The sequence below is a fragment of the Triturus cristatus genome, chromosome 1_2, assembly GCF_964204655.1.
Source record: "Triturus cristatus chromosome 1_2, aTriCri1.1, whole genome shotgun sequence".
In the NCBI taxonomy this organism is placed as follows: domain Eukaryota; kingdom Metazoa; phylum Chordata; class Amphibia; order Caudata; family Salamandridae; genus Triturus; species Triturus cristatus.
The window spans coordinates 989,318,750-989,462,928 of NC_140580.1; the positions used below are offsets into that span (position 1 = coordinate 989,318,750).

Below are 144,179 nucleotides of genomic sequence, written 5' to 3' on the forward strand. Positions count from 1 at the left end.
GGCAGATACATGGGCGCCCATTGGGTTTGGTAGCCATTGCAGGTCTTGTGGGTCGATACAGGGTGGAGCTGGTTTGAATCCGGGGAAAGTAGGGGTGGGGTACGAATGTGTCGGGTACACGTCAGCAGGGAATGTGTTTGTCGGGGTTCCCTGTTCCCCCTTTCTGAGCAGCGGTTTACCCAGGGATCGCCGCATGTACTCATTGTTATATTATTTTCTTTCTGCCTAGTTTTTATGCCCTGTAATGTTCGCTCCCGATAGGAACAGATATGGTTTAGGTTTGTGTAATGTGTGTTTTTTTCTTTTCTGAAACCTTGAAAATAAAGTTGTTAAAAAAGAGTGCTGTATGTCTGCACTCCAAACCCAATCCTGCCTCTCACTAACAGTGTGATTGACAGCGGGAGTGTCTTATATCATACTATGGATGCCAGGAATGTCGGGATTTACCACCATTATGCCAGCCAGGATCAACATCGAACCAAAGACAGACATTATCTGGTAGACCACTATTTGAATGTAATTCCTACCATTATACCAAGGCCAACATTATAACAGGGGTGGGTACCATTTGCATGATTGCCACTCTATTTGCCAGGAAATACTACAATCAAGGGTGGGCACCAACAAACCATGTATGCCCACAATGTGTCTGCAATTTCCAACACCAGATTTGGCCAAGGGTGGGAGTCCTTATGCCATGGGTGCCCAAAATATGTTAACAATTGCCACCTTTATGCCAGGAACAGTATTATACCAGAGTGCGCACCACCATTCCCACACGTACGCCCCCAATATTTCAATAATACAGTCATTCAGCCAGGGCCAGCATTATACAAAATATGTGCACCATTATGCTGCAGATACCCCTTATATGCAACGAATTGCTACCATTATGTCAGGCTAATAATTTTACCAATTGTAGCTACCATCACATCGTAGATTACTGCAGTATGGCAAGAATTATCACCCATATCCCTGGCCCATCCTTTTGCCAGGGGGTGGCACTATCCTGCATGGGTGCCCACAATATACCAACAATTGCCATTAGGGCATGTTATGTAATTTCCAAGGAATATGTACCATCATGCCAGGAATGCCCACAGTATGTCAATATTTACTACCATTATTCCTGGGCCAACATTTTACTAGGGGTGGGCTCCATCATTTAGGAAGTTAAGTGTAAGGTCCCATCACATCATTTGTTGAGAGTTGTAGGGTGCCTCTCTTGTGAGATGACATTAGGGATTGGATGAGAATTTGAATTAGTGGCCCCTGACTATGTGCCGGGAAAAGAGAGAGTTTATCTGTTTATGGAAAGTTTAAAATGGCTTGACTTGCGATATATGAATCCCTTTAGTTGGAACATGGATATGGATAATGTTTGCCGAGTTCCAGAATAAGTTATCTTGGCACCTATATGGAGCCTAGTGATTACTGAGTGGAAATGAGTGATTATTCATGTTCCCTTGTGAAGACAAAGAGGAAGCACTGGTGTATTGTGTTCTTTGGCACAATGCCTGGGAGTAATGGCACTTTCCCATGGCGTCCACATAGTCAGTGCAGAGATGTATATGCACAAAGGAAGAGGCAGGTTCCTCTCAAAGGTGGGTAGGGATGCAACAGGGTCAAACATGGGCTTCTATGGCAAATCATCTCACTTTGATGATTTGTGACTTGCTGATCTCAGGTACCTTGTGAAATCCCCACAATTCCCAATACGTGAGTCATAATCATTTAATTGACATGCAAAATAGCTACAACATTGTCCATCAGCAGTTACTAAAGGCGAACTGGGAAATGCCAATTAAAAGATTAAGAAACCTGCCCTAAACGTACATATACATTTACACTGTGCAAACTAGGCGTGGCATTTTGATGGTTATTCGTGGCATAGCCAAGCTTATTCAGCAGCAACATCCTTTTTAGCTATTTCAAGGCACATTTGCTATTTAGTTACCATTATCAGACACAAAATCTTGAAACAGAAGTCTTCTTATACATTTTATTTATTTACATTTCTCTAACATTCCCTCCCCCCCACATATATACCGGTTACTAACTTCTGAATCCCACCGGGGAGGGAATAATGCACCAGAGGAGAGAACATGGAATAAAAGCAAACTGTAGCAATGGAGGACAGACTGGATAGGGGAAGCAGAAAACAAATGCATTATAGGAAACATCATATAAAGAGCTTCATTTGTATACAACAGAAAAGTAAACATAAAATTCCAGGCAGATTTTGAAATAAAAAGACAGTAAGGTGGCATGCCGTTGGGTAAACCTCAGTTATGGCGGGTTATTGCATTGGACACGTGTTCATATGGCAAAGCTGTGGTGTGATGATATCAAGTCAGATGTTGTCAGTAGACCCCTCGACAGGAGACAATTTAACAGAAGACAGGGCCACCTTTGTCTGGCATGTGAACCACTGCCCAGCAAGAGTGGGTACTATCTCTCAGAATAGACTATCCCTCTCCCGAGTTCTCAGCAGCCCTTGGCCACCAGTCTAAAGATTGGTCACAGACGGACAGTGGCGCGTCTGGCTGGATCCTTCTGGAGTCTTACTCCAAGAATCAGGAAGATAGTCCACAAGCAACTTCCAAAACAATCCAGCCTACTAGGCTTCAGGAAGCCCTCAGAAGTAGGCTGTTCTCTCAACCCCATAATGTATGGTGAGTACATTGGGAAATCCCCGTGATTGGTTGTTCCATGAAGTCATACAAAGGCGAGAACACAATTCTGGCACAGGATCTATTGTGACTGAAACTGCCCTAAGCTCAGCTATCATTTAATATCAAATTCTGTAACAGGGATGTTTGAGCCTCAAAAATGTGTAAATCTGTTGTATATCCAGGGTGTACTTATTCTAACAAGTCATATTGGTTTGGTCAGAAATCCCTCTGCAACCTGACAGCTGTGAGCCTTGGTAATCATAGACCATCTGAGCCTATAAATGTGACCATTATACTTGCATTTCTGCTTCTCATAGACTAATGGTGATGGGACAAAGACTTTACATTGTCTTTGCCCAGCAATACCAGCCTTTCAGAGGCCCTCACTTGACAGAAAATTTCCCTACACCCTTTCAGACCACCCAGCTTTTGTAATAATGTGACTCTCAAAGACAACTGAGGTGGGGTCTTGTCACTCTTCTCCTCCTAAAAGGGGCTGGTCCAATTTTATCATGGCTTGTTTACTGCAGCATCCATTTTAGGGGTACTTGACCTGAATGCTAATGAGCTATGCCATATGACACGGCCACTTTTTGAGTTTTCTTTCTGCAATCATTAAAAATAAATACAAAAAATAAAGTCAAAATTCTGGTGACTTGAGTCTGGGGCCACGAGGAGAAAATGTAAGTTCTACATGTGTGTTAAGTGTTTTTGTTGGATGATATGGGCATTTATGTAGCGCTTACTATACCTAGCAAGGCTCCGAAGCTGCCTTTCCAAGATGTAAAACTGTGAAGGTTCTAAATGCTCTTTAAGTAATTCAAACACTGTAAACTACTGCTGACAATTATATAGATATATGTTATAAATAGAAATATTCAATATGTTCATAAATATGTCGTTGTGTGCTTAGCTCTAGGATTTTAAACTACACGATTCTCAACGAGGAGGACACTGGAAAGTGCAGTGCTGGTAAAGTGAGACCGTCTAGAGGTCAAATCTGGCCTCAGAGTACCAGTTGGAATTTGCAGAGTGTCAGTAAGGCATTAGATTGCACATATGTCCTCCTGAGGGACACTTTACTCACATAAGCAAAAGACAAATTTGCTGTGATGCATCTCCTGACTTTTTGGATATTAGGATTAACTGTGTCTTCTTACTCCCAACATGAATATATATTCATTAACCCATTTGTTTGCTGCTAGATTTCTGTACTAATGATAGCTGTCAATGTTATGGACACTACTCAGGTTCCCAGCTCAGATCTGCATTACAGGGTCTTCTCAGTGCTGGACTTACCTTGGGAACCCCAGAGAGTGTGCTGAGCATCATAGCTCAGATCCGTGTTATGTACCCGAAGTTTATTCTGTCGCAGTGGTGTAGCATCTCCATTTTGTCTGTAAACCCTAACTATACAACCCTACCACCAGTTTCTTTCTTCATTTGTATTTCAAATCTAGCCGGGGTATTATAACCTAGAACCTATTGCTGACGACATGCAGGTGCCAGAGACTGGTGATGCTGAGTATTTGACGGGATGACAACAAGCCGATGTGTAATGGGTCCATCAATATAAATTGCCACATAAGAGCAGATCCTGGATTCAAATGTTAGAAGGATTCCCACCTTTAGGTCTGAATCTAAATCAGGAAATATATTCTCGGTTCTGCACCTCGAGAATCACCGCATTCATTGATGGCACGTTTTGGAATTTTTGTGAGCCAAGAAGTCTAATTACTAAACTGACCAATCGAAGGACATGATGACATCAGCACTCAGTGCAAGCCTTCCTCCTATGTTGTCACTAGTGGTAACCCTTTGTTGAGCAGGCACACGTTAAATTCTGGCAGGTCGACGGGGGTACGTAAAGCACTTTGTCCAAAACGATGGAGTCCAGGGGTGAAAATTGGGGGGCGATGATACGGTAAGTGTTTATGGCATGGGCTTGACCACAGGCTGGTAGAACGCCAAGATCTCCTCCTTGTTGGGGCAGGTGTATTTAAACTCCTTTAACTCTGCAGCGTTGTTTATGTAGCGAGTGACACCCACCAGGTCCTTTGGGATCTCAAATTTCCTGAAGAATTTGCACACCGTCTGTTACAAAGGAAACACAAATTTGTCTTGTAATATTGTATGCAATTTATTAAACAATATCTTTGACAATTCTCAGCAACAAATATCGGACATTTTTTGAAAAACAAACGTGATAAAACAGAGGGAAAGAGGGACGTGATGTGAAAAAATTCTATTTTTTCCAGATAAGTTTTGAAAAGTTGACAGATTTTGCACTTCCCAATGAATGTAAAGTTTATCAACTTGGTAAAAGTTTGCCTGCGGATAATAATTCTTTAAAAAAAATGACACGCAGAAAATATTTTCACCAAAACTACTTTTGTAAGAATTATTTCTCCCTATTTTAATAATAAATTGCAAGCTGTGCAACTGTTCATGAAAGCTGTGCGTGTTTGTAAAATAACTTCAACAAGCTGGGGTGTGCGCTTGACGTTTATATTCAGATTATGTTTTGTTTTTCTCTGTGGTGATTATGCGGGTGACTGTAGCTCCGGATTGTAGGCCTATTTAAAGAAATGCAGGCAGTTAAAGCAACAATATCGCAGCAGGCAGCGGGCCAGCAAGTAAGGATTAACAAGAATGGATGGAGGAGAACCTGGATCTAATGGCTGAATATCTACAATTTCAAGAGGTGCAGCAGAGTCAGATTCTAGTGAACAGATACTGTTGTTTCCGGTTTCAGAACTAGAATAGCCGGCTATGCAGCATGTTAAATCTAAGGCCCAGATTAACAAACCCTTTATGCGGGGTTTGCATCAACAAACTGACACCAACCGATGCAAAATGTTATTTTGGTATTTACTTTTCAGCTTTACTTTCCAGAATGTATTGCTATGCACTACTTTGCATCTAGGTGATGTTACATGGGTGGTACACGGGCGTTCCCATTCAACCAGCAATGTTTTTTAAAGCAAATCCCTATATACTAAAAAGTATGATTGGGATTTGCATAAAAAATATGCCTCCTTGAGGCACTTGTAAAGACTGAGAACATTTTTATTTTCTAAAAAGAAGTTGTAAGTTTGCATGGGTGCTGTGAAATCAGCAAGTATACAAAGTTTGAAAACGTTTTAACTTTGTTTAAGTATAGTATTTTATACTGAAAAGATACCAGCCCACCACAAAACCTATACTTGACATCACGCACCCACCATTGCGCTCGGATGCAATGCTGTGTGCATTGCTGCAAGGCGTGTGAAGTGTGCCAGTACTAGGTGAGAGAGTAACAGAGCCATATCTCTTTCCATTTCACCTTTGGTTTCTGTGCTGTGTTGCATGAAAACCTATTAAATCTGCTCCTAGGTGCCTTATGTACATATAGGCAGGTTGAAGATAGTGGGTGCAAATTTCAGACCAGCTTTTTTGCAACAGATGTCGTTATTTTATGATGTACTCGTAGGCCGCGTCACAAAATGAACATTTGAACCTGTTTGGAAAACAACCTGCCTAATGATTATTAATTTGACCACTCACACTTGTGCGACCCTCTGTGAATATCTGAGTATGCAAGGGAGTGTGGTTTGCAAGTGCCAGCAGACCACCATCTTTGCATTTGCTCTCCAAACAGAAAACACTTCTTTTTTAAAAGTAGTACCTGTCCATTAAAAGGACAGGTGCTGCTTTTAAAAAGAATAATGTTAACCGTAGGAGAACACACTGAGGGTGGGGAAAATTCAGAGTAGCATGCTTAGGGCCAAGGTAAGACTGAAGAAGAAGACTTGATGAGCTGTAGGGGTGGTGTGGTGCAGGGTAGAAGGCTAGACAATGTGGGATGAGCTGTAGGCGTGGTGTGGTGCAGGGTAGAAGGCTAGACAATGTGGGTTGAGCTGAAGGGGTGGTGTGGTGCAGGGTAGAAGGCTAGACAATTTGGGATGAGCTGTAGGGGTGGTGTGGTGCAGGGAAGAAGGCTAGACAATATGGGCAACTCAAACCAATTGTGAGCCTGCAAAAGTTGTGAGGGGACATTAAACAGGAATAGTCAAGCATCTTGCAGGTCAGGTTTGTCGTGAATTGCCAGAGTGCTATGTTGTGCCTTCTGCAGCATGCAAGATTTAACCCCCATTCCTTCCCTAATAATATAAGGCTCACAGCGGCAGTTCTAGTAAACCAGTGGCGGCATGCAGCACGAAACCCAAAGATAGAATCTTACATTCACAATGTGGAGTTTGGGCAGCAGGCTACAGTCAGGCAGAGTCAATTGATCTCCATCCAGGAACTTCCTCCGGGACACTGTGATACCAGGGTTGGCGCTCACTTCATGCTCCAGAGGGGTGAGCAAGTGTCGGTCCAACATGAGTAGGGCCTTCAGCAGGTTCTTCTGCAGGACTGAAAATGATCAGACAGAGTAGGCTGTTAGCTTCTGCATTTCACTGTTGTCTGCCCATGCAGGGGGCTTCTCAGAACAGACTGCACAGAGGCTGAGATATGCAAGTCAAAATGCAACCACAAAGAGAAAATACTCCAAAATGGCTACTTCTCTGGTTCTGTTGCTAAGGAAAATACTTTTTAACACTTCCCAAAAGCTCCTAATAAATTAATTTATCAATGTCCAACAAATTAACAGACATGACGAAACTCATTGGTCCAGAACTGCTGACTGTAACTGAATAGTCAAACTGTGTGCAGATTGTGTGGTCTTACAGATGTTTTTAACGAGTTGATGAAAATAGTTAACCATTAAATATTTCATTTCATAGTAATAATATACTTACTCCCAAAGCACTTTTATCCAACACAATGTTCATGATATGCTATAGATCTGCATACAAAGGTCTGCAGAGTGTTTGCATTTACTTTAGTAATCTACACTCTTTATATTTAAGCAACTATGTATATATGGTGGTAGACGTTTATCATATGTTGTCTATTTCCAGAAGAATGAATCACACAGAGTAATAGGAGGTGGATCTGACTATATGTGATTGATGTCCATGATGCGATCAACTGTAGGCCAGGCAACAGAACCTTTTATTGACTGATTTGTTGAAGAACACAGAGTGCAAAGATGTAAACAACCCGATTCAATTGCCCACAGCCCTTGTCAACTGCTTTTAAAATCCACTTCTTTTCAAAGACTACCCATAGAAATCCGAATCAGGCTGATGAGAGCCCTCACCCCGATATGCATTGACTACTGTAACATCATCTACTCCGGTCTCCCTAAGAAACTCATTGCCAGGCTCCAAAGTTTCCAAAACTAGGTAGCCATAATATACCTTAATGTCTGGAAGTGGAACTGCATCACAAGCACACTCTTGAACCCTCCACTGGCTACTGCTGAGTAGCAACATTAAATTCAGCCTTCTTACCAGAGCGCTTCACTCAAGGTCTGCCCTTCGGTCAACCAATGATCATTCCAGAGGATGGGACATGGTGGCAAATCTCTGGGTGTACAAGGACTATGACTTTGAAATGCCATGAGACCCTGTCGTGTAGTTCCTATAAATCTATAAAGAATCTGCGCATTTAGACAATGTAACCTGTGGGACTGGTGTCCAGATTGATTCTAGACACCCCCCCCCCCGGATATGCTTGCCTGTATACCAACTAGCTCACAGTGCCACTCTGAACCCCTCTTACCAAGGAGAGAATAGTTTCTGGCAACTATCGAACGGGACAACCCTGACCCCCTCAGGGATTGCGGAAATAGTACAGTACTTTTTGCTTGGTCACTCGTGCTCACTTTGTCTCAGAGAGATACACAGAATAAACAATGGGGACTTTTCAATAAGCATTTATTGAGCCAGCGTCATTCTAGTGTAAAATATGTGTGCTGCAACAACCATAAGACAGAAACAGATATAAATGATTATGAGCATCAACAGAGTAATTGGATGGTAGATTTCTACCATAGTGCTAAAACAATGGATATATGCAGGTATATAAAGGCATGACAATAATAATGCGTACTCCTAAAATGCTCATCCTAACTAGATGTACCTAAATCTACCTAGCATGCATGTAGGTGTAGAGCCAAGACTCCCCACTAGGATAAAACCAACCCCATTACCTGATGTGAGAGAACGAAGGACCCCATCTTGGTCTCGAGAGGGATACCCGCTAGGGATGTCAGACCACTGAGTGCTGGAGTGTCTGTATGCAGGAACCTCAGAGTCTCATGTCAGTGTGTCGGCATGGAAGTCTTTTCTCCCCCCCCCCCCCCCCCCCCAGCAAAGATTTTTGTTGTATACCCAAAAGGTACCCTCAGGGATTCTGCCTTGCTGTGTCATGTCGGCTGAGGATGACGAAAGGGATGACCGTTATCCATAGTTATTATGCAGAAGATGGTAATCCTGCTCTGATTCTGAGAATCCTCATGCATAATTAATGACACTAGTTTTCGTGGAAAACCACACAACATTTATGCAGCTCCTAACTAGGTAAAGGTCAATACCAAAACCGTTATGTAGTACAATGGCAGGGAAAATGTAGGTGGAAGGTTAGGTGACTTCCCAGGCCTATATTAGGGTACATTACATATCATAACAGCCCCAAACTAAGATCTGTACTGAACCACTCACTCTTCAGAACACACCTGAACAATGACATCTTGAGACTAGCCTTCAGTTGAGGTCAACATGGAATATGGTTGCACTGAAAAATATTAAAATTGTTTACTCACCCCAACCGACTGGACACTGACTACCCCTACCAACAATGAAGCCGTATTTTCTTACCCATCAACTCTCTAAAATTACAGAAAAGCAACACACAGCACTACACAAAGCTGCTAATAAACAAATAAATAGCCGCGTTCAAGGAACCACACAAAAGAAGGTAATTATCTAGTAGAAGATACTTAAGTTGCACTGTCAATAAGGAATCATGGGCCAGATGTATCATGCAAACGTTTTGCGATTCTGAAATAGAGCATTTTCCCGAATCACAATATAGGTAGGAATCGCAAATTATTTAGCATTCCTTAACATTACCTAATAGCGATTCTGTAAATAGTGAATCGCTATTAGGTAATATGACTCCATTCATTCCTATGGGCCCAAAGGCCCATAGGAATGAATGGTTTTGCATTTGCTAATTTGCGATCACCAGATTGGTAATCGCAATTATGTAAATGAAATGTAAATGTTGTAGACTTGTAAAGCACACAGCTGCCCCAGCAACGGGGCGTCCCGGCGCTGTAAACCACTGGGGAACCCATCCTGGCTTTCCCTGTGAGATGGTCCCTACTGGGCATCTCCAAGGTGAAGACAAGCATCCCCGGCGCTGATGGGGCCGTAAGTGGAGATTAAGCAAGCTATTGCCCTGAGTTGCTGAGTGTGATCCATGATTAGAGTAGGCACCGAGGCGAGAATTGTCGAGTCCGCTGACCTTGGCACAAGACCCTGCCGCGTCGGGAATCGAACCCTGGTCACGGGCCGACTTCTGCGCCCGGGTCTGCCGCCTCTAACCAGTGAGCCACACCACTCCACAATTAGCGCATGTAAAGCCAAGGGTGCCTGGGGACCTAAGGCCCCGCTGAATCACCCCCCCCCCTCCAAGAAAAAGAAGTGTGCACATGTAAGGCAGACACATGCCCGCGCTACATGACACTTTGAAAAATGCATTTTTGTGCATTTTTCAAAGTTTGCACATGGTTACCATCAACTTGAAGTTAATGGTAATTTTGCGTTTCCTAAATGCACAGTTCACATTTGTGAATTCGCAATTTAGGTAATCGCAAAAAATTGTGATTACCTAAATTGCAAATGCAAAGCCTTTCATACATTAGAAAAGGCCTTTTTCCGTTCACAAACGGGCCGATTCTGGTGAATCGGGCCGTTTGCGAATGGAAAAAGGCTTGATACATCTGGCCCCAAATTACTTATCAGTGTTCCAAAACTTGAGGTAGTAAATAGGAATTTCAGAATAGGCTGATAGTGCTGGATCTCTAGAAGCCATGATGCCCAGATATAGGGATGGTCAGATGCCATACCAGTTGAAATGATACTATGTTTGTGACTCCAAGACGACCCAACTGATGAACTTGTGACCTGTGTCGGAAAACTCACCCAATGTAAATTCTGTTTTCCATTGACTTCTACAGTGCAGAGCCAAAAGATCTAGCCATTTAAAGTGAATATTTAGAAGCTGTGGAAACGGGCAGCTCTTAGCATTGTAAAGAAAGTGGAAGTCATTCATTATTTTAGGTGCCAAGAGCTAATATCTAAGCAGAGAAAAATGTAATGTTCAATCTGTACTGTATGAGAAAATCACTTGGAAATCATCTCTATTATATGTATGCATCTTTTGTAATAGAATAATCTGAATCAATATTATATTGTACAAAAGTATTATGCAAAACGTAAAATGAAAAACAAACTTTAAAGTCATCTATAGGCTTAAGAAGCAAAAACGAGTGTCTCTCTCGTGGCCCTGTATAGCACTTGCAAGCGATGCCTGGAAATATGCAGAACAAGCATTTGGTGTTGACTTGGAATCTGAGAAGTGCATGGTGGTCCAGGGAAACCAGTGCTAACAGAACTTTACTGATGCAGCTACCTATCACAAAATAGAATTTCTGAATATCTTCATCTACGAGCACCAAGATATTTTCTATTGTGAAGGTACAGCTGTGCTATCACTGGAAGCGCCTTCTGTATAAACGCGTCCCACCTAAGAAAGAGAGGCTTATTTTGGGGTCCTGCACTCACCCTCTTCCCTCTGTGGAATGCAGTTCTTGATGTAAGCTGAGAACTTCTGGAAGATGTCGTCCCCGGCAGTGGAAGATGCCTTGTACCTTGGAGTCATGTTGGGGTAGCTGTGGGAGAGGAATCATCTTTGTTAGCACCAAGCGGAATCTTATGGGAAGAAGCATCACATGTGAAGGTGTCGGTGTAGACATCCGGTGCTCTCTCTACTGGCTCAAACCAGAACATTGCCCTATTGATCCACTTCAGGACCCCTTGGGTGGCTTTAAAGCATGACATTAATGGTGACTGATAAACCTTACATAAGCACCTTTTGACTCCCATGGCCTATCATTGATGCCCATTACCTGGGTGGCCGAAGCTTCTCTTCTAAGAATTCCTCAATCTTGTTTGTGTCCGTTTTCACTTCTCCATTGTAAAGCAGAAACGGTGGCTGAGATCCTGGCGCCAGGTCCTTCAGCACCTCAGGACATCTGGGTGGGGAAGGAACATTTGGAAAAAACACATGAGACAAGCCATCACCTGACAGTAGATTTCAGGCAGTCTTCACCCCACCGATCGGCAGCCACTTGCAATTTAAGGACTGAGGCATTAAGGGGGCGCATGGTAGGCAGGATTTGGGTGCAGGAGTGAGTGGCAAATGCATCTTTGGAACCATTAGGTGTATCTTCGGTACAAGAACCATCAACAAGGGTGAGTGTTATCCCCAAAATTTGTTAGTTGAGAATACTTAAAACTTAGAGATCCTGCAAGACCTGATCACCATGTTCAATTTTACAAAAACACAAAAATATTAGATATGAATTAGGGGCTCGAAGGAGTTCTGCGTGACTTCACTGATTGCATGCCACATTCATTCATTTAAAGACCGCTGCCACCCTCATCAATGAATTCAGACCTCCATGTCGTTGTAAATTTGAGACAGACCTTTTCATGTCCACAGTGGTGAGGGTGAATGGCACTCCTTTCATCATCAGGATCATAAAGAGGCGCTGGCAGAAGGGGCAGTTCCCGATGCTCTCGCCATCATCGCTGGCCTAATGAAAGAGGACAGAAATAGTCAACTTGTATGAAGAACTATGACCACACTTGGCTTACAGATCTCGTTGGTAAAAGTGTATATGTACACACACTGCCAGCAGGAATATCCTTTGTTTAGAACTATTGCTCCACACCTAATGCATCACCTTGCTACCGCTACAGAGTGCACAGAGGAGAGTACAAGTGGGTGAAGACTGTGCAGGAAGAAACCTGATTAAATGGATGCACATTTCACTTGCGTGCTTTGGCTCAAAATGGCTCAAATCCTAAATTTATAAAAATCAGTAAACCACAGACAAAGACCAAAGCATCATAGAATGTGGAATAATGGAAGAGAAGAGGCAGATATGGAATTCTTCTTTCCCTCCTAACACTCTTATTTGCTCTAAAATGGCCGATATTCTGTTTATTTTCATCCATTGCAATATCTGAAGACCTGTCCATAATTTGAAATTGGTTAATGTTCATAATGCTCTGCTAGTGTTCTCTATTGCAACCAGAGAAAACCCCAAATGAAAGTTAAAACACTCTACTGCTGCCTGAAAGGGACTTTATCTGAGTGAGACCACATGAATGTAGTCTAGAATAACTGGCTCCCACTACAGTTGTTTTAAAATATTCAACCATATCCTTTTTTAGGATCTCAGACTTAATTCACACGGTTGCAATCAACTCTAATAGACCATCAACTCTCCATAAAAGAGGAGTAAACAGCAAAAACTCAGCCAAAGTACCCCTTTCCTCCCTAACTCACAAGACATCCACCAACACTCCTCTCTCCAGCCTCCTAATTAACTGCCGGTCAGCAGCAAAGCATAGCCTCCTACATCGCCGCTCTCACCCTGAGCCAAAAATCTGACGTAGAAATCCTTACCGAATCATGGCTCAATGAATCATTGTCACCTTACCTAGATTTATTGGTCCCTTCAAATTATAGCATCGTAAGGCTTGACAGGCAATTAAAAAATGGGGGAGGCATTGCTTGCATTTACCGCTCAGACCTCCTCGTCACGGAATTTCACGCTGACCCCACCGACTCCTGCGAATATCTTGCACTCTCCATATGTAACAACGCTACCCAGTTGTGCAAACTGCACATCTTCTACCACCCCCCAGGCAAGAATACACCTTCATCGACCACCTCATGGAAATTATTACAGCTAAGGTTTCCCCCACTCCAATTACATTTTCCTCTGAGACTTTAATCTGCACTTGAATGACCTCAATGACTCTCGGGTTAACGCCCTCAAAGACTTCCTTGCTGACCAATCACTTACTCAAGCCTGCACATTACCAACTCACACGAAAGGCACCACACTGGATTAGATCATTGCTAAGGCAACGGCGGTCAGGCTTAACTCAATAGATCCATGCGACTGGTCTGACCACCATGCTATTATCTTCCTATGGCCTGGCACCCATAAGACAAGGCCAATGCAACCTGTGAAACCGAAACTCTGGCTCAGGGACACAAAGAGCCTAGATCTCGAGAAGCTGGCTGCACATTGCGAGAAAGACCTCCCCCACCCAAATCTCTCAAAGGTCTTGCCCCAATAAAGCTAAAAAGATCCAGAGTTAAAGACAAAAACCCTGGTTCAACAGATCCCTCAACAATAAAAGGAGAACCCTCCGGCTAACAGAAAGAACCTGCAGACAGCACCCCTCAGCCTCCCAACTAAAACTTCTCTGACAGACCAGAAACGCTTACATCAGGAACATCCTCAAATCAAAAAAAGAGTTCTTTAGATCGGAACTGGAATAGCTAAGAACAGACCTCGTAAGCTCTTTCAAATCGTCAAACACCAATCTAATACACTGGCTAAAACTTCCAAAGTTCTCCTCCTTCTCTACAGCCAAAATTACCTCCCTAGGAAAAGAACTTAATTCCGCCTCCAACATCTGACCTCTTCCTGCCGGGTTCCATCTCTCCTCTCTTTCACCCCAGACAACACTCAAGAACCAAGCGCACTGGTCCAACTTCAAGTTCTATGACGACCATTACATCTAGAAATTACTATCATCCTTAAATCCGAATAACCACTTTAAATACCCACTCCCATCCAGCTGCAAGGCATCCCAATTTATCATTCCCATTTGGATTACAATAATCAACGCCTCCCTTCTACAAGGGTCCATACCTGACTCTCTAAAAGCCTGTCAAGTCGGCCCCATCTTAAAAACAAATACCTTGAATCCTGCTACTCCAGACGAATATCCAATATCCCACTTCTAGCAAAAGCTCTGGAGAAATGTGTGCAACTTCAACTGAGTCACCATATCACCAACTTTAATCCGCTTGACAAATTCCAATCCGGGGTCAGGCCTGGGCACAGCAAGGAAACTACTACTCTCCATATTGTGGATGGTGCTTTCCAAGCCCTTGACCAAGGCAAAACATGTCTCCTAATTCTACTGGATTTATCCTCGGCATTCGACACAGTCAACCACAAGAAACTACTTGAATGCCGCAAATTCAGGATGGGAGTAAGGGGAAGAGCTCTCGAATGGTTTAGATCCTTCTTCCGGAACCGCACCTAGAGATTCTTAGTCAACAGTAATCTATCTGTTCCTTCTCCGATAACAATCGGAGTCCCCCAAGGATCAACTCTTTCCCCAACTCTCTTCAATCTCTACCTTGAACCGTTGGCTGAATTACTACGTACCGCCAACATCTCCTTCCACATGTATGCCGATAATACCCAGATCTACATCAAAATCTCATCTCTAGAGGAGATCTACTCTTTGAATGAGGCCCTAAAGCTGACTGTTCAATGGCTCGCCTGCAACCAGCTCAAAATAAATGCACAAAAAACAAAGTTCCTTCTAATCTTCCCCCCCTAAAAGTAACACTGACATCCGGAAATGGACCAAGCCGATCACAGCACTAAACTGCACACCGACCATAGTGGAATCTTCCAAATCTCTCGGCATAACCCTGGACAGCAACCTGAATATGCGAGACCACAACAACGCGAAGGCTAAAACTGCCAGGTTTCACCTGAGCTACCCGAGGAAACTAAAACCTTTCCTTGATGCCTCGGACCTAAAAATGGCAGTCCAGGCATTAGTTATCTCCAGAATCGAATACGGATGCTTAACCCTTTGATTCCTGCCCAAGATCTCCACGGCCCCCCCTAAAAGCTTGCCTCATCACCGCCACCAGGCTTCATGTTGAAGCCAGAATCCAACTCAAACTGGCATGTATCACCCACAAAGCACTACACTCGAAATCCCCAGCATATCTCGACCAGAAAATCATGGTTTCTGGAGGAGCCAGAAACTCCAGATCCGCCAGAGACTTTGTGCTCCAGCCACCCCGCTTCTGAAAGGAAAAAATGTACAATTGTGCTTTTTCTGGGGCCGCAGAATCTGGAACTTGCTGCCGTCTTTCATCAGAAAAATTCCCTCTCTGTCAATATTTAAAAAGGAAGCCAAAACCTTCCTAATGGGCAAGTTTCTCCCATAAATCATGCATTGCCCACACCGCTCAGTGGCATTGTTTATTTTTGTTGCCGCTAGAGTTTGGACTGACTGGCTGCTATCCATCTTGTACTGACCTTGTACTCCCACAAATGTATTTGCTGGATTTCTCTGCATTATGATCTGAACATTGTATACACCCTTTTATTCCCCAAATGTTTCACCTCCTTCTACTCCAACTTATGGTTTTTTTTTCTTTGACTATTTCATACTTGTATACAATGTGTTATCCTTGTAAAGCGCTCTGATACCCTACCGGGGCACATTCGCGCTCTATAAAACACTAAATAAATAAATTAGCTTGTGTCATAATAGGTGGAAAAACTGACTTCTAGCTCTGCATTATAAATGGGCATGAAAACCAGTTCTGAACAGGTTCTAACAGGTGCAGAACTCAGAAGACACAGGCATAATCACACTGTCTGTGGCAGGTAGAGTTGTCACAAATGACAATCTAAGACACAGAATTGATCACGGGAGCACCTTGAAATGGCCAGGCTCATTGACCAGATACACATCTTGTCAAAGTTTTCATGCTTCTCGCAAGATGCAAGATCAATGCATGCTGCTTTGAGGGTTCTTACCATCAACTGTTGATCTGGGAAAGAAGAGAAACCTATCCAACACCAGATAACTGCTGAAGATTGCTATGTTCAGTCCTCCCTGCAACAGACCTCACAAGCCCAGAGTCCAGCTTCTGCATGGACTCCCCAGGAGTCAAGAAATACTCATTGGAACTTATACTTTAAGCATGAAAGTGGCACTTTTAAAGATTCATTTGACCTAGTACATGTGCTAAACCAGTATAGTTTCATCAACTCATTAGACTGAAGGTAGAAAGTCAGAAACATTCATTCATAATGTCAAGCCATTATTCTGGTCATTCTGTCCCAATCTATTTATCATATCACAAAACATTTTTTTTTAATTCAAATTGTATAGCAATGATCATGCAACGCAGGATATCAGGTCACTATTTTGTCCTGCCTTTGCAGTAAAAGCAGAAAATCGAAGCAGAATTACAGCACCCTCAAAGCGTTTATAATTACACATTGCATTTTCAAGCCCTCCATTCAAAAAGGGATCTAAGAGTTTATCGTGATACCATCCTTTTACCCTACCCGGCACACCATCCCCTGCTGTGCTACCTTCATAATGCTCTATCTCACTATGAAGATGATCACAGGGGTTAATTGCGTGTTTTTCTTGTTCCGCGTTATATGGTCAGGGTCCTTAAGTATCAGACTGTCTGCAGACCCTGCTGCAAACCAGGGCAATTGTTTGACTGGAGCTCAAGACCAGTGGATGAGAGGTACCATTCAAGATTAAACACACAAAGGGTGATGGGAGGAATGCTTGTAAGAAGTCTAACTTGGTCCAACTGCTTACAAATTCTAATTTCAGATCTTCAAAACACTATTGAAACCTGGTTGACTAGTCTTGTAGGGTTAGTTCCTGCTTTCCTTCTCAGATCACAATGTGTGATGACCAATTATTTTATCACTCTGGGATTCTCGTTGGAGTGAGTAGAGTGTTATAAGTATTTATAACATAATATAACATCTGACCATCACCTGTGTTGTGTTTGATGAAACATCATTCATGATTGGCAACATTTTGACCCAAACCTTGTTCTAGTAGTCTATGTTGAATTTATATTAAGCAGTAACTCATTCATTAGAGGTCCTTTCTATCGGTTTGACCTGAACCTCATGGCACTACCCCTTCGTCTAAGACATCTAGTAAGTCAATAGGGTTCCGACCGCAGGTTCCTCAGCCATGATAGAAAGTCTTAATCTGTCTGGTTTCAGACCTACATCCACCACCAGGCATTCCCTGATCAAGTGTAGGGACAGGTCTTGCTAGAGACCTTCAAACACCTGTCATATTTTCTTGGGTTAATGTGCTGCTTTTTCATTAGTACCAAATGGCGGAACCACAAAAGTAATCTTCAGGTCATACTTTCAATGAAGAGAAATCCTTTGGCTTTACCACTGAGGTTCTTGAAAAATCATGTCAAAAGCTGTGCGAAAATAACTCGTTTAGATGCAAGCACTGCTCACATAGCCTACTTCCTAAAATACTGCTTGTCCAGCAAACCAACTCACTCTACCAATCCTAAGACCCTACAGCAGCAATCCAATATAACGGACTTGGGAGCCAAGTGGCCAAAAATACCTATTAAAAATCTTGACAAAATCTCAAACCCTGCGTACGTAAAGAGAAGTGACTGAGTATTTCATTCCACTGAATCTGGCTCTCTATTTATTGGTCTTTAATTCCAGAACCCGATCTTTGAAACCCATGGAAGTGGCCCCCTACAGCAGTATGACTTGAATCAAAGGTTATCCTTGGGCCATATCATACAGCTGCCAAGATAGATGGTTGTCCTGGATGAGACATCTAAAGTTTGGAAGAATGTGTGATGCAGTCTTCCTCACACATACATGGCTAACTGCAGCAACAATGTACACAAACTGAAGCACGGCACAGAACCTCAAGCAAGACAAATTCACCTAGCCTTTATCTACTGAGTCCTCTTCTACTCATGATCCCATACTTGTATGACTGGTTGTCCCGCATGCAAATTGCTGCATTTTTCTATTTCCGTATTTATTTATGTAGTGTTTGAACTTAACATTATATGTGTATTTGTAAAGCACATATTCACATTTTGTGGACTTCTTGGCACTGAATAACAGATGTTTTTTCTTGCCCAACTCAATAATAGTGATAGTTTCGGCCTGCAAAGGATGAAGGACTAAATGGACCCACCGGGATTCACATTTATGACCATGAATTCCAACACAGATACCTGGAGTGGATGCATTAGTCCACTGTACCACCAAGCCTGGCTCAGTGTAGTTATTTGCAGTCCTCTGGTGCTCATAAGCTTCTACCTGTATGACCATTGGTGCATCATACAGACTGGTGCTCTATTCCATCTACATATTTGTACCTGTAGTGTTGTACAGTACTGTGATTATTTACAATCGAGATTATATCGCTCTCCACCCTAACGGCCTGACAGCCTAACGGCCAGAGCTGCCAACTTTGGAGCTGGGGAACTGGTTCAAGTCTCGTTGTCGGCTCAACATCCTGTGTTTAAGGCAAATCACATAATCTCCCAGTGCCTACAAAAAATGAATTTCTCCTTGTGTAATGTAACTGGTGCTCATGTAAAGTGCTCCATTACCTTCTGGTCGAGTTCACGCTATATAAAACTGTAAAAAAAGATATATATATCCTGCATCATTTAGGTTCTAGCACCCTCATATCGTTGTGCGTCTTATATTGCTATCCCCTGCTAATCATGGACATATTTCGAACTGCTAAATATTTGCTCTGTCATGCCTACAAGACAAGGTGTCATTATCTAGTTTGGTTTCACCTGCACAGCGTTTGAGCTGTGCTTGAGAACTCTATTGTTTTTAATAGAAACTTAAAAGGGATTTACATCCTGCCTCCTCTTTTTTCTGGCTTCTTATTGGTTCCTGTGCGTGCCACTTACTTTCCCTCCGTTTCTATTGCCTGTAGCATATTTTCCTGCATTTATCAATGCTTGTTACTCATCTGCTTCTCTTATTAGTTTCCCGCCGCCTAAATACTGTTAACATCTGCTTTGGTGGAACTATATTTTCATAATGTTTTGCTTTTTATGCTTGCAGAATATTTATATAACAATGTATCACCCGAGAGAATAAGTGATTTGCATAGAATCACAGAATGTTGCGCGGCTCTGCCGAGGCTGGAACTGGGATCCCCCGCTCTCGAGTCAGCAGCTCTGCCCACTGCGCCACATCCTCTCCACTCCCGTGTTATCTGTCATGGAGCTCTTTCCTTCTGCCGGACGATGATTGATGAAAACAGTGGTGGCTCTTCTGCTAAGGCGGAGTAGCGTCGCCCCACTGCAACGCAGCAGTGAAAAAAAGGAAACATAAAATGATAATGACTCGATGTTATTATCATTTTATGTTCACCTACTTCTGCAGCTATGCGGGCGGGGCGGGCTGCTCAATCAGGAGCAGGGGGAGGAGTGGTTTGCTCACTCAAAGTGCGCATGAATGTTTGGCATTACAGCCTGTGTGGAGAACATGCCCAGGCTTCCACTGCCTGTCTCAATTACAACGCTGCATTGCAGTGTTGTGATTGGCTTAGGGGAGCTCCTCGCCCTCCACGATGCCCCCGATCGCTGACGGCTGCCACTGGATGAAAACAGCTCTTTATTCATTACATAGGTGAAACTGAAGCATCACCAATGCTTGTTTTTAACTTGTTATGTTCTTGTACTGTAATCCTTTGCAATTCTCAAACCCTGTACAATACCCAGCGTAATGTACCATTATCCATCTAATGTACCTTATCACTGAAATTCCGAAAAACACTGTACTGTAAATAATAGTTTCTTTATGTCCCCAGTGAACCCATTGTTGACTCATGCCTTGTTTTCTCACCTCCTCCCTATGTATAGTTCTCTGAAACAATGCTGTGTGAAGGTCGTGCTATATAAAATAATACATTTTACAAAACGACTTCCTCTCACATAGGCCACCCCTACACTTCCAGTCATGCATGGTGCAGGGAAATAATGCGGACAAGGCTGAGTGCAACGAGTCCATACAAGTGGCGCAGCGCGGGATTCAACCATTTCGTGAAAATGACAGGCAGATCTTTGGAGACCAACCTTGTGGGTTTTTTTTAAAACAAAAAACCTGTCTTTGTGTGACAAAGTTGTTTGAGATTTTGTGCTGCGGAATTGAGATTATTTACCTAAATGTAGAGCCATTATTTGGGAATAAAGAGTTTTTTTCCCGAAAGTGTGAAATGGTATTCAAGGCCGGCCAATATTATTGTGCTTTTGTAGTTCATTTAAAGATGATATTTGAGCAATAATTCATGCAGAACTGTGCACTTATTATTTACTATTGCTGTTATTGTAAGGCTTATATGGAGACATTTTATAATCTACTTTGCTAACATTTTTATGATGCTATTTCCCCACACTGCTCGGGTATAGTATGTGATTGAAAGTAGAGCTGTAAGGGGCAAGATGAGAAATCGAGGGCCTCATATATGAGAAATGATGCATCGCTGCGTGAAAACAGCGATGCGTCACTTTTCATTGAGCCCTCCTTGCGACATGTTGGATGCGTCATATTTACAATATGACACATCATGTTGCAAGGAGTTACAGATACGTCAGTATTTCTGACGTATCTGTAGGCGCAAAAGTGACGCATTGCTGGAGTGTGTCACAAAAGTGACACAACTCCAGCAATGGGTCATTACACATCGACAAGTCCCATGTTAAATGTGCCTGCGTCAGTCTTACGCCTGCCATGAGAAAGGCGTAAGATATTGACACATTTGTGTCCTAGAAGTGGCGCAGTGAAATCTTATAGATTCACTCCGTCACTTCTATGACCCTTTCTTGCGTCGGAACGCACCCCCTGCATACATTATACCTGGCGCAGGTATAATGTGGCGCAGGGGTTTACAAAGTGACGCATCTACCTAGATGCGTCACTTTGTAAATATGGAGCAACAAGGCTTATTTTTTACGCCGCTGGTGTGTCACAAAAAGTGAAGCACCGGCGGCGCAAAAGTGACGCAAGGGCTCAGAAATAAGCCCCCCAATATTTATGAATGCTACTTTAGATCTGTGCATACATAGTGCTTTTTTTACCACACGTATTTAAAAAAAGATGCTATAAAATTAACAATTCGATCAATAAAAAAAAATGTCAGTGTGAACCTTCCCCATGAATGTTCACTTATACCTCTGGGAAGGGCCAGCTGTAGAAGACAAACATTGATTTCTTGAACTTTTTCATGGGTTTCCATTCGAAATTGTGTCTAAACGTGTCACTTAATGCACAACTATTTTTATATTGTGCTGTAAAATGCACCATTTGACTCTTCAAAATTCACTTGGGTGGTACTGGTAACCCCACATCCTAAACCCTATCAGGCTGGGTTGAGCTAACTCATTTGGCTCAGTCTTGGCCATTCAGCATAAGGTTTAAAATAGGAAGGTAATTCTTTGTTATTGTCCTCCGAAACAAAAGAACTTGACACTACTGCAAGCTCACTGAATTCCCTCTTCTATAAACGTTGACTTTTAGGAGATAGCAAAGTCGGTCATTACTTCCTGACTGGCGGCGTGGTGTTAAAAAAACACATGCATCAGTCATAATAAATATAATATTCAAGCAGAGGTATTCTTTTTCAAAAATATATACAATTTTATTTTAATCAAGATAATATGCTTTGCAAGTTTGCACCACTTCTGAAAGGGTAGTTAGTTACTTTGTAACTCTCCTATACTCAGCAAGGGGGCAGCAGTGCATGTTAAATCAAGGACACAGTTATAGTGGCTGCTCATTGACAACTGGGTTTGGCTCTCCAGGGGCAGGTTAATCCAGCGTTCACACAGTAAAGCAAGCCACGTCGCTGCGCTGCATGAAGGGGAAAGGGCAGGAATGAACCGTATTTAACATTGTACAGCGCATTCTAGTACTTTCCTTGCGCTGGTGCCCTATTGGCTGCCTAGCGCTGCCACAGGCACCCTTGCGCAGTGGTGCAAGGGTGCCTGGATTATATGCAAGATTGTTTTTGTGCAGGAAGGTGAACCTTCCTGCACAAAAACAATCCTCACAGGCACGGGCTCTAGGCACAGGCATAGCCAATGGGTCTCGCCTTTGAGACCTTATAAGTGTTTAGTTATCCAGCACAATATCCTTGGTGCAACAACATCAGCTGTTGCATTGCTAAACACTTATAAGGTTCCAAAGGCGAGACCTATTGGCTATGCCAATGCATGTTTTTAGAGAAAGGGGAGTGGATTGCCAGAGATCACAAGATGTTGAGCCAAACACCGACACTCAAACCTGGCTCCCCCCCTTTACAAAGGGGCCGCTCTACCCACTCCTTGCGGCAGTAACAGCTCTCACAAGTAAACATGGATTGTAAAAATTAACAGAGTCCGCGCAAATAGACTTGTTCACCTTTTTATTTGTCCCCACGAGACACGACGTGCTTGTTTCACTGATAAGCCATACAAAGGACAAACGCCTGGTTCCCTGTCGCTTCAAACAAGGGAGTTGTTTCTGTGTTACTGACAAACCACGCCCAGCAGTGGACTGAAGTGTAATGAAATGCTCACCTAAGTGGCAGGATGTCCCTGTTACACTAACACACCACGCCCAGCACTGAGTGCAGCGAGGCTCACACACAAGACACGAGAAGTTTCAGTTTCACTGACGAACCATCCCCGGCACTGAAGCCGAGTGCAGTGAGTCCACACCCTGAGAGTCACTTTTTCTGTTTCACCCTGAAAGGCAAAATGTTTCTGTTTCACTGATAAACCATGCCCACAACTGGAGTCTAGTTTAGTGAGCCTGCACACCTGAGCACCAAGATGTTTCTTATTCACTGACAGGCCATGCCTAGCACTGAATCCTGGTGCAGTGAGTCTACACCCTTATTGACAGGATGTTTCTGCTCCACTGACAGACCATGCCCAGTACTGAAGTCTAGTGCAGTGAACTACACCCTGAGAGACAGGATGTTTCTGTTTCACTGATAAGCTGTGCCCAGCACTGAAGCCTAGTGCAGTGAGTTTACGCCCTGAGACTCAGGATGTTTCTGTTTCACTGATAAGCTGTGCCCAGCACTGAAGCCTAGTGCAGTGAGTTTACGCCCTGAGACTCAGGATGTTTCTGTTTCACTGATAAGCCGTGCCCAGCACTGAAGCTTAGTGCAATGAGTCTACGCCCTGAGAGACAGGATGTTTCTGCTCCACTGATAGACCATACCCAGCACTGAAGCCTAGTACTGAGTCTACGCCCTGAGAGACAGGATGTTTCTGTTTCACTCATAAGCCATGCCCAGCACTGAAGCCTAGTGCAGTGAGTCTACGCCCTGAGACTCAGGATGTTTCTGTTTCACTGATAAGCCGTGCCCAGCACTGAAGCTTAGTGCAATGAGTCCACGCCCTGAGAGACAGGATATTTCTGTTTCACTGATAAGCCGTGCCCAGCACTGAAGCCTAGTGCAGTGAGTCCACGCCCTGAGAGACAGGATGTTTCTGTTTCACTCATAAGCCATGCCCAGCAGTGAAGCCTGGTGCAGTGAGTCCACGCCCTGAGAGACAGGATGTTTTTGTTTCACTGATAAGCCGTGCCCAGCAGTGAAGCCTAATGCAGTGAGTCTACGCCCTGAGAGACAGGATGTTTCTGTTTCACTGATAAGCCGTGCCCAGCAATGAAGCCTAGTGCAGTGAGTCTACGCCCTGAGAGACAGGATGTTTCTGTGTCACTCATAAGCCATGCCCAGCACTGAAGCCTAGTGCAGTGAGTCCACGCCCTGAGAGACAGGATGTTTCTGTTTCACTCATAAGCCATGCCCAGCAGTGAAGCCTGGTGCAGTGAGTCCACGCCCTGAGAGACAGGATGTTTTTGTTTCACTGATAAGCCGTGCCCAGCAGTGAAGCCTGGTGCAGTGAGTCTACGCCCTGAGACTCAGGATGTTTCTGTGTCACTCATAAGCCATGCCCAGCACTGAAGCCTAGTGCAGTGAGTCCACGCCCTGAGAGACAGGATGTTTCTGTTTCACTCATAAGCCATGCCCAGCAGTGAAGCCTGGTGCAGTGAGTCCACGCCCTGAGAGACAGGATGTTTTTGTTTCACTGATAAGCCGTGCCCAGCAGTGAAGCCTGGTGCAGTGAGTCTACGCCCTGAGACTCAGGATGTTTCTGTTTCACTGATAAGCCGTGCCCAGCAATGAAGCCTAGTGCAGTGAGTCTACGCCCTGAGAGACAGGATGTTTCTGTTTCACTGATAAGCCATGCCCAGCACTGAAGCCTAGTGCAGTGAGTCTATGCCCTGAGAGACAGGATGTTTCTGTTTCACTGATAAGCCGTGCCCAGCAGTGAAGCCTGGTGCAGGGAGTCTACGCCCTGAGAGACAGGATGTTTTTGTTTCACTGATAAGCCATGCCCAGCACTGAAGCCTAGTGCAGTGAGTCTATGCCCTGAGAGACAGGATGTTTCTGTTTCACTGATAAGCCGTGCCCAGCAGTGAAGCCTGGTGCAGGGAGTCCACGCCCTGAGAGACAGGATGTTTCTGTTTCACTGATAAGCTGTGCCCAGCACTGAAGCCTAGTGCAGTGAGTCTACGCCCTGAGAGACAGGATGTTTCTGTTTCACTGATAAGCCGTGCCCAGCACTGAAGCCTAGTGCAGTGAGTCTACGCCCTGAGAGACAGGATGTTTTTGTTTCACTGATAAGCCATGCCCAGCACTGAAGCCTAGTGCAGTGAGTCTATGCCCTGAGAGACAGGATGTTTCTGTTTCACTGATAAGCCGTGCCCAGCACTGAAGCCTGGTGCAAGGAGTCTACACCCTGAGAGACAGGATGTTTCTGTTTCACTGATAAGCTGTGCCCAGCACTGAAGCCTATTGCAGTGAGTCCGCACACCTGAGAGACAGGATGTTTCTGTTTCACTCATAAGCCATGCCCAGCACTGAAGCCTAGTGCAGGGAGTCCACGCCCTGAGAGACAGGATGTTTCTGTTTCACTGATAAGCCGTGCCCAGCACTGAAGCCTAGTGCAGTGAGTCCACGCCCTGAGAGACAGGATGTTTCTGTTTCACTCATAAGCCGTGCCCAGCAGTGAAGCCTGGTGCAGGGAGTCCACGCCCTGAGAGACAGGATGTTTCTGTTTCACTGATAGGCCGTGCCCAGCACTGAAGCCTAGTGCAGTGAGTCCACGCCCTGAGAGGCAGGATGTTTCTGTTTCACTGATAAGCTGTGCCCAGCACTGAAGCCTATTGCAGTGAGTCCACGCCCTGAGAGGCAGGATGTTTCTGTTTCACTGATAAGCTGTGCCTAGTACTGAAGCTTAGTTTAGTGAGTCTGCACACCTGAGAGAAGGGGGAAAGTGCACATGACTGGTTTGGGCAGCCCCAAAGGGCTGATCAAACAGTCATTGTGCACTTAGGAGTGGGCACAACACTCCTCCCCTGCCCTGCTCCGAGAGCAAAGAAGCCTCGATCACCCACCCGCCCGCAAAGCAGCACGTAGCATAAAATGATAATAACTCAAAGTTATTATCATTTAATGTTTCTACTTCACACTGCTTAAAAGCAGTGGCCGACGCTCCACCGCCATAGCGGAGGAGCCACCACTGCTGATGCCTAGTGCAGTGAGTCTACACCCTGAGAGACAGGATGTTTTTGTTTCACTGATAAGCCATGCCCAGCACTGAAGCCTAGTGCAGTGAGTCCACGCCCTGAGAGACAGGATGTTTCTGTTTCACTGATAAGCCGTGCCCAGCACTGAAGCTTAGTGCAATGAGTCCACGCCCTGAGAGACAGGATGTTTCTGTTTCACTGATAAGCCGTGCCCAGCACTGAAGCCTAGTGCAGTGAGTCCACGCCCTGAGAGACAGGATGTTTCTGTTTCACTGATAAGCCATGCCCAGCACTGAAGCCTAGTGCAGCGAGTCCACGCCCTGTGAGACAGTATGTTTCTGTTTGCCAGACAAACCAGGCCCAGCACTGAAGCCTAGTGCAGTGAGTCCACGCCCTGAGAGACAGGATGTTTCTGTTTCACTGATAAGCCGTGCCCAGCACTGAAGCTTAGTGCAGTGAGTCTACGCCCTGAGAGACAGGATGTTTCTGTTTCACTGATAAGCCGTGCCCAGCAGTGAAGCCTGGTGCAGGGAGTCTACGCCCTGAGAGACAGGAAGTTTTTGTTTCACTCATAAGCCATGCCCATCAGTGAAGCCTGGTGCAGGGAGTCCACGCCCTGAGAGACAGGATGTTTCTGTTTCACTGATAGGCCGTGCCCAGCACTGAAGCCTAGTGCAGTGAGTCCACGCCCTGAGAGGCAGGATGTTTCTGTTTCACTGATAAGCTGTGCCCAGCACTGAAGCCTAGTGCAGTGAGTCCACGCCCTGAGAGGCAGGATGTTTCTGTTTCACTGATAAGCTGTGCCTAGTACTGAAGCTTAGTTTAGTGAGTCTGCACACCTGAGAGAACGGGGAAAGTGCACATGACTGGTTTGGGCAGCCCCAAAGGGCTGATCAAACAGTCATTGTGCACTTAGGAGTGGGCACAACACTCCTCCCCTGCCCTGCTCCGAGAGCAAAGAAGCCTCGATCACCCACCCGCCCGCAAAGCAGCACGTAGCATAAAATGATAATAACTCAAAGTTATTATCATTTAATGTTTCTACTTCACACTGCTTAAAAGCAGTGGCCGACGCTCCACCGCCATAGCGGAGGAGCCACCACTGCTGATGCCTAGTGCAGTGAGTCTACACCCTGAGAGACAGGATGTTTTTGTTTCACTGATAAGCCATGCCCAGCACTGAAGCCTAGTGCAGTGAGTCCACGCCCTGAGAGACAGGATGTTTCTGTTTCACTGATAAGCCGTGCCCAGCACTGAAGCTTAGTGCAATGAGTCCACGCCCTGAGAGACAGGATGTTTCTGTTTCACTGATAAGCCGTGCCCAGCACTGAAGCCTAGTGCAGTGAGTCCACGCCCTGAGAGACAGGATGTTTCTGTTTCACTGATAAGCCATGCCCAGCACTGAAGCCTAGTGCAGCGAGTCCACGCCCTGTGAGACAGTATGTTTCTGTTTGCCAGACAAACCAGGCCCAGCACTGAAGCCTAGTGCAGTGAGTCCACGCCCTGAGAGACAGGATGTTTCTGTTTCACTGATAAGCCGTGCCCAGCACTGAAGCTTAGTGCAGTGAGTCTACGCCCTGAGAGACAGGATGTTTCTGTTTCACTGATAAGCCGTGCCCAGCAGTGAAGCCTGGTGCAGGGAGTCTACGCCCTGAGAGACAGGAAGTTTTTGTTTCACTGATAAGCCGTGCCCAGCAGTGAAGCCTAGTGCAGTGAGTCTACGCCCTGAGAGACAGGATGTTTCTGTTTCACAGATAAGCCGTGCCCAGCACTGAAGCCTAGTGCAGTGAGTCTACGCCCTGAGGGACAGGATGTTTCTGTTTCACTGATAAGCCGTGCCCAGCAGTGAAGCCTGGTGCAGGGAGTCTACGCCCTGAGAGACAGAATGTTTCTGTTTCACTGATAAGCCGTGCCCAGCAGTGAAGCCTAGTGCAGTGAGTCTACGCCCTGAGAGACAGGATGTTTCTGTTTCACTGATAAGCTGTGCCCAGCACTGAAGCCTAGTGCAGTGAGTCCGCACACCTGAGAGACAGGATGTTTCTGTTTCACTCATAAGCCATGCCCAGCACTGAAGCTTAGTGCAAAGAGTCTACGCCCTGAGAGACAGGATGTTTCTGTTTCACTGATAAGCCGTGCCCAGCACTGAAGCCTAGTGCAGTGAGTCCACACACATGAGAGACAGGATGTTTCTGTTTCACTGATAAGCCATGCCCAGCACTGAAGCCTAGTGCAGTGAGTCCACGCCCTGAGAGACAGGATGTTTCTGTTTGCCAGACAAACGAGGCCCAGCACTGAAGCCTGGTGCAGTGAGTCTTCGCCCTGAGAGACAGAATGTTTCTGTTTCACTGATAAGCCATGCCCAGCACTGAAGCCTAGTGCGGTGAGTCTACGCCCTGAGAGACAGGATGTTTCTGTTTGCCAGACAAACGAGGCCCAGCACTGAAGCCTGGTGCAGTGAGTCTTCGCCCTGAGAGACAGAATGTTTCTGTTTCACTGATAAGCCGTGCCCAGCACTGAAGCTTAGTGCAGTGAGTCTACACCCTGAGAGACAGGATGTTTCTGTTTCACTGATAAGCTGTGCCCAGCACTGAAGCCTAGTGCAGTGAGTCCACACCCTGAGAGACAGGATGTTTCTGTTTAACTGATAAGCCATGCCCAGCACTGAAGCCTAGTGCAGTGAGTCCACGCCCTGTGAGACAGGATGTTTCTGTTTGCCAGACAAACCAGGCCCAGCACTGAAGCCTAGTGCAGTGAGTCTTCACCCTGAGAGACAGGATGTTTCTGTTTCACTGATAATTCGTGCTCAGCATTGAAGCCTAGTGCAGTGAGTCTACACCCTGAGAGACAGAATGTTTCTGTTTCACTGATAAGCCGTGCCCAGCAGTGAAGCCTAGTGCAGTGAGTCTACGCCCTGAGAGACAGGATGTTTCTGTTTCACTGATAAGCTGTGCCCAGCACTGAAGCCTAGTGCAGTGAGTCCGCACACCTGAGAGACAGGATGTTTCTGTTTCACTCATAAGCCATGCCCAGCACTGAAGCTTAGTGCAATGAGTCTACGCCCTGAGAGACAGGATGTTTCTGTTTCACTGATAAGCCGTGCCCAGCACTGAAGCCTAGTGCAGTGAGTCCACACACATGAGAGACAGGATGTTTCTGTTTCACTGATAAGCCATGCCCAGCACTGAAGCCTAGTGCAGTGAGTCCACGCCCTGAGAGACAGGATGTTTCTGTTTGCCAGACAAACGAGGCCCAGCACTGAAGCCTGGTGCAGTGAGTCTTCGCCCTGAGAGACAGAATGTTTCTGTTTCACTGATAAGCCATGCCCAGCACTGAAGCCTAGTGCGGTGAGTCTACGCCCTGAGAGACAGGATGTTTCTGTTTGCCAGACAAACGAGGCCCAGCACTGAAGCCTGGTGCAGTGAGTCTTCGCCCTGAGAGACAGAATGTTTCTGTTTCACTGATAAGCCGTGCCCAGCACTGAAGCTTAGTGCAGTGAGTCTACACCCTGAGAGACAGGATGTTTCTGTTTCACTGATAAGCTGTGCCCAGCACTGAAGCCTAGTGCAGTGAGTCCATGCCCTGAGAGACAGGATGTTTCTGTTTAACTGATAAGCCATGCCCAGCACTGAAGCCTAGTGCAGTGAGTCCACGCCCTGTGAGACAGGATGTTTCTGTTTGCCAGACAAACCAGGCCCAGCACTGAAGCCTAGTGCAGTGAGTCTTCACCCTGAGAGACAGGATGTTTCTGTTTCACTGATAATTCGTGCTCAGCATTGAAGCCTAGTGCAGTGAGTCTACACCCTGAGAAACAGGATGTTTCTGTTTCACTGATAAGTGATGCCCAGCACTGAAGCCTAGTGCAGTGAGTCCACACACATGAGAGACTGGGGGGCAGATTTACAAGCCCCTTGTGCTGCCAGTACGTCACTTTTTGTGACGCACTGGCAGCGCATTTCTCTGCCCCATATTTACAAGGACAGGAAAAGCCACCCTGCGTGGCTTTTCCTGTCCTTGTAAATACGGCCCCTTTACAAGCAGCACTTAACGTGAAAGGGGCATTCCCACGCAACACCCATGGAACCAGACACATTTCCAGATTCATGAGGAATTGTAAACCTGGAAATGCTTCAGTATGCTACGCCACCCTAGGGGTGGCAAAGCGAGGCGCAACGAGGAGAAATGTTTTCATTTCTGCTCGTTTTTTTCCTCTTTCAATGCGTGCTGCATTCTACAGCATGCATTGAAAGAGGAAAATGCCTGTAGTGATTGTTTTCATGCAGGAAGGTGCCCCTTCCTGCACAAAAACAATCTCCCCATGACGCAGGCATCCTTGCACTATGGTGCAAGGGTGCCTGTGCCGGCGCATGGCAGCTGTTTATGTGCCAGCGCAGGGGAGAGCACAGGAATGCGCCATATCATTGTAAATATGTCGCATTCCTGTGCTCTGAAAGTGCCGCAGCGTGGCGCAGCCAAAGGGCTAGCGGTGCCGCGCTGCGGCACTTTCTTGTAAATCTGCCCCAGGGTGTTTCTGTTTGCCCGACAAACCTTGCCCAGTCTCGGCCTAGAGTGTGCGTGCCTAAGAGCGGATGCCTCATCCTTCATGACTGAGGAAAACAATATTTTTGAGGTTTGATGCCAACTGACTTCACTCTGTTGAAAGTGAATCCATTTATACAAAGAGAGGCGTGGTTTAGTATCCTCTCTCAGTTTAGATTGTTAATATGTTTGGCATGCTATTCCATTGCTTTTTTGGTGATCCTCAGAGCTCCACACAGCCTTTGGACCTGGCCTGTGACTCCAGCAGGACCACATGTGTAATGATCTTTAAGGAACGGTCCTTGTCCTTAAATACTACTTCTAAAAATATCTGCATTCCTGAGGTGCCATTGGGATGGTCTCACAAGGCGCGCCTTCCACTACAGCCACAAGTGAACACCTCACCGGGCATTCTCACACGCTTCTGAATCCGAGGAACCTGTTCTGTAGAGATGGCGGACCCTCCCTGCATTGGCATCCAGTGCTGGCAAGTCAAGAGTGGCGGGGTGGAGCAGGGCGTGTATGACACCTTCCGGTGGCTGCGAAGATGGTTGAGTTTGTCTGCCTGCAACACCTGCATCTTTCATCTTCAAGACAGAGCTTTGGACATAAATATAGCTGTGTGTTGCACTAGGTAATATCACATCAGAAGACGCTGGAAAGTGCTTTCGTAGATATATATTTATTTAAGTTCAAGAAAGCATGGAGCCCTCGATCAACGCTGCTCGACCACAACCAACGTGATTCGCACGAGAAGCTGCTCACTCCCAGTGGCATACAATGGCCCATGTCTAAATGCTACAGGTACAACACTGTGACTCTCAGACATCCCCAGAGCTGTCTCCAGGGCTAAATCTGTGAAAAAATGAGTGGCAGGGCCCCCGTCAGGAGCCCGCTGCAGCTTGCTTGCCCCACGCACTGCACTCGCCATCGCTGCCAATCACGCTACCAACATAACTACTACCCATCACTCTCCTTCAAGTGCGACAGCTGAGAATATTCCAGGCCCCCAAAGCTATAAGAATGTTTTGGACCACATAACTCGCGCCCTCGCCATGCACTGCTAATTACCCCACATATTACATCACTCATGACATCTTCTATGACATGACTGATAATTAGGGCTCCCGGTTCCATGGTATTTATTTTTTTGACATTTCCGTCTGTATCTAGCCATATTTATATTTGCTAATTTTATCTGTATTCATCCATATTTACTTTGGTATTTGTGAAAAAATGAAGCTGAAATTAGTATATTTCCACATTTATTTAACCGATAAATATGCACTCATGCTTGAATGCCTGCCAGGTTTCAGTGCTGTGAACACGCACTTAAGTTAAATCAATACACTTATATATAAACATGCACATTTCAGTTTCAGCCTTGTGTATATCTATTACTGTTAAAGCCTCCTTACTAAAATGCCTTTCTTTTTTAACCCCCTTTCCTATCAACCCACACAACTATTGGCTTGGCAGTCATGGCAGACAGAATTTAGAATTACTCAAAAAGCAACCCAATTTCCGTTTTTAACTACATTTAATACAGTAAATACAGACACGAAAATAAATGTTTTCTGTCTGTATATATCTACAAAAACCAGTAAAAATGGAAAACAGGGAGCCCTACTGATAATATCCCTGCAACATTTGCAATGAAATTACTGATGAGAAAACTGTGCATGACAGGGTGCAAGTTATAGTTACTTTAGAGTACGAGTTATAGTTACTTGAGACAACTATAAGTGGTAAATTTCTGTGATTTTTAGAGTTTAAAATGTTACGTTTTCAGCTAACTATAACGTTATTTAACCTTTGTTTTTTTCAGTGAATATAGATATATATTGACTGAAAAAGACATGAGAGAATCCCTTAAAGCCAACTTGTTTAATCACATGCAAAGCCTCACACTCTCCCTCAAGTAGGATGAACCAAGCCCACTGACCTATCCTCTCCTACCAGTCACAACCAGGTTCATACCAGCTGAGCTGTCCCAACCAATGTAGCTTCAAAACTGCTGAGCTACCCAGGACCAATCTGAGCCAACTAAGTCAGTTACAGAGCAGATAAACTGCCTTGCCATTTGCAGTGCCAACCGAGGCAGTCCTATTATCAGTTTAGTTGTCCCAACCTAGCTAAGAAATTATCACCTGAACTCCCGTTATCTAACCACTGTCATCAAAAGCCAGATATTAACAGCTGACCTCTCCATCCCCATCCATGCCAAACAAGCCAGGCACATAGAAGCTCGGTGCTAGGGCTGACCAATCTAGATAAATAGAGCTGCCTTCTCCCAAACAGTGCCAACCTGCCCAGCTAAATATGTACCATGAAGCCAGCTAAATTGCAGCCAAGCTGCCCACTCCCAACCACTGATATCAGAGCCAGGTATATAGAAGCTCAGTGTTCTCTCCCACCCAGTCGTACCAGAAATAGATATGGCTGCCTTCTCCCAACCATGGTATGGAGCGGCAGAACTGCTTCGCCTTAGGAAGTGTCAACCAGACCCCTCAATAAGTGCCATGCAAGCCATCCAAACACCAGCTGTGCTGCCCGGTCTATCCACCTGCCAACACAATAGAGACACAAAAATGGAGCTCTGTTCTCCCAATAAGTAACAACCATGGGAGCTATGTAACAGGTGTGCGGGCCCAAAAATTGGCAACTGAATGCATTAACTTCTCCCAACTAGTACCAACCAGGCAAACTAAATCACAACGGCCGTATACAGAATGCTGTTTCAGTTGCTGGAACCCATTGAGTGCCCCAATGTATTCAATTGGCAGAACTTCCTTTCTGAATACATCACTACAGATGCCTGCACTCACTGGATAACTGGATCATTGTAAGATACCAGCTAATGTGCTTTTGAAACATCATGTTGCGTACGGCTGAAGATTCTAGCATTGTGAAGGAGAACATTTGGGTGCATAAAGTTGTATTAATAATTTGGTATACATACATTGTTGTCTATAGATATGTGTTGTCTGGATTATATTTTAGTTAAATAGAAAAAGTTATTGCATTTGAGTATGTTGCATTATATACAAAAATTGTAAATCTTGAATTGCACTTCAAATGAAGTAAATGAAAACCTGAAAAAAATATTTTGCTTATCATTGTCTTACCGGTGTCCCTCCAGCCCATTAAACAAAATCTGAGCATTCCTGTCCCACCCAGTGACAAGCGTGCCACCTAAATTACAGCTGCAGTGCCCTGTCCTTATCAGTGCCAATCAAGGCTGCTACTTAATAGTTGAGCTCGCCTGATCTGACCATTGGTATTTAAAGTAGTGCCACATATAAAGTTAAGTCTGAGCTGAGCTCCTTCTCAGACCTAACACCAACAGGGTCCACTGAAGACCATCTAGGAGGACCGATACAGCATCCACCAATCTGGTTTCTGCTAGTAATGGTGCTCAGTGCCAGCAGACATGCTTTTCCCCAAGCAATGCTAACTATCAACAACCTATCATTCCCTAGGAAGTGCCATTTATGTCCAGAATACACAAACGTACTTGTTCTTCTTACCAATGCCTATCTTGTTTAAAACAAACCAATTAATTGTCCTTCTGAAGTTGAGCTCAATCTACGCTGGAGGCTGACCTGTAACAGCGACTCGCCGGCTAGTTAAACTTCTCCTTTTCATCCATGGTACTCATGCCCAAAAGACAACAGTAGAGTAGGACTTTGCCCAAAAGGGCCAATTGTATAAGGATATAAACCTGCCACGGTGCCGGTAACTTTTATCAGGCCAGCTGATTCACAACCATGTAGGTGTAAATCATTTAAGGTTGCGAAGTTGCCACGAGACCTTCTGACCCCAGAAGTATCCTCAACTCTGATTTAAACCAAGAATTGTTCCACTCTACTCAGCTGTACATGATGACATCAACATCGCTCAGGGGAATAGCACTGAGTAGGACTCAAACAGAGTTAAATTGTTGCAAGTCAAGGAACAGGAGACTCACTAAGAATTCCTGGAAAGATGGCCTGGGGTACAACACCTGCTGCCCTAATCTCTTGGATTGCGGTTGACCTCCCATTGCCATTTCCCCAGCGGTCTGTAATCAGAGGCTGATGCCTCCCAAACAACCATTTATTAGTAATTACCAACTATTCTTGGTTCATGAAAACTGACCCTTCTTAAGCAACAACAACCAGTGAACACCAATCTCACACTGACAACCAGTACCCTGCAATTACTGCTGCAACAACCCATCCGTCAACCAAGTATGGACAAGCCGCTGTTATCACAGCATCTTCGACTATTGTGAGAATGTGTCTGGTTATCCGGGTGTTTGAAGGTGTCCAGTAGCGTGCATTGCATATGATCTCACACCTAGCCCCCGCCATACGCAAGCATCTACATTCAACTTTGTGAAAATATTTCGGTCCAGCTGTGCAAACAACAAAAACAAAGGATCTAATTTTTATCATAATGTTTGATGTGTAAGAATAGCAGTACATTAAGATGGCATGGCTCAATGTTATTGAAAGCTGCTGCCACTTAACCCCTACCACTGTGCCTCGTCTGGATGCAAACACGGCTGCTGGACATCACAACTGAGTAAAGGAAACTCCCAAATGGCAATACGAAATGTGCCTAATCTGGGCTGAAATTCACAGTTCCCGACATCCACCACACCCCAATTGTTGAATACAGGAATCACCATCTGCCTAGGTGCAAGAGTTTCTGTTTACTAGCAGAATGTAATGAAAGAAGAAGGCTGAAACTCTATGGCGCCAAGTCAGATGCCACGCCTTTAGGTTCTGAACACTGCCCACTTCTCCTTCTATAAACGTCACACCACCTACTATCTACGTTCACCCTACCACATTGGCCAAAAGGACAAAGACACTAGGACAACTCATCGAAAGAACCCCAGATTAATCCAATCTCCAGAAGTTGGCCCTTTATTATGTCAACTCAAAAGACGTCTTTCTTTCATTTCCTCTAACTTGAAGCAGTTCATAGTAGGTTCCCTTTTCAGATACAAATTGTATTATGTGATTGCCCAGTACTTCTCTCACCATACTATTCCACCCTTATGTCTGCATAAGGACAGAACACTGATCATATGGCCACACTGCTCAAATATTCACCTAACTCCCTCCAAGGGCACCGGAGTACACATGCACCGGCAGCTGCTGAGACCGCGTGCATTATCCGGGCAATGGCCTGCATGCTGAATCAAGAGTTAGGTTATCAACTCAGGGACAGCTTTCTTACACTTTACTACCTGAATGTCAAATTTAAATATTGACCAGAATATCATAAATGTAAATATATGTAGTAAACACCGGTTTACTATACCTGATTTCACATTTATGTACCTTGATGATGCACAAATCCTCATGGCTGGTAGATGTGGAGCTAAGAGTGGTAAATCTATATGTACCTATATACACTGCCCATCACAGAATTGTGGTCATAAACATTTTAGCAGTTCGATATTTTTGTACTTGATATTCCGACATACAACCCTCTCGGGCCCCGCCCATCAAACCCGCAACTGGCTGAGGGCCTCATTTAGACTTTGGAGGACTGACAACGTGACAGATGTCCCATCCGCAGTATTACAAGTGCCAAAGGATGGAGGACTGAGAAGGTGACAGATGTCCCATCCGCAGTATTACAAATGCCAAAGGATGGAGGACTGACAACGTGACAGATATCCCATCCGCAGTATTACAGGTGCCACAGGATGCACCGGCCTAGAAACAAGGTGGACCAGGAGCGCATGCGTGTGATGTCCTACAGACTCTAAATCAGGCCTTAAGTGTAACTCACTCACCTAACAGGCCTTGTACTTCACTCTTATCGACAGCACATCTCCGCAACGCTGTTAATTGTTGTCTGTGACGGGGAGATATCCAAGCACTACAGAAAGTGTTTGGATGCCATACTAAAGGCACATTTGTGCTACATACTACATGGGAGCCTGCAGTCCCTGCATATAAGCTTGGCCCCAAGGTCCTTATTACAGTTGACTTGTAATTATATGAGCCTGTAATACAGAAAGAATATAGCCACTCCACTGTAAATAATTATTACAGTTGAGTTCTGACGTCACAGTGCCTGTGGAAAGGCAGGCCAAGGAGCTGTGGTTTCAGCAGCAGTGCTTCAACCAGGAAAACGACGACAGTTTTTTCTTTCTTCTGGTATGTTTTTCTAACGTGAAAAGTGTTCAGCAAAAAGGAACTATTCATGGCAACTTGTTTATTTTTTTCCAGGCTATAGGTCAGTAAAAGAGGGATATCATCTATACATGTTTCATCATCGCATGCTCAACCTTATTTACATGAAACTGATCATAATATGTTTGCTCCTCTGCGTTCCATGCCTTAAAAAGGTACTCTGCCTTTGGTCTGGTTTCTTTATATGGTCCTGGAACACGTCGGTGACATGCATTACCCTTCTGTACGGCAGGGGGCACTTTATTCCATATATAATGGTAGGTAACAACACCCATAGCAATCACCTCAGAATACTGCTGATGGCACATACTCATTCTCATGAGCCCACCACTGGGGAGCTAAGTCAGAATCAAACTAAAAGAAACATGCTCCCTTTACAAACGTTTTTAACTCAAAGCGTTGTTTCTAGTGTGAACATGCGTCCAGTTTCAACAGACACTTGGCAGCAAATGACCAATTCCTGGCCAATACCACCTTATCGGATATGCAGGTGATGGGGACTAGGCATTCTCTGATATTGTGCTTACACTCCAGAATCAACTTCTCCTGAAAATCAGTACCGCTCCATCGTTGATCACCTTCTAAAAGGCCTTTTTAGATCTTTAGTTCATCTAAAGTTGATTTTTTGATTTCTGATTGAATTAGATTTTTGGATTTGTATAGCGCTCGAATGCCCGGAGGCGTCTTGGCGCTGGTGCAGACTGGTGTGGCGTTGCATGGAAGATAGTTGATACTAATTAGCGACGTGTGAACAGCCAAGTTTTGACTTGCTTCCGAAAACTCAGGAAGTCGGAACAGTTCTTTATAGGCAGGGGTAGGGCGTTCCAGAGCGTATCTGCCTTCAGTGAGAAACTCCCACCACCCCTAAGCCATTAGCTTTGCTCTCGGGGTGCAAAGTAACATTGCCTCAGAGCATCGGAACTTTCTGCCTGGGGAGTACCAGGCCATCTTTTCGCGAAAATAGCTTGGTCCAGAGTTATGCAATGCTTTAAAGGTTATGCATAATGTCTTGAACTGTAGACGTTTTGCTATGGGTATCCAGTGCAGATTGACTAGAGTTTGGGCTGCTGACTTGTGTCTAGGAATTCCGGCAAGAAGTCTGGCTGCCGCGTTTTGTAGTGTTTGTAGTTTTTGTAATGACTTTTTCCGAATACCAATAAAGAGAGCATTTCCATAGTTCAGCTAGGTCAAGATAATGGGGGTAACAACAGTTTTTTTTGGAGTTCATTCAGGATGAAAGGCCTAATTTTCTTTATCAGTTTTAGTGTATAAAATACAGAAGAAGATGGGGGCATATTATCAACAACGAGCGATAAATATCGCTCAACGCGTCTAGCGCGTTTCTCAATATCGCCGTATATCGCCGGATCACATCGCCATGTCAGCAGCGTATTTGCAACGATTTGCCAACAGGCGATGTGAAATCCGGCGATATACAGCGATTTCCATCAATATCGCATGAAAACCAGCGATGTGAGAACTGCGCTGAAGGGAATGTTGTAAATAGGGAGAAGTGGATGCAACCTTATAATCCACCTCCCTTTATGCACACGGCTAAGTCGGGAATTTTTCAGACGTACATTATCGGCGATATCCGCGGTTAGCGGGAGTTTTTATATCGCTACTCAAGTCCAGGGGCGCCTTGTAAATACAGCGCTGTTGTGGTGGCGCCCTCTTCCATGTTGTATTTGCATGGAAACGCCTACTTTGCCTCTGAGAACGCCTACTTTGCCTCTCATTGGCGATGCGAGGCGAGGCGTTAGGAATCCGGCTGCTAACATGCTCTAATGCATGTTAGCGCTGCCTAGTAAATAGGGCGATGTAATTTTTGCCGCTTTTTTGGCTTTTAAAGCCAAAAAAGTGGTGAAATGGGCCTTGATAATATGCCCCATGGTGCTCTTACTTGGTGATCAAAGTGGAGCTTATCATCAAAGATAACTCCCAGGTTCCTTCCTTTTTGAACAGGTATTGGTAGGGGTCTCATGTTCTGGGGCCACCAGATTGGCGACCAAACAGATCTGTTGTTTCCGTAAAGTAGCACCTATGTTTTGCCAGAGTTTACTTTTAGGCAATTTGTTTTCATCCAATGATCGATTTGAGCCATACAGGAGCAAAATCTATGGCCCACCTCTTCCTGATCTTTGGGGATTGACACCACAATTTGTGTGTCATCGGTGTAGGACACAACTAGGAACCCCAGGGACTTTATCAGTTTGACCAGGGAGGCGACGTACAAATTGAAAAGGTTGGGGCTTTGTGAGGAGCCTTGCGGCACCCCACATGGCAAACTGAATTGTTGTGATGTAAAGTTGCCCAAGGCAACATGGTTTCTTCTATTTGTTAGAAAGTCTTTCAGTAAAGTCAAGGCTACGCCTCTTATTCCCAGCTCCCTTAGTCGGTTAAATCAGGATGGTGTAGTTAACCGTGTCAAACGCTGCTGAGAGATCGAGTAATATCAGGACGGCTTGACTACCTTTATCCATTGTCCATCTGATCTCTTCAGAGGCGGCAAGCAAGGCAGTTTCTATGCTATGAGCCTTTCTGAAGCCGTATTGGGAGGGGTCCAGCATATTATTGCGGTCAATACAGGCCATCAATTCGTTATTTAATGCTTTTTTCAAGTAATTTGGCTGCGAAGGGAAGTCTGGAGATGGGCCTATAGCTACTAGGTTCGTGGGGGTCCAGGCTGCTTTTTTTCAGTATGGGTAGGATGGATGCCGCCAATCAGTGGGAATAAGTCCTGTGCTTTGAACTTTGTTGAGGATTTGTGTGAGTTGTTCTTCAAAAATCCTTGGAACTAAATGTATGATTTTAGGGGGACAGGGGTCTAATGGAGACCTTGATTTACAAGCTGTTATGAGTTTCATAACCTGCTCTTTGTCAAGCGGAGAGAACCTATCAAGAATTGTGAGAAAGTCGTTCTTCCTTATGGTTTAGTATGAAGGAATCGATAACCTCAGTGACTTTACCGTGAAAGAAGCTGACAAGGGTATCACAAAAAGTTTTATTTGCTGTACTACCCTTTTTTGTTCCCATTTTTTATCATTTATTTATCGTACTAAAACGTTCCTTGGCTGAGTTTTCGGCCAAAAGATTTTATTCAGTAAAATATTTTGTTTTCTCCCTATGTATCAGAGTTTTATATTCGGCAATGGCTTTTTTGTAGGGCACTCCATCTAGAGCAGGGGTCTTCGAAGTGTGGGGCGCGACACCCAGGGGGGCCGTGGAGGGATGGAAAGGGGGTCGAGCATTCCCGGTCACACTTTTGGCCAAGCCCATACGACTACAAGGGATTCAGCCCCCCTCCTTCCCCGTAGTGTGTCTCAGCTCGAGCTGCTGTGGGCTCAGCTGGGCTGTGTCTGCAGTCTTATCTCCAGCACAGCACGGCAAACCAGCAAGGAACTTGTTTATAACCACATTACTGTAAGGGTGCATTTGGCCGTAAAGAATGTATGCAAATTATTTGACTCATTTTTTATGCAAACGTCAGTGTTGTTTTACAGCCCCAAAAGGTAATGGTCATATTTTACATACAGCACTAGTTTTTGCAAAGCAACACGGAACCAAATAGCAACATTAGGTCTCTGTGAATTAAAACTGGATGCTGCCATTTACAATGATCTAAAGATCACAGGAAGGCAGACTCAACCTTGTGCTCTTTCAAAGTTGGTAGACGAGCGCCATTAAATTGGTAATAGTAACAGCTGTCATTTAACTCACTTAGAAACGGCTGCAGTGTGGCACGAAGTGCTATAAAAGGTACTGTAAATTCTACTAATATCACCTGGGTGCTTGAAGAGGTACAGGATCACGGACCTAAATATTTGGTGGCAGGGGAAGAGGATTAGGAATCAGTTTATATATCAATACACTAAACCTGCATTATATACTTGCCTTGGAGCACTTTAAAATGACTGAATACCAGTGGCCACAAGACTTTGAGAACTTAAACTCATTGAGAAGGCTATAGCAGTGGATCTGCCAGACAAATAAGGGGAGTTAATATGATTGAATACACTTCTTGGAAAAATTAGGTTGGCGCATACATGGTCGTGCTGCGATATGACAGTATATTAGTTTCTGTCCCTAATGATTTGTCTTACGGTGTGCAGTGAGCTTGAACTCATCTTGATGCATAGACGTCGCCTGTGGAAACACCTATGTTAGAAATTTGGTTTCTGATTTGCTAGGGTATGCTCCTAAGCCAGGCAGAACCCACCACTCTAGTCAGGACAGGTAAATCACACACCAAAGATAACCCTTGCTCATCCCCTTGGTAGCTTTGCAATAGCATTCAGGCTTATCCCAGAGGCAATGTGTCAAACACAAGAAATGCACCACAAACAAGACTCCACACAGATTATATGAAAATATATAGTGTATATTGTTAAAGACCATCACGATATGAACCAACACTTACTTTGCCAACCAGGCAATGGTCAAATATTACAATGAGTGCATATTATGCAGTCCCTGAAATAGTACTCCTTATCCTGTCAGTGCAAGGTAAAAACGACTTGCCCAAATAATTAATGAAAGAGTGCAAGAAGGTACAAAATGAAGACAAAAGCGCCCCTAAAACACCATTCCTAAAGAGAAAGAGAAACAACAAGCAGGGCAAAACATGATAAGAGGCGTGCATCCTGCCTCACATTTCGCTAAACTACAGTTTGACCACAAGCTCCTACTAAACCCCCCATGTAGGGTCCTACCAGCTTCATCCATCCACTAGTGCCTGCCAAAATTCACAACGCACAATCAAGAAAACAAGGGTCCATTATAATGTAAAAACAAGCATTGGCATAGCCAATAGGTCTCGCCTTTGGGACCTTATAAGTGTTTAACCATGCAACACTTGATGTTGTTGCACCAAGGATATTGTGCTGGATAACTAAACACTTATAAGGTCCAAAAGGCGAGACCTATTGGCTATGCCAATGCTTGTTTATATTTGTAGTGCGCTACTGTTACCAAAAGGTGTCCAGGGGCTAATAGCCATCTGCTACCTGAAGGCAAATGAGAAACACACAGAAGGGGAAGGAGAACCAGCCAAATGGGGTGACCTACAGAGCATAGAGCCAGGTTTTTATATCTTCCTAAAGGATAATAGATTCTTGGTGGAGCGAAGCAAAGGAGGGTGCACGTTCCATAACTGTGCGGCCTGCACCAAAACAGCAAAACAGACAATTCGTGCCTTCCTGAATTAGGGAACAATAAGCAGAGTCGCACAGGCCAAGAGGAGCATACGTGTCCAACCCGCGTGCTCGGTGAGGAGAGATGAGAGGATGAGAAAGAACAGCAAGGGAGTGAGCGAATTTGATTGAAAAGGTCAGGGATGAGGAGAAATGTGAAGTGCCGAAGGGAAGTGCGGACACGAAAGAAGTGAGTGTGAGGGAAAGTTGAGGGCACAGAGGAGGGCTACTGTCAAACTGTGAGAGAAGATAGCTGAGAGATGATCTGTGACCTAAAAAGTAATTTGATGCGACATGGGTGAGGGACAGCAGCAGGGGAAGAGAGGGAGTACTGGGGTGGGTGCTGAGCAGTGATTAATTTGTAATAAAACATGTACCAGGGACCTCACTAGTAGGCCACTGCAACTTTAACCACCCACCCATTGCCTTGCCTGTGCGGCCAATGACAATACCTATGCAACTACCAACCATAACACTGTACAAGTGTGACTATTTCAAGCCCCCAAAGCTATAAGAATGGCATGGATGTCAGGAGTTTATCGTTTTTAATGTATATTGAATTAATAAACAGCTGTTCTGCTCATCTCTAAATTACACAGACAGAGCCACCATGTGACTGACGGTCATAGTGCCAGTGTGCACAATTAGGTGCCAGTGTGGAGCACCGGAAACCACCGCCTCAAATTAAGCACTGGTGCTGAGGTAACAGGGGAGAGGGACATTGGTTCAAGAAGGTGTGGAAGAACAAAGGATAGATGTGAAAGATGAATGGGGGGACTGGAGAGGTGTAAGATACAAGTTGACAACAATTTGAATGGAGAGACTTGAGGTGAATGAGAAGTGCAGATGGGCACGGGAGGTGACGGGGCCAGAGAGGCCATGAGATAAATGCGAGAGACTGTTAGAGGGCAGTGAAAAGACAGAATGGCAAGACGTGATTAAGGGTGAAGTGAGATGTTGAATGGGGAGAGTTCAGAAGTTGTAAAAAGGGGTGAAAGAAAATGGCCTGCAAAGTGAGAGAGGGATCCGGGATTGGGAGAGGAGAGGAGAGAGGGTAAATTGGTTAACTCTGTACAAGACCACCAGGGTTTTAAGGGACCCCTGCTGCTCAAGGCCAGGGCCAGGTGAGCTTCTAATGTGGCAGCACATATTCCTGTGGAAGGCCCTTCACAAAGGTTAACTAGACATCTTTCTGATGTTAATTGCTGTATTTTGGTTATAAACTGGTACTGATGGGGTGAAATCTTTCCTCAGTGTTACTGTGTGCAAAAAAATTCAAAATAATGAAGCAATTCTATCCCAAAATAACGCGGCATCATATAACATTATTTCTTCCCACACAATTTAGTCAAGCCGGTCATGTAATTTGGTCCTCAGCTGTCTCATAATTCCAGTAGCCCTGCCTACAGGTTTAGAAATGTTTGTCAGGAGGGGGTCCTTACGACTGAAAATGTTGACGGGGGGTCTCAGCACCCAAAAGTTTGAAGACCTCTGATCTAGAGGATCATATTCCGATCTCCAGTTTCGTTCTAGTCTCCTACATGTTTGTTACTGTGACCTTAGGCTCTCAGAGAACCAAGGTTCAGATGGGGTGCTGCGCCGGTGTTTCTGCACTTTTTCGGGTGCTAGAAAGTCCATGGTCTCTTTTACTCAGATAGTGCATTATGAGCAGCTATCTCCACATCGTCATCAGTTGTGCTTATTGAAGGAAGTGTATCTACCAGGGTTCTTTCAAGTTCGTGTGAGTTTATCTTGCTCCATGATCTGAAAATAAGGGTCCCTGAAGGTGAAGTTCTGGCTACTTTTTTGTGAGTGGGGTGGGCTGACCTACAGCCTTATGATCAGACCATAGTAGGGGAAGAATGTCTGTGACTGCTAGGTAAGTATTATTTGAAAAAATCCCGCCCAGTGTATGGCCCGCTAAGTGGGTGGGAGCTTCAATTCTCTGGTCAAGGCCTAGAGTCTCCATGAGTTCTAACAAATGGATAGTGTCCCGGTCGTTGCCGTTTTCTAGGTGAAAGTTGAAGCTGCCTAGTACTAGGTAATTGGAACTAGTGACACTGTGCTCTATGAAAGTGCTCATATTTGCGAGAAAGGTTTCTCTTAGCCCCTGGGGCGATATAATAGTATTCCATGTAATGAGTAGTTTTTCGTTAATTCAATTTGAAAAAAGAAATTTTCGCAGCTTGCGACATTTGTGCCTGGAGTGTACTTTATATTAATAGAATCTCTAAGAATGATAGCTAGCCCCTCTCCTCTCTTTCGTTCTCTGTCAACATGCACCATTTTATATCCTGAAGGTGTGGCTTCAATCAAATCTGGGCCTGATGCTTTGTTTGGCCATGTTTCAGTAATAAATATTATATCTCTCTTATAGCTGTCAGCATGGAGCGCAAGTTTGAGTCTTTTCTTAAATAGAGACCTTGCATTTATTAATGAACATTTGAAGAGCTTGTTTTCCTGTGTATTTTCTTGTGTCTTAGGTAACCTATTCTTAGAATACTTGATCAGAAGCTTTGTGAGGGACAACTTGCAGTAAGGGCAAGTAGAAAGATTAAAGTCATGGTCAAGTTTCTGCCTGTCTGTATCTGCATGATCATGCCATGAAAATCTCTGGCCAAGGCACCCCCTACCACCCGAACCTGAAACATCTACTTTATAGAGCAACTCAAACTCTCTTCCCCCGCTCGTAAAAAAGAACTATTAGCCCCAATAAGTAAAAAAAGTAAATTTTCACATCCTTAAACGATGGAATACATAATGACTATCCAACCTAGCCTCCCCGGGCAAGCGTACTCAACAAGGGATCTGTTTCCAGCTCCACCAATACATCTTGAGACCCACACACCCAAGAAACCTTCAGTCTGACTTTGAGCCTCTTACAACACTGACAAAGCACATCCCTGGCTGGTCTTGATAGAAACCTCATCTTCTGTTACTGCAGCAAGGGTGGTGGTCCTGATTTGTTGCATTTTGGCACCAATGAGCCCAGAATCCTCCTCTGAAGGGCTCGCCATTTGCTCCCAAATGTCCTTCCTAGAAAACTGCTTATAAATGAGTAATAATGAGGAATTGTTCCATTGACAACCAATCCCTGGCAGGCGCGAATATACATGGCTCCTTCACATTGCTGCTCAACACGCATTTTCGGCCACCTGGCAATCTGGTCCACACGTTTTCCCGGTCATGCAACACACGAGCTAGGGTGATGAAGCATAGGGGACCCAGTTGACTGACAGAGGGATCTCCCTTAGCGCTCCCTCCTCACCCTCACTCCTGTCCCGATCTATAGAGTAAATAATACATTCCCATTTCTTCCTTCTTACTGATCACAATCCTTAGATTAAGTGGGTGGTTCATGCAAGGGAAACAGACAACACTGCCAGACCATTAAATTGAACAAACCATTTTGGCTCTCCCTCTTGCCAAGAGGACAAAGACCTGACCTTTCACCCAGAAGTCCTGTCTGATGCCTTTCCTGAGGCAGACTCTGCACTGGAAGCAGGATGCTGCTTCATTGTGTGCCCTTTCTATTATTGTAATTCTGAGGGGCATATTCTCAAGAACGGCGTTAAAATTATCGCCGCTTTAGTAGCAAGAAACTGCCGCTAAAGCGGCGATAATGGGCTTGATAATATGCCCATGTGAATTCCCATAGAAGCCCGTGTTCTGGTGTGAACCTGGGTTCTATGGGAATTCACAAGGGCATATTATCAAGCCCATTATCGCCGCTTTAGCAACAGTTTCCTGCCGCTAAAGCGGCGATAATTTTAACGCCATTCTTGATAATATGCCCCTTTGTCTTTATGTTGGGATGAGTAATTGACTGGTTCTGTTTCTCCAGTTCTTGCTTGTTCATATACAGAAACCAATTTGGTGTCTTTTTTTGTCAGTATGGATGTACCCGAGGCCGCAGCACTCCATCTTCTCTGCTGTTTGAGACAGGCATCTTCCCTACCCCTTGGAAGTTAGCTTCAGTTCTTCCTTTACTAAAAACTAATCTTAATGTTATGGACCTGAACAACTATCGGACTATTTCACGGCTGCCTTATCCAACTCCATTGGCAGAGAAGAAAATTAATCTACAACTCTCCTCCTTCATAGAAACACATCATCTTCTAGACAAGAATCAGTTTGGCTTCAGGCAATACTATAGTTCTGAATCAGCACTGATAACGGCTACGGAGGAGATTAGAGCGACCCTGGATGGAGGCAGAAACGCAGCTCTCATCCTACTGGATCTGTCAGCAGCCTTTGATATGGTCAACCATGAGATATTGGTTGGCCGTATGCAAGAACTTGGGATTGAGGCCCTGGCACTGGCCATATAACAATCTTTTCTCTCTGGGCGGCAACCAGCGGTGTCCCTGCGGGAATTCACCTCAGTCATTTACTCCCTGCCCTGTGGTGTCCCTCAGAGGTCATCGCTGAGCCCTACTATGTTCAATCTATATGTCACACCACTGGCCACTCTGATAAAATCCTTTGGTTTGCCATTCGCTTTATATGCCGATGACACCCACATTATAGTCTCCTATGCAAAAAACGATGCTCCCTGCAGCTGCATATTCAGAAACTGAAGAGCGCGGTAATTAAGTGGATGGACTGTTATTTCCTAAAACTGAACTCTACAAAAACCGAGGGCATCCTGTTCGGTAATAATCCGTCTTTCTGGTCTTTGGACTGGTATCCTCCCGAGCTAGGTTTTCTTCCTACACCTGCCTTGAAAGTTAAAAACCTGGGGGTGATGATGGACAGGGATCTGAAATACAAAGATCAAGTAAATTAGATCACCTCGGTCTCCTTTCATGCTCTCAGAGTGATTATGAATATTGAAAATTTCTTGCCCCTTGATCTTCTAAAAAAAGTAGTCATTGCTTTTGTGTTAGCACGACTATTGGAATAGCCTGTATTGAGAACTGCCCAAGGTTTTGTTAAAGAAACTAGAAACCCTTCAGAACGCGCTGCTCGGTTCTTCTTCAAGACCCCAAAATGTCAAATGGCTAAAACAGCCATTCGGCAGGTTCACTGGCTCCAAGTCCTCTTCAAAGCATTGTACCTAGCCTATAAGACTCTTCATAGACAGGCGCCATCTTTCTTTAAAACAAATCTCAGATGGTATACTCCTGGTGGAGCCCTGTGCTCCTGCTCCGCTAGGTGTCTGGTGGTTCCAGCTTTCAAACCCTCCTGCTGGGGTGGAAGAAGCTTTTTCAGATCTACAGCTCTACACGGGAACCGTCTACCTTATGAACTGAAAACTGCATCATCACTTTCCGCGTTTAGAAAACGCCTTAAAACATGGCTTTTTGATCAACTGAGTTAAGGTAGATCATATCTGAGTCGCACCATCCTTGATGTCGTACAGCAGCAAGACGTCTCCGGACCTTCGCTGCGCTTAATAAGACCAATCATTGATTCATGGAGATGTGCAAGCGGACACGTTGAGGCCTGGTATTCCCTGTGGAGCGTGCACTGTGCCACAGGGGCTCCTTGAACTGTGCTTGCTGTGCACCAGTCTCTGTACCTTTTATTGTTCTATAGCAAGGGTGGAAGACTCCTCCTAGGTAGGGGGCTTGTTTCTTAACTCATCTCCTAAATTCTTTCTTTGGTCTTACGAGGAGGGGGGCTGTAGGTTACGGGACGCTGTAGGCCTGCTTACAATGTACAAGGCCTTAAGTTTGTGTTCTTTTTTTAAACAAAATAGCACCTGTGACGCACCATCACTAACCCTTCCCATCCTACAAGTCCAGTTATTTCTGGGCGGGAGATACATCAGTCCAAACCCCAGGTGCGAGTTAACCCATCTTCCGCGTTAGTAGCTGTAGGAGGCAACAGTTGCCTACATATTCACTCCAGGGTTGCTGCTGAATATTTGCACCTCCATGAAAGCTAGATGTTAACCCTTCCTCCCTACCCTCTCCATATTTAAATACCCATTGGAGTGGGAGAGGACTGCTCTCAGATACCCTGTCCAAGAGGTGGTCTCAGGAACCTGAATCCTGGCCGCACAACAAGCTGCACAGCTGTCACCAGTGTGTAGTTTCTGCTGGTAGTCGCATGCAGTGGGCAGCGGCACTCATTTGTGGGGAGCAGGGCTACATTTTCAGATTTTGCTCACAGCACGAGTGAGAAAAGTAAAAAAGGAAGAAAGATGAAGGAAGAGAAAGATAGAAGAACAGTGACAATAGGAGAAAGCAGAAATGGAAAACAACCTGCAGGAGTGAGATAAAGAGTCAGAAAGTGTAGAGTGAAGAAAGACAGAGGCACGAGGTTGAAGACTAGGCAGCTTTGCTGTTTGACAACCTCAGCAGTTAGCAGCACCGGAAGTAGACTGCTAAGAAAAACCTTAGGACACACTGCTTTTTTCTATAAAATATAAAATAAGTACGGGTTATGCCTCTTGGAACATAGGCTCTGGAGCCTCCTGTGATGGCTGGTTTACACTCTGATGATAGTTCTCTCTGAGCCTGGGGTCCTAAGCAGAATCTGTTTTTGTAGTTTTCAATAGAGGTAATTGGCAGCCTGCTGTAAATCCTGTGAGAAATGCTCAGTCACCTTTCTGGTTTCTAAGAAAAAATGGAGGGGAACTATGATTGTGAGTCCAGTCCTCTCTAGAGAGGAAGCCCTGGTGGCCAATTAGAGGCGGTGTATGACTGTGGATCAGAAGGTTAAAAGAACAAGGGCCATACTTATGAGCCCCGTTGCGTCACTCTTGCACCATGCAATGTGGTGCAAAGGTGACACAACTCAAAAAAGAGATTTATGAAGCGACGCAAGGCCACCTTGTGTGGCCCTGAGTGGCTTCATAAATCTCAAGTAAAAATCGCTGCATTGCCTTACTCCATCCTGGAAAGACATTCCATGGGCGTTACATGGGTGTTCCCACGTAATTCCCATCATTTTGACACATTCCCAGATTTACTAGAACTGGTATACCTGGGAATGCGCCAAAAAGCTAAGCCTTCCCAGGTGAGGCACAATGAGGAGAAATATCTTTCTTTCTCCTTGTTACTTCCTCTTTCCATGTGTGTTGCGTTCTGTAGCACACATAGAAAAATGAATTTGCCACCCAGGATTGATTTTCTGCAGGAAGGTGTCCCTTCTAGGTTTTTGTTCCAATATTCTTTATTGTTTTAATAAAGGAATACAGATAATAGGTTTTAAACAAAGTCGGCCTGGCTACATTTTGTTAGCATAAATCACCAGATTGTACAGTACTTAAAAATATGAAATTAATGAAAATGGTTAAGACAACTATGGTTTTTGTGGTCTTAGTTTCCTCCGTTCTGGTTTAGAGCCTCATTGGTGAGATGTATTTTAGACTGTCTATACCAGCATTATGACGGCTTACCTTCGGTCATGACCTTGAGTTACAAGACTTTAGTAAGAATATATCCCTTTCCCACTAAGCCCGGTATGACAGAGATCATATCCACAGCAATGCATAATTTAGGTTGCAAAGATATATGGAGAGGAATGAACCCAACCCAACGATAGTACTCCTATCACACGGTCACCCATGGCACGATTAGCAGATTGGACTGTGCGCTGGGGACCGTAGAGGTGATTGCGGAGGTGCAGTCGGCCACTTACTGGGGTCGCTACTTGTCGGACCACTCCCCTCTACTGTTTGCCTTGGGCCATTTGGGGCACGCAGAAGACGTGTGTTGGGGGTTGCTGACGAATACGCGCCTCAATGCACCATGTGATAGCTGTTGGGAGAGGACTTGACGGAATACCTGGCAGGCAACTGGAGATCCACAGACGGCAGAGCCCGGAGTGGGAGTCACTGAAGGCTATCATGAGCAGGGAGTGGACGGGCAGGGCGTATGGTATCCGGAGACAAGTGCAGGGCGAGTTGGGAGCTTTAGAGAGGGAAATCACAGACATGCAGAGAAGGGAGCCAGGATCTCGGGGTGCGGGTGTGGTACTGAAATGACAGTTGGGGGATATATGGGATAGACTGGGCAGACGAATGCGCCTGGAATATAGAAAGCGGTTGTGCCACGAGGGGACAAGCTGGGCAAATTACTCTCCTGTATGCTCAAACGTGAAACGGACAGAGCCCCTGTAATGGCACTCCGATGCCCAGATGGGACGCTTTCGACGCCCCAGCAGTCTATCAATGAAACCCTTGAGGAACGCCTGCGGGAGTTGTACAGAGCAGACCTGACTGATGTAGTGAGATACCTGGACTGGTTGGAACTCCCAGTGCTGCCACACCTGCTCAGGGAGCAACTGGAGGTGGACATTAGTTTTAAAGAGATAAAAAGGCTCTGGGGACAGTGATCAAATGTAGAGCGCCGGGAGATGAAGGCTTCCCAGTGGATTTGATTTTTTTCAATTGTCTTTTTAGTAAACATTTTCTCAATATGCATTAATGATAAAAAAAAATGAGGGATGCAAATAGTGAATCAGTGTGAGTCCCACCACATTCCGGTTCAGAAAAGAATGAAATCATCTAGTGTTGCGCTTATACAAGGCTGCAGGCACACAGCAACATGGGGAACAGTGCAAATGGAAGTTCGCCCTCCACCCCCCTCCCACACAACCCCTGATTTGCCCCAAATCTTCTCATACTTTCGAGGACAGCCCGACTCTTATAGACCTCACGCTCTGCTAGCTGACACCATCCCTGTGGAGTTTTATCAACCTTTGTGGCACCATGGTGGAGCCACGTTTGGAGGGGTTCCAGGAGGTGAAGGGATGGTGTATACTGCTCCACACCCTTAGAGAGGGAGTGATCTTCACAGTACCCAAACCGAGGGGTGACAAATTGAGCCTATCTTCTTATGGACCCCTTACCATGCTTAATGTGGATGCCACAATATTGTGCAAGGTGTTGGTGGAACGGCTCCCTGGGGTGGTGGGGTCGCTGTTGCACAAAGAGCAGTGCAGCTTTATGCTTGGCCATCGCACAACCCTTAATTTACGGAGGCTCGCTCATGTACGACACTCAGTGCTGCCGCGCTGGAAGGATAGGGTTCTGACATTGGTGGGCATCACCAAAGCATCCAACGCCCTTGATTGGGTATATCTGAGGCTGGTCCTGCAGAAGATGGGATTTGGGCCCCACTTCTGTAGCTGGGTGAGGCCACTGTATACAGCCCCCACAGCCAGAGTGCAGAACTGAGCGGTGGTCTCGGCAGAATGGGAGGGGAGACAGGGAACGCCGCAGGGTTGCCCACTGTTCCCACTCTTGTTCGCTTTGGCGCTTGAACCCCTGGCGACGAGACTCCACAGAGATGGGGAGGCCATTAGCATTGTGGTGGGGGATTCAGTGCATATATTTCACTGAACGCTGATGATGTATTGTTTCATTTACAAAGACCTATGGAGGTGATGCCAATGTCGCTGTCACATCTGGAAGATTTCTTAGCGGTGGCGGGACTTCGGATTAATAGACACAATTTGCTTGTGTTTCCGCAAGGTACACTGAGTAGGACCCCCGATGAGGCCCTGGCTGAGCTACGTCTACGGTGGGAAACAAGAGCGTTTCTGTATTGGGGCATTATGGCAACCCACACCCTGAAGGGACAGCGCCGCCATAGTGCAGAACTGCTGCTGAGAGGCCTGACGAAGTCAACCAAATTCTGGAACTCACTGCCGCAGGGAGGATAGCCGTGGCAAAGATGGTGTTTTTACCCAGGTGCCTATACATATTTCAAAACTTACTGTATACGCTGCCATGCACATTTTTCAAAACACTGAACAGACTTATGGCTTCCCTGGTCAGGGCAGGGAAGCGGAGTAGGGTACAATGCCTCTAAGTTTCAACAAGCAACACACTGGGCAGCGAAGGAGGACAACTGGGAGAAAGACTGCTGCGCGGTACATGATTCCCTCTCCCATTGATGGAAGTGCTGATGAGAGGGTCAAGGGCGCCTAGAGATACCCCCTACATGGTGCGGCAGGTTGTAGAGGTCTTGGAAAGGGTGATCACCAGGGTGCTGGATGAAAAGCCCTTTGCTAGAGAGCTAGTCATGTGGATGCTACAACCCTTTAGCAGGATCAGAGTGGACATGTCAGTAGGGAGAGAGTATGCGAGACACTGGGATATCTCTACCCGGGGAAGAAGTTCCTCACCTTTGATGAGACTCAGGAGACACTCGCTGTGGGGAGGCCAATTCCTTCAAGATAGCCAAAACAGCACGGTAAATCTGGACAGATTTAACTATAAACACGCCCAGGCTGACAGTAACATTACAGGCGATGTTGACGGCAGGACACTTGGTGATACTGCTCTATTGGACCCTCAAGGACGACAGAGTCAGAGCTGAAACCAGGTTAAGATGGACATGGGGGGAGGACTTGGATGCATCCCTGGCGGATGGCGATTGGCGAATGAACTGTGGGCTGGTGAAGTAGGTCTCATGCAATGCCAGGTTCAAGCTGACACATTTTAATTATGTTCACCGCACATATATACCCCTAGTCAAAGCTCCGCAGGATGCACAGGGGCAGGAGCGTGGATTGCCCAAGATGCTAGGGAGAAGACGCCTCCTTCTTACACTTGGCCTGGACCTGTCCTGTGGTGTACGCCTTCTGGTCGGCTGCGGCCATGCCATTGCATGCAATAACAAGAAAATAATTCATGGCAGCACCGTTGACCTGCGTGCTGGGTGTCATAAGACAGGCGAGGGGTGGGGGAGGGGGAATGCAAAGGAAGTTCCTACAATTAGCATTGGTCCTGGCCAAAAGGCAGGAGGCTATAGGCTGGCTAAGGGAGAGATCCCCCTTGGTTGCTCTGTGGTACAAGGATGCAACGTAGTGGGCACTTGCAGAGGAAGTGGACATGAGAACCAATAGGCGGAATGACAACTTACAAGATGATCTCGAGGCCTGGGCTACATTGCTAAGGGTGCTAGGAACCACTAATGGGGAGGAGAACAACCAGAACACACACACTCACAAATGATTGGAATCACTGAGGGCACGCAAGTGGCGTGGAGGGGAGGACGAACATTAGACCTGTATGAACCATGGTGGTGGTGATGTGCATTAGGAGGTCGAAGGGAGATCGAATGGCATGTCTTGAGACCTCTGGCACATCAATGACAACAGGAAAACTATGCAGAATGCGATACACTGTTATAGGGAGGGAGGGAGGGGATCCATACCAGGCACAGCTGATTGGTCTTACAGTTATGTGAACGCTGACCATTTACAGCTTTAAAGGCTGTTTTGTTGTTCACTGATACTCTGCTGAATGTATCTATGGCAATGCTAATGTAAATGAAAATGATAAATAAAAAGAATGTAAGGAAAAATGAATATATCCTCTTTCCTTGGCTCATCCATTCCTGCTCATGGAGTCAGGAATGTTGCTGCTCCTGGGTTTTTATGATGAGTGCTCTTGCCTTCCTTTCGTGGGTGATGAGTTGGGGCTGCTTCTTTGCCTGGGTCTGACTCCTCTCCAGAAGTGCAGAAGAATGGTGCAATGTTCTTATGATAGTGAAGTTGGATTGCAGTAGTTGATCAGACAGCAAAACTGTGACCCCATACTAGGCAGACGACATGTCAAATACGGTAAGTCAATCAGTATTCCTGCCATTGTCATGTTATAATGGAGGGTTGTGGCGATCTTTTCCCATACCACATAACTACACTCTCTCTTTTCCAGGTGTTCGGTGGCAGTCTGTACCCAACATATTACAGGCATCGTGCCAGGTTCTTGGGGCACTAGCCTGCAAGGTAAACGCTGGGCATTACAGTCTCCTCACCCTCATTCCTAGGATTACCTCATCTCTCTTGTCGCGGTCAGCGACATGTGAACTCTCTAGTGTTGTCTTTGAGAACATTGGAGTTGGGGTTTCTTCTATGGTGCAGTAGGGGGTCCTGATGCCATCCACCTCCTTTCATATGTACATCTGGTGTGTGGGATTTGGAACTGTGCTCTCTGTGGCGATCTACAATCTCTTCGACTTGGCTGTATGTGCTATGGTGTCAGCCGCTGTCAATTGTTCCATGCTCCCTTCATGCCAGTATGCCCGTGTTTGTCCTCTTTCATGGACGTGCGGGTGTTACCTCATACTTCTGCAGTCGGGTTGTTTGCTCCTGCGTATCCTCCTCTTACATCCTAGCTCCTTTCTTCCTTTTTGCCTGTGCACTGTTGGTATTTTTTTCTCAAAGTTTTCTATTGTTCCTGCAACAGGCTCCTTCTCGTTGGGTGTGATTCCTGGAGTGTTTTTTAGTTGTTAGGTAATCAGTGGTGATTTTCTTGTGGCTGACGTGTCAAGCAGTTACCTGTTCATTTTGCTTGTTCACTATTCCATGAATTGTCCATGAGGAGAAATGTTTTCTCCTAGGTTCTGTGGGTCATGCTCTTTGTGGCACTTCAAGCTGATGCATCAGTACCACTTTCTCCAGGGCCACTATATTGGCATACATGACTTCGCTTGTGTCTTTGAGCACCAAAAGAGGTATCCTGCCAGAGTTTCGATGTTCTCTGGTTATGCTGTGTCATATTTTTGTTATTCAGTTCTTGGTGTATGTCGCTCCCATGTGTTTTTTAGTTCCTGTGGGAATTTTGTGAGTTAGTCTAAGTCAGTATGGCATGGGTTCACTCAGCTGGTTTCCTAAAAGCATGTGGACTGGACTGCTAGGTGTGCCGTTCAGTGAGAGGTCCTCTGGTCTGTGGTTTAAGCCTCATCGCTCCTGGAGGCGGCACGTCTATATGCCAACGGTATGTCCTTGGATGCCTACAGGGCAGCAGTTGGGCCTTCTGATCCTCCAATACAATTTATGATGTGAGGTTAAAAGCAACAGTGTTATTGTCTTTAGTAAATAGCTTGATGATTTATCGAACAACGACTTTCCTACCTTAGTAGTATTTTGGAATCAGTACAGCCCGAGGTTCATGTGACACCTCTTGATATAGCCTCATAACATAAGGACTATGAGGAGGAAGAGAGAGGAAATGGCAATGGTTTGATTAATCATTGTAATCTTCATCACGACGAGTCCTACTATTCCTTGTCACAGTGCTAAGTTTATCGCCCTATTCCCTGACTCCTCTTTGCCCCCGGCGTCCAGTCTGCTCTCTCTTGGGGTCCTGTGGTACTGCTTGGGTATACCAATAGCACCTCCTAGGAATGGCACACAGTAGGGAGGTAAAAGAAAGAGCAAGTGAATAACTGCAAAAACAAGGTTGAATTAAAAGTGAACGGGGCAAATAACCTGCCATACCTTGGTCTAATGCAAACCAAGCAGGGAGATGTCCTACCGGTGTTTAAGAAGCAATCCAAGAGCTTCTTGTACCAGATAGAGACCTCCTTTCTTTTAAGATGTACTTCTTGCAAAGATTGCTCCGTCTCCCAATCTCCTCGTTTGTCCTCCTTTTCCGCTGAGAACCAGGAGGCTAGTTGCTAGTTACTTCCGACCTTCGCTCTTAAGACCTCCCAGGGATACACTCCATCAGAGGATAGAAGCTCCGACCAAATAGTAATACCCACCCCTTTAATTGGGATTGCAAGGCTATCCTTCAAGCATAACGGGGTCCCAGGGGAGTCCCAGATCGGGGCAAAATCTGAATAGTACCCAATACCCCATCTACATCTGACCATATACCAGAGGCTAAGGGCGGCCCTGAGAACCTTCAAGCACACCTTTTTGAAGAGCCTAGGTGCCCCAAATTTATAGAGAAAGCCTTCGCCTCCACCCTCTACCTTCACCATTTCCCCCAATAGTCTCCCCCAAGATGTCTCTTCCAGTTTTACAAGTAACATCCGGATGTTTTTAAATTGGAAAGCGATTGAGCACCAGCTAACATCTGGAAGAGCTAGCCCCCCTTTAGTGAGCCTACGTCTCAGCTTTTTCCACGACAAACTAGCGCCCTTATTTGCCCAGATGAAACTTCCGATCTTACTTTGGATTTTACTAGGAAAATCAAAACGGATCGCATTAAATAAATATTTCAACTTGGGGAGAATAACCATTTTTACCAAGTTGACCCTGCCGAAAATTGTTAAGGGGAGATTCTTCCATCTAGAAAATAGACGGTCCACTTCCTTAATGGTCTTATTCATATAGATCTGGGGGATTTTGTCAAGATCTTGGAGGTGGAAGACATGGAACATCCTACGCAGCATGAAGTCTGGAATCAGTCTCCCTTTGAGTCTGAGATTGAAGACTTGTATGAACCCTCCCTGAAGCTCCTCTATAAGTATGTTAAACCGGCCAGCCTAAAAAAGAACCATTTATTTGTTATTAATAGGCTTTACTATACACCTGCAAAGATCGCTAAGTTCGCACCACTATTCTCCCCCAAATGTCCAAGATGTAATCTTTTTAATGCTAACAATATCCATATTTTTTATGAATGCCTCCAACTTAGAGCCTTTCGGAGGGGGTGGGGGACGTGCTATCTGGCATTTTTAAACTTAAAATCAAGGTTAACGTCTCCTTGGTAATATTTGGTGATGATGGTGCACTTGGAAAGAATTTCCAGCAGGAACAAAGAGGCCTGTTGTTATATCTGGTTTTAATAGCCCGAAGAGAAATCTGCATGAAGTGGAAAGATCTGCGGCCCCCAACGCGTGAGGACTGGTTAAAAGCTGCGTTTGCTATGGCCCGTCTGGCCCAGGAGGGAGAGCTCGAGAGTGATGTGAACATCTGGCAGCCCCTAGTGTCCTGGGGAAGGGAGCTGAGTCTGGTATAGCTCCTCTTTTGTTTAAACCGGTCCTATGATTACACTAAGCTTCTAACAAGGGGGCTGGCCCGGTTTGGCCTAAGCGAATGGAGCAGCCGTAGGGCTTCTTTTTTGAATTGCAGACGCTTATTGGTGAGATGAGGACAAAAAAAAAGAATCAGAGTGGCATTTTACCCTCCTTGTATTGCATACCAATGTCACTTATGAGACAAGTTTTAAAGGGATAATGCACGCTCCCTAGTGCTGTCTTAGTCCAGAACCATGTGCAGATTTAGCTTGCCCCTCCCACCTGCGTGTGACGATAGACACTCCTCCCACTGAACAATGACCGCATGACTTTTCTTGCAGTTGTAACATCCATGTTTGAATGATAACACCATCCTTCTGCACGCATCCTTAATAACTTATTAAACTACTTCACCCATCCCAGATTGGACATCATGAAACAGCTGATTAGGCAATGGCATTACACCACCTGTACGGACACCAGTCTTCTCATGGCCATCAGAAAGAGCCACACATCCTCCCCCCTCTGATCTCTCCCTGGAGCTGACTTCTCATTATGTTTGCTAAAACTCCCCCTTCCATAAAATGTCATTTCACATTGTTTTGTGCTTTTCAGTACCTTTTTGCAGTGGAATTTAAGGCTGTGTCAAGATTGGACTGTGTGTTTCATTACCTAGAGTTTGGGGGTGCTATTGGCAGCAGGCAGGGGGTTGCCATGGTCATATAAGGAACATCAAATCTCATCTGTAGGATGCCAAGGAAGGGTGGGCTAAGGTTGAAATTTGAGACTCTAACCCTGTCCTTGTAGTTTAAGCAGCTATTGAATGATGTCACAATTGATCTCAAAATCTAAGCAGACATCAAACAAAGCGACATTCTAGAATGCCAACTGTTGGCGATTGTTAGTGATGCAGGGCGGGGTTACGAGGAAAAAATGGTTCCTTTGTTTTACACAGGGTGGCCCCTTCCACCAATCCCTCAGATTTACCTGTACAGCTATCTGCCGATGCCAGTACAATAAAGGGTTTTTGATATATTGGGAAGGTTAGTGGTGCAGAATGAAGTGACTAGGTAGATGAAAGCAGAAGACTGCTAGCATTGTCTTGTTTGAATTTATCACATGGGTGGGGCCATTTGTATTGTGGCCGCGTGAATTGCCAAATAGAAAAGATCAGTTTAGGAAGGACAATGAATCAGTGATGGAACTGATAAAGAGCCGTGTGGGTGGAGTAGAAACAGTGTTAAAACTGTTCTGGGTATTTGTAATGGGGTACATGACTCATTGCATTGTATTCAGAGCTAGACATGCCACAGTGTTGCATAATAACATTGCAGGTGCCTTGTCTCGGTCGCAGTGGAGGAGTTTCGGTCGTCTGCTCCACAAGCAGACATTCGGCCAACTCAGATACCATAGGAGAGGCTCCGCCAACGAGTAGCTCGTGAGCTGTGGCGGCTCTTCAGCTGCCTGTAAGCAGCTCTCCCGTGTGCAGCCCAACCTACTCAATTTGAAGATTTAGCTAGTTTGAATTAATATATGAATACTTAAATCGAAAGGTGTGTATTCAAAATGAAATGTGTGTATTTTTAGACTTTATAAGCTGAGTTTTTAAGAAAAATTATAGAATTTATCAAATATATTTAAAGACAATATTCGAGTGATAAATCATGCAGCATCAGGGAGATGTATGACTCTTATTACCTCACCGGGGGTATTACAGATATTGTTTTATGTATTACGAATGTAGAGGCATTCTAAATTGATTAAGCCTTTCTTACATTACTGGTGGCACCTCTGTGGCACTGAGAGGATCATTGCTGGTCATCATGCATGGGGTGGTTGCTAATGTAATCTTGTTGAATATGCTCACGCTTACAATGGGAATAACAGTAGCTCAGGGTGATATCATTGAACTTGAGTCGCTCTTATTAAAAAAGAGGTTGGAGACCCCTACCATAGGACATGCAAATGCTAGGAGAATGGGGTTATCAATGCTGGTGAAGGGTCATTGGGAGTGAGCTTAGTTTTGGGGGCAGTTAGGGCTATGAGTGACACATAGATAACAGAGTGGATTTCTTGTTGGAGTTGAAAAAGTACCTTCACCGGTCAACATAGCAGGCAAGCTGCGGGAGTGGGGCGTGAAAAGTCACTTTTTTATTTTAAAAAAGTGGTTGCGAAACATGAGACATCAGTGGGGGAACGGCGATTGGAGGATCGAACAGTAAAGCAGGGAGAACAGACTACTTTGGCCCAAGGTGGCTTTTGGGAAGTTATTGCAGATGATGTTAGATCCACCAAGGGGGCCTGGATTGAGTCCACGTGGAGCTGTTGAGGCGTATATGAAGTGAAGAAGGTTAAGTAGTGGGATGCTCTTTAGGCAGTAATGTGACGACATTCTTGTGGGACATCAGTTGCAAGAGCCATTGAGGACATGTTTGAGGAGAATGGTTTTAGAATCAGAGCACCAAGAAGAGGATGAGAAGCTGGTGAGGTGCAGGGCAGAGCTGGAAGTCTACCATGAGTAGGAGTGCTCATTTATGTTGAAGTACCAGGACTTCTCCCTCTTTTTCGACCCGTCACGTATTCTGGAAAAGGAGGACAGAACTAAACAGCCAAAGATCATTCAATCGGCTGTCATTCAGTGGGCCGCAGATCCATACGTCAATGGTTCAATGGATAGGGAAGCAACTGGGGGTGGCCATTCTGGTGACAACGGGGTTGCAGTTTTATAGAGAGGGCAAGCGGTAGTGCGAGGAGGGAGGCAACTGTTGCCAACATTGCTTGAAGTAAAACAGGGCAAAATGTTCCAAATTTCCTCACCAACGATTGGAGTTAGACAAGATCAGACTGGGTTGGTTTATTTTTTTGTTCTTAGAGAATGAGTTTTGCTTGACGGGGCCGCGGAAGATGGTAGATTGGTTCATTATAGAGCAAGAAAGACTCAGTAGTGGCCAGCACAGATCGGAGACAGGGGGCGGAGGCAGGGGCAGGAGTGGGGGACGCAGGGGCAACGCGCAGCAAACAATGAATTTAAAAATGTATCTTCTCGCCGCGTCACTCCTCCGTAGTCCTCCCTCGCTGACCTGAACAACAGGAAACACTCCCAGGTAGCTAATTAAAACTCTGCCTTAGCAGCATTGTGATTGGTTTGAGCGTCGTGTTTGGGTGCTCAGATGCTGACTGGGAGCCTGGGCTTGTTCTCCATGCAGGCTGTAATGCAGCCTGCATGGAGAACATGCAAAGTGTGCTCGGCTATTTTGGGCAGCCCAAGAGGGCCGGCAAGCAGGCATTGCACATTTAGGAGGGTGCTACAACTCCTCCCCTGCCCCCTCGCGCAAAGCTGCGGAAGTTAATAACGCAAGTCATTATCATTTTGTTTTCTCTTTATTTCACTGCTCAAAAGCAGTGGGCGACGCTCCTCCACCTTAGCAGAGGAGCGGCCACTGAAAAGAATAGGCCGTACCATTGAGTTGGGTAACAATAAACATCTGTTATTCAGCACCAAGATACCCGTAGTGGTGAACGTGCGCTTTACAAATACACGTGTTATGTTATGTTTATTAAAGGGCAGTAAAACCCCAGCAGGACAATTTTTCAGAATGTCACCAAGGAAGAATTCCAAAGTGTTACTGTTCATTTAGTAACATCTGTATCAGTGCAGACGCCTAGCTGGTGGCCAGGAAGGCATCGGGCTGCTGCCCTCTGAAGGACAAGCAGGTCAGTGATGTAGATCTCGTAGGCCCAAGATGGCGATGGAAGGCTGGTAGGTCTTGGAGAATTGACCAAATGTTAAACGGGATTCAGGATGAGAGTTTACGGTCAGTAGGGTCAAGCGGAATGACAAGTGGAGAGGGGGAAGCTGAGTAGGCTAGGGAGGGTGGGGATTTGAGAAAAGAGGGTGAATGTTTCAGGTGCGGTATTTGTTTGCTAGTTTGGCTGACCTCTAAGCCAAGTAGCCAAGCGGTAGAGAACTTTAGAAACTTTTTAAAGTAAAACAATGCATTGGTGCATATGCTGTGCTACTGGCATGTATGGCCATTTGAATATCTGTCCAATGACAGATAAAGCAACTCACTGTTGAATGAATTGTTTTTGAGTTTAGTACTGGGGTTGAACAAGTAAGACAGTGCCTTGTTTCAGAAGTTAAACGACAAGCAGAATAATCCCTAAGCATGAAAGTTAAACAATAAGTAAAGCAATGCTTCAGTGCATACATTGCACCTCACACAGAACAATTGCTGTAGTAATTAGTGCGGAGTTTGAACTATACATTAACTGTTAAACAATGCATTCTGGCAGGAGGAGAGCCCCAAGTAGAACAGTGTCTTTGACCGGAGACTCAAGCACAAGTCAAACAATCCATCGGCGCAGGAGTTGTATCACAGGTAAAACCATGCATTGGTGCGGATGATGACCCACAAGCTAAAAAATGCCTTTGTGTAGGGGTTGTCCGTGTGTCAACAATCCGCTAGTACAACTGGACTACAAGTTAAACAATTCATTTCTTCAGGAGTTGAATCTCAAAACAATGCATTGGTGCAGTGGCTGAACTGCAAATGAACAATGCAACTGTGCAGGAATTGAATCTCAAATAAAACGATGCATCGGTGCATGGGTGTAGAAGTTACATCACAGGAACATCAATTCAGTTGTACAGGAGTTGAATCACAAGTAAATCAATGCATCGTGCAGAGAAATATGATGCATTGGTGAAGACGTTCAACGACAAGGAAAACAATCCATGTGTTGAAAAGTTGATTTGCAGGTAAACAATGCACCTGTGCAGACGCTGGATCACCAGGAAAGCAGCGGGTTAGGGTAGGAGTGGGGTCACAAGTAAACCATCACTGAGATACAGGAGCTGAACGTCCTCCGCTTTGGTCTCTTTCTTCCTCTTCTGTTCATTTCGCGGGTATATTTCCCATGCAGCGTACTGTGCTGTGCCCCAAGTGCTGTCAATGCTTCACAAAGGCTTCCAGGCGCGCATACAGTCCTGTCAATGCAGAAACAATGATCTGGCACGAATGAGCACTGTGGTTTATTTTGAGTTCTAATATTCGGACCTATTTTCATTTCTACAACAAACTGTGATCCCCTTGGCTCCAGGACCGTCTTTTGAGGCTGGCAGCACCAGGGGTGGGGTGGGAGATGTGCGCCGGATGACAGCAGAGGACTCAGGTCTCTGGGGTTTGGTGTGAAGCATCATCTGCAGTGAGTTTGCTGTTGGTTTCAGTCTGCATTGGGTGTGTTCCCTGCTGCCATTTGTATCTTAAAGCAGGAAGGGGGCTCATGCTCCATTTTCCAATCAATAAAGAAACGATAGAAGAGATGGACGGGTCGATAAATAATTCCCAGAAGCTCCTGGGAGTTACACTAGTAAGTGACATGCGTTGCCATGGCCGCGTGGTAAATTGACACCATCTTTGGTGCCGCACCAGAAGACCGACCATCCAAAGCTTTAGTAAATGGGGACCATAGGATGCTCTGGCAGGGCAATGGATAGAAGCATGTGTTAGCCGAAAGACACTCTGTACAGAGCCAGCGTGCGCTGCCTAAAGACTGCTGTGGAGGGCACTGACCCTGCAGCCTAGGTATGGGGAATGGAGAAGGAAGATCTTTGAGGAGACCTCGTTTCGGAGTCCACCCTCAAGTGTGACACACCAGCTGGCACTTTCCCAGGGCCTTCCTGGGACAAGCAGTCCATCTTCTGGAGGCGCAAGGGGCAGAGGACAGAGAGGTCATGGAAACTCTGAGCCTCTGGTCATGCAGGAAGTGGAAACACACTGTTGGTCACCCCTGATAGTGCAGCCAGCCCCATAAGGGTGAGTGAGGCCACTGTGTAGGACTCCACCCTCCTGTCCTCTTGTGGGCCCAGCACCAGACTTAGCCCTATGTCCAGTCTGAGGAACTCAAGGCACTCCTGACCTTATGCGGATCCTTTGGTGTCTTTGAAGAAATGACCCTTACACAAATCTATGGTGCTTCCCTCCATCTACTGCCCGAAGGGAGGTGTAGGACGCGTCTGGGTTACCACTAATGAGGGCAGAGGTACGTCTGCCCCTGCTGAGGGATCACAAGATGGCAAACAATACCTCATGTGCAAGAGCGAGCCACAAGGGCGAGTATAAGGGAAATTGGTGCCGTCTGCATCCCTTATGAGGTGACTGAGTGGCATATTTGTTGACCCGCCTTCTCTGGGTAGCTGTGGCATTTACACCATTGGACTGTTTATGCCACGCTGTATTGGTGGCAAGGTATACAGAAGACAGTCTCTGAAGAGCCAGGTAAGTAGCAGGGGGTACTGAAGCATCTTACGATAAAGGTACTTGCGGTTCCGGAACGTCATATCCCAGGGAAAGTAGGTGTGATGATGATGTACATGTTTGTGAACCCCATAAATACTCTACAAACTCCTGCTCTGCTCCAAGTTCTCAGACAGTTGTCCAATATCTACAACGCCAGTGAGATCTCAATTCTCAGATCGAAGGCCGATGCGCCACGTCCTGCCTGGATCTGCTCTGTCTAGCGATGGACTTTGTGCAAATGGAGGGCCGCAGATAAATATACAGGCAGCAGAGGTTGGGACTTCTGGTTTAAATGACAACATTGGAGTAAGAGGGGCTGAGGTTAAAAGAAAAAAATGAAATTGTTAGCATTGCATTGCCTTGGGCTGGGGGATTCTGGTGTGACCTGGTGAACAATTCTTAGATCTACAGCCCCTCATACTGCCTGCCAGTGTCATCAGGCAGGGCCATTAACTCCCTTAAAATGCCCAGGGGCGAGAAGAAAAGGCTGTGCTTAGGTTTCAATCAAAGGGTAATTACACCAGAGGGAATTGATGGGAAAACATGTCCACCTGGGAGGGTATTGCTATTTTTAGCGACAGAAGCAGAAAAACAACCACTTGCGGCAAACGTGTAACTGAGTTTGTACGGAAGTGAGGTGGGAAGCGTGGATTGTATGCGCCCTGAAGAAGCAGGAGCCGTTATTCAACAGCGCAAACCCCAGCCTTGCCATTCATATTATACTGCATAAAGTACCCCAGACTGTACACAGTTAAGAGATTGTAAGCTGCATGCTAAGTGCTGTTGTAAGGGCTAGGAACTCCAAAGAGGTATGCAATTCCTCCCGAGGTACAGCTAGGGAAATATTACTTTCTATCATATGAAATCACTCATTTACCATATATTAAGAAAACATAAATTCCAAAAATGAAATATACACACATTGTAAACATCTTCCAGGTGCAGTATAAAATCCAATACACACATTTGTGCACATTATGTGGGCACTATATTCTTTAGCCTCAATGTAACAAAAGTGGTACATCAAGGTTTCCCCTTTTGAGGCATGTCCCTATGTGAAAACTTATTTTACAGATAAAGAACCGCTGGAAAGGAGTGGAACCCTTCCTTTCCATGTCTATGCCACAGGCACAAGAGGAGCCTTTTCAGGCACTTCAACTATCTATGTAAAAGACTCACACTTAAGAAGTGCACTATACAAACACTTTAAAGAGGCTTAAAGCTCAGTTTTTCTTTTATTGTCAGGTCCCACCTACTAGACAGAGCATGCACTGTCTGTGAGATAAATTGTGGGCTTACTATAAGCATACAGGGGCTTGAAGCCCACCCATTGCTTACCATTGGTTGGCTTCCATGGCTTTTGAACATTTTTCATTTTCGTTTGCGTCCTATTGTAAATAATACAGAAACAAAAAGCACCTGTGGCATTTTGTAGACCTGTGCATGCGTGGTGCGTGTGCCTACAAAATGATGCGGGTGGATGCTTCAAAGGATTTTTATTTTAAAACTTTAGCCATGCTGCAGATCAGTGAGACCTTTCAAGCAGAAATACTGTTCAGTCTCAAGAAAATGAAAGCAAAAGCATGACAGCTGAGGTAAAAATGTTTGCTCTTTTTTGTATTTTGACTTCTAACCTACAAAGAGCTGTTGGGACAAGGGTGTGGGCCTGGGACCTGAAAGAACTTTAATCTCTCCAGGCAAAATAGCATTTTGTTGCTGGAGCGCTCCCTAACCTCGAATAAAAATGCATTTTTTCCTATCTGTTTCTTGTAATTTGGTGCAGCTTAGTGGTGTCACCCAAAGGCTGCTGCTTTACCTCGCCTCAAATAAGAACTTTCCCTGCTTTGGGAGAAATTGGCGAGTGGCTGACTTTACTCACCCTTGTCTTTGAGACGCACCGACTTGTTATGACATTAAAAAAAACTAATTTTAATAGGCGGTTCTGCCCTATCGAGACAGGAGTTTGACTTCAGTGGCTTGGAGAACAAGCAGGTTAATTAGAGGTGTAATGACGCCCATCCGAGCGCGTTGGAACAGTAGGCATTGTGTAGAAAGGGGTGGTGCGTGCCCGACTAATCACTGCGTAAGAAAGGACCCCCTCGTTAAACACGAGATACCATGAAATGCCCATCCCTGCCTTGCAACGTCTCTCTTTGCTGATGAGATGTCACAGTGGGATTAGACCAGAGGTACCAGCAGAAACAACACCGGTTCAAACCCCTACTCAGTCCAGTCTTCCTGACCCAGCCTTTCACCTTTCCGAGGTTACGAAAATGATTCCCTTGTTTTGTTCTTTATTTACACTTTTGGTCACATGGCCTTTTTGCAGCCAGTACAAAAAATGAAAAGCAAATATAATGCAATTAACAACATTTCTCAGAAAATAAGAGGCTTATTTGGGCACCAGTTAGCAGTGGTGGCTGGTGACATTTGAAAGTGGTGGGGCGTAAAAAAAGGGTCTAAATGTGTTTTGTGTCATAGCGAGCCTGATTGACTAAAGGGGAACTGCAGGACCCTCACGCCAAGGAAATTTTGAAGAACAAAAAAAAAAGGCCCAAAGGATGCAGGTTAAACCACATTTCAGAAAGCAAGAATATTTATAAAAGTAGGTAGGATATGTAGACTTGAAATAATTAAACACATTTAAAACTGTCCCATATCGTGCTTCATTCCTGCTTGCACCCGTGCCATCCATTTAGCCTGACTGCATTATTTTTTAAAAAAAGGGAACATTGGCGTTAGCCGCCTGACCTTATTGCCAAAGAAAGATGAACTATATGTCACCTCAGGTCTCCATTAGGGCCAAAGATTGGGTGGCGAAAACAGTGACCAAGTCTCCATAACCACACTCTCTCAGATGCATTGAATTAGTTATATAGCGCCACTCATACCAGTGCAGGGTGTCTGAGCACTTTGCATCACATGCATATTACACACAGACATTCAATCATACATGTGTAAATCACTGTGTAGGAAATGTTACGTAAGCCAAAGGACTAAAAGTGTAGGAGTCACATCATGTCATCCATACTGGTAGGCAGCATAGTTTAAGAGTGCTTGGTGTGGAGAAGCACAAACTCAGAGTCGAAAAAGAAACAGCATAGTTGGGAGTTTTCTTTAATAATAAGAATCGATTTCTAGCCAAATTAACCCTTTTTGCAACATTGATCAATGTTCTGTACTTTGCAGCGTGTATGCAGTTCTAGGATGAAAGTTAATACCTCACTATTCTATATTAGGACTAAGGACTTTAAATTATACATTGCAAGTAACCTGCTGATCTGTTTACATCTGTAATCTACATGGTACACGTTCTCTGCAGCAGGCATATTAACCCTCTGCACTAACTTCACCTAAGTCAAAACCACAACTATACAAAATGCTGATCTCTCTCTCCAGGAAGATAATTAATCACACGATATTCTCAGAGAAGAAAAGGTCTATTGGTGTGTGTATGAGGTGACGTAGACGCCTTCACGCGCGCACCGCTCCTCGGCTGCAGCCTTTTCCATCCGCCAATACAAGCGACACAACTTCCATACAGAGCTGAAATTCTGAGAAATGAACCTTTGTTTCCATCAGAAGAACGCGCCATCACTCTGGCAGTTTTTTCCAAAAAGCTTCCATTTACAATTCTTTGTTATCGAAACGGAATGGCTTGATGAGAATTAGAAGCAATGGCGGCACGAGTTATCTTGACATTTATGTGAGGCCTGGTAATTGCGGGGTGAAAGAAACGCTGCAGCAGGTGCTTCAAAGGCATAATAAACTTTCAAACACGGCGCCCCCAGGATTCCAGCACCCGGTGCGGTGGCACCGATCGCACCGCCCTAAAGCCGGCCCTGACTGGCATTGATACGGCACCGGAGGGTCTAAAATAGTAATGAATGTACATAACTATTTTAGGCCTAAGGAGGGCCTAAAATAGTTTTGTACATTCATAACTTCACAGTAACGGCCGGCATGATGGGGGTGGGGGTCGTCACGGGGGGTGGAGGCGGGTGGGAAAGAATATTATAAAACTTACCATCCTCGTCCTGCAACATCTTCTGGATGCGTTCCAACTCCCGCTCCGTCCTGCAACACCGCAGCTTCTGGATGCGTCCAAACTGCCGCTCCCGCCGTCCTGAAGCTCTCGTCGTCATGTCGTCATGAATGAAAGGCAGCCTCCCTCCCTCCGCTCTGCCAATCACAACGCTGAGGCGCAGTAGAGAGCGCCCCAGCCGGGACCATTTTCGCTATGTAGAGTGGGCGCCGTGGGCGGTGCTGCTCGAAGGCATGGGGGGAGTGGCTTGCCCAGTGTTGTGCATACGGACTGTTTGATCGGCCCCAGGGCCGGCCAAACAGTCCCTATGCACAACACTGGGCAAGCCACTCCCCCCTGCCCTCAAGCAGGACCGCCCACCCCCGATCAGGCACTTCTGCTTTCTCGCAGTGCGAGAAGGCAGAAACATAAATGGTAGTTATTACCATTTATGTTTCTGCCTTCTCGCACTGCGAGAAAGCAGGGGGGCGGCGCCCAAACGCCCGTATGGAGGAGCCGCCACTGCCAGTTAGTCTTCGGAATGGAGCAAAAAAGAAATCGCCTAACTGCAGTTTTCAACGTTTTTAGGTCTCGCCTGACCCAGCGCATGCGCTGGTCTGGCGAGAATTATTGAGAGGGCTCCAAAAAGTGCTACCAGGCCAGCCTAGAGCTACAGTGCATGTGAGCGGGCGCGCGCACCGCCATTACTTTCACTTTCGCGGCCGCTTTGATGTTTGATCGCGATCGTGATCACTTTCGCTTGTTCCGTTTGTTGTTCCTGTTAGTTTTCTCCATTCTTCCTCCATTCGTGGATTCTGATGGCTTGCTCCCATTCTCCCTCCCTCCGTTATCTGTTGGCTTGTTCCTTTTCCCCACATTCAGCCCCAATCAGGCAGTTTTACTATCTCCTGTCTGTCTACGGTCACTGTTCTCTTCCCCACTCCGTCCCTCCCTCGGATAGCCGCTGCCAGCCCCTCACGCGCACACACTTCCTTCCAGGAGCCCCTTCTCCCTCCCTGGGTATCGGAAGAGCCTCCGCTCGCAGCCTGCCTGCCACTTTCCTTCCGCTTCGCGCTGCCAGTAGGAAACACACCGGCATCTTGTAAATGTACAAGGAATATTAATAGCCCTGGCTGAGATTGGGTATTTAAGTCTTCTCTTATCAAAAAGGTCAGATGTCTGGCATGGCTCCGCGCCCACCCAGCGCTCAGAACAGGTGCTGCGTGGAGTTTCATGGCTGCTGTCCCCTACCGAGTTTGGTACTGCCTGCCGACACCCTGCCTGCACGATGTTTCCCCAGCAGACCCATTCACCTCTACCGTTCCAGAGGGAGAGCCTCAGAGGGTGCTTGCGCGACCGTCCACTTCGATTTATCACAATATAAATAACCTTTTGTGCTGAGCTCTTGTGCACACACACCGTGCCAGTTCATATCACACACGTGCACTCCTAAGGAAGTGACAACAGCGCTACATAAATATACGTATTCATCTACCGTGTATTCACTCCTTCGCAGTATCCCTCACTGGCGCACACTTTTCGTCGCTGCTGCAGTCATTCAGTGCTTCCATCATCCACTCGCTCACTGTGAAACCATCTCTCTGCTATGCATGTTCACTCATGTACAGTCACTAATCCATTCATTCTAGCACCTATTCACTGCTGCACTCACTCCTGCTCACCACTTCATTTGTGTACTCATTCACTGCTTCATGCACTTACACATTCTCTCGCTGTTGCACTAGCTGACTGATCCTCTCACTTTATGCTGCGCTCATTCACTCCCATACACCCACATATTCATTCCTGTGCTTGCTCGTTCACTTCTGCTCTCAATCACTCCTGCATGGGCACACATTCACTCCACCACACCTATTAATTACTCTACGCATTCTCTACACTTACACCATACACACTTCAAAATTCACTGCCTCACTTGTTCGCTTCTGTACTCACACTTTAACTGCTACTGGTTCATTCAGTCATTCACTACTGCAATCATTCACCAAGTGCACTCATTTATTCTGGTAGCCTTTCACTGATGCACTTATCCACCCCTTCACTCCCACATTCACATTAATTGCATGCCATAGTCATTCAACCTGTGAACTCATGCATTCATTAATGTCTGCACACTCATTCATCCCTGCATTTCTATCTCGGTGCTACATTCACTTCTGCATGGCTCTTGGGGAAGCCTCATGTCCTGCCGCCTGAGTGCAACCTGTCAGTGCTTTTCGAATTCCTGCCTGCCCAACTACGACTTCTTCCATTTCTTGAAACCAGAAGGTGCCCCCTGCACCCACCATGCCCCCTCCTAGACAGTAGGAAACATTTACTTTACAGCCGCCAAACTGGCAGCGAGAATTTCCTCCTCCAATCTTCAAGCATTTCTTTCTTTCCTTCCACTGCTTTCTTTCCTCCATCAAACTTCTCACCCTTCACACACTCTGTTCTTATTTTTTTCTTTCTTTTCTTGTTAATTTCTCTCTCTTTCTGCATTTCTTTCTCATTCTGTCCTTTCTCCCATTTTTTTTATCTTTCCTAAATTAGTCCTTTCATCATATCTCCCTTTCCTTCCTTCTTTCACTTCATTTTCAATCTTTTCTCACATTTTTCTTCTTTCAGTTGCCAGTTTGTCCAATTTCCTCACATTTCTCGACTTTTTTTGTTCTTACTTTCCTTTCAGAGGCATGTGTATGTTTTAAAAGCCACAGGATCTCCCCGAGGTGCGCAATTTCCTTAAACTGCATTTCTGCTCGTCCTACATCTGTTTGGGATTCTGTATAATTAATACTTCCTACTTTTCGTAAGCCCTCTCCCCACGGTGGGGAAATGAGCTAAATTTTCTTTACTCTTTGTGTTTATTAAAGAATTCACCTTCAATAACTAATTAGCCAGTGTCCCCCTACTGAAGTAATCAATTAGCCCCCATTTCACATGCACTGCCCCCACTCCTCATCTTGGTGTTGTCCAGATTCAGGACTCTTACTATTCACCCTTCACTCCATTCCTCATAGAGGTCTGTTTGCTGTTGTCTTCTCATTTGCACAAGATAAGTACATGTATGTGTGTGTGTGTGTGTGTGTGTGTGTGTGTGTGTGTGTGTGTGTGTGTGTATATATATATATATATCTCCTACTGGGGGTTGCCAGCAGGTAGTTATAGTTACGACCTCATAGCCAATAGGTCTCGCTTTTGGGACCGTATTAGTATTTAGTTATGCATCAACTGTTGCAAGGCTAAACACTTATAAGGTCCCAAAGGCGAGACCTATTGGCTATGCCAATGCTTGTTTAAATAGGCCACAATTCTGTTTTGCCTCGCTGGGCATTCTATGAATACGTTTATCCGGATCTGGAAAAATTGCAAAAAATATACGGCACAACTTTTGCCTATCCATACTGTTACGCCACGCAATTTTTAACAACGCAAAAGCCCACCTGTGATTAACAATTGTTAAAAAATTGAGCAAACTGATTTTGTTTCCAAAAAATATGTTCTTTATCATTTAGAAGTGGGGAAAACACGTTGCATTCCTTAGTAGGTAAACGAACCAAAGCACAGCTACGTGTGCACGGGGGTGAAACAATCTGTGTGTGGTGTGTACTGAGGGAGACGCTGTGGGTCTGGTTCGATATGAAACAGGCCTCAAACGGGTGCCAAACGAGCATGTTTCTCCTATTATCACACCGATGCGTAGTGCATGCAACGTGGAACCTCTTGCTAAAGCATCAAGGGATACCGCAGTTTGTTTCTCTCATAGAGTGGAGGTGATATTGAGCCAAACTTTCAGTGCCTTCAACTGGGCAGCAATGTTTTTCAGAGAGCCAACTAGGTCAAATATAAATCTGTTATTTTAAAAACAAAACGGACGTGTCCTAAAAGTAGGAGAGGTGGCAAGATTGGTTGTAAAAGCATGTCCACATATTCCTTGCATTAAGGCAACCCCTTGCCATGTCACACCAGTACCAAGCCTGGCCTTTCAGCTAACAGCGATCATGCAGTAAAGCGTTGTTACATCAGAACAGGGAGTAGGGAAGTGGGAATGTACAGTGCTCTACATAAGTGCTTACTCTCAGTGGCACGGAATGAGTGTCATAGGCCGTGATGCAAGCATAGGGAAGTGGGAATGTAAAGTGCTCTACATAAGTGCTTACTCTCAGTGGCACGGAATGAGTGTCATGGGCCCTGATGCAAGCATAGGGAAGTGGGAATGTAAAGTGCTCTACATAAGTGCTTACTCTCAGTGGCACGGAATGAGTGTCATGGGCCCTGATGCAAGCATAGGGAAGTGGGAATGTAAAGTGCTCTACATAAGTGCTTACTCTCAGTGGCACGGAATGAGTGTCATGGGCCCTGATGCAAGCATAGGGAAGTGGGAATGTAAAGTGCTCTACATAAGTGCTTACTCTCAGTGGCACGGAATGAGTGTCATGGGCCCTGATGCAAGCATAGGGAAGTGGGAATGTAAAGTGCTCTACATAAGTGCTTACTCTCAGTGGCACGGAATGAGTGTCATGGGCCCTGATGCAAGCATAGGGAAGTGGGAATGTAAAGTGCTCTACATACGTGCTTACTCTCAGTGGCACGGAATGAGTGTCATGGGCCCTGATGCAAGCATAGGGAAGTGGGAATGTAAAGTGCTCTACATAAGTGCTTACTCTCAGTGGCACGGAATGAGTGTCATGGGCCCTGATGCAAGCATAGGGAAGTGGGAATGTAAAGTGCTCTACATAAGTGCTGACTCTCAGTGGCACGGAATGAGTGTCATGGGACCTGATGCAAGCATAGGGAAGTGGGAATGTAAAGTGCTCTACATAAGTGCTGACTCTCAGTGGCACGGAATGAGTGTCATGGGCCCTGATGCAAGCATAGGGAAATGGGAATGTAAAGTGCTCTACATAAGTGCTTACTCTCAGTGGCACGGAATGAGTGTCATGGGCCATGATGCAAGCATAGGGAAGTGGGAATGTAAAGTGCTCTACATAAGTGCTGACTCTCAGTGGCACGGAATGAGTGTCATGGGCCCTGATGCAAGCATAGGGAAGTGGGAATGTAAAGTGCTCTCCATAAGTGCTGACTCTCAGTGGCACGGAATGAGTGTCATGGGCCCTGATGCAAGCATAGGGAAGTGGGAATGTAAAGTGCTCTCCATAAGTGCTGACTCTCAGTGGCACGGAATGAGTGTCATGGGCCCTGATGCAAGCAAGGAGAACAGGCCCCGTGCTCTCTGGCCGGGATTAGCTAGGCATGACCTGGGAAGTGGTTTCCTTGCACCCGTGAGCACCAGCACTACTGCACCCGATGTAGTAATAATATCTACACCCCTGTGTGTGGGTCTCAGAGTTTGTCATTCTACCAGACATTGGTCTCTCTTCCTTGTTTTTTATTTTTCCTTTCCTCCAGTCTTCTTGATTTCTGCTCTGCATTTCTCTCTCTTGCTCTTTCTCCTCCGTATCTTCTTCCTGCCTCAGCAGCCTATTGCTTTTGTTCTATTGTTTTTGTTCTTACTATTTTTTCTCCTCTTGTTCCTGCCCATTGTCTTTTTCTATCCTCGCTGTCCTTTTCTTTTTCTCTCTCCCTATAACTACTTTTCCTACCTCCTTTTTCCGATTCGCCTCTGTGTTTTTGCTCTTCAGTGATGCTGGCTCCTTTGTATTCTCCTAGTCCGCTTTCACACTCTCCCTATTACCTTCCTTCTTTTTTCCGCTCCTTTAGCCCCATCCCTTGTCCATCTCCTCCTTATGTGCCCTCCTCTATATACCTCCTCCTGAGCTCTTACCTTTTGCCTGTACTGTCTTCCTCCTTGTCTGATAGCCTCATTTTCTTCCCCTACAAGGCCTTCCTCCTCTTTTTCTCCTCTCACGTCTTCATCCCTTTTCCTCCTTCACATTTCCTTCTTCTCCTTTTCTATCTCCTCAAATGTCTTTCTCCTAATGAGCCCTGTTTGATAAGTCTAAATGATTTAAAAGAATTCAAAAAGATGACTGATTTGAATATGGCTGGGTCCAAACTGCAATGGCATAGTGAGCAAAATAACGATGGATTTAACCCAGATCTGTGGCTGGGGCGGAGTGCTTGACAGTGTTCAGCATTTTTCCACCATCTTTTTGTGGTGCCATAGTCGCTCTAAGTGGGAAGGGAATGCCCAGACGTGGGTCCCTGTGCCACTGGATTCAAGCTACCCTGGCTGTCCGGACCTAAACAAGGGCCTGGTCTGGCAGTTTGGGCTGGACTGTTCCTACTGGAGCAGGGTCAAGACTGATTTACATATGGCTGGGCCCAAACTGAAATGTCATGGTGAACAAAAAAACAGGATGGATTTAACCCAGACCTGTGACTGGGGGTGAATGTTTGGCAGTGTTCAGCATTTCGTCCATCATGTAGCCTCCTTTCTGGATTTGGTTGGGCCTGCCAGGGGCATGTCTCCCTCCTGACAGCCTTTCCCCAGACCCCCGAAGTGTGAGCACAGATACTCCACTCACTGTTTGTGTGTATGTCTCTCTGGCTCCCTACATCCCCCCCCCCCCCCCCCCTCCATGTCACGCGTATTACCTTCGGCACGTGCACGCCGAGACAAGAAGGTAAGCTTCCAATGAGAGAAAGTGAAAGGTCATGTTCTATTGAATGCGGTAATATGCTGAGTGACAGCTCAGATGAGGAAACGTGGCGTCCTACCAACCTGGAGTGATCTGGTAACGCTGGGAGCGGCACGCACAGTCTGCCGCAGACGCCTCCTCATTCATTCATTCATTCATTGAAAAATGTAGCGCGCTCCAAAAACGTGTGCCTCATCGCAGGAACTCCAAAGAATTCACAAGTCAAACACCCCTTCCGGGTGGCCAAACCCATGCCTCGCAGCTTGGCATGCTGCCATCTAGATAGACAGAGGCGTAGCTGTTACTCGTGCAGCAGGTGCAGTAACACCGGACCCAGGAGTTTAAGGGGCCCACTCCACCCATTTAGTGGCTGTTTTACCAGCATAACGAGGACAGAGACCCGATGTAGTGCTTATGTCATCCTTGCTACGCCTCGGGAGGCTGCTGGGTGGCCCTTGGTATTTTCCAGATCTCTCGGTGCCCCCAGCATTTCAGTTTTGGGAGCCCCGTTAAAAAGTGTGCAGGGCGTTGTTTGCTGCGGCCTAGGACGGGTGCTCGCGGGGCACAAAGCATCGTTTCGATTCAGAAAGGCGTGCAGGCGCACTGCAGCTTTGCTACGTACATTATTGAGCCCATAGTGAAGTCCCTGTTGGAGGAAGCGGTGCGTAAACTTGCAGTTAAACCGAAGCAACTCAGCAAAATGCAACCTATTTCAAGCCCATAAAATTATTTTATTTTTGCCTTTTTAAAACTGCATTTCCGTAGTGATTCTTCCTTTTTTCCAGAATTTGTTCTCACAAATATATGAATTGCAAGGTTCCTTTGCAAACTATTTTATAGTGAAAATCAAGTCGAGTTTTTTCTCCCCAACGAACCACTTGCAATTGAAAAGAAAATCCACGAAATTTCCGATGGTTTCCAGCGAATTTGGCGAAATTCACGAAAGCCAAGACCTAAAGTGTGGGGAACACCTAATTGTGGTAATCTATGTCGCAGACTATGGTACGGACAGTAAATGCCCTACCTTGACGAAGAGCTGTATCTTGTCTTTTTCTGCCACCTTCTGTCCCGCCATGCTCGCTCTCTGGGCCGTTGTGGTCGGTGGAGGTGGTGGGTACCGGGCGCTGTGGGGCTGGTGCTCTCGCTGTGGTGCCAGGCGCTGCGTCTGCTGCGGTCGCTGCTTTTGCCGTCTGACGCTCGCACGGGGCACAGGTGTGTCTTTGAGCCGCCAGAAGTCTCCTGAGAGCTAAATGTGCTGCTGGCACTCCCTGCGCGCGACTGCACCGACTACATTTTTCACCCTCGGTAGCGGAAGACTTGCCGAACCTGTTGGTTTCGCTGAGTTGTCTCATCCTCCCACGAGGACAGATAATGCGCCATGGCAGCCTATGATGAAAGTGCGCGGGAGGGCGTGGCACGGAAGTGCCATCTCAGGGAGGAAGGCACCAAACGTGGGAATGCAACTCGGCTCAGCAAAGAGCAAGACGCACAGTGATCCATGCATCAGACAATTATAAGGCCACTAGAATTATGCGGCAGGAAAGAAACAGTTTATTCGGTAGGATCGACTTAATTATGCGGTACCAACGGCACTAAAAGGCAAATTATGCTGTGTAATAAGGCCTTTTTGAAGAAGTATTACTTCACTGCTGTGTGATTTAAATTTTTTTTAAAACTATTGGAAAAGGTTTCACCACATCAATAGCAGTTGAACACCACACACACGCCTGCTTCTGCCTGACAACAGGCATGCTACTGCCCTGAAACACGTGTGGCAGCATTTTTAGAACATCTGATCCAATTTGAACGTAATACCGTTTTGTTGTTAAAATCTGCAAATGACGTAGAAGAGGATATATGTGGCAAATGCCGAAAATACATAATTATTCAGAAAACACAGCAGTCGCACAATCTGATAATTCCAGTCGTCCTGCTTTTTTTGATAATCAACTTTCTTGATTTTTTGAGAAAAAAAAAAACATAATTACAGCACAATTGATCATTAGCCATTGGCACTTCAGCGCGTGCGTGCCAGCGTGGTTGTGTGCAAGCATGCTTATCGGTCCAGATCCGCAATGCATACACAGTACATTCAATGTGTTTAGAAAGGCATAAGACCCAATCGTCCCAATTGATTTAACCACTTGCCCCCAGATCCTTTTGTGTTTAGCTGGGCATCCTCTGGCCTCAAACAAGGGCTTCTCTTGGGCGGCACACTAGTCCACCCCTCTATGCCATTTAGCCACTCTTGGGGGGGTAAGGCTGTGCCCATGCCGCGGCGATGTTGCGTTTGGCCACTTCGGTAGCCGTCCCTAGGAATAGTTTATCCGCTCGGGACCCATCTAAAGCCATCCATGACTCCCATGATGAGGTGTAGGGGGTTACGGGGTACCTGCCAGCCCAGGACGTTTGTGAGTTCAGAGTCTATTGTATCCCAGTACGGGGTAAGGCAGGGACAGGACCAGACCATGTGGTAAAAGTCTGCCGGCTCTTGTCTGCAGCATGTGCAATTCGGTGAAGTGCATAGGCCTGCCCTACAGAGGCGCTCCTGGCTAAGTAGGCAATATGGAGACAGTATAATTGAATTAAGCAGAGTATGGCTGAGGAGGTAACGGTCTTGCAGGCCATAAGGGCGTCACGCTAGTCTTCTTCCTACAGGGGGCCCAGCCACCCCTCCCATTGGCCCCCGAGTGGGTTGAGCGTTTTTGGGCCATTATTAATAAGGGAGAGGTATATCCACGATACTCTCCCTTCCCCAGGTTCCCCATCCTGACCTGTGCCTCCAGCGGACTAAATTCGGGAAGTGTGGTGCCAGTTGATAAATGGGTGCTGAGGGTATGTCGTAGCTGCAGGTATTTGTAAAATTGTGAAGCATGAAGGGTGTAGTGTCCCTGCATGTCTTGGAACGTTCTGATGTGTTCACCCACCCATACTTCGCCTAACTGCAATATACTGATGTGGTCCCGTCTTTTGAATCCCTCTAGTGCTGCCACCACCCTCAGCCACACGCCCTGCCAGAGAGGTGTTTGTTGACTCAGTTTGCTATCCCACCGTGTATGCCGCAAGTCTGAACACCAGGCCAATAGAACCGCCCGGTCACCGACGGTAGTGCTCTGGGTTTTGGACTACCATATAGGGTTGCCTGGATTTGGAGGAATCCCATGTCTTTTAGCTTGGTTTTGTAGGCCGGGTCGTACCAGCCCAGTTGAACCAGTCGTGAAGGACGAGCAGTCGGGTGGCTAAGTAATACAGATAAAGATCAGTCATGCCCATGCCTCCAACGAAGGACAGTATCCGGCATCGGGCGAGGGCTATACGTGATCTCGTTCCTCCCCACAGAAACTTAGTAGCCATGCTATCCAGCTCTTTAAACCAGCTCCAATGGAGGTGGAAAGGGGTGTCCTGAATGATGTACAAGAAGAGGTGGGGGGATCATCATCTTGAACAGGGCCTCCTTTCCGAGTGGATTTAGTGGTAGGGTTTGCCAGCGTCTGAGGTCCTCTTTAGCCTTCTTGATGAGTGGGGTAATATTAGGTGCCCATTCTAGTTCAGGAAGCAAGGTTATCCATATTCCCAGGTATTAAATTGACTGCTGCCTGATGGGGATGGTCGATTGCCAATCGAAACATTCCCTGGAGAGGTGAAGGGGTACCAAGGTCGATTTTGCTGGGTTGAGACAGAGGCCCAAGACGTTCTCGAAGGCCTGACGGTTCTGAAGACACCTTGGTCCAGAGCAGGCCGTGTCCGCCAGGAAGAGCAGGACATCCTCCGCATACAAGGCGATATTGTCAATATGGTGGCTCCCCCAAGACCAGCCCTGGATCCGGTCATCAGTCCGAATAAGGCATGCCAAGGGTTCCATCGTCAGTGCAAATAGGAGGGGTGAGAGGGGACAGCTCTGCCTTGTACCTCTTTGAATCAGAAATGCCTCTGAGAGGGCCCCATTGATGAGTATACTAGGACTGGGGTTGCAGTACAGGACCCGGACGAAGCGACGGAAGTGCTGATCCAGACCCATATCCATCATTGTTAGCACGTTCTCTAGGAAGAGCTAATCAACAGTGTGGAAGGCTTTTTTAAAGTCTACATGGAGGAGCGCTAGGTAGGGGGTAAGTGACTGGATGATCGCTATGGCCAGGTGAAGGCGTCGTAAGCAATGACTGGTGCTCCGCGACAGCATGAAGCCGCATTGGTCCGGGCAGACCAATTTATTAAGGAGTGGATGCAGACGTTGGGCCAGGATCGTAGAATACATCTTTTCCTCAGTATTAATAAATTATATTGGGCGGTAGTCTGCACAGGCTGACAAGGGCGGCTAGGTCTTGGGGATAAACACAATGGTCGCCACGTCTGTCTCAGGGGGAAATGCCACTATTGCTGCGACATGGTGAAATAACTTGGAGAGATGGGGTATCAGTAGGTCCCGATAGGCTGCATAATATTCTTGTGGGAAACCGTCTGGGCCCGGCGTTTTCTCACATGCTAGCAAGGAGATTGCATTGCTTTTTAGGTCTCGGCTGCGAAGGCTGCGCTTGCGCAGTCTCGCTCCGAGATTTAATGACTTTGAGTGACTTTGAGAAGAGGGGCTTGCACCCGCCCCTCTTCTCTCCTGTTCTCCATTGGCTGGCCTCTTAAATGCTGGCCAGCCACTGGAGAAGAGGTCCAGTCACTCCGTTGAAGCCCCGTCCTTTTCGGATCGGGGGGCGTGTTTTTTCGTTGCTTTTCGCAGGGCGTGTTTTTCTCTCCTCCAGCCAATGGCAAGAGGAGAGAAAAAGAAACACGCCCCCGAATCCGAAACCGAGGCTGCGTTTCTCCGAGGCAGTTCTTCTCTGCCTCGGAGAAAGGCGGTGGTGTCCCGGCGTTGCTCCCTCACCTTAAATTGATTGACGGGAGTGTTCTTATGCGTGAGAAAATCATATTTAGGAAAGTTTTGCCGGTGTGCACCTGGAAATTTCTGACTGCCACATGTTTCAAGGCATAATCTGGAAAACGTTCGTAAGGCAAGTGAGTGCAGTCAGTCAATAGTCAGTCCGCTGTATTTCACTTTTAAGGCTTTCCACTTTCAGGCTGTTCGTTACATGGTTTAGCTCTCTTTTAAAGTTTAGTGTTTGTGTTTTATAGAACACGAACCCTGCGAAACGTATCGTTAAAGTACTAGTCCCCATATGATGGTAAACGAGCAAACTACGGTTTTTCATGTCCAGCTCTTTGCCTGGCGATACCATATGCAGTGCAACTACGCGGATCGCAGCCTGTAACTCGCCGTCAGCACAGCTCGGACCCAGAACTCAAAGCACATTGCATCAGCTTAGAGCAGCACTCCAGTAGCAAAGCCGGCAGTGTCACAGCGAATGTGCTCCGTGCGGAAACCCCTCCTGCTCCTGTTCTTTTACTGCATCATGTCTCTGCTCACCCCCCCGTAACATCGCGCCTCCACCGCTATTTTTCCGTCTCTCCCTCCCCAGCTGCCCCCTGCACACACTCCTCCCCTCGCTCCACCACTCCAGCCCTCCATAACCCCCTCCCTGGCTGGCCGCCTCCTTGCTCCAGCTGCTTGCCCGGCCTCCCCCACCCCCTCGGCCCCCTCCTCTGCTCCTGGGTCCACCCTCTCTTCTTCCCTCCCTCCCTCCCTGGACCCTAGGAGGCGGCCTGGACACAACACTCCCAGCCGCCGGGCGGCCCTGCGCAGGCCTCAGCTGCTTCCTGGAGGGACGGACCGACAGCTGGCCTCAGGCCGCACCCGGGGAAGGCCGCGGATACCATAACCCCCGAGGCCTCGGATCCTGAGGTAGGACCCGGTCACCGGCCTCTGCGCTTACTGCGACCCAGAGACGTCCCAGCTCTTCGTAAACTTTCCAGGCCCTGTGAGGAAGAGAGGGAGACCCGCCTCAACTTTCACAACATTCACAAATGTTTCTTTATTTGTGATGTAATCACAATTTTTTGCGCTTCACGCACAGCGTCAGTAACCATGTTGTGCGTAAGCAAAGCGGGTCACCATGGTGGCTTCCTTCGGCAGGCCACAGAGTGCATAGGAACAGCACACCAATCATGGAATTTTCAGGTACTACAGAGCAATTAAACTGCTCTTTAATTTTGTTATCCTGACTGTGAAAAGAAACCTGACCGAGAAGATATCATAATCCCTCGTTTAACGCACAACCCCTCCCAGCCGGTGCTCCTCTATGTGCTGTACCACGCTATGCAGAATCCCTTACAATTCGTCCTGAATTTGCAGAGGCACTTTAAGTTCCCTTCTTCCTCGGATATTTCCAGTGTTCAGAGACACATAGGGGAACACAGTCACAATACTTTCCATCCAGCATTTAAACAGATTTCCTTTGGTCCTCACTGCGTCATGGTTTTAACGTAACAATAAATGGTTCCCAATCCATTACATTCTCACATTTCCAAAATAACTAGCAATATCTTATCCTTAATTGAAATGTCAGAAAAAGACCCAGTATGCAATTTGCCTTTACCACATTGGTATTAAGTTCTCAGAGTTAACTCTTAAACCTTCCGCGTTAGTGTTTTGACACATGCATATGCTTTAATCTTCTCGGCGATAATGCTGCTGCTAGAAAGGAACTTTCGTTCTCTGGAGTGATAAAAAACGCCAAAGTGTACAAAATGCACAACGTACATTTCTTGTTGAACTGCCTTGTCACAAACGCATTCTTACTGAACTTGAAAGATTACCAGCATCCTTTTGTTCAAAGAAAATGAAAGTGTTACTTCCCTGTTTTCTTTTGTTCAAACATTGACGTTTTATGAGGCACATTTTCACCACGTATGGAAAGCAAGCTAATTCAGCAACCAGTAAATGTTTCGTTTTAACTCTGTGTCTTTCTTTTTAAATAAAAGTGCCCACTGGTGAGGGCTTTAAGTGGGCCGGGTCTCACCGCGTCTGAGTACAGGCAGTTTTTTAAAGGAGACCTCTAAACAGGTCTCTATCGGTCTTTGTTTTCTACCCTGGCACAGACAGTCCATTTTTTTCCGGACTGCAGTGACAGCAGGCACATCGATGTGCATGTGCTCACACTGCTCACTGCTCACTGGTGGAGAAGTTACGGCATGACATGCCAGGTGAGAGAGTAATTTTCTCTCTGGATTTCCCTTCACTTTTTGAAACTCAGGAGCAGCAACACTGTTGTGGTCTCACCAGGGCTTCAAGTGGAAGCTTTTTCAATAATATACAAGCTTTGTGTATGTGGCTCTGTGTGTGTGTGGGAGGCTTTGTGTGTGTGCTTCTGTATGTGTGGCTCTGTGTGGGTGGCTTTTTTTTGTAGGTGGCTCTATGCGTGGGTGGCTCTGTCTGTGTGTGGGTTGCTCTATGTGAATAGCTCTGTGTGGGTGGCTCTGTGTGGGTGGCTCTGTGTGTGGGTGGCTTTGTGTGTGGCTCTGTGTGTGGGTGCAAATGCAATAGGTCTCGCATTTGAGAGAGATTAAGTTATTGACATTGTAAAGAACAATGCAGTTTCTTTAAATGTTTTAAAAACAAAAACATAAACAAAAATAATGTCATGAGCAATGCCAATAGCTCTAACTTTAACAATGCCGAGACCATTGTTTTTTCTGGGGTAAAGGGGAGATCCAGGCTGGCCGCCTCGGTGTCTGTTAGGCGGGGGAGAAAGACATTTCTCTGGTCAATTAGGTGCGGAAGGGAGGCTTTAGGCCTATGGGCAGAATATAGCTGTAGGGGGACGTTGCCAACAAACCTACCTGGTGGAAGGACGCTCCGCTGCGCACTCTGCATTGCCCGGGGGTCGGAGGTTGTGAGACCGCGCTGAGACCGCGCTGGACGCCGCGAAAGGGACTACAGCCCCCAGAGTCCCTAGCGGTATCTTCCGCTTCCGCTTCCCTGCGCGCCCTGAGGCGCTTATAACTGCGAGGCTCCCTCGGTGGAGCGGGGGACATTGCCAACAAACCTACCTGGTGGAAGGACGCTCCGCTGCGCACTCTGCATTGCCCGGGGGTCGGAGGTTGTGAGACCGCGCTGAGACCGCGCTGGACGCCGCGAAAGGGACTACAGCCCCCAGAGTCCCTAGCGGTATCTTCCGCTTCCGCTTCCCTGCGCGCCCTGAGGCGCTTATAACTGCGAGGCTCCCTCGGTGGAGCGGGGGACATTGCCAACAAACCTACCTGGTGGAAGGACGCTCCGCTGCGCACTCTGCATTGCCCGGGGGTCGGAGGTTGTTAGACCGCGCTGAGACCGCGCTGGACGCCGCGAAAGGGACTACAGCCCCCAGAGTCCCTAGCGGTATCTTCCGCTTCCGCGTCCCTGCGCGCCCTGAGGCGCTTATAACTGCGAGGCTCCCTCGGTGGAGCGGGGGACATTGCCAACAAACCTACCTGGTGGAAGGACGCTCCGCTGCGCACTCTGCATTGCCCGGGGGTCGGAGGTTGTGAGACCGCGCTGAGACCGCGCTGGACGCCGCGAAAGGGACTACAGCCCCCAGAGTCCCTAGCGGTATCTTCCGCTTCCGCTTCCCTGCGCGCCCTGAGGCGCTTATAACTGCGAGGCTCCCTCCGCGTCGCGGGACGCGCGCGGGCGGCGCCGGGCTAAGCCCGGGCAAAGGGCGGGCCCTCTGTGGCCCTCAGAGGCCTGAGGAGACTGGACTGGGCCAGAGACGCTGGTCCTGGTCACAAGATCTGTAATAAGCAGCGAGGGTGATATTGAGTATTTGCTATTAATTGTCAGTGTTTTAAAACTGTTATTTAAGTAATTATTAACGGCGTTCTATCAATTCAGCAGGCTTGTGACGAGGGTGTGACTGTTCACAATATGTCTAGATCTAAAGCCTCTTCGGGGCCACGTACAATGGATAACTATTTGGTTCAGAGGGTTAGTAAGATAAATTCTGAAAGACGACAGTCATTGGGGAAAGCTAGTACCCCACCCCGAGAGAGCCCTTTAGGAGGTTTATCAACCTCCGGCATGGAAGATGCAAACAATCACTTTGATTCTACTACCCCGGAGGTGGTTGAGTTAATTGAGCTGGGGCAACCTGATTCTGTACACATTAGCCCCAAGGAGTTAATAATAGATGACTGCCATGACAGGGTGGAACAATGTTCGCCTCCCCCCAAAAAACGATCAGTAAGAACATGCAGGAAATTCCAGTCTAAAAAGGGGCCATTATGTAATGGAAAGAAATCTGCAGACCAATCAGATAAAGACATCGGGAATATTGCCTTCTCTGTGTTAGTCCCTCATCGGGAATAGAGCCTTCTCTGTGTTAGTCCCTCAGCTATGGAACACGCTGCCTGAGATGCTGCGCAGGGAAGGGAACCTCCTGCGGTTTAGGAAGATGCTAAAAACACTGATGTTTAGAAGGATTCTGAGTGTCAGCTAGACCAGGGAGTGTTTTCTTGCAATGTCTGCCAAGCTTATTGTTGTAACTAGAGATTTCGAGCGCCTAGAGACCTGCAGGTGATTGGGCGCGATATAAATCCAAAATAACAATAACAATAACAATAACAGTTAAGAAGGTGGGAATAGAGGATAGTATTGTTAGTAACATTGAGGAGATTATTGGTACCAAGATCAAGGATATAATAGATCCACTGGTTTTAAAAATAGAGGAGTTAACGGAAGAAGTTGTCAGATTGGGCGGCTTGCTAAACAAGGCCTTAGGCAAATTGGGAGAAATGTCTGCTGCTACTCCTGTTATAGAGGTGGTAACCGACACTACTAACACCCAAAGTAAGATTCAAGGACAGGGAGACCCTGCTAAGAAAGCCACAGGGAACAAAGGGAACGATAGTGCTACTCTGGCAATACCACAAATAAGCACCGATCCATCAGGCAGTAATTTGCCTGTTATAGATAATATAAACAGTTGGGAGGAAAGCAAAATGAAGGGTGCTGTTAACCTACCACCTGAGTGTGCTCCCTATGTGGTGGTTCTCACAAATGTGCCACCGTTGGACAATAAGGTTCCCCAAGAAACTCATGATTCCTTAAAAAACAAATGTTTGTCGTGGTTAAACAGACAATGTGGTTTCCCATTGAATTTTTCTGACAATATCTTGACAACCAGAAGAGCCAACTGGATTGGGAGCGATAGGAAAAGACTAAAAGGGGACTGTGTAATTATTAACTTCAGATACCCGCAGCATGTTTCTACCGTCCTCCTAAGAGCGGCATCTCTCCCAATCTTAGATGGTAATGTATGTGCTCGAGCACTGGGATACTTTTATAACCACCTTAATGACAAAGGGAGGGTTAACAATAGAAATTCTACTTATCCACCTATTTGCAAACCTCATTTTGATATCCCTATTCAGAACAGATTTCTTGCACTTAGTACTCTGGACTCTAATGATTGACGTATAAAGGAGACGGAGATATGTGCGGGAAAGGAAAAAGAGGAACTGAATTTGGAGGATCATAGAGATGATTGTATATCCGTAATTTCTGGTATAACAACTTTGACCCCCAGATTGGTCCCTGAACAGGATGAGGCTGAGACCATACCAGATGGTCGTATGAATTCTGGTGATTTGGGCAAAATTACTGAGGTTGGCATTACGGAGGGAGATACCCGAGGTACTCCTAGTGGAAGTACGATCAGAGCAGGTATATGTTCCAGGTTGGTGTGCTGGAACGTAGCTGGTCTGAAATCTAAAAGTAGGGACCCGGGTTGGAACTCCTTTATTAACAGGTATGATATCCTATGCTTTCAGGAAACCTGGTGCAAAGATAATATTGATTATGAGGGGTTCGTTTCATATAACCTGCCAGCATATGGAGAGGGACCGGGTAGAGCTAAGGGGGGTTTACTCACCCTTGTATCGGTCCACCGACAGATGACGGTGATAAAATATGTGCCGGTAGGTGACCTAATACAGATGATTTGGATCCAAGAAGGCAAAAGTCGTAATATCCTTCTGATCAATTACTATAATAACATTTTTGATAGTACCAGGGGCAGAATTGTCACCGATTTGACCAATGCTATTGAGGACCTAAGTTCGATTTCTCATGAAGTATTTGATATTATTTGGTGTGGGGATTTCAATGTCTCATTATGCGAATTACTATCCACTAAAGCTTGTGGGGTTACAAATAATGCTGGATGGGAGACCCCACATTTTGGGCATGATATGTATGGGGAAAAAGTGAATGCATTAATGGGGTGCCTTGACCTGGAAATTTTGGACTGTTGCAGGGATAGTAATGGTTCACCTATCCCCACATTTAGGAATTGGCGTGCCAATTCTGTAATTGACCATGTGTTGGTATCCTCCAGTATTGCCGATTGTTTTGGCCCACTTGAAATTGAAATAATGGATACCAGCGATCATAATTGTATTATTGTGCCCATGACTTTGTGGGAGGAGAATGATGAAGAGGTAGGGGCTACGGTTGAAAACATTGAAGCACACAGGGTTAATGGGGTAAGGCTGAGGTGGATAGGTGCTAAAGCATCTGAATTAACCAAGTCTATTATCATGAAGAATTTAGCAGACATTGTCTTTATTTTAGAAAATAGATTAGATCACGAGCGGGTCTTATCTAGTTTTAAAGGTATCAACAATGCCATTAACGACAAGTTCACAAGCGGTAGTAGGGGCAGTAAGAAGTCTGGCTTTGTTTGGTTTGATAAAATTTGTTCGGCTGCCCTGACCGACCTTAAGCAAGCCCTAGCAATAAGACCTAGGGATAAAAAACTAATAACTACTCTGAGGCTAGAATACAAAAAGGCTATTAAAGAAAGGAAGAAGGTTTTGCAGCTACAAGCGTGGGAATCTCTTAACCAGGCGGCAGAACTTTCGAATTCTGTATTATTTTGGACAACAGTTAATTCTCCGTTCCTTAAGGAAACAAATATGCCTGAGTTGACAGCAAATGTTTCCTGTGAAGGATGGATTACCCATTTCTCTAGTATTTTTGACTCTAATAAAAATAGTAATGTTGGGTCAGAAAGCTGGCCTATTATACCACTTGATATCACTGTGGAAGAAGTGGAAAGAGGGATAAGGGCAAGTAAGGGAGGAAAGGCCCAAGGCCCAGATGGGGTACCAAGTGATGTATACAAGGAGACGCCAGAAGTATGGGGTCCGTTGTTGGCTGTTGTTTTTAATGCCGCGGTCTGTATAGGCCCCCCGCAAACTTGGGAGGAGTCTATAATTGTACCTATATACAAGAAGGGATCTAGGTCCGATGCAAAAAATTACCGACCAGTCTCATTATTGGATGCCTCAGTAAAAGTTATGAGTAGGATTATGCTGGTTAGACTGGAAGAATGGGTAGAACAGGACCATATTCTGACAGATAGCCAATATGGCTTTAGGAAAGGTAGGGGTACACTCGATCAATGCATTAATTTAGAATTATTGATCGGGAAATACAGTGAAGCCAAATCTGGCCATATTTATATGTGCTTTGCTGATTTAAGTAGCGCCTTCGACATGGTCGACCACTCTATTTTGTGGATGACCTTGTTAGAATTAGGGGCGCCAAAGGGCATAATTTATTTTCTTGCCAGAATGTACGAGAGACTAAAAACATGTGTACGTTTTGGCAGGAAGGGTGAATGCACCAGGAACTTTAGCGTTAAACGCGGTATAAGGCAGGGTTGTGTTTTAGCTCCCCTTTTATTCATTTTATTTATAAATAATGTTGATGCTATTTTAAAAAAAGTACCTGCAGATGCCCCAATGATTAACGGTACCCCCGTTCCGGTGTTATTATACGCCGATGATGCTGTATTGCTGTCAAGAACTCCGATAGGGTTACAACGATTAATGGATAGTTTTGTATCTTTTATTGAAGATAAAAAATTAGTTATCAACAAAAGCAAAACTTATACAATGATCTGTGGCCCAAAGAAAATTAAACATGCAGCGAAAGGGTTTTTTATAGACAAGCTAAAAGTGCAGCAGGTGGACAAATTCTGTTATTTAGGTATAACCTTTGCTGAGGATAAAAATTGGACACATGAATTTAATAATATACGCAATAAAATGGCTAGAAATGCACATGGAATTTTTAGATTTGCACAGAAAATTGGGGATCGTAGGACCAGAGACATGGTAAAAATTTATCAGGCTAGATGTGTTTCGATTGCATTATATGGGGCTGGAATTTGGGGTTACAGTGGCGTACATGAGTTGCAACTGGAACAGAATTCTTTCCTAAAAAAAGTATTGTGTTTACCCACTTCGGCCTCTAATGCATTATGTCATCATGAACTAAATGTTAACTATTTATCCGATCTTTTGTCACTTAGACCTTTGATGTTGTGGAGATCAATTTGGTTGAATGAAGAAAAATCTTTCACTAGGTCTATAATCCAGGACTGTATGCGATTAGATAAAGTAAAAGCAATACCCTGGATTAAATACATTATTATGTGCTTTTCGGATATTTTCAACCTGAATATCGTAACTGATCCAAATGCTGTTTTATCAATCCCCAAGACTGAGCTGAAAAGGGTTTTTCTAGCCTTTGTCGAGAGGAAAAGAATAGTAATTGCAGGTTCTTTGTCCACTGTTATGTTTTACAACAGATATCTGTCCATGGATGGATTTCCCGTCTATCTAACTCTTGTCACCAGACCAACACATAAATTTGTACTAACCAGATTGAGATTTGGAATAGTGCATCATCTGGTGGCACATCCTGTAATGAGAAAATACCCTATAGGCCCTTGTAGATGTGACGGTTTTTCCAAGCAGAGCACAATGCACTTTATATTATTTTGTAAACTGTACTCTAACTTCCGTGTTATTCTGCTAAAGCCCATGTTTGTTAAATATGGTACACGGACGGTTGAGCAGGCTATGAAATTGATTTTTAACTTACAATCTGCTGATATTTGTTTTTATACCGCTTCCTTTTTAAACAAATGCATCAACCTGAGGAAAAGTATGTGTTTTTTAGATGTAGATATGTAATTTTAAGGTGTATTATGTTTTTTAATGATTAATACTGTATATGAAATGTGATTATGTCTGCTATAAGTGTTCATGTTTTGTATTTGTGAATGTGACTGTGATTGCTTTTATGGACATTAACTTGCTCCGAATAAAGCTGAATTGAATTGAATTGAGCTGGGAGTAGTAGTCAGTGAACGCATGTGCAATCGCAGCTGATGTGTGCTGAATGGCCCTGGAGAGGTCGTTGACCTCGGGGGACTATTCGGCTCGCCAGAGGGTACGAAGCCAATCTGTGCAACTGATTCCCATTCTTGTCACCCCAGCCGTACACTAGGGCGACAGAGGAACGCCATAGCAACTTGGCCGATTCAAGCAAGACTTGTTTAATCTCTTTGCGTATGATCGCAAGTTGCCTGTCGTGCGTCGTCTGGCGCCCTGGTTAATCTAGTCTCCAGACGTGTTGCCTGTGCCTCGAGAAGGGCCAGCCGACTATTCTGGGATTGTCGTTGAGCCCGGAACTGGCCTCTGGCTACCCCTAGGATAGTGACTTTACTTGCCTCCCAGAGGGTGCTCGGGGAGGGGACTGAGTCTAGGTTGATGAGGAAATATTGGCGTAGTTCTTCTCCTATTGCTTTTTTGACCTCTCTGTTCTGTAGGAACCAGGTATTTAGCCTCCACACTGGCCGACGCGTGTCGGAGAGTTCTCCTAGATGCAGGAGCAGGGCCGAGTGATCTGAAATTCCTCAGGGAAGAATAACAATGTCAGTTACACTATGGCATTCAGAGGAGGGCATGAAAATCATGTCGATTCGCGCCTGTGTGTGGTGTGCCGCTGAGGTGTGGGTGTAATGGGAGCCTAGGGGGTTCCCAGGTCCTCCAGACATCACATAGGCACAGGGTAGCCGCCCACTCAACCAGTCTTTTTGCGTGCGCTTTCCTACTAGGAGAGGGTATGCTTGTGGTGTCGAGCCCCAGTTGCATGACTGCATTAAAGTCACTTCTTATTACCGTCTGCCCCAGGGGCAAGGCGGAGACAATATCAGTTAGTTGTCTCAGCGATGATGTAAGTGTGGCTGGTGGGACGTATATGGATATCAATTTGAGGATGTTCCCTTCTAGCGTCCCAGATATAACTATGAAGCGGCCTTGTGGATCTCTGATGGCATGAGTGAGAATAAAGGGAAGGCTTCACCTCAGAAGGATTGCTACCCCGCAAGCCTCGCTCGAAGCCAGAGTGTCATACTCTGTCGAACCCGTATCGTGCGAGGAAGGAGCATTGGGTCCCCAGGAGGTGAGTTTCTTGAAGTAAGAGTATGTCAGGAGTGTGTTGTTGGGCATACTTCAAGACAGCTGTGTGCTTGATGCGATCAAGCATCCCATTGACGTTTAATGATAGGACTTATAGGGAATGGCCCTTGTTAACTGTGTGCATCATGTTAAGTGTGTGGGGTCGAGGAATCACAGGGCTTTAGCACTCTAGGGGGCTCGTGCAGAGCTTTGAGCGGTTGCGATTCTGATCCCTGTCTTGTAGTGCGTGGAGTCGAAATGCATGTGTGCTGGTCAGGTGTTAGATTGCTGTGGACACTGAACAAAAGTAACTACACTGAAAACACAAATCTAAACATTGGACAACGGTCCTGGCCCTCTCTGCCCTACCACCCCCCACCCTATACTTCTGGAACTGAAGCATCTGTCGCCCTATGAACTTGAAGTTAACAGGCTAAACTAGAACGCTTAGCTTAGGAGTTGCGTTGGGGACCCCTCTGTAATACCGGATTTGGCCGCAGCATCAGCAGATTTCTCTTAGTTCTGTAGTTTGTTGGGATGTGTATCCCGGATCCCGGTGGATTGAGGCCTCTCGGCACCGTCCCAGTGTGTGCCCGTGGTTCTTTAGATCGCAGGGCTTCGGGAAAGGTCTGAGTACACAGCACCAGACCCAGAGTTCTGGAGGGGCTTCGCTCGGCGGTCAAGTTGTCTGTGGAACTCTCCCATTGCCGGGACTGGGAGCCTGTCGGGTTGTTGGTGCTTTTGGGGCCTCAGGTCGCTGAACCGGGTGATCTGGCTGCGTCTTTGCAGCCCCCACGGCCCCTGCGTGAATGTGTGCATCTCCTGCATTCTTTAGGAGATGGTGGTCCAGTCGCCTGGGATCTGGATGGCACAGGTGGGGAGGTGGGACAGACCCTGAAGGGGCCGCTCTTCAGTCATCCAGGTACAGGCAGATTGTGGAGTTTCGAAGTGTGGTTTGTCCTGAGAAATGACTCGAAGATTGGCCGGGAAAAGCAATCTGTATTGGAGGCCAAGAGCGACCAGCTTCTGTTTGACGTCTGTGTATGAGCATCTTTGGGCCTGAACCTCCTTGGTGTAGTCTGGAAAAACCATTATGGTATGGTTCTGAAAGGTCAGGGTGCCTTGGGTCCGGGCCTCCCTCAGGATAGCATCCCTATCTTTAATGTTAAGGACCCTGGCGCTGATAGGACTGTGCAGATCGCCAGGTGGTGGTTTAGGCACCAGGGATCGATGGGCCCGTTCTACAGCGAACCAGGCCGACAGTATGTCTTAGGGCATCCTCGATTCCACCCATTTCTCGATTAAGGTTGCCATTTGACCTCGCCCAACCCCTTCAGGAAATACCACCAGGTGGAGGTTGTTACGCCGTGATCGATTTTCGGCGTCTTCAGCCCTTCTATGCAGTTCTTTGGTGTGGGTCCACAGGTGGGTTACCTGTTGTTTCAGCTGGCGGACATCATCCTTGACTGTAGAGATGCGGAATTCCGCTTGGGAGATGTGGGTCGTGGCATTACGCAGGTCTTGCCAGATAAGGGCCATGACCATCCGGACCTCGCCGATTTTACCCTCCACTGAGGCTTGGGACGTGCTGATTGCCCGCAGGATTGTGGTGAGGTTGCTCCCGGGGAGGGATGAACCACCCCTTGCTCCCTCCGTCGGGCCAGGCTCGTTCATGGTGAACTGGTCCATTTTGGTTTGTATCTGCTTTGTGGATGGCTTGGGAGCACGGTCCTTTCCCATGGTGAGTGGTGAAGGAGGCTTTCAACAGGCCGAGTGATGGCGTTTCGCAGCCCTGAGCTCAATTGGTATGGGGGAGCCGGGGAGTGGCCTCTGCTCCATCCTCAAGGTGGTGCAGTAGAGCGGCTTGGGCCCGGAGCTCAATGATCGGAGCCCAAATTCATTCAGGGCCTCCTGCGACCAGGGCCCAGCAAGCAGGGTTCTGCAGTCTGTATTTGTGGCCTCCGAGCCTGTAAGCGTCAATGGCAAGGCTGGATGTGGGGGAAGCGTGACTCATCGCTCCCAGTCCGGCTGGTTGGTTTGAGGATGCCCGCCTTTTTGTGCCTAAGTGTTTGTATCTGGAGTCCAAGATAGTGATGGGATGGGCGCCTCCAGGCCAGGCTTACGACTAGTCCGCAGGGTGGCCCACATGGCGCAGCCCTCGGGATGTCAGTGGGGAACCACAGCGGGGCCCATGGAGATGGCGGTGGCCCCACACGGCAGGTCCAGGCTTGGGTCCAGGGGCCCAAGGTGGGCGATGGATCCAGGTCTCGGGAGCCCCGTTCCCTGTCCCTCCTCCAAGTTCGTCCCAAGGGCCGGCTCACCTCTATGTTGCTTCGAAGGGCCAGCGCCTCTAGTCTGATTGATGCATGCACCTGGTCACGAGCAGGTCTTTCCGGCAGTTCGGCTGATGTGGGCCTTGAAATGAGGAGGCCTATTGAGGGCTCCCGCCGAGGCCCAACACTCGGCTCCAGGCGAGGAAGGGCTTGTAGGCACCAGCCATCCTGGGCGCTCGTGTAGGTCAGCAGCTAGCCCCGGGAGAGAGGATGTCGTTTTGCGCAGTGACCGCACCTCAGAGAGCAATCAAATCGGGGCAACCAGTGGACAAGGCCCCATGACGCCCACTCCCACAGGGCTCACCAGCCCCCAGACCAGTCCCGGGCGCGAACCACCCCCCACACGTCCTGTTTTAACCTGAAATCCCTGCCCTGGTGCTGGGAGCCCTGTGACAAATTGTGGTAAACGTTCTAGTTGTAGGAAAATTAATATCTTGCGGTCGGTATATTTGCTTTTGCCAACTGACAGCGCCGCGACGCCTAATCAGGGGCATTAAACACTAAATAAAAGCAATTGCAAAAACAATACAAAGTGACTCGAGAACTTCCAAGAGATTAGCTGTAGGGGGTGGATAAGTTACACATTCAGCTACATTATACATGCACTGACATTGCCTCCTGGAATATGGCTACATTTGACACGTCACAGTTGCTGGAAATTTCGGATTGTAGTCAAAGTGAATTAGCATTCCACATCCTGAGGGGGTGATGAGAATAGTACATTTCACCTGACTAAATGTGAAAATACACACTCCAGCCCATTCCTCAGACCCGCTGCGGGCCCCCAGCTCCCAGCCACATGCGTGCTGAGAAAGAATCTTGTGGCCTCAGGTCAGCTGCAGCACTGCGTGCCAGCTCGTGCCAATGTGCAAGGACCTTTCATCACCACGTGTGTGAGCCTTTCAACTTTGTCGGAGGAACGCGATGTTCAACAGGCGTCCTTTCCAGGCCTCAAAGGTGGGTGGCATCAATGCTGCTCGCCTGGCTGGGGTTTTAACGGGATAGTAAAGCTGCGGACCCGAATAAGTGCCATTCCTGCTCAAGACGTAACGCCCGCAACACAAGCCCTCACATCCATAGGGCAGTGGCAGCATACGTGGAGACCCCAGCCCATCCAACACCAGCTCACAAGTTGTAACTTTGCAAACAGCGTTCGCATCACATGTGCAGAGTACCAACCCGAGTGCCACATCTATCATGGCCAACATTCCTGCAAACAAATCCTTTGTGATTGAGGGAGCCCCCTCGGGGCTTGCGCCCAGGTGGAGACACTGGGTGGAAAGCGTGGAGTTATACTTCGAAGCCACTGACATTAAGGACAAACGCATGAGAGCCATGATCCTACATCTTAGGGTAAGACCATCCACAAGATCTCCAAAGCCATTACAGAAGCTGCCCCAAAGACACACAACATGCTCATAACAGCTCTTAACGCATACTTTGAACCAATGGTAAATCATGACTTTGAAAGATTCGTGTTCAGCATGGTCAGGCAAGATGCACAGGAGGCAATCAACACCTTCTACACATGACTGAAGGAACTGGCAACCACCTGTGGGTATGCGGATGAGAGGGAGGCGGTACATGGCCAAAAAAATCCAAGTGTGCGCATCAGCAAAGCTCAGTGAGCCCATCCTGCAGTAGTCAGGCAAATCGTTGCCAGACATTTTAACCATGGGCAGAACAAAAGAATGATCTAAAGCTCAGGCCTCATGGAAGCTGCCCTACAAAGGGCGGTAAAGATGGAACCAGTTAATGCCATTGTACCAACAGCAAACCCAAGAAAGTCCCTGCAACAGCTCGAGCCTGAGGTTATTGTGGCGGTCCAACCCACTTTTCAACTGAATGCCCGGTGAGGGGAAAGAAATGTGCTGGGTGTGGGAAGTTTAATCAATTTACAACGGTCTGGCGCTCGAGCAAAGGATGGACCTCCCACACTACCGTCAATGCCATGCCGGACATACAAGAGAGAAACAGTGACATGGACGATGACGAGGGTGCCACGCATAAGATCCACTCTGTATTTACAATAGGTGCAGCATTGCATTTGCAGTGCCATCTACCCCAGTGCTAAATACAAGTAGGAGTACACCCAATACTAGTCATTGCAGACATTGGGATGTCCATTATCATCATGTCCGCAGAGACATATCAGGGCCTGCAACCTGTCCCCCCCACTCCAAAAAGCACCAATCAGGGTATTTGTATTTGGACAAGACATGCCTCCACCTATGCAAGGAAAGTTCCAGACATCAATTGCCCAAGGGTCTCAGTCTGTAGGCTCCTGGATCTATGTCACGAGGGTGGTCAAGGCATCCTGCTTGGATGTTGAGCTGAGAGGCCCTGAAGATTGTTGAATTTGTGTTGGGAGTTCATCAGGAGGTAGTGTTCCACACCTTGGCAGAATTCCCTGCAGTATTCGAGGGTATTGGGTGCCTGAAGGGTAAAGAAATAAAGTTACATATCGACAGGTCATTGCAGCCCATAGTCCTGTGACACAGGCAAATTGTCTTTCACCTGAGGACTCAGGTAGAGAGGGAATTAGAGAAGCTAGAAGCTGCAGGGATAATTGAGAAAGTGTTAGGGCCCACACCTGGGGTATCCCCTCTCATGGTGACATGGAAGCCAAAACAGCCGTGCAAAGTGTGCAGATGCGTAGATATGTGGCTACCCAATGTTGCCATAATAAGGGAATATCATCTGACCACTACCATCGATGACTTAATAGAAGTAAGTGGAGCCAGGTGGTTCTCGAAGGTAGACCTAAGACCTAAGATCAGGCTACCACCAGCTCACCCTTGCTGAGGAATCAAGGTATATAACAACTTTTGATCTCATAAAGGACTTTGGCGCTAACGGAGACTAAACTTCGTCATTTCCAGTGCCTTTGTGGTGTTCCAGAACACATTCCAGAAACTCCTGGTAGGTCTCCCCGGAGTAGTCCATGTCAGTGAAGACATACTCTTATATGCCAAGTCTGTACCAGAACACAACACCAGGCTAAGGAAAAGCCTTCAAAGGATACAAGGCTCTGGGCATACCCTACATCAAAGCACAAGCAAATTCCTTAACCATAAGCTTCTTTTTTCTGACATACATTCTCAGCTGAGGGAGTGACACCGGATGTCAAAAAGGTGGAGGATATCAAGGAAATCTCCCCACCTTCCACAGTGTCAGAGGCCCTCTGTTTTTTAGGCATGATATATTATTGTGGCTGATTCATTAAAGACTTGACGACCCTGACCCAGCCACTCTGCAACCTCACTAAGTCTTCAGTCCCCTGGACCTGGGGCTTGGAACAAGAACATGTGTATCAGGTGACCATAGACGCCTTATCAGCTGACACCACTCATGTGCTTCGACCCCAGGAGAGAAACTACCATAGCAGTGGATGCCGGCCCAAAGGGCTTGGGAACTGTGTTTCTGCAAAGACCTAAAGGAGAGGATTACACCCCAGTGCCATTTGAGAGGCGATCCCTCACAATGACCGAACAGAGATACTCGCAAATCGAGAACGAGGCAATGACCATACATTGGGGGTGTCACCATTTCCATTTGAATGTCTATGGGCATCCTTTTATAGTTCGCACCGACCTCAAGCCCCTCATTTCATTCTTCTGAGGGACAGCCTCTAAACCACCCCCACAAATTGAGAAGTGATTATTTCAACTTCAAGTAAATAATTGCCAAGTAAAATACCGCCCGGGGTCCCAAAACCGAGCAGATTATCTGTCAAGGCACCCCCGGGCTGCTACGTGAGACGAGGAAGAAGAAGCAGATGAAACTGAAGAATATTTAAGATATATTGTAGATTGATCACCCCCTCTCCCAATTTCCGTTGAAGCCACTGCACAGGACAAATGTTTCCAGAGAGCAATCAAGGTGGTCAAGAGTAATCAGTGGCACAAATTCAAAGCCCACTGTGCTCTGCGTACATGAGACACCCATCATATTTTGGAAAGCCCATATCACATATGCCAGGAGCTGGCTGCTGACCTGGATGGATGTCTCCTCAGAGGACATCACCTCGTCATTCCCACCAGACTCACCAACTAAGTGGTTCTGCTTGCCCATGCCAGGCATCAAGGGATGGTCAAGACCAAGAGCCGCCTGCAAACAAAGGTATGTTTCCCCTTGATGGATGAGTAGGTCGAGACTATGGTATGGTCTTGCCTGTGGTGTCAGGCGTCAGGAGGGCCTAGTCTACTGGCGTAAGTGCTAACAGAGAGAGGACTGCAACAGCTGTGGGTCTGTGCAAATTTGGATTTTGGGAGCCTGCCTGATGGAAGGCATGCCAAGCGGCTAATTCATGATTACTCCAAATATCCCAAAGTGGAATTCATCATCTCTCAAAGCGCCCAAAAGGTGCTACCAATGTTGGAGAAAATATTGGCTACGTATGGCCTCCTCAAAGAACGGAGGACTGACAATGGTCTGCGGTTTCAAGGGCAAGAGGTAGCGTTGTACTAAAAATCTAAGGCATTGCCCACAAGAAGGTCATTTCTCGTTGGCCACAACCAATGGGGAGGTGAGGCGGTTTATGAGAGTGCTAAACAAAGTCATCAGGAATCCACATGCCAATCAACAACCCTATGAGTGGGCTATTTATTCCTTCCTGCACGAATACCGTCAGACCCCACACCTTACCAAAGGGCAAATTCCAGGGCATCTCTCCATGGAACGGGTAGTTCAGGACTCTACCCCTCACCTCTCTACATAGAATCCTGATCCCATTGATGACCAGAGAGTTTTTGACAAGAGGCGTGCCTCCAATGCTTGCTCTAGCCAGTGCCAGAATGCAAAGCTGTCCCCCCGCAAAACAGGGAATGTAGTGTCGGTCAAAGATAGGTCTCCTGGGAGCAAGCTTAGATTGCCCTTTGAATGATGCCCATGGACAATCGTTCACAATCATAGTACTAAGGTGACATCACGTTACAGAGAAGAAGAAGTTACCATCTCCCAGTTCAAGCAGTTTTATATCCGGACTGTCCGAGACCGAAATCTGGAAGAAGTAGATGCCGACCTGGGTGATCTGGAAGACGTACCTGTGGTGTAAAGTAGACCATCTACGATCCCTGAACTAGCGAGTAGCAGAGCTAGTGAGGCCGGCTCCCCCAGTATCTCAGTGGAAGGAAAAGAACTCTCGCAACCAGACAATCTGGGGAGTAAGAACACTCTCACCTGGTATGAACCAAACAGCAACCTGGTGCCCTCTACTCTGTTTGCGTGATCATTTGCTGTGATGATATACACTCTTACACAAGTGTTCTTTGTATGTTGTTTTATCTGCTATTGAGGTCACTGTCATCTGTACTGTGATGTCTTGATTATCATCTCAAGCAACAATATGTTATGTTTCTATATATGCTGTTTGCATTTGTTTCAAAATAAAGGAGGAATGTTGTATCATACTGGTGAAGTAACTGGTGGGAGGACATGTGGACCATAGAATGTGTGCGATGGAGGTTTGGAACTGATACCTGCATTGCGGGTGTGATGATGTAGTCCCACTGTCCTGTGGGTGATGTTTAATAAATACTGGGACAGGCAGGCGGGGTTAGGGAGACCACCTGTGCCGGGAACCTGTGATCAGTATAATCACTGCCTCCATATTTTTAATTAGATTGGGCCATGAGGGTCCTGATTGCCTGTTGCCATCTGATATACCGCTGGCGCTCCTGACCACTCGGAGCGGACGACATAACAGTCACCATGACATTACCATGAGCACACATTTGTTTGTTTATGGTGCATTTGTGGCACAAAGTGGCCCCTTTTTGTACATGCACTTTTGTGAAATTAAGGTCCCACAGAGTGGTGCAAGACTGGTTCTGATTGTTTCACTCTTTGTGCCAGGGTTTATGTTGGTACCCACCTACATTGTCCGAGGAGTGAATTTGGTGTTGATTAGGTCACTTCTTTTAAATGCTTCCTGATTCCAATAGATGGTTACAGGGACAAATAGCCCAGTTTTCTCACTTATTAGTTACAGATGCCTGGTGTAATTTCTCAGGTTGAAGTTCTGGAAGCAGTTATGTGCTAAAGCGAGAAGTGTATAGCCCCCAAACACCAGGTTGAAGTAGTTGGGATGCAGTGAAACGGTGACATAAGTCAAACTCAGCAAACCCATTCACCTCTCTGGAAAAAGCCACTGGTTACAGCATAAGAGCAGTTCAAGGGCATAGTTTCTAAGTGTTCCAATTGGCAATTAGCAATACTTTGGGCAATGTGAGCTCAGAGTTGTATTAATCGCTTACTAAAGAAAGCAGAGGGTTTTATCAATACACAGTTCACTAGTATTGGCATGCTCACCCGAGTTATCAATGATGATGTAATGCACTGGTATGCATAAGTCTAGCAAACGTATTCAAGTGCCACAGCATGACTGACCTCAGAGACAGAGCTTCAAAAACCATGATGGTCTCTAGATCTGTTCGCCATGTTAGCATATACCTTGGAGGTGGAACTGGGAGTTTGTTTGCTGCTATGGTTTCCCCACACTCCGCGTACAAAAATTACGAGTAAGTTTTGCGATTTAGGGCTAGTTATGGCCAAAAGAGAAATCACCCTGCACTGGAAATCGAGAGTTGGTCCCAGCTTTGCGAGATGGAGAGCGACTTTCACCAAATGGGCATGTAGTGAGGGCACGTTCAGGCTACAGTTAGCACTGCAGGGGAACGATGAAAAGGCGCTGGACATGGCACGTGCATGGGAGGCACTAGTGGTTGAGCTCCAAGGGTGGTTAACGGATGACGTAGGGGACAATGATACAGTGGAGCAGCCTGCGGAAGCGCAGTAATAGAGATGTACCAGGTAGAACACAAGCGATGGAACGAGTACACCACTTTTACTTACAGAACTGAGCCTGACTATTGAAGTGGGGAGTAGCCCACAACCAACAACACAGCAACTTAAAAAGAGAGAATCATCCTTATACCTTGTATTATGGCACACTGACATGGGGGGGGGGGGGAGGGTGAATATGCATATAGGAGTGCTGATGGGTACAGAATATCTGGATGACAGCGAATTAGATCATATAACACATTGATTTCCGGAAGTCGGATATGTCCATCAGCATGAGGGTAATTACTGAAAGGTAATTGTAACTGAAAATATGCAATAAAAATAGTTTTTGCAAAAAAAAATAATGTTAGCATATGCCTGCTGGCGCTTTGTGTATGTCTCTGACCCAAGCGTGCCAGAAGCTTTTGTGGGGCCTGGATCACAAACATCATGCAGTGCTTCCCTCTGATTTTGTGAAGCATGACCAGCTGATCTTACCTGCTACATCATGTCCATGCTGACAATATGGTGTCAAAATTCAACAGCAATAGCATATCTCAGTTAGGCAACTATAAAGTAAAGTATTTTTGCAGTACTTCAAACAGGTATAAAATGAAAACACAAGAAGACCCCAAACAAATTCAGAGTGTAAAGTAATAAATTATTTGAGACCAAAACAACAAAAACACAATCAGTAGAACTGTAGATATGCAATTGTAAAGATTTAAGTGAAAATAGTGCCTACAAGGGTTTGTATTTGTATTCTTCAAAGAGACATTGAAGACAACATTTATAGAACTGTATCTGGTCTCACCCACGTGCTTGAGTAAATGCAAAGGAAACCCATTATCATTTTGCAGCTTTATTACCAACGTACAAGTGAAAAAATGCTGCAAAGCATAAATATTTTCAAAATAAGTCCTAATCTTACCAATCATTTTAATGCATCTTCAGACAAGTAATGTATTGTAAATTGATACAGTTGCATTCTCCCCTGTCTTCCGTGGGAGATCGTTTTTGATTATTAATTAAATAAAAATGAACTCTTAGCAACCCCTGTTTAATGTTTTTGCATGTCCTGTGCAATGAAGTTAAAGCAAAGTGCAACACAGGAATTGTGGGAAGAGTTGCCATCTGCTATTTCAAATACAGTTTGGTCGAAGGTCTTTCAGAACATTTGCATTGAATTACATTGGGAGTTTGGCAGCCACAAGACTTTTTCATGTTCCTAGTATGAACGGATGCATGTTGTTGAATAGTCTGTGATGCAATGTGGCGGTGGTTGCTCTGCTGCCAGGCCCAACGTATGATAATGAACATATAGTTCTTTTTATTCTTCGTTTATTCAATTCATTAAAAACATATGAAGAAAAACTCTACTTCAGTAAAGCATATCCAAGGTAAAGGATTATTCGCTGTGTTTAAAAATAAAAAAGACCAAAACTAATTAAAGTTATACACGCCATCCAACCATAGGAATATAATTAGGCGAAAATGCAGAATCCAGGTGACAAATCAAAAGGTATCGTGTTTTCAAGAAAAGTTCCCTACCTAATAATATAATTACATAACTAGCGTGTTCTAAAAATACAGATCAGTGGATAACACAAGAAGCCAGGTATCTTTGATAGGTGAAAATTGTTGGATTAATTTATGATTTAGTGTGTCCGGCCTAGGATTCTTCAATTTTCAAAAACGAAAACTATCCGAATTGTGGTATCAAACTCCACATTTTTATTTTACTTTTAATTGTTTAATTCTTGCAATATTACGTATTTCAGATCAAATCCAGCTGTACTCATTTTGGGTTGTGTTGCACTTTTCATGAGCAAAATGCATACATAATTTATCTGTGATAGCAACTACTTAACAGTTTCTTGAAGAACACACAGCTTTTATGTACCTGTTGCCAAACAAACTGCCTAATGTTTCTGTTTGGTACTATTTTAATATGTAATGGTTCCCCATGCTAGCAACGCTCAGATGCCCTTACCAAGCGCATATTTGTCCCTTCCATAAAAACCCTTTTGTTTCCAGTTTCGGAATCTGTCATCCCTTTTGTTAGACTTTCTTTCATCTTGTTAGTTCATAAATAACATTTCATGTCAATCTTGTAACTAAGGCCTCCTCGGTGTAAGGTTTGTGAGCACTTTATCCAATACATGTAGCTTCTTGCCAGATGTAATTGTCTGTTTTCCCATCGTAATGGTTTTGGGTTTCTCTCCAAAATCTGAAATGTAATCTAAGCCACTTTATGTCCTTGTGCAAAATGGTAAACGGCATTTGTTTTGGCATGTTTGTGTTCTTATATTTTAACTTGTCCTTTGTCCAATGAGTCTTCACCTTTTCAGATGTCTTAGTCACGTATCTGACTCCACACAGACTCTTACAAGAAAGAAGCAAAATAATTTGTGTGCTTGAATTTAAATGATGTCTATTTTTTGTGATCTGCACACATTATCTTCTTCTAAAATTAGAAGAATCTTGACAACTTGGATAAGAAAGATATTTTTGGGTTTATAATATTTTTTGTTATTTTTCAATATTTGTTTAGTCATAACTACTCTGCGTTTGATATTTGGTCATCTTTTGTATAAAATGCAGTATCTATTTTATACACCATCCTATACCCAACTTTATCAGTTTCCAATTCTTGCAAAGTATACTCTTTATTTTCTTGCTCTGCACAAAGTATTTTAGAACATATATCAATTTAAAAAAACTCTTAACTTCCTTCATAATTCAAATATTTTTCTCTTAATTCTCATTTGGCTTTTTCTGTAACTCTTTTCACCACTTTTCACAAACCTTATTTTTTTATTGTTTTTCTTCCATTTTTTTCTGGTCCAGCACAATTCTTGTTCACACCGTTTGTGATACCGGTAAACCTTCAATTAAATGAACTTGGAAGGTTTCAAATTTCAAAAGACTTATAGGATCAGTCGGTTTGTTGCAAACTGTTATGTGTCATCTATACTTCTGTCTTATTATTTTCACATTTAAGGCCAAGATTACAAATTAGGTGTAATGGTAGTTATGACATTCCAGGATAAATAGCACACCAATTTACTGGCCTGTCAATTACCAGTTAAAAACTCCATGTAATAATTATCGCATGTGCTAAAAACACATGTTCATGGGAGTGATGTGCCCAGAAGCACACTACATTCATTCAAATAGTGACAACGAGATTCAAATTTTGGTCCCCACTTTCTAAAAGCTGTAGTTTAGCCACACCTCCTCCTATTATGTCTTCATTATTTCACCCTGCTCACTTTGTTGTCCTCCTTAGGAGCCTTCCTATCTCAGATTCTCTTCTTTGTCTTTCTCATTCTGATATTGGGCTCACGCACATCACTTGCCTGAGTGTTTTTAAATGTTTAGCCTTCATCAAATAGTCACAAAGTGCAACTAATAGGTTGGTCTTTTTGCATCATATTCTTATTGGATACCTAGGTACTTGTGTTCCTTGACAAGTTTTAATCTAGAACCCCCATTATGACATCTTCTTTTGTGTTTTTTTAGTGGTATTCAGTACTACAACACACAAGTAGAGTTTTATCAACACCTGAATTTCTAGGTGTACTCCCTAAATATTGTTTGATTTTTTAAAAAAAAGCATAAAGCTAAGCATAAGTGCAAACTCATTGGAGTAGATTTACATTTTCTCGTGAATCAGGCTCTGCATTTCTTTTATTGTAGTATACAGATTCATCAATCTCTAAATAAGCTTTTATTGATTAGAGTGCACCTTATGTGGCACTAACAATGGACTACAAATCAGAGCTTCTGCTTCACTAAATGGTGCAATCCTGTGCAACAGCGACGGAGTACCATTTCCACCAATATAGAGGTCCGTTGGCTCGATTTTATTGTGGGCATAACTTTGTTGTAAAAACGGCAGAGACTACTCTGTCTCTACTGTGGTTTCATCCCTCCCATGGCCCAACAGAGTAAGGGCCGTCGGAGGTTGACCTGTATGTCCACCCACCTATATTAGGTGGACATACAGGTCAGGTCAGTTTTCACTGCCCGTCACTGCTTGTAAAACCCTGGCGGTAACGGACAGTGTAAACTGCAAAATAACCCCCACTCCCCATCGCCAGAGGAGATAACTCCCCTGGCGAGGTGGGCATTGAGTTTTTTTATCTTCAAAAACAAAATCCCACTTTGGGGTTTTGCTTTTAAAAATAAAAAAATAAATTCACTTTTCCAGACGAGTCTGTCATGTTTGATGAACCCATAAAGCAAAGTTACAATACATTGGCAGGACCATGGTTGACCATGGTTGCTATCAATGCTGGAAATGCCCGCTGGCCTGAGATACATTTCAAAATGTGGTCGTCAGAACCTCCACCAGAGCAAAGGAGCAAATGAGCAAGGAATGAGCACCATCCCCATGCTACAGAGAGGCAAATGATTTTCAGAAAAACAAAATGAAGCCGAGCAGTGACACTATTGTTTAATAAAGAAATTAATTAATAATCCATTGGTTTTACAAACTACTCTTAAGCAGAAATATACCATTACTTGACCGTCTACTGCAGTTACCTGAAGAATCATTTTTAAGTGCCAGCAATTTGTTTAGGAGCCTTTCAGAAAACTGGGTGGACTGATGTGCAAAAGATAAATATTGCAGAAGAAATAATTGTATTAACATGATGTAATTAACACATAATGAATTCAACATATTATGTTGTGATGCTGAGTTTGTTTTAACATTGGATAATGTAGGTCTTGATTTGAAAATGGTTGCTGCCGTCTTAAGCCATCTTATTCTTGCACGCAGTCATCTCTCTGCCTTTCCTCACTGTGCACACAGCGTATGATAGTCATGTTGTAAATAACGCGTGGAAACGCAATGTCATTCTCTCATGCACAACTTGATGCTTCATTTTCATGCTAAGAAAAGTGGATCTTTTCCCAAGGTCTCACCTATTGATGTCACTATGTGATTCTCATGAGAAATTAACCTTGATAAACTGTATTATGTGAACCAGCGGGACAAATTTGAATCATCTGACTTTAGATACTGTATTGGTCATTCTTTAATTTTATGGGGTAAATGCGATAGATCTCAATGTTGTTGTACACATGTGTACGTTCCTTTGTGCATTCCATTATAAAACGTTCCCTTTTCTGAGGGTGTTGGTGATTGCTCCCTCCTGATCTCCTCTGATCCGAAAGGCAATACTTTGACAGTCTTACCTCTGATTTATGATTTATTAACTTGAGCTGAATTCTATCTTGTTCTGCTATTTCATTATTTGCATTTTATTCTGAGCTTCATGCGTTTATGTGATAAATGTCTAACTGACTGACTCCTTGCCAGTTAATTTGTTTGCTTTAATGCTGTTTAAGATTTCAATAAACCTTCATGGTTTTCGTTATAATACTTGTCAGTTTTTATTGTGAAGCATAAAGTGGTTTACATTTAATTCTGAAATGTTATTTGATATTAAACTTCCATGTTTACTAGGTTCAGTTGAGGAGCAACAAATATCTTTGGGTATTAATACCGCACCCGGTCCGTCAGAAGCGCTTTAAATTGTTTCTGGGAAACACGCTACACTAGAAATCTGGAAGCAGATGATGGTAACAAACTGGACCTGGATTGTTGAAGACCGGTCCCGTAAGATTCTGAACTAGATTGCCCTGATTCACCCTGCACTCCTGGATTCCAGTGATCCCATCTGGATTAACAGAAGTGTTCCGGTGTTCCTGAAGCTGATCTATGAGTTAAGGAGAAGTGAGTCTAAGTAGAGTGATGGTTATGTGGCCTCTTTACTGATCCACTCTTCCCCATAGGTGTTACCCCAACATCTCTCTTTTGTGCTATTTGTTTGACACTAGAGGACAAAGAGTGAGGCTTGACCATTGAGGAAAATACACAAAAAGGCAAGAGCTGCCTGAAACCAGTATTAGGCCTGGATCTGCGGGGTTAAACAATGTTTGTCTGCTAACTTGGGTATCAGTTTCAAGCAGAAGTTCCCAGCTGAGGTGTAAGGATTTCTCATTGACCAGGGTGAGGGGAACCACACCTGTGGAGACCAAGACAGACCTTTGAGCTCTAGGGTTGGGGTAGCAAACCCTGCCAGGTTGGGACAGCTGATGCTTGCCAGGTTTGGGAACAGACATCTAGAAGCTCTATATCCTGCTATAAACTACCTTGGAAGAATGAGCCCGCTGAATGCAAGAAAGTCGTACTGGAGGCATCAATGCATGAGAGAAAGACCGACTAGAAATGGGGGGCCTTCAGGAGCTCTGCAGGAAAAACTGGACATTAACCGCCTGCTGTATGCCATGGGAGGACCTGCAGCGCCAGGACTTGTGGTGAGGCCCTGTGTCCCTCCTGGATTCATCTTAATACAACAAAGCACATTTGATAGTGAGGTACTACAAAGAGTGGCAATGTGCTCAGTTGTTTCATCGCAGTTCTCGACAAGATCGGCTTTGTGATCTGGGGTGGACTTTTTTCTTTGGGTGGCAGACTTGCGCTTTGGGCTGGAGAAGTCTCCTCTTCTCTCACACGCTCTTTCTCTCTTTCTGTCTCTCTCCCTCTCTCTACCCCAGCAGGAGCGAGCAGAGTGCCTTCTCTTCTCACTTCTGTCCATAGAGCCCCTTCTTTCTGTAATACGGGGTCTGCACATGACAGACTGGTGAGACCAAAGGGAAGAGTGGAGTTGGCCAGAGTGGTACAGAATCAGCACAGCCTCTCTGCGGCTTGTGTGCTGGTGCACAGTAGTGGGCATAACATAACCCTCACCTCTGGCCGAAACTAGTGAGGAAACCACGTGCTTTATTCTTCAAGGTTTAGTGCATTATTGGGACATAGTGGGGACTGCATTTTAATGACACAGACCTGGCCAGTTACAATTGTGATCTCGAAATAACCATTTTGTATACATGCTGGTGCCGCTACAGTCCTAGAAAAGTGGCAGAAGATTGTGGCCTACCAGTCTCTTGGGGCTCCTGAGTGCATTTAGCACCAGTCGCTGCATCGAGATATCCTTATATACCAGAGTGTGGGAGCTATCTGAAGTCTGAAAAAAAGTTCCCACATCAGGTAACATAAGAGCCAGCCTTGAGCACTGCTTTATTTCAGCTAAGTGGATAATGATAGCAGACATTGTACTCTGCAGGAGGCTGCTGACACCTATCCCTTTGTGTAAGGTCACACAGAGAAGATTCAGACTGTGGCTGAAATCAGAGCAGACCAATCCTAGTGAATGTTTTGAAAGTTCTGTGACAGACTGAGGAGGCATTCAGGGCCTAATGTAAAGAGGGCTGGCAGCTCACATTACTGACAACCATGAGGAGAAGCCCATGAGCCAGAGCCCAAGGCCCCAGGGTGCCTCGCCCTCTCAAATTGCTGTGAATAAAGGAGCAATAGATACATGCCACACCGCCTTCCGCCTACACAACCCTCACAAATGATTATTCAAGTTGTTTGAGTGACTTTGGCCTTTGTAAGAAGGTATTATTATCCAAAGCCTAAATTATACTTGGTCTGCAGTTACAGGAGTATAAGCGGGCGAAGTCTTTCAATTACGGCTTCAAAAATGTGCAGTCACAACCAGATACAAATTGTAATTGAAATTGTAAAATGTATTTATATAGCGCTTACTACCACTGATGAGGGGAAGGGCGTTTGGGAGTCCATAGATGTCTGAGAGATTTGCGATGAGTCAGAGAATAGAGGTATGAGCAGATGAAGGGAAATTTTGTTTTTCCTTCTTCCGCCTGACCCGCCCAGCAAGTTAATAATAATATATAAAGACATAACCACACATCTAAATATATAGTGTAAGAAATTGGGTTGTTAGTTGATTTGGATGTGAGCCCTGGTCAAGCAGCAACCCCAGTTCTTGTCAGGGTAAGGCACAAGCCAACCCTAAGTGAACCTATGCTCAACACCTTGGTAGCTTGGCACAGAGCAGTCAAGTTTAACTTAGAGGCAATGTTTAAAGTATTTGTGTAACATTCCAAAAAGTAATTAAGTTAAAAGCACCACATAGAAAGGACCCCACACCAAGTTAGAACAAAAGGGTAGTCATTTGTAATAAATAAAACAAGACCAAATTGGCAAAATTCCAATCAGTAGAAAAGGAGATATTCAATTTGAGAGGTTTTGGTACAAAATGCACCAAACCAAACAAAGCACCAACTGTGGATAGATTGTCATGCCGGACCAGGAGAAAGTCACAAGTTCAGGCTGACTGCGATGGAGTGTGGGCTGGCCATATGGACCCAGTTAGGCCCACTTATCAGAGTACTTTAATTCTGATTTGCAGAGCGTTACGAGGATTTGCGTGGAAGATGGGTACCGAAGCGATGCCTTGGATCCGAGATGCAGCGAGGCTGCAGTGCAAGGTCCTACATTGTCCTCAAAGATCACATCGACGAGGGCTTGTGATGCTTAGTCCGGTGTCGAAGATGCATCGCACAGTCAGGGCAATATGTCTGTTTCGAGGAGCTGCAGGGCTGCAAAACAGGGTTCGATGTTGTCATTGAGGTTCTCGTCGATAAGGGATGTGAAGGCCTGTGCTGATCATGTATCGTGCAGAGATGGTGCTGAAGTGGTTGTGGGCTGTGAGGGCAATGCTGACAGAGGCGGCGTGCATCTACTGGGAGGGGGGGGCGGGTGGACACACGCGGGCAAAAATGTCTTTAAAAAAAAAAAAACTTACCTTAACCGATGTCCTCCGATTTCCTCAGCTACGTGCCTCTTCTCAACCGGATACTGCAGTCAGAGCGCCAATCCTAGCACTGCTCTCACTCTGTGATGCCCTGATTGGAGGGAATGGCCTCGCTCACCGCTACCAAGGACACTGAAGCCCTGCACTTACTCTGACCCAGCTGTCTTAAAACAGCTGGGTTAGAGGTTTCAAAGTGCACATGTGTGGCTGGCCTTTGCAAAACGGCCGACCAAAAATACATGCACCCTTTGAAAACTGCAAACACAGCCCACCCTCCTCCCTGCTGCTGTCATTCAGCAGTGGCCCACCCCGTCGTGTCATGAGCATCGGGATGGGAGGAAGTAAAATAATATGGTAATGTATTAGCATTTTATTTTTCATCTGTGGGGGTTAATTTAAGTGGGGTGATGCTCCACTCCAAAGAAGGAGCTGCCCCTGAATGCTGCTCTTTGTGACCAGTCAGCAGAAGCAGAGGAGATGCGTCAGGTCTTCTGGATCCACAGAGGCTGGCGAGCACCATGTGGCTTAGTTCCAAGGTTCTAAAACTGGGGTGGCACCAACTGGCAGGGTAGACTCACAGATGGCAAAGTCAAGCTGCAGGTGCAGGGTTGTTGGAAGCCTGTGATGTCCCTGTGGCTTCAGAGCAGGAGGCCAGACAACTAGCTGTTTTTAAACAATATTTTACATTTATAGATTTTATGTCTTGTGCATACCATTGCAGCACATTTTTTGTTCTGAGTATTGTGGTCATGTAGGAAAGAGTCAACCCCTTCAGCTTCAGAAGATTAATCAAGAGTTGACATTGGATATGATGTTTAAGGGTAATGAGTTCCAAAGTTTGCTGCTTGGGGAGAGAAATATGTTCCACCCAGTTTTTTCCTTGTATGCTGGAATTTCAAGACCGAGTGCCAGTCTGGAGTGGAGTTTACTTTGTGTGGTATGTATTTAGTGATTTTCTTCTGGATTAAAAGGGGTATTTTGCCATTTATTGCTTTGTGGATGATACTAACAGCTTGGAGGTGGGTTTCCTGGCACCTGCAACCAATGTGGGGCCCTGAAGGCAGGGGAGATAGGTGTTTGGGGCTTTTCATGTAGGAGTAGGCTGGCAGCAGAATATTCTGTAATCTTCTCATAGTTGTTAGAGGTGATCCATGATATGGGCCATTAGTCAAACTGTAGGAAGCTAGCTCTTTATATCATATATCAAAATCAGATATATCATGTAAAGAGACCAGGGGTTCCCTGATGAGTGGACAGCAGCTTACCTAGGCAATTCCAAAGTGCTCTGTTAGGGGGTAATGTGGTTGAGCAGCCTTAGGCTTAACACAGAGGAGTGCAAGACATCTGAAAATATACACAATGGTCAATAATTGAGGCACACGACTCAAGAATGAAATCCACAACAATTTCTAAAAATATCAAGTATCTTTATATATATGTTTAGGCATCAGAAGGAAATCGATCAGGTAAGTACGTTTTTAAGTAGGAATATTTTTCAGTTCGAAAAGTGCAATTTCTGAGTTCTGCAATGTTAACATATGGGAGGAAAATCCTATGCGGCTTATCAGTTCTTGTCAGCAACTTACTAGACCCTTCTCCAGGGGTTAAGGTGAGTGGTGGGCAAAGCCAGGGCCGGACTGGGAACCGTAGCTGGCCCTGGCAAACTGCTCGACCGGCCCCCTGGGGGTGCGGCCGAGCAGATTACTAGTGCCGGTTTCGGCCGATTTTGTTACAGGGAGCCGATATTGCTGGCTCCCCGTAACAAAAACGGTCCGGCAGGGGCCCAAAAACAGACCCCACCCTCGCGGCCCACCAGGGAAGCACCCGGTGCCTGCTATGGCCAGTCCGGCCCTGGGCAAGGCCCAAGGCAGCAACATCAGAACACCATCAACAGCACTAGGGCGGTTGGGTGCAGAGGTTCATAACAGTGTTGGTTGCCAAATGTTATCCAATGGCAAACGGTTGTCCTAAAAAGAGGCTGCAGGAGGGGACTGTGAGGTCAGTCTTGTGACACCAATGAGTGGCTTCAGTTCTTGTGATGTTGAGGGACGTGGGAACACCTTTAGCCCTCTTCTCCTCGTGACGGGGTGTCCGTGTGCAGAGAGTCTTTGGGATGTCAGGTTTCTACCTCCGGCAACACTCTGGAATGAGTGGTCCTGCCAACAGAGGCTGCAGGTAAAGTTGGAGGAGTCACAAGGAGTCACTCCACAGCGGACTCAGTACCATGAGGGTTTGAGGACCACGCTGACACCATTGGCCCACTTCGACAAGAGCTGGGGGGCAGTGGTGCTCGGCTGCGTCAGGTTTTGCCGGAGTCCTCTTCATCCTCCTTATGCTGCTTGCAAGATGCAGGGGACAGTTCTGCAGACCCTCTGGAGGTGTTAGTTCCTGGGTGAAGGCTGGCCGGTCTCCTGGGTTTTGGGGACTCAGCAGCTGCAGGACAAGTCGACTTCAGGTGCAATAGGGGAAATCATCAGACAGGCCGGCAGGGTTTGTGCCAAGTCAGTTGCTGGGTCTTCTATTCTTGCTGTGCAACTCTTCTTGTCCATCTTCTTTCTTCTGGTTGTAAGGATCTGTTCCTTTGGTGCAAGGGTCTCCCCTAAATACTCAGTTTAGCAGCATTAGGAAGTGTAGGGTACTAGCCAATGGACCTGCTGACCGTTGGGGTTACTACACCCCATATATGGCCACTTCCTGTTGAAAGCAGGTGTAACACTGTCCCAGAATTCCTAAGCATGCCATCACAAAGGTGGCTACTTCTGAAAAATCATGACCACTTCGGTGTATGCCCACCTTAGTAGTGGTACTAGCCTGGAGGTGCCCCACCTACCTGGCTGGCAAATTTTCCCACCTCTCCAGGTGCTAAAGGGGCACTGGACAAAGGGGGGACGGCTTCCTCTCCTGTGAGGGGAGCCAGATCCGAAGTCCAATGGCGGCAGCTCAATGAAGCCTCCTGGCCTAATCAGCATGTCATCCTGTGGGAGGGGTGTGACACCCCTTTCCCAGACAGGCCTTTGTTCTGGGCCTCCTGAGAGCAAAAGGCTCTAACCCTAGGAGGTTAGAACAGCATCCTAGGTGGCAGGCTGGCAGAAACCAGTCAGGGAGCACACCAGATGCTAGAATGGTTTCAGGGGGCACCTCTAAGGTGCCCTGGGAGCCTGTATTGCTAAATCAATCACTGGAATCTGTGTGTTTATTAATTTGAGATGTTTGATACCAAGCATACCTATTTTCAGTGAAGCCATCATGCAGCTGGCAAGCTTGTTGTCACCAGTGTCCAGTGCAAGTTTTAAAATAGCTTCCCTGGTCATTTGTACTGGCAGTAATAGGACTGACCACCATAGGGGCAACATGGGGGGTGGTGGGGGAGATTAAAGAGGCTCTCTAAAATGGTTTGACACAAACATAAAATCAAATTACAGGACAACAGCCTCCAGTCCTGTACGCATTTAAGGTAAACACTGACTGGTTTTGAGGTATAAAGTTAGATGAATAAAACTCAATAGTCGGAATTTTGTTGATTGATCATGAGTTTATTAAATTCTTTTGTATCAAAAGATATTCTTCACAGGCCAACACATGTTTCACAATAACATGTCGCTTCATCAGGGCCATGTAGTATACGTTTCACAGTTGCTGTTAGTAATACAGTAATAGAGGGAAAACATACATATAAAAGCAAATATTATAAACATTATAAACTAATTCCCCAAGAAAGAGGGAAAAAAAGAATGAAGAAAACACGGGGAAAAGGACAAAAATATTAAACAAAGCAAATGTTAGAATTACGTACATGATGTTAAATGTCCAGCTAATACAGAAAAAGAAAGTTAATACAAAATTAAATACTCAAAACACCACACCTTAACTTATGACAGACAACATGCTGGGAAAAACAAACACAAGTGTATGGACAAAGAAGTAAGTTTACTTTCCATAATGGACAGCGGTAGTGTTTTTAGATTTATGTTGAACAACAGCAAGACCAGCAATGTATGTCATGACCTTCTATTGCATGCAACAATTAAAAAAGTAGTGAACCATAGTTTAATAAATCATCTACATCAAGAACATGAAATAACTTTTGCAACTTCCTATTTAGAGATCAGTGCACCCAGTGTTTCCTAGTGGAGTAAAAACACGCGCAGGATGAAATCTAAAATATGATTGAGGAGTCATACCTACTCAAAATGTTTCTAAGGTGTAGAGGAAGAGGATATCTTCATTAGATTTATCACAAATCTGCCAAAGGAAAAATAAGGAGCTTTTGAAAAAACTATCATACTCCTTGTTCATCTCATACTCCTCATAGGGGAATTCATAAGGAGCTCATATTTGTCTGGGGTCCAATACTTGCAATTCTCGTAAAGAAGATTCAGTGGTATTCATCCGAAGTGACAAAATTTCATTATTTCTGAAAAAAGAAAGTGATAAGCTATCCCAACAAATAGTGTGCTCATCTAACCAATGAGAATAACACAAGGTAATAATATTTACCCATGGCTATGATCAAAGTATACGTGGTATAAGGACACTATGTGCGATTAGGAGCTGATAAAATTATACTTATAATTGAAAGATGCTCTAAAGTGCCTGGAGGTTTTGCTATGCAGAGAATATAACCTCATCCCATGACATAATATTTTCACATTTTCACAATCTATTTCTAAGGGGTTTGCGGCCTATTGAATCACAGTAGCAATCACGCACTGATCAAAACGCCATTAACTGAAGCAAAATGTAAACCTTGAGTCTTTTAAGAAGTCGAGGAGGCTAAGGTCACGACACCTCAAACATTGTGATCTAATTAGTCATGATAGTAGCCCCGTAATGAAAGAACAGTATTTTTAACAACACACCAGACAGAGGAGGGTTCAATCTTAAGCTATGGTTTAATATAACTTGTTGATAATTGGAGAAAAAGGAAACTAAAGTCTGAGGCAAATACTGTTCCTTTAACTGAAAAAATAGAAATAATGAGAGTGGTCACTGTAGAAAGAGGGGACTGTGAGGCCAGTGAGGAGAAACCAACGAGTGGCTTTTGGTTCTTGCGATGTTGGAAGACATAAGAACACCTTTGGTCGTCTTCTCCTCGGGACAGGGCATCCGGGAGTGGAGGGTCTTTGGGGTATTGGGTTTTTCCACCTGGCAAGACTAGCGTTTGAGGGGGGCCTGCCAACAGAGGCTGCAGGTGACGTTGGGGGAGTAACGAGGAGTCACTCCACAGTGGACTTGGTACCTTGAGGGTTTGAGGAGCAGCTCTGACATTGTTGGGCCACTTTGATATGGGCTGGGGGGCTCAGGTGCAGTGGTGCTTGGCGGCCTCTGGTTTTGGTGGTGCCAGAATCCTCTTGGTCCTTCTTTTGTTGCCTGCAGGATGCAGGGGACAGTTCCGCTGTCCTTTGGGAGATCTTGGTTGCTGGGCAAAGTCTGGCAGGTCTCCTGCGTTTTGAGGACTCAGCAGCTGCAGAAGAAGTTGCCTTCTTGTGCAATAGGCAACGTCAGCAGGCAGTCCATCAGGATCGGTTCTTCTGGTGTCAGGGGCTCCTCTAAATACTCGAGTTAGGGGTTTAGGGGAATGCAGGAAATAAGCCAATGGGCTACTGAACACCCCCTATATGACCATTTTCTGTTAGAAGTGGGCATAACCCTGTCCCAGAATTCCTATGTGTGCCAGCACAAAGATGGCTCTTTCTGAAAAATCGTGTCCACCTCAGTGTTTTCCGTGCTTAAGGATGGTATTAGCCTGGAGGTGGCCTGCATACCGGACTAGCTAACTTTCCCTCCTGCCCACGCGCCAAGGGGGCTCTGGACAAAGGGGGGCAGCTTCCTCTCCTGTGAGGGGAGCTAAATTCACATTCCAATGGTGGCAGCTCTTTAAAGCTTCAGTATCAACTTTAAAGCTTGCCAGCCGAGGGAGGCTAGTAAGCAGGTCATCTTGTGGTAGGGGGTGTGACTCCCCCTTCCCAAACAGGCCTTTGTTCTGGGAGTTCTGGGAGAAAAAGGTTTTCACACTAGGAGGTGAAAACAGCGTATCGGGTGGCCTTCCAAGTGCTTGGTGAGGGGTCTCTTAGGGTGGCACAATTCGTGCTGCTGCCCTTAGGGACCATCTAGTCCTAGGTACCAGGGGTTCCATTGACTAGGGACTTACAGAGGGTGCTAATGGTTTTGCCAATTTGGGGAAACAATTCAATATGTTTGGGGAAAGAACACTGTACTGGGGACCTGGTTAGCAGGAACCCAGTACACTACATTCAAAGATGCCTCAAATACCATGCAAAAAGTGTGTGGAGGGGTATTGCAACAAAAACCCAGTTTCCTACAATAATCAATTTTTGATAGGACAAGAACGATAGTTACTTGGACCTTGTGGAGGAATCTAGGTGCAGAGTGATGCATTACAGAGTTTGCATTGCAAGAAATCTTATGCTTCCCACCTTATCTACTTAGGCATTCATTTACAGGTTGAAGTCCATGATAATTCTGAGGTTTCTTACTTCCTTAGATATTTTCGGTGGCAGTCCCAGATTGTCAGGCAGGCGCAGACAAGGTAATAGGTTTTCCATTCACCAATGGTGAGTATTACTGGTTTGGATGCATTGAATGTGAGGTGGCTTCATGTCATCCACTGATCAACGGACCAGAGGACACTACATATTTGTGAGTTTCCAATGTCTTTGGGGCTTTCCAGTTTAAGAAACACCTGCATGTCATCTTCGTACCAGTGCATTGTTGAAGCATCACTGACAGACTAACGGAGCCGCGGAACGCTGTATAAGTGGAGAACTCTCGATGCCGGCACGGGACTCCAACGAGGCATGATTACACATCTAGTAAACTCACAAAGGAAGAAAAGAGGTTTGTCCACCGAGGGAGCCGGCTAAGGAGACAGCCGTCTCTTAAATGGGACTCAGGCTGTCCCATTAAGGCAACAGATTCACTTCGAAGGCCCCAGGTTAAGCTGGATGATTTACGGATAGTTAAGGTTCCACATTGACGTACTTCTCTAAGAAATGGGTTGGTCCTGAAGAGAACCTCAAAAAGATAGAGGTTCGAAACGCGTCGACCAGACCGGTCCTTTTTTGCACCCATTTGATAGGCTCTAAGAAAAAACGTTCTTATGGACTTTCATTGTGTAACAAAAGAGAAAATGTTATGACATATATAGAGTTTGGAAGTCATTTCATTAAAAAGGAGAGGTGTCATTAGGACCGCTTTGTCCAGTGTTTGTTGATTGTGTGTATGAATGAATTGGCCAAGAATGTTTGATGAATGAATGTAGTTTGAAACCTCCATATAGGGGATCAAGATTATTGTTTTCTGTTGTTTAATGTATTTGTGTATATATTATGATGTATTTTGTAAAATGTAAATGCGCAATGAATAATTGTTGAGCGCACAAATGAAAAATAAACAATAAATGTTCTTCTGAATAAAAGGCAATTCATAAAGCCCTCCTTTCACGTTTTATCTCTCATGATAGGAGATATAAAAGGGATTGTTTTCAGTGATCCTCAGCTTGGACAGTTTGTTTTGCTGGTTTCTGTTAATTGGGCTCAGTCCAGCTGATTTTTTTGAGCCAGGACCCAGTTTTGTTTTATATCTTCGTAAGTATAGCAGGGGAATTAAAAATCATCCTGGTAATGATTTCATGTAGATATTGAAAAGCATGGGTGAGATGATAGAGGCATGAGGGACTCCTGCTTTTATGCTGTACGATTTGGATAAGAAAGGAGGAATAAGGATGACATTTGTTCTGTTTTGTAGGTAGGATGTGATCCAAGGGAGAGCGGCTCCCTCCATGCTGGCTTCTTCGAGTCTTTGGGTGAGTGTGTCATGATCAACTATGTCCATGGCATCTGAAAAGTCCAAGAAAAGTAGGGCAGCAACACCTTTGTTGCTAAAAGTGACTTATAAGATGTGCCCAGCAATGTCTGTGTGTTTGGGGATGAGCTGTGTACGTTGAGTGTGCCTAAGCCAGTAAGGATCATTTTGGAGTGGGGCATGTTAGGTTTGTCAAACCATATGTACAGGTCACCAAGGATGCCTAGGTTTGAATATGGTGTTAGAACGTATGAAAATATGTATAGAAAGGTGTCTGGGAATGGTCCATTGCTAGGTGGTGGTCTGTAATGAAGAAAAAGGGTACAGGAAACGGTTGGTGTGGGTTGCATTTGACATGAAGGGTCTCACAACCTTGTAAGGATGCATACCTAGCTTTGGAGAGACTTGCTATTTCCTTAAGTACGCTCGCTAAGCTGCCACCTCTTTTACCTATGTAATTTTGTGTCACTGAGTTTGATAGCTCAGTGGGACAGCTTCACGCAGTACTGGTGCAATGTCTTCCCACATGCCATGATTCAGTTATGAAGAGTAAGTCATGTTCCCTATCAGACAGTAGGTCACAGATATGGCACTTGTTTTTGGAAATGGATTGAGCTATGGATGTGGTGTGATTTTGTGCTGCAAGAGAGTATTGTCCTTTGAAGTTGTATGAGGTATACTATTGCTGATGGTATAAACTATAGCAGGACAGAAAATATGTTGTTTAAGGGTGGCACTAGCCTCGTCCAACAGGCTTAGAAGACATTTAGGGCATATTTACAAGGGGATGTTGTCACCAGAAAGCCACTTTTAGCGATGTTCTGGTAGCAATATGCCCTTCTCCATATTTACAAAGCGGCGTTAAGTCAGTTAATGTGGCTTAACGCCACCTTGTAAATAAGGCCCCGTTACACACATCACTTAGTGTGAAAGAGGCGTGTAATGTGTGTTGCTGTGGGTGTGCCACCGGAACACCCATTGCTTTTGACGCTGCCCCAGATTTACCAGGAGGTGTAAATCTGAGGTAGAGCCAAAAACTAAAGCCATTCAAGAGCAGGCGTTAAAATGGTGAAACAAGGAGAAATACTTTTATTTCTCCTCGTTTTTCCTTTTTCTATGTGAGCTGCATTTTGCGGTATACATAGAAAGAGCAAAACCCCATTAATGATTATGTGAAGGAAGGTGTCCCTTCCTGCACATAAACAATCATTAAATAGCGACGATTTGCTACTTACATGTGTATATATATACACATGTACACACACACACACACACATATATATGCAAAAACATTTTTTTATCTCCTTTTTTGTAAATATTGTTATATCTCTATCTGATTTTTGCCAGTCTCTTTGTGAAGTGCCCTGATGCCTGTTGGGCTTTGAGTTTGCTACACAAAACCACAAAAATAAAAACATGCACTTTTTTTAAACCAAACAAAATAATCATTAACATTTTCAGATTAATGGAGCATTGCATTCTACATTACTTCATCACCTGAAAGCTTAATTTAACTGGTCTGGTAGAAAGGTTCTGAATTTAACATTGACTTTTCAGTACGCTAATAACACATTTCCACATGTATTTAACAGTACACTCATCCTCTTCATTGACATGTTTATTTCTAAAAACTTGGAGAGGAAGAGAAGGTCCAAGCATTTGTATGACATTGCAGTACAGTCTGGTATTACACGTTATGACACTCCAAACATATCCAATGCGGATCAGAACCTGTTTTATTTTTGGAGAGTTATGCTATCAGTAGCATGCGGGTGCCAGTTCTTATTCAAGGTGAATTTTGGTAACTGGGTGACACTGGAGTGCTATACCAAACTGAATATAGAAGCCCAATGCCCAGCAAATAATGGGTGTTGTAGTGAGCTGACAAAATGCTATGTTATGTTATAGGGTATTTGTTGAGTGCGTGGCTACTCCAGGGAGCTGGACAGAGCATATGAAAGACCTAGCAGCCAAAGAACGGCTAGTCTGCTGTTGGAAGAGCCAGGTTTTTAAGCTTCGCCTAAAACTAAGGAGGTCACATTCTTGTCTAAGGGAGGGTGGCAGACTGTTCCATAATTTTGCGGCTTCTACCTGAAAGGAGCCTCCTCCTTTGCGAGAACGACAAAACTTTGGCACACTTGCCAGTTGCTGAATTGATGACCGCAGGGTTCTGGACGGTTTATAGGGCTGGATTTTTTTCCTGATGTACGGGGCCCCCATGTTATTTAGGGCCTTAAAAGTCAGCACCAGGGCTTTAAAACTGACCCTTTTTTTCACTGGTAGCCAGTGCAGGGATCTAAGGTGGGAAGACATGTGTGACCTGGGTCCGACCATAAGCACGGCCCTTGCTGCAGCATTTTGAACTACCTGGAGGCAGTTCAATAAGTAGTAGCAAGTGCTATTGGATTAAAGTATGACTGATTCTGCCTAAGAAAAATAGTGAGTAAAATAAATAGTACATTGGAAAGTGAAAATGAGTGAGGGCCTTATTATTACACTTGTGCTTATTCAAATGTTCAAACCCATAATTACCATTTGCGTGGGGTGTGGTAAGTAGCCGGTGTATAATTTGCACCCAATTAGAAGTTGAAATCCCCTGAATAAGGAACGAGTCCAAATTGCACATGATTTCTCCCAGTCTGAGTTGTGCGAGGCATTATTTTGCACGCTAACCCCCAATTTGTGCTAGATTTCCCTTGGCATAAACAAAGGGTTTATGCCACACAGTTTGCATCAGAGTGTTGAAAACCCTGTACAGGAACAAATGAAAATTTGCACATGAAACAGCATTAGCTGCCCTATGGTAATCAGAGTCTGAGTGAGCTAACAACTAAAAGACCATGGGTAAGGTTGAATCCATTACAGTGTTAGTGAGAAGCCAAAAAGCAAACAAGAGATTTAGAATAAGTAAAAGAGAGAATCTAAGGAAGTGAGTGAAATTAGAGGCATGTCAGAGAGCTAGCGAACTAAGGCAGTTCTCAAAAATGAAAGTGGGAGTACCAACAGTAATTTTGAACAGGTTAAGCACCAAGATCACGCATGCATCTCAGCAGTACCTAATCTGACTTGGTGGTGGCCAGTGTGCACTGCTTCCACTCATTTATGGGGATAAAGGCACTTTAAGTTTGTCCTACAGGTCGTGGTCTATATATATATATATATATATATATATTTTTTTTACAAATTAAGCATTGTATCCAGGGTTGAATTGGGAGCCTGGAGGTGCTGCCCACAGTACTCGGTTGGTAGACGGTGTACAGGGTTAGTCAGAGAAGTGTGGCTCAATGATTAGAGTGGCAGACCCTGATTCAGAGGTCTAGCCCGGGACCAGGGTTCAATTCCCCACCTCGGCGGGTCTTGGGCTCAAAATTCCACGGACCTGATAATTCTCGCCTCGGTGCCATTCCAATCATGGAGTCCCATCTGCAACTCTGGGCAATAGCTTGCTTAATCTCCACAATGGCCCCCACAACACTAAGGATGCCTGGCCTCCACCTTGGGGGTGCCCAGGAGTGGACGCCTCACAGGGAAAGCCAGGATGGGTTCCACAGCGGTATTCGTACAAGTGCCTTGAGACCCTTGCGGGTGAGTAGTGCGCTATACAAGTATCAATTTACAGAGAAGAGCATGAGAAGCTGACCTGCACTCTGGGGTGTTGGCAGAAAAGAAGCCTGGGCAGGGGACAAGCTACAGTGAATTAGGAAAGGAGCATCTTAAAATTTAGCAAAGCTCCTCCTTGAATCTTCTGATGGACTGGCAAGACTGTAATATTGCATGAGCTGGGCCACACCCTGTTGGACATGTCACCACTACGTATTTGCCTTTAGACAATAAAGTTTGAATAATAACATTTAAAAACATAATTTACCATTTAGTTTTTTTGGGCCCATTTTTTTTTTAACTGTTCTTTCACCTGATCACCCAAAAGGTAGCAGGCTCGTGGGTCTAATGGCTCATGGTAAGTTCCATTTGCGCACACATCTCCGAATAGTGTGCACAAAGACATTGCATTGCCACTGGCCAAACAAAAAAAATTAGTGGGGAACATTGCTCACCACTATTGTTTTTTTGATTGGATACCTGGGTACTTGTATTCCATGACAATTTCCCATTTAGAGCACCCATTAAGGCATCTACTTTTGTGTTTTTTTGTGTATTGAGTAGTACAAAACACAAAAGTAGAGTTTTATCAACACCTGAATGTATTAGTGATTTTCAAATGGAAATGTTTCAAGTATGTATAATGACGGCTAGTGGCTATTATAGAAATGATTTTTTAGGGGCACATAAAGTGCCAGAGATACAACTGAGAGTGACGCATATAACTAGCACTCGTGAACTAAGTGTGGGTGTGCACAAGTGTATGTACTTTTGGAGGAAGAAGGGTATAAATACCCAGTTTCATAGACTATTAGCCTTATGTTCTGTGTCAACTCACACTGGGATTGTATTATCTAGAGACATAAGTCTCTGTTATGCCCACTATGCTGTATATAGTACCTAAGGAAAGAGCCTATAAAATATGCGATGGATAATAAACAGAGCGGGCAGGAGGGATGCAGGTCAGAGATATAAGGGTTGAGATCAAAGTGATGGAAACAAGGCTGCAGGCCTGCCTCCTCATCAGTTAAATCCATAATAATAATAATAATAATAATACAAGTGCTAACACAAATGTTGTTATCATGACAAACATTCTCAATAAAGGGTGTGTACTTGTTAATCACTAGTTGTTTCTCCTCAAGACACACAAACAGTGTCTACCCATTTTAGTAACAGTACTCACTCATGTGTTTGGCTGGTGCTGGATTCTCACTTCATTGTGGTTTTGAGGACAGCAAACTAAAGGTTAATTTAGGCCCTGTCACTGTACAGAATGTTCCAAATGCTTCACAATGTGCATTTATGCATGCAGCTATGCCTACATCATAGTGTAACTAGGAATTCAGAGAATAATTCTAGCGTTATATGTGTCACGACGTCCCATTTGTAATGCCTAAATAGGTTTTGATTTAAAAAACATTCTAAAGCTAGCCATAGGTGCAAACCCATGGGAGTAGATTTACATCTCCTTGTGACTCAGGCTCTGCATTGCCTTTATTGTCATATACAGTTTCCTCAATCGCTAAATAACTTTTTATTGATAATAGTGCATGTGTTGTGGCACTAAGAATTGGCTACAAATCCCAGCTTCTGCTTCACCAAATAATGCAATCCTGTGCAGAGCACCCTTTCCACCAATATAATGACCCCTCCTCCCAATTTAAATGTGGGCGGGCCTTTGTTGCAATAACAGCAGAGACCACTCCATCTCTGCCATGGTTACACCCCTCCATTGGACCAGCAGTGTAGGTTGACCTGTGTGTCCGCCCATCTACATCTGGGAGACACACAGGTCAGGTCAGTTTTCACTTTCCGTCTCCGCCAGTACAACTCCAGTGGTACCGCTGGGCAATAAAAACTGCAAAATGCCCCCCCTCGCCATGGGAGAATACTCTCACTGTGAGGGGGGGCATTGTGTTTCTTTTTATTTTCAAAAACAAGATCCCACTGTGGGATTTTTTTTAAATGAAAATAATAATTTTTAAAAACGTGACCGTACAGCTCTGTCATGTTTGACAAAGCGACACAGCAAAGTTACAATACATTGGCGGGAATCTCCTTGATGGCGGATCCTGTCAATGCTTGAAATGTCCGTTGGCCCAAAATATATTTCAAAATTTGGCCTTTGGAGCTTTCTCTGGCGCGAAGGAAATTATAAATTGGGCACTTGGTTTCCTTGCGTGCCCTAATTTGGAGTGTATAGAAGTGATTCAGCTTGTAATGGAGTAAAGTTGAGAATAAGCACCTTCGCCGCACTACACGAAAGGCAAATGATTTTTGGAAAAATAAAATGAAGAGACACCATTATTAAAAAAAATAACAATAGCTAGTAATCTGTTTTTTTATGGTTTGTTCTTGAGCTGAAGTGTATTAATACTTGAGTGTCTGCCACAGTTACCCGGAGAATCATTTCCAAGTGCCAGCAATCCATTCATGAGCCTTTCAGAAGACTGTGTGGACTGATGCACAGAAGAGAAGAGAAGCAGCGCCTGTCCTTGTGTGACCAGTACTCCCGATATAGGGTATTTAATGTAAAGAATAATTGTATTACCAACGCGATGCAATCCAATATATTCTGCTGTGAAGCTTGTGTGTATTTTAACATTGGATAATGCAGGTCTTGATTTCAAAATGGCTGCTGCCGTCTGAAGCCATCTTATTCTTGCACGCAGTCATCTCTCTGCATTTCCTTACTATGTACCATGATAGTTATTTTGTAAACAATATTTGGAAACACAAGGTCGTTCTCTCATGTTCAACATGATGCTTCATTTTCATGCCAAGAAAAGTGAACCTTTTCATAAGGTCTCACCTATTGGAGCCACAATGTGATTCTCATGGGAACTTAACTTTGATTTCTAATGAAATTTCTACTAACTATTGAGGTGTCTATGGAGCACCAGTGAAGGAAACTGTATTATGCGAATCTGCTGGAAATTTGTGAATAATGCGACTTTGGAAACTGTACAAGCTTTCATTTAATTGGGTAAATGTAATAGATCTTAATGTAGCTGTATTCATGAATACATTCCTTTGTACATTTAATTATAAAAAGCACCCATTTCTGAGGGCGTTGGTGATCGCTCTCCCCTGATCCAGAAGGAAACACTTTGACAGTCTTACTTCAGATTTATGAGTTATTAACTTGAGCTGAATTATATCTTGCTCTGTTATTTAGTTACTTGCATTTTACTCTGATCTTCATGCTTTCATATGACAAATGTCTAACTGACTGACTCCTTGCCAGTTAATGTGTTTTCTTTAATACCTTTAAGAATTCAATAAACCTTCATGGTTTTCGTTATAATACGTATCAGTTTTTATTGTGCAGCCTAAGGTGGTTTCCATTTAATTCTGAAATGTTATTAGATATTAACATTACAAGTTTACAAAGTTCAGTTGAGGAGCAACAGCATTCTTTGGGGATTAACACAGCTCCCTGTGAGTCAGAAGTGCTTTATATTATTTCAGGGAAACAGCTACATCAGAAGTCTGGAAGCAGATGATGGTTACAAACTGGTCCTGGGTTGTTAAAGACCGGTCCTGTTAGATTCATAACTAAATTGCTTTGATTTACCCTGTATTCCAATGGTCCCATTTGGATTAACAGAAGTGTTCCGGTGTTCCTGAAACTGATCAATGAATTAAGGAGAAGTGAGTCTAAGTAGAGTGATGGCTGTGCGGTCCCTTTACTGCTTCATGCTTCTCCAGAGGTGTTACCCCAACAAGGTGTGAGGTGGCTGAGTGAAGTAGGCTATCTCTATTTTGCGCTATTTGTTTGAGTGTTCTTTAGGATAAGCTTCCTTCCTGTGGACACCAGAAGACAAGGACTGTGGCTTGACCATTGTGGATAATACAGGAAAAGGCAAGAACTGCTGAAACCACTCCCAGAGCTGGACCTGTGGAATCCACAATTTATGCCTGCAAATAAATTCCTTCCTTCCTTCCTTCCTTCCTTCCTTCCTTCCTTCCTTCCTTCCTTCCTTCCTTCCTTCCTTCCTTCCTTCCTTCCTTCCTTCCTTCCTTCCTTCCTTCCTTCCTTCCCTCCTTCCCTCCCTCCCTCCCTCCCTCCCTCCCTCCCTCCCTCCGCCTCTCTGTGGCTCGTGCTCCGATGGCAGTAGTGGGCACAGTACAACCCGCCCCACCCCTGGTAGAAACTAATGGGGGTACCCTGTGCTTTACTTCTAAAAGCTACAGTGCATGATTGGGACATTGTGGGGAATGCATTTTAATAACATAGACCGGGTGTCATGCCTCGCGATTCAGCCCCTACAGGTGGCAAGTATATAAGGGGCAAAGAGCGTGTACACGCCGCTTCGCGTTCTTGCATTGAGCCCCATTTCCGTCACAAGTGCTGTTGCCTGACTTCCTGTGGTGTTAGTTCCGGTTTCCTGTTTTGAGTCGGGGACGTTCCTCGGCGCCGGTGGTTGTAGCGTGTGGATCCTGTTGTTACGGAGAGTGGAAGGTGTCCTCTCTCTCCAGGATATTCGCGAGGGTTGCTCCTGGTTGTGGCATCTTCATCCAAGTAAGGTCTGCTGGGTGTTTGGAGGTCCAGGGGTTTCCTGTCTCGCGTCTCTTCGTGCTGAGAGGTAGTCTGACTTTGACGGAGCGCTTTCTCCATTCCTAGCGCTGCCTGGCGTGGTGTCTTCTGTCTATCGCCTCACTAATCCATGTGTTATACCTGAATATTATTAAGTATAGTTTTGCCTGCTGTTAAGGTACTCCAAGTTTGGAGTAGTTGGAGTCTTTTCCTTTGTCCGGTTGTCACGCCCCCAGTATCCTTTCCTCCCGTCACCATTATATCCATCCCCTTCATCATCCTGAGCAGCTATCAGGAATTCGGTGGTGATATATTGCGAGGACCATTGAGCAGGGGGGTTAGGTTTCCCGCTCTTCTAAATATTAAGCCAGCTACTTGATCTTCCCCACCTTACTCAGGTATTAAAGGAATACTCTATCTTCCCAGGAGTATAATCTTGGTATACTTATTCCCTGCAGCTGCACACTAAGGAACTACTACTTAGAACACACCTGCTGGTTCATACAGATTTATACTTAGCAGCAGACGATATACCGGTAGGTGTTGGGGACATACAGAAGTAAGGGACACAGGGAGGGCGATACAGAGGTATACCACTAACCACCTTTATATTACAGCTGGGAGACCTACTTGTTTGCCTTGTGGAGATCTCTTACGCTCCTGTTGTTCCTCCTGACGACATCACCTATCAAGACCTACCGGATCCCCCCACCTATCCTTGTTTTGTTTCCCTGTTTTCCCCAGTGGGTTCTCCGCACTCTAGAGTTTGATAGAGTCGGGGAAACACGGGGGACGGCTGTGGACTCATCTTCACGACTCCAGACGCTCCTGCAGAACATCCGCGATCCTTACAGAACGCGAAGCCTTTATAGAATATTCTGCCCGAGCGCCATGGAGCTAGGTGTGGTTACACTGGCAGACGTCGCCGGCATGCTCGGCAATCTGCAAGCGGAAACCCAGGCATTATCTGCCAGAATAGATACCCTCCAGCATCGACAGGAGATAGGGGCTGTGGGAGGGAGAGTTGATCCACCCAACTCAGTGATACAGGTTACCACCCCTACCTCCATCCCGTTAGCCCCTCCAGAAAGGTTTTCAGGGGATACTTTGCGGTGTGCCGCCTTTCTTAGCCATTGCCAGCTGCATTTTTCTTGTAAGGCCACCTGCTTCCCCACAGATCAGGCCCGGGTTGCATTTATGGTTTCCTACCTTAGTGGGGCGGCCGCGGACTGGGCTATACCTCTAGTGGACCGAGATGACCCTTTATTGTATGATTACACCGAGTTTAAGAGGGAGTTTCGCAAGCTTTTTGATAGACACACATATACCCACTCTGCAGACTCTGAACTATTGGCTCTGAGACAAGGCAATCAAGACCTAGTTGCCTACATCACTACATTCCAGAGACTGGTAGTTGAATCCAATTGGCCCGAAGAAAAGCGTGGCACACTGTTTTACAGAGGACTACGTGACGATTTAAAAGACGCCCTTTCGCAGATAGTGGACCTTCCTGCTTCCTGTCCTGAGTTGATAGACCTGGTGGTGAAAATTGAACATCGTATCCAGGAAAGGAAGCAGGAAAAGGGGAAAGGAGATCAGCGATTCGTTCTCACCAAAGTAAAAGGAGTTGAGGCGGTCAAAGTTCCTGAGGATAGTGAACCTATGCAAATAGGAATAGTGAGAGGGCCCTTAACTCCTGAAGAACGACAGAGGCGTCGCACCAACAGACTGTGTCTCTATTGCGGGAAGGCCGGTCATTTCCTACGGTCATGCCCTGTAAAACCTTTACCTCCAAAGTCTTCGGGAAACTAGAGAGCCTAGGAAACATGGAGACAGGACTCCTGGGCGTTTCTGACCTTACAGTCTCCTCCTCTGACCCTGAATCTAGATCAGTCACTCACCTCTATGTGTCAGCATACCTTTCAGTAGAACACCTGGGTTTGCATGTGGCCATCATGATAGATTCTGGGGCCTCTGGTAACTTTATGGACGAGAAGTGGGCAATTGACAACGTTATACCATGTGTCAAAAAGAAGGTGCCCAATGCGGTCATCACTATTGATGGCCGTTCTCTCGTTTCAGGCCCCGTCACGCACAAGACATGCACCCTCCATATGCATATAGACCCGAACCACCATGAGAGTATTGAATTCGATTTGATTCGCTCACCTCAAATACCAGTACTTTTAGGAATCCCTTGGTTGCAAACACACAACCCAATCATTGACTGGAAGGCAGCCACACTTCAGTTTCGCCCTGTCAAACCTCTTGATACTGGGGCCCCGGTAGCTCTTGCAGCCTCTATGGTGGATCAGACTGACACCAGAACCGAGCTGCCAGATTGTTACAACGATTTGAGCACTGTATTCGATCCTAAAGAGGCAGACGTCCTTCCCCCGCATAGGGTATACGACTGCCGCATTGATTTAGAGACTGGGGCTCGAATCCCTTGCAGCAGAGTGTATGCCCTAACCGAGAAGGAGAATACTTACCTCCGAGAATACTTGGACACCATGCTGGAGAAGGGGTTTATTAGGCCTTCCAGATCCCCTGCCTCCTCATCGCTGTTTTTTATTCCTAAGCGTGAGGGGGGTCTTCGATGTTGCATCGATTATCGAAGATTGAATGAGGTGACCATTAAAAACAGGTATCCCTTGCCCTTGATTTCCTCCCTCCTTGACAGAGTACGTAATGCCAACTATTTCACCAAATTGGATTTGCGAGGCGCCTACCATCTAGTGCGTGTCAAGGAGGGAGATGAATGGAAAACTGCTTTCTGTACTAAATACGGATTGTTTGAGTATTTAGTAATGCCCTTTGGGCTTTGCAACGCTCCAGCGGCGTTTCAGTTTTTCATTAACGAGGTCCTGTGGGATATGCTGGACCTCTATGTCATCGCCTACATCGATGATCTACTGATATTCTCTTCCTCCATGACTGAACATGTGGGTCATGTTCGACGTGTGTTGGAACGCTTACGTGCTCATGATTTGTATTGCAAACTAGAAAAATGTTCTTTCCATACTCAGGAGGTACCCTTTTTAGGCTTTCTTGTTTCCCCACTCGGACTTCGTATGGATCCTGTTAAGGTCAAGGCGGTTCTCGCCTGGCCATCGCCTACTTCTGTGAAAGACCTGCAAAAATTCTTAGGGTTCGCCAATTTTTATCGGCGTTTTATTCAAGGCTACTCAGAATTGGCAACCCCACTCACGCTCCTCTTGCGGAAGGGGGTCCCGTACGTTTGGTCGACTGTGGCTGAAGCATCTTTTCGGAGTTTGAAGGAGGCCTTTACGCGCGCCCCGGTTTTGAGCCATCCGGATCCAGCCTTGCCTTATGTGGTTGATGTGGACGCTTCTCAAGTGGCAGTGGGAGGGGTTCTGAGTCAAGTCGATCCTGATACCGGGGTGTGCCATCCCATTGCGTATTTTTCTCACAAGTTCTCTCCCGCGGAATTCAACTATGCGGTGGGGGACAAGGAACTCCTGGCGATCAAGAAAGCCTTTGAGGAGTGGCGGCAATACCTCTTAGGTGCTCGTTTCCCTGTGGTGGTTTACACCGACCATCGCAATCTCCAGTACCTTAAATCCACCAAGGCGCTGTCCATGAGGCAACTTAGATGGACCCAGTTCTTCTGTGAATATGACTTCACTATTAGGTTCCGCCCTGGGAGGAAGAATGGCAAGGCCGATGCCCTGTCCCGGTTAGGGTTTCAACTTCCCGATGTGCCTGAGGTCGCGCCCCCTGTTATCCCGGAAGAGCGCATTGTGGGGGGAGTGTTTGGGGAGGAAGACTTCGGGGCTCAAATTCGGCAGAGTCAACTTTCGATGGCCATGCCTGACTTTGTGGGGGCAGAGGAGTGGGTCAGCACAGATGGGTTGGTGTGTGTCCGAGGGGGAGTGGTGTTACCCACTCCTGCTTTACAATCACAGGTCCTGGACTGGTATCACTCGCACCCCTTGTCAGGTCACCCTGGTATTAAGAAGACCATCCAGATCATACGTGAGCGGTTCTGGTGGCCCACTATGTTGCAGGACGTAGAGCAGTACGTGAGGTCATGCCATGTCTGTGCACAAACCAAGAGTTCCCATCAAAACCCAGTGGGTCTTCTGCTCCCTCTTGCTACACCTCCCGGCCCATGGTACACAGTATCACTTGACTTCATAGTGGAACTCCCTGCCACCAAGCGCTTGAATAACACCTTGCTGGTGGTGGTAGACCACTTTACGAAGACAGCACATTTCATTCCTTTAACGGGGTTACCTACAGCAGCTGCATTAGCTTTCATCTTTTTACAACAGGTTGTACGGCTACATGGCCTTCCCTCGGTCCTGATTTCTGATAGGGGGGCCCAGTTTGTGTCCCGATTTTGGAAATGCCTCTGTACCTTGCTGCAGATTGACGTTAGGCTCTCTTCCAGTCATCATCCCCAATCTGACGGGCAAACAGAGAGAGTCAACCAGTGCTTTGAACAATATGTACGAAACCAAGCTCTGCACTCAGCCAAGGAGTGGGATGAGTGGGTGTGGATGGCAGAATTGTCATATAACAACAGTCCACATTCCTCCACCCTCCATACCCCTTTCTTTTGTTCGCACGGTTTTCACCCCAAGCTGTTGCCTCTAGGGATCCCTGTTAGCAGCCCAACTCCTGCAGCCAATGACCTAGTGCAGAGATTACACGATGTCCATAAACAGACGTTAGTCAACCTTGATCTGGCGAAGGTGCGATATAAAGAGGGGGCGGATTTACACCGGAGGTTGGAACCCATATACGCCCCTGGGGACAAGGTGTGGCTTTCCACTAAACACATCAGACTCAGTGGTCCTCGCAAGTTCATGCCCAAATACATTGGTCCTTATACTGTGGTGAGACTGATCAATCCAGTGGCTGTGAAGATCGAACTGCCTGCAGCTCTTAAGATTCACCCAGTATTCCATATTTCGTTACTTAAGCCTGTTGCACCTGGTACACGACTCCCTAAGAAACCCTCGCCAGTTACCATACAAGACACTGAAGAATACGAGGTGGACACCATTGTAGACTCCCGCTTCGTGGGTAAAACGCTTCAATATCTGCTACATTGGAAAGGTTATGGGGTGGAGGAGCGTTCTTGGGTGTCTGCGAGGGACGTGCATGCTCCCCGGTTGGTGCGAGTGTTTCATCAGCGATACCCTCGCAAACCTAAGCCTGGGGAGGGGCGTTGTGAGGGGAGAGTACTGTCATGCCTCGCGATTCAGCCCCTACAGGTGGCAAGTATATAAGGGGCAAAGAGCGTGTACACGCCGCTTCGCGTTCTTGCATTGAGCCCCATTTCCGTCACAAGTGCTGTTGCCTGACTTCCTGTGGTGTTAGTTCCGGTTTCCTGTTTTGAGTCGGGGACGTTCCTCGGCGCCGGTGGTTGTAGCGTGTGGATCCTGTTGTTACGGAGAGTGGAAGGTGTCCTCTCTCTCCAGGATATTCGCGAGGGTTGCTCCTGGTTGTGGCATCTTCATCCAAGTAAGGTCTGCTGGGTGTTTGGAGGTCCAGGGGTTTCCTGTCTCGCGTCTCTTCGTGCTGAGAGGTAGTCTGACTTTGACGGAGCGCTTTCTCCATTCCTAGCGCTGCCTGGTGTGGTGTCTTCTGTCTATCGCCTCACTGATCCATGTGTTATACCTGAATATTATTAAGTATAGTTTTGCCTGCTGTTAAGGTACTCCAAGTTTGGAGTAGTTGGAGTCTTTTCCTTTGTCCGGTTGTCACGCCCCCAGTATCCTTTCCTCCCGTCACCATTATATCCATCCCCTTCATCATCCTGAGCAGCTATCAGGAATTCGGTGGTGATATATTGCGAGGACCATTGAGCAGGGGGGTTAGGTTTCCCGCTCTTCTAAATATTAAGCCAGGTACTTGATCTTCCCCACCTTACTCAGGTATTAAAGGAATACTCTATCTTCCCAGGAGTATAATCTTGGTATACTTATTCCCTGCAGCTGCACACTAAGGAACTACTACTTAGAACACACCTGCTGGTTCATACAGATTTATACTTAGCAGCAGACGATATACCGGTAGGTGTTGGGGACATACAGAAGTAAGGGACACAGGGAGGGCGATACAGAGGTATACCACTAACCACCTTTATATTACAGCTGGGAGACCTACTTGTTTGCCTTGTGGAGATCTCTTACGCTCCTGTTGTTCCTCCTGACGACATCACCTATCAAGACCTACCGGATCCCCCCACCTATCCTTGTTTTGTTTCCCTGTTTTCCCCAGTGGGTTCTCCGCACTCTAGAGTTTGATAGAGTCCGGGAAACACGGGGGACGGCTGTGGACTCATCTTCACGACTCCAGACGCTCCTGCAGAACATCCGCGATCCTTACACCGGGACTGTTACACTTACGATCTCGAAACAACCATTTTGTAAACATTCTGGTACTGCTACAGTCCTAACAAACATTGAAAATGCAATAGGTTTCGCCTTTGATTAAGTTAAAGCCATTTGCTTTGCTAATGGTATTGTAAAGCAAAGCGAATGGCTTTAACTTAATGAAACGCGAGACCTATTGCATTTTTAATGCTTGTTTTAACCTGAGAATAATAAAAAGTTTACAAGCTTGACACAAGAAAACAACAGACGTGGCTCTATATACCATGTCCACCATTTCGCCAAGTTTTATAAGTACCCACTGAGACATTAATTCCCATGTAGGAAAAATTAAACATCAGAAAAACATTTATTCAATGTCACCTTGTTTTTCTGCTGCGCTATTTGCTCATAGAGTGTTATTAGATGAATGGTCGTTTTCACCTAAACTATGATTTTTGCGTTCAGCGACCTTATGGCTGGTATGTTAGAGATTTGTTTTCAGGTTTTTTGCTCATTGCTGCATTTTTTAGAGGTATTCTCCAGTCATACCTTAAAGAAAAAAGCTGTTGCTAAAAGCTACAAATACACTAGATAGTGTACCGTTTTGTCATCTGTGCTGACTGAACTTACCTATTTCAACAGTTTAAACAAGCCATGGTATTTAAGTAGTGTTTGTTGTTAAAATAGAGGTGAAGATACTTGCCCTACACAAGAGTCTTGCAACATTTTCAGATTGAGCGCCTAAGAAAATAGGAACGGGTTTGGGGAAACAACAGAGACTTTCTATCGAGTGTCTGGATTAAAGTCTACATTGCAGATGGCTTGAAAACTTCTGGAGATAAGGATACCACAAGGGGAGAGTTACCTGATTGGCTGCTGTGCTCGGGTGCGGCATCCGCCGGTGAGTACTAACGGCTGAGCATTGTTTTCACTTAGTAGGGATACAGTGTGGTGAGCTGGGTAAGGGTGCGGAAGACTATTTTGAGTTCTCGCTGTGCCGCGGCACCGAAGACTGGCCCGGAGCACGGCATTCTGAAAGATTATGCAGCCGTAAAATGGAGCAGTGTGGTGCTGATAGAGATCAGGGTATCTAAAATATGCCCACTATCACGGATAGAGTAATCACACAGTTACACGCACATACATTCATCATACGCTAGGGCCCATTTCACTAACATACGCTCAAATACTCTACCAGCAATAAATCTGTGGAAAGAAAACACCTAAACACCCTGCATCAATATCAGGTCGATCAGATCTGGTTTAGTGACTGTCCTAATCAATAACATAATCTACACAACATATACAATAATGATCAATAATATAAACCCAATAATTGACAAGAAAGAAAATTCAACACCATGTTTAAAATTATATTGCTTTATCTAAAATTAGTCAAAGTAAAATCAATCAGAATAAATCATTTCTCATAGTTACCTATTCTAACTAAGTGTCAGAACGGGTCAGGACAAGTCTCTCGGTAAAGTCTCTCAAGACGAAGTCCTCAGCACGATCTTCAGCAACGCAGCTTCACGCAGCAAAGGTAAAATGACAAGTGGCAAAAGGGTGGCAAAAGAGTGGCCAAAAGAGTGGGGAGATCCCTCCCTAAGCTAACAGTTTTTATAGTGAAAAATACAATGGAAAGACTCATCAGGTTTCAAGAATACGCTGAATCACTGAGCAGAGCGTGAAGGAAAGGATGCAACATTGCAACATTTATGAACCTCCGCTCAGGAAAAATACACACAGCGAAGACTACGGAACAGGAACCAAGAAAATAAAACATGTATCACATTTAATCCGGTTTCTCCTCGGCCATCGAGCCACAGTTCAGAGTTTTCCTCTACGGCTCCTTTGTCTTTCGAGATTGCCAAGGACACTTTCACTTTTCTTGGAGAACACCCAAAGCTGCTGCCGTCCTCATGGAAAGTTTCATAGAAGGACCATGGTCAGTCACCCTCAAGACCATTTCCAGCAGGGGTCTCTCTCGTCACGTCTTTCACATATTCACTCGAGGCCAGGCTCTAAAATCAGCCATCATGGATTAGGCCTCCATAGGCCACAATAAACCATCTCAATTAAAAGAAATAAAAACAACGTTACTACAGCATAATGATTAAACAGTGTTAACCCCACTAATACCCTTATGTGTATGCATTTATCTAGCTTTTGCAACATAAAAAAGCATTAATTCAGACAGCGTTTTGTGCTTAAAATAAACAGCACACAGCAACGTTTAAACATGAAAACTTGCACGTTATTTTTTAGGAAACAAAAACAGCAGACACATGCTAACCCTTGTGTAGCTTTCTCTTATGTTAAGACAAACGTATTGATTAATGAATACACACCTACACAAGACAAATAATTAATTTGTTATTTATTAATATTTAATAAAACGCATAGACATACTAGAGCTTCAAAAGGCCCTGAATTTTCTAAGTGAAAACTCTGCTCCAGCAATCCCCCCTTTGGTGATTTTATCACCAAATAAACCCAAAAAAAAAATTAGTGAAAATTTAGTCCCATTTTAGGAGAAATCAGAAATGTCTTTTCCCCTTACACAACATTAAACACCAGTCACTCTTTCATCATCTCTCTTTGTCTCCAAGTAAACACTCTCCCTCAATTCTTCTAGTTCAATTTCTTGAGGTTCTCTTTTCAACTTCTTATTTTTCTTTTCCTTATTCAATTTCTTTTTCCCTCCCCTGTTTTTACAACACACACACACCAATCTTATTATTAATAAAGCCACAATTATACAAGACAAGGGAAACAATATTCTACCTATAATTGTACTACCTATTTTTGCAATAAAATCCTTAACAGCTATCATTTTATTAGCTATTTTAGTCCACAAACTCCCAGCTTCAAGTGGTACTAATTCTTCATGTAAATCAGTAATATTTTTGATATAGACCTTCAGGTCTTTACTTTCGTCTGGAATGTAAGTGCAACAATGTTGAACTTTCAATATTCCACAAACTCCACCCTCCTTGGCCAATAGAATATCAAGGGCAAGTCGATTTTGCATAGACATGGCACGTACGGCACTTAATTCCGTATTCACCAAAAGAAACCCTCCTGCGGTATTTGTCGATAAGCGATCAACCACTGTGGACAGTTTCCGAATTCCATAAGCATTTAAAGAAATTCCCACTGCTGGAATCAAAACCCCAAAAATATCACCCACAATTTCAGACCAAGTTTCTCTCTTAAAACGTGTTAATAAGTTAATATCTTCTACATCTCTTATTTTATCTGTATGAAAAATCTTAGGAAAAACCAGGCCCACATAACATGTGCCATACCAATGGTCAGGCAACTTGTAATAAGCCTTGTTCCCACAAACATAGTACACTCCTGGAAAAATTGTATCTTCTCCACCTCTGAAACCCCAACCTGTCGCAATGAAGTATGTATCATGGCACTCACTAGTTCCCACAAAATATGTATCATATTGGGATTTCCTTCTGGTAATACAAAGTTTACCTTTCTGTGGCGCATCTAGAGCTAAAGTTGGACTAGCCCCATTTCTCAACTCTTTTCCCATCTCAATGTCCCAAATTGTCTCACTCACTTCATATTTTCCCCCTTTCTCATGCATGTTCACTCTCCTTTCTTCTACCATATCAAGGAAAGCTCTCTCCTCCTCTTTCAAACTGCAAGTTAAATTATTCTTAAAAATGTAATCTAATGTTAATCCTTTTTCTTCAATAAAAATCTCACCAAAAGTGTTAGCTTCTTTAGCTGGATTCAGCTCTTTGTTCATTGGCAAGTGCCCAAAAATTCTATCTCTGTTAGACATCTTACACGCACATACATTCATCATACGCTAGGGCCCATTTCACTAACATACGCTCAAATACTCTACCAGCAATAAATCTGTGGAAAGAAAACACCTAAACACCCTGCATCAATATCAGGTCGATCAGATCTGGTTTAGTGACTGTCTTAATCAATAACATAATCTACACAACATATACAATAATGATCAATAATATAAACCCAATAATTGACAAGAAAGAAAATTCAACACCATGTTTAAAATTATATTGCTTTATCTAAAATTAGTCAAAGTAAAATCAATCAGAATAAATCATTTCTCATAGTTACCTATTCTAACTAAGTGTCAGAACGGGTCAGGACAAGTCTCTCGGTAAAGTCTCTCAAGACGAAGTCCTCAGCACGATCTTCAGCAACGCAGCTTCACGCAGCAAAGGTAAAATGACAAGTGGCAAAAGGGTGGCAAAAGAGTGGCCAAAAGAGTGGGGAGATCCCTCCCTAAGCTAACAGTTTTTATAGTGAAAAATACAATGGAAAGACTCATCAGGTTTGCAAGAATACGCTGAATCACTGAGCAGAGCGAGAAGGAAAGGATGCAACATTGCAACATTTATGAACCTCCGCTCAGGAAAAATACACACAGCGAAGACTACGGAACAGGAACCAAGAAAATAAAACATGTATCACATTTAATCCGGTTTCTCCTCGGCCATCGAGCCACAGTTCAGAGTTTTCCTCTACGGCTCCTTTGTCTTTCGAGATTGCCAAGGACACTTTCACTTTTCTTGGAGAACACCCAAAGCTGCTGCCGTCCTCATGGAAAGTTTCATAGAAGGACCATGGTCAGTCACCCTCAAGACCATTTCCAGCAGGGGTCTCTCTCGTCACGTCTTTCACATATTCACTCGAGGCCAGGCTCTAAAATCAGCCATCATGGATTAGGCCTCCATAGGCCACAATAAACCATCTCAATTAAAAGAAATAAAAACAACGTTACTACAGCATAATGATTAAACAGTGTTAACCCCACTAATACCCTTATGTGTATGCATTTATCTAGCTTTTGCAACATAAAAAAGCATTGATTCAGACAGCGTTTTGTGCTTAAAATAAACAGCACACAGCAACGTTTAAACATGAAAACTTGCACGTTATTTTTTAGGAAACAAAAACAGCACACACATGCTAACCCTTGTGTAGCTTTCTCTTATGTTAAGACAAACGTATTGATTAATGAATACACACCTACACAAGACAAATAATTAATTTGTTATTTATTAATATTTAATAAAACGCATAGACATACTAGAGCTTCAAAAGGCCCTGAATTTTCTAAGTGAAAACTCTGCTCCAGCAATCCCCCCTTTGGTGATTTTATCACCAAATAAACCCAAAAAAAAAAAAAAAAAAATTAGTGAAAATTTAGTCCCATTTTAGGAGAAATCAGAAATGTCTTTTCCCCTTACACAACATTAAACACCAGTCACTCTTTCATCATCTCTCTTTGTCTCCAAGTAAACACTCTCCCTCAATTCTTCTAGTTCAATTTCTTGAGGTTCTCTTTTCAACCTCTTATTTTTCTTTTCCTTATTCAATTCCTTTTTCCCTCCCCTGTTTTTACAACACACACACACCAATCTTATTATTAATAAAGCCACAATTATACAAGACAAGGGAAACAATATTCTACCTATAATTGTACTACCTATTTTTGCAATAAAATCCTTAACAGCTATCATTTTATTAGCTATTTTAGTCCACAAACTCCCAGCTTCAAGTGGTACTAATTCTTCATGTAAATCAGTAATATTTTTGATATAGACCTTCAGGTCTTTACTTTCGTCAGGAATGTAAGTGCAACAATGTTGAACTTTCAATATTCCACAAACTCCACCCTCCTTGGCCAATAGAATATCAAGGGCAAGTCGATTTTGCATAGACATGGCACGTACGGCACTTAATTCCGTATTCACCAAAAGAAACCCTCCTGCGGTATTTGTCGATAAGCGATCAACCACTGTGGACAGTTTCCGAATTCCATAAGCATTTAAAGAAATTCCCACTGCTGGAATCAAAACCCCAAAAATATCACCCACAATTTCAGACCAAGTTTCTCTCTTAAAACGTGTTAATAAGTTAATATCTTCTACATCTCTTATTTTATCTGTATGAAAAATCTTAGGAAAAACCAGGCCCACATAACATGTGCCATACCAATGGTCAGGCAACTTGTAATAAGCCTTGTTCCCACAAACATAGTACACTCCTGGAAAAATCATATCTTCTCCACCTCTGAAACCCCAACCTGTCGCAATGAAGTATGTATCATGGCACTCACTAGTTCCCACAAAATATGTATCATATTGGGATTTCCTTCTGGTAATACAAAGTTTACCTTTCTGTGGCGCATCTAGAGCTAAAGTTGGACTAGCCCCATTTCTCAACTCTTTTCCCATCTCAATGTCCCAAATTGTCTCACTCACTTCATATTTTCCCCCTTTCTCATGCATGTTCACTCTCCTTTCTTCTACCATATCAAGGAAAGCTCTCTCCTCCTCTTTCAAACTGCAAGTTAAATTATTCTTAAAAATGTAATCTAATGTTAATCCTTTTTCTTCAATAAAAATCTCACCAAAAGTGTTAGCTTCTTTAGCTGGATTCAGCTCTTTGTTCATTGGCAAGTGCCCAAAAATACTATCTCTGTTAGACATCTTATAATCTATTTTCCCTAACAAATAAAAAACACTACTTAAAATACTACAGGAAATACCATATGTAGCTGGTAAATGGTGATAAGTAACACCCTCTGAAACAGATGCAGGTAATTGCATACAAACGTAGCAATCCCTTACTTCCATTGTCTTCACATATTCATATAACAGTTTAGAAAAAACATTACTAGAAAAATTATTAATTGACCTATCTTTGTGTATGTAACTACTACTTCTAATTGGAACTACTTTTTGTGAATTCTTCTCTACATTTGTCACATCCTCTATATTCATTCCAAACTCTACTCTAAAAGTAACTAATAAAATTAAAACACCCCATAGAAGCATTAATAATCCAGTACAACAGCAGCACATTCTACACCACCTTTTAAAGAAGGCACATCTATTTCTATTATCCTCTATGTTAGCCATTTTAGTTTAGCCTGTACTACTCCACTACTGTTTGAACTTCTTCAATTCTTCAGCAATTCTTCAGCTTTCAGTTTATCCAAATGATCTCTTCGTTCACTTGATCCAAGTGAATCCTTCTTTCACTCAATTTGGATACTTGTCATTCTTCACTTCAATTTCTTCAACATCAAATTGTATCAGATCTCCAACGTCAAGATCCTCAGTACTCGACTCTTCTCCAATGTCAGTCAAGAGTACTTTCAGAATTTCACCAGTATCTTCCTCAACCACTTCTCTCAAGACCACTTCCGGATTATCTCGAGTCACTGTTTCTTCTTCTCCTCCTTCAGACAGTGCCACATAAGACCATTCCGGTGATCTGTACTTTTGGTTGGGTCTTCTTACTCTTTTTATTTCCACTGGTTCGTTTGACTCCTTTGATTCTTCTCCTTCAGCTTTTGAACTTTGACTCGAAACTTCATTCACTTGTTCAGCTTTCGATGAATTTGCTCTTATCACTCTGTATTTTAGCCTCTTAACTCTGTTGTTAGGCCAACGATCTCCTCTTAACACCTTTTTCGGCTTTGTTTCTTTATTACTTCTTTCTCCAATCCAAGTTCTCTTTCTCAGAACTCGACCCTCTGTTTGTTCATCCTCATCATCTGTTTCAAGTGCCTCTTGTTTCCGTTTCCCAGCAGTTTTCTTCTTCTCCACAGATTTTTTCACCACTGTTTGAGACTTCCCTACTCCTGTCCCTCCTCGGGTCTCCGACACGCAATCTTCTTGCTGTCTACTTGTCCCTTCACCTAGCTCCTCATGAATGTTCCCTACACCTCCTCGGGGGTCTTCCGCAATCTGTCCCTCTCTATCTTCTTCTGACCCTACTTCTTCAAGTATAATCTCAAGTGGTTCTTCAATCTCCTCCTCTTCTGATTCAGGAGTAATCTCTGTGTGATTTCTTTTTTCTTTTCTTTTTCCTTCACTGCTGTTTGAAATTTCAGGCTCTCTTACAGAATCTGATCTTCTCTCTGATACTCGCAGTGATTCTCTTGAAGCTCTCTCTGCTTCTTTTCTCACTGATTCCGTATCATCAGTATCTTCATCATCACTGGAATCTGACTCTTCAAAATACTCTTTACCAGTCCCTTCTTTCGGGTTTGGAACTCTCAGAGTATGACTTGCATGTACCCAGTGCTTCACTCCAGCACACTTTACTGCAGTCGTCGTAGTCAGAATAACTTGTCTCGGCCTTCCCCACCTTGGAATCAAGCAATTTCTTCTCCTGTGAACTTTTATCCTCACCCAATCTCCTGGACTCAGATCATGGGCTTGCTTCTTCTCAAGTGTGGTAGCTTCTTCTCCAAGCTGGTGAAACACAGAATGAACTGCGTCAGCCAGGCCTTTACAGTAATCCAAAATCATGTCATCAGTTATTGTAACCAACTTATTGACAGGCACGAATGCATGGCGCATAGCACGTCCCATGATTGTCTCATGCGGGCTCAAACCAGTAGTTCTATCTGGAGTAGATCTCATTGTCATCAGAACTAAAGGCAAAACATCTGGCCATTTCATGCCAGTGGCTAAGCACATCTTCCCAATCCTATTCTTGATCGTGCCATTAATCTGCTCAACCACACCAGAAGCCTCTGGTCGGTATGCACAATGTAGCTTCTGCTGTATTTTCAATGCTTCACAAATCAAACCCATGAGCTCATTCTGAAAGTGTCTACCTCTATCAGACTCAACTGTAACTGGAAACCCGTACCTAGGAATCAACTCCCTCAACAGTAACTTTGCCACTGTTAATCCATCATTTCTTCTAGTCGGGTAAGCTTCCACCCACCTTGAAAACAAACAGACTACCACTAGAACATACCTCAGTCTGTTCACTTGGGGCATTTCAATGAAATCAATCTGCATTCTTGTAAAAGGACCTCCTTCTCTGCCTATTGTTCCCAAACTCACCACTGTCTTTTTCCCAGTGTTAAATTGCTGACAAACCAAACACCTCTGACAGATGCTCTCTGCAATTGTCCTGAACTTTGCATTGTACCAGGTCTGTTTAAACGACCTAACCATCGCGTCTCTCCCCAAATGTCCCTGGCCATGATACATCCTTGCCATTGACGACAAGATAGAGTTAGGCATCACTGGTCTGCCATCTCTGTAGACCCAAACACGGTCTGTTTCTCTTGGAGCACATCCTGCCTTAATCCAATCTTGTTTCTCCTCATCTCCTGCCTCATCTTGTAACTGTTTCACTTCATCCCAAGTTTCTAGGACATTAGTAAACATCACAGAAAGAAAAGACATTTCCCTCTCTCTTTCCCTGTTAATAGACTGATTGGTCTTGGCACAGTACTGCGCAACATCATTGGCGTACCTGTTACCAATCGTTATAAAATCCTCCCCTGGACCATGGGCAGCACATTTTACAACTGCTAACTCTTTAGGCAGCTGTATCGCCTCAAGCAATTTACCAATCATTTCAGCATTCTTTATTGGAGTTCCACTCGATGTCAAGAAACCTCTTTGTAGCCAAAGTTGGCCAAAATCATGCACCACTCCAAATCCATACTGACTATCAGTCAACACAGTCGTCCTCAAATCTTTCCCAATCTCACAAGCTTTTGTCAATGCTATTAATTCAGCAACTTGCGCAGATTTCACTCCTTTCAATGGTGATGCTTCCATGACCTCTGAAACTTTGCACACCGCATATGCTGCACATAGCACACCATCATCATTCCTCAAGCATGATCCATCCACAAACAACACATGGTCATTCTCAGGTAAGGGAATATCCCTTATGTCTGGTCTCGGTTTTGTACAGTACTCAAGCACATCCAAACAATCATGATCATCTTCCATCTTTATACCCACATTTTCAATATCCGGCAAGAGTGTCGCTGGATTCACATTCACACATCTCTCAAGAGTCACATTTGATGCTCCCAGAATCACCTTTTCATACTTAGTCAACCGACTATGTGACATGTACTGAGTTCTGCTTCTTGTCAAAAGAATTGCCACATTGTGAGGTACGAATACCCTTACAGGATATCCCATTATGATTCCCTCACTCTGTTCCAGGCTTCTGCATGTTGCAGCCACAGATTTCAGACAACCTGGTAAACCCACAGCTACAGGGTCAAGTGTCGATGAGAAGTACGCAATAGGCCTTCTCAATTGTCCATGTTTCTGGATTAACACTGAAAGTGCACATCCATTTCTTTCACTGCAGTACAGCTCAAATTCTTTCTCATAGTCAGGCATACCCAAAGCTGGAGCCTCACACATTTTACTTTTGAGCTCTTCAAATGCTGCCAATTGTTCTGCATCCAGATCTAATGGATCTGTCATTTCACTTTTTGTCAGCTTAATCAGTGGCTTTGCTATCAGGGAAAAATTAATTATCCACTGACGACAATAACCCACCATACCCAAGAATATTCTCACTTCTCTCTGGGTTTTTGGAGCTTTCATTTCTCTGATTATTCTGATCCTGTCAGTAGTCACTTTTCTCAGGCCTTTTTCAATATTATGTCCAAGATAATGCACCTCTTTCTTGCAAAATTGCAATTTGGCTGGAGATACCTTTAACCCTCCATCTGCCAGATGATTCAGTAAAGCTATGGTATCCACTTCACAAGCTTCACGTGTCCTTGATGCCACCAGTAGGTCATCAATGTACTGCACTAACACTGAGTTTTCGGGCATGATCAAACTTTCCAACGATTTCTTCAATAACTGATTGAATATCGAAGGACTCTCTGTATACCCCTGTGGGATTCGACACCATGCTAAGATACGCTGGCCAAACCTAAATGCAAAAATCGGCTGGCTATCATGATGCAATGGAATTGAAAAGAACACATGACACAAATCAATCACTGTATACCACTCAGCATCATGTGGAATTTGATACAGAATCACTGATGGATTTGGCACAATAGGACAACATGCCACCACAATTTGATTAACTTTTCTTAAATCCTGTACGATCCTAAATTTGCCATTGGGCTTTTTCAGTCCCATTATCGGTGAATTACACGGACTACTCAATAGTTCTCTCAGAATTCCCTGCTGAATCATTTTCTCAATTATAGGAGTTATCCCTTCAATTATTTCTGGTGTCATTTTGTACTGAGGAATGTTAGGATATGTAATTCCCTCTTTCACTGCAATTTTAACTGGATCTACATTATTCATCAATCCCACATCCTCTCCTGTAAAATCCCAAACTGCTCTTTTCACTGTGTCTCTCAGCTCTTGAGGCAAATCCTCCGGATTAAACACAGCAAATGCACCAATTAACTCACTTTCTCCATTTTCTAGAGTCATTCGGTAGAAAACATCATCATCTGGTGTCTCAAAAGCTATTCCATCTGGTGTACAAAAAATTGTGCAGTTCATTTTACACAATAAGTCCCTACCTAACAGATTCACTGGACTCGTGTCACAGACAATAAATCTGTGCACGTCTGAAAATTTCCCTATCTGTACTCTTACTGGTTCAGTAAGACGTGTTCTGATTTGTGTATTGGCTACACCAACTACTTGGATTGCTTCATCCGAAAGAGGAAGATTTCTAACATCTGTTGACCTGACAGTTGATCTTGTCGCACCTGTGTCTACCAAAAAAGTAACACTCTCCTCATTTATTTTCCCATCCACAAATGGTCCTGCCTGGTCTATTTCTAGAGTTGCACCAAGTATGCACTCTTCCTCCTCTCTTCGGCACCGTCAATAATCACCCTCAGACTCACTCCCTTCACTCTTTAACAAGTACTGCTGTACTTTGTTAGAACGTCTTGGTTTGTTTACCTGCTCATCATTGTAGAATCCTGAGTCCTGATTATACTTTTGTACCCCTCTATTCTGCGGCAAGGGCGGTTTTGGCTCTTGACTCTGCTGTCTCACAACTTTCTGTTGTTGCTGTTGATTATTCCCTTCATTCTGGTTCTGCACCTGTTGATTTAAATGTTTATTCTCATTACTTACTAATGGTGGATTAGGACATTCAGATCTCCAATGTCCCAGTTGGCCACAGTTGTGACAAGGGAACTTTTTCTTCGCTTCTTCAAGACTTCCTTTCCCTTTTCCTGCATATCTGGGTCTATTTCCTGCATTATTTCCTGGATTATTCGCCTGTTCCACTAACTGTGCTTACTGTCTTTCTGCAACTTTCACTTGTGCCCACATTGCTTTCTCTTTCAGCTTTCTTTGTTTTGCTTCAATTTCATCACTGAAGTATTTTGCATGTCTCAGAATCTCATCTACTTTTTTACTCTGCCAATCCACTGTGTGTTCACGAATTCTCTCACCAATTTCAGGTCTTAGGCCATATACAAATCTGTATACAAAGTGACTCAAATCTTTGTCACCCAGGTGTTCATCTCCACTGAATTGTTTAAAAGCCAGTATCAGCCTCTCGTAAAAAGCATGAACTGATTCTTTTGCTTCCTGTTGTGTCCGATCTATCTTAACCCAGTCTGTCTCTTTTGGAGGAACTTTACTCTTCAGGTATACCATCACCTGATCATACTTCCTCATTACTTCTGGATCTGGTGCCCCTGTTCTTGAATCTCTTGGATATTCCTCAGTAGGCCAACTCACAACTATTTTACACTCAGTCCACAAGTCTGCTGGAACAATTATATCAAACAGACTATTCAGGTCAACCCACAGCACTTTTGACAATTTCACAAACCTATCTACCTGGCTATACCACTCGACGGGCTTTTCTCTCAATCGAGGGAAATCATTCGTAAATGATAAAATATCCTGTCTGGTCCATGGAACATGTACATATCCTCCTCCAGGTATTTCTCTCATAGGATAATTATCCACTGGTTTCTCCTTTTCTCTCACTGGAAATGCTGAATAAGTTGTTCTATCTACAGATTCCTCTCTTTTCTTATACCACCTATCCTTCCACTTTTCAACATCACCCCATCTTCGCAATAATGCCACCATTTCTTTAATCTGTCCTGTTCTACCAGAAACATTCAAATTTTCAATGTCTTTCTCCGTAAAATCCATCCTGTAAGTTCTCTGTAAAGCTTTCACTTTATCAATGTCAACTCCTTGTTCATTTGCTATTGCTCTTAGCCTGTCATGTGTATTCCTTGCTCTCCAGGTAACACTTTTACACATAAACAATAGCTCACCATCATGATGACTCTTCAGGATTTCTACTGGAACTGTTCCTGTCACAAGCTCTTCTAATTCTATACGTAACCTAGCCACATCAATAACTTGTGAATCCTTATCCTTTTTCTGAAGAACCTTCATCCAATCATTTAAATCATCAACTGTTATTTCAGCAGTTTTTCTCACTGGAACCACTTTCTTCTGCGGTTCTAAAATTGGCATCCCTGAACAACCAGGTTCACTAGTATCCAATAGTTCACTACATGTGTCATGTCTTGTTTGTCTCAGGTCACTTCTTTCTGCTCTTTTATCTGAATCTCCTGAAGGACCAACTGAATTTGTCAGATTATTCCCAACATATGGAATCACCAGTCCATTCTCACCTGCTCTCTGTTTATCAAACACAGGCATAACTGGACCTATTGTTACAGGCACCGTAACAGCTTCTAGATTCTTCGTTAACTCCCTAATTTTCTCAGTCAGTTCTGTTGTCGTTTTTGCTAACTTTCTGGCATTTTCCTCACTACTTCGATTCTCTCTCTCTCTGAAAGAACTACTACTTCTTGATTCAGGTGTCATTTTTTCTTTTTCAATAATACAGACTGTATCTCTTATCGGAGAAACAACTGGTGTACTCTCATCTGGTTCTGGTCTATATGGAGGTGGTCTCTTGTAAATCATGTCATTTAAGACCTCATCATCATACTCATTAACTCCAACTGCTCCCTCTTCAATTGTTCTCATAGGATATAATCCCTCTGACATATTAACATCTCGCCATCTTTTCATCCGATCATGATGTGTTTCACGATCATGTCTCCTCCCAAACATATTCCTGTAATACCCATCCTCTGCTACCAGGAAATTGATAGAGATCAGGGTATCTAAAATATGCCCACTATCACGGATAGAGTAATCACACAGTTACACGCACATACATTCATCATACGCTAGGGCCCATTTCACTAACATACGCTCAAATACTCTACCAGCAATAAATCTGTGGAAAGAAAACACCTAAACACCCTGCATCAATATCAGGTCGATCAGATCTGGTTTAGTGACTGTCCTAATCAATAACATAATCTACACAACATATACAATAATGATCAATAATATAAACCCAATAATTGACAAGAAAGAAAATTCAACACCATGTTTAAAATTATATTGCTTTATCTAAAATTAGTCAAAGTAAAATCAATCAGAATAAATCATTTCTCATAGTTACCTATTCTAACTAAGTGTCAGAACGGGTCAGGACAAGTCTCTCGGTAAAGTCTCTCAAGACGAAGTCCTCAGCACGATCTTCAGCAACGCAGCTTCACGCAGCAAAGGTAAAATGACAAGTGGCAAAAGGGTGGCAAAAGAGTGGCCAAAAGAGTGGGGAGATCCCTCCCTAAGCTAACAGTTTTTATAGTGAAAAATACAATGGAAAGACTCATCAGGTTTGCAAGAATACGCTGAATCACTGAGCAGAGCGAGAAGGAAAGGATGCAACATTGCAACATTTATGAACCTCCGCTCAGGAAAAATACACACAGCGAAGACTACGGAACAGGAACCAAGAAAATAAAACATGTATCACATTTAATCCGGTTTCTCCTCGGCCATCGAGCCACAGTTCAGAGTTTTCCTCTACGGCTCCTTTGTCTTTCGAGATTGCCAAGGACACTTTCACTTTTCTTGGAGAACACCCAAAGCTGCTGCCGTCCTCATGGAAAGTTTCATAGAAGGACCATGGTCAGTCACCCTCAAGACCATTTCCAGCAGGGGTCTCTCTCGTCACGTCTTTCACATATTCACTCGAGGCCAGGCTCTAAAATCAGCCATCATGGATTAGGCCTCCATAGGCCACAATAAACCATCTCAATTAAAAGAAATAAAAACAACGTTACTACAGCATAATGATTAAACAGTGTTAACCCCACTAATACCCTTATGTGTATGCATTTATCTAACTTTTGCAACATAAAAAAGCATTGATTCAGACAGCGTTTTGTGCTTAAAATAAACAGCACACAGCAACGTTTAAACATGAAAACTTGCACGTTATTTTTTAGGAAACAAAAACAGCACACACATGCTAACCCTTGTGTAGCTTTCTCTTATGTTAAGACAAACGTATTGATTAATGAATACACACCTACACAAGACAAATAATTAATTTGTTATTTA

The 144,179-nt window shown here is 45.0% G+C and overlaps 1 protein-coding gene across 1 annotated transcript; it reads right to left on the reverse strand.

Moving 5' to 3' along the window:
• Positions 1-1,988: 1,988 nt before the first annotated feature.
• CLIC3 (CLIC family member 3) lies at positions 1,989-74,949 on the reverse strand. Its single transcript, XM_085611137.1, has 6 exons — positions 74,647-74,949; positions 12,323-12,432; positions 11,743-11,868; positions 11,399-11,505; positions 6,898-7,073; positions 1,989-4,769 (listed from the first exon to the last, which is right to left on the reverse strand). Exons 1-6 carry the CDS (start codon positions 74,695-74,697, stop codon positions 4,608-4,610), a joined length of 732 nt encoding a protein of 243 aa, XP_085467263.1. The 5' UTR covers positions 74,698-74,949; the 3' UTR covers positions 1,989-4,607.
• Positions 74,950-144,179: the final 69,230 nt, after the last annotated feature.

What these genes read in the sequence shown, in the direction of transcription:
- CLIC3 (XM_085611137.1), bottom strand. Translation starts at nt 74,697, where the DNA reads ATGGCGGGACAGAAGGTGGCAGAAAAAGACAAGATACAGCTCTTCGTC. An exon ending in AGATACAGCTCTTCGTCAAG is followed by an intron (nt 12,433 to 74,646) that starts GTAGGGCATTTA and finishes CTCTTTCATTAG; the next exon opens with GCCAGCGATGATGGCGAGAG. An exon ending in CATTCCACAGAGGGAAGAGG is followed by an intron (nt 7,074 to 11,398) that starts GTGAGTGCAGGA and finishes GATCATTTTCAG; the next exon opens with TCCTGCAGAAGAACCTGCTG.